Consider the following 144,179-nt stretch of genomic DNA (forward strand, 5'->3'; position numbering starts at 1 on the left):
CAGTTTTATACTAATTTATGCAATGCTTTTGATATGAAATAAATACACTTCTGTAAGTGGAAAGAACCCATCCAAATGATGTTTCCCCCTTTACTGTTGAATATGAAAATATAAGAGGACCAATGTTGCTATTTCTTGCACTGAACGTTCCTCTATTTGGCTGCAATATTATGCGCATTACCCGCTACATGGGCCTTCCTTCCGAGTGCACAGGACTGGATTGTTAATATTCTTTTCATTTCTTCTTCAGCTTTTATGCTTTTATGTGTGAGCACAGAATACTGAGTAACATAACATTAAAAGTAAAGGTTTATGCATTAAAATACTTATGCAACTTCTTTGGTGTAGCTAAACACCATTTTAAATATTAATAACAAAAAAATCAAAACTAAAATTAAATATACACCACAACCATAGTTTATAAAGGGGAAGTAATGGGAAGAAACAAATCAGATAAGAAAAAAAATATTCATCTAAACTTTTAAAACACAGTTTTGAGCACAATATAAAACAACATAAAATAACTAATTATCTTCCTTCAAGTGGTGCGGGCATTCTTCTTGGATTTCAGGGTCACATTTTGAATGTTGATCTTTATCGTCTTTTTAACTTCATTTCCTTGATCAAAGAGAAAAGCGGAGAGCCAAGTTATCAAAAATAAAATTAAACATACAAGTTCCAACTTATATATAGATAATTCCATCACTATAATAAATATTGGCAACTAAGTTTGTGGAAATACCATGGCTTGAGACACAAAAATGAGAGGAATGGCTTGTTTCTTCACAACAGATCAGCTTTGTTATAAAACTGTTGTCTAGAATTTTTCTGTTTTTAATAGTATATTTTTATAGGGTTTTCTGTAAATTCTTCTAGCTAAATAAGAATCTGCTTCTTAAAGTTAAACGCTCTGAAACTAATGTAAAGCAGATGAGTTAAGGGCCCAGAGAGATAGACTTAAAATGAAGGACTGTTTATGTACTATCAGTACTGGCTAACAATGATAGCAACAGTCAACTTACTAGGTCTTGCATGCTATTTCAAAATCTTTGGTAACAGCAGGCCCGTAGCGAGGGGGGGGGGTTTGGGGTTCAAACCCCCCCCCCTAAATGTTTCAGATTTTTTTAAAAAACCTGGTTTACTCATGAATTTTAACTGGTTAACCAAAACCCCATGCTAAGTCTATGAGATGCAAAAAATCAAGAGTCCCTCCAGAACTGCACTATCTCAAGCACTATTTCAGGCAAATATTAGCAATTTATTCACACTGTCATTACTTGCAGCAATAGCCGATGTAGTTGTTCTGGTACAGCTGTACCAGGAGCTCCAACTTTATTTGCCTTGTATTAAATGTTTGCTTGCAGTTTCAGGGACTCTGCAGATAGGTGGCTTCTTTGGTTGCAGTCATAGGGCAAGTCACCTGTCCATCATTGTTAAGTTTTGGTCCCGCCCCTTGCTCAGGGCAATTGGGAAGGGAAGGGAGCCATTTTTAGTTAGTCTCAGCAAGGTAAGCTTATGTATAGGATGTGTGCAAGCTTCCCCTGTACAAAAGCTTCAACCCTGAAGACCTTCCGGGGGAGAAAGGTCTTAAGAGTCTCCAAAGAATTTCCAGGAAAACAGCCCTAAAGACCAAAGAACTCCAGCTGGAGAACATCTACTGCCTTGCTGGTAGGTAGGTCCACTCAGCGTTCGAGACGCAGTTCGACCCGGTAGCGGAGCCCACATCAGTAAGGGTTAGATTACAGTCAGCCTAGGAGAAGTTAAAACGGGGATTTTCCTTTAAAGAAGAGGTTATTGAAGACAGTTGCCTGTCCTTTGTGGGCAAGATTAGGAATTCACCAGTTGCCTAAAAGCTTGGAATCATTTGCTTAACTTTACTGAAGAAAAGAGAAGTTTCTGTTTGATTGTTCATTAATAAAAGACTTTGTTGTACTTCTCAAGCCATCTAAAGACTGTTTGTGGTGGAAACCTCTGAGAACTTCTCTTTAGGCCCCCTGGCTTCCCGCTGAGCAAAGGTTGCACATCCTGTTCTAAAGACAATTATTTACAGGCCCAGCGTGCGACAGAACAGTAGTGAAGCAATCAAGTTGGGGGGGGGGATGTTAAATGCTCTCATTAAGGAGGCCAGACTTGGTGGAGGTGGTTGACAAGGGCGGAGCTGCAGGCTATTGAAGGCTGCTCTGCCCCCTGCTGTGCTCTTTGCTTCAGCGTGAGCTAGGAGGCAGGTTTCAACCCCCCCCCCCTGCGAAAATTTCAACCCCCTCTCCCCGAAAATTTCAACCCCTCCCGAATTTTTTTTCTAGCTACGGCCCTGGGTAACAGTACCCTTTACTGGCATGTACTATACTAAATGGTGGCACCAATGCAATTATGAATCATGGTTAAAGCAGTGAGAATATGATGGAGGAACCCAAGGGAGAAATAATTATACATTTATTCCTTAAGCCTTGAACTGTGTTTAACGATGAGCAGTTTTATGATTAACCACTGATAGATAATAAGAATTTAATCCACCCCCGCCTTGATCTACTTAATTTTAGTGGCTAGCTATTTGTCAAATCTCATAGTTAGAACCTAAAAAGTAGGGTGTTTGGTGCACATGACACATACATACAGAACAGTACAGAAAAGCAAATTACCACGTAATGATGGGTTCAACGCAGTTGGTTTGGGTGAGGTGGCAGCAACTTCACCAGCATTCTTTCTTACACTACTGAGCAACTTTGAAATATGACTCTTAGACGCTGACGAACCAGGAATAGAGCCAATGGGTATATCTGACATATTTGGAAATGAAGGTTTTCTGTCTGATGCAGAAATTTTACCAAGAGAAGCCTGTTCATTGGGTGCATCTACCAATGTGGATGCAGAAACCCCATGCTTAAAATGTTTACGTTTCTCGTTTACACTCGGTGGTGATGCTTTCCGCTTCTTTTGTGGATTGACTGTTTCCATAACTTCAGATGACTGCTTTTCAGATGACTTTTCAGGAAAACCTATAGGACAGAAAAATAGCTAGATAACTAATTTTTTTAGAGATACAAGAATACAGGAGAAAGCACATTTTTAAAGGTACATTGGTAATTGTTTTTTCAAGCATGCCCTACATTAATTTAAATACTTTCTTTCTGTGAAAAGGAAAAAAAAATCAGACATGAAGTCTACCTCCTCTTCAAAATGACTTACTGATTCAAAGCAGATATTTAATATAAAATGTTGCTAGTCATCAATCACAATATGGTGCAGCCATAATTATAATTCAAAGCAGATATCTATATAAATAAAAATGTAATGTTCATTTGTGGGATTAACAGAATTCAAAAACCAGTGGGCGAATTGACATCAAATTTGTACAGCTTACATTTAACAACCCAATGTATGTCCTTCACTCAAAAATGTTTGATTTTGTCATTTGGGAGTTGTAGTTCTTGGGATTTATAGTTCACCTGCAATCAAAAAGCATTCTGAACTCCACCAATGATTGAATTATCCAAATATGGCACATAGAACTCCCACGACGAACAGAAAATATATATCAGTGATCGGTTGGGGGGGGGGGCAAATACTGTTTGCTTACCATTGAAAAATACCTAGGGCCACCTCTGACTGTTACCCCTCTGAAGCTATTAAGAACTCCCATGACCAACAGAAAACACTGGAAGGGTTTGGTGGGCATTGACCTTGAGTTTGGGAGTTGTAGTTCACCTACATCCAGAGAGCACGGTGGACTCAAACAATGATGGATCTGGACCAAACTTGACACAAATATTCCATATACCCAAATATGAACACAGATGGAGTTTGGAGGAAATAGACCTTGACATTTGGGATTTGTACTTACTGGGATTTATAGTTCACTGCAATTAAAGAGCATTCTGAAACCCACAAACGACAGAAATGGGGCAAACTTCCCACACAGAACCCCCATGACCAACAGAAAATACTTAATGCCATCCAGTCCAACTCTCTTCACCAGGGCAAGAAAATGTAATCAAAGCCCTCCTGACAAAGAGCCATCCAGCCATAGATATAGATAGATCTATATGATTCACACACAGACAGATATAATATCATATATTTGAAAGGGGCCCCTAAAGAAGGACAACGATATGTTGCATGTTCCAGAGTAGGCAAATCAGACACTCTCCACATCAACACTGACAAAGAAACAACAAGAAATACTGTTTACCCACAAGCAGAAAGAAATTGCATAGATTAGAAACCATTACTTTATTTTCCAGCTCACCAGACTGGGCCACAGCAACGCGTGGCAGGGACAGCTAGTACACAATAAAAGTGAAAATGTGTGTATGTTGCAGAGGTGTCCACTTGCACAGACAGCCTCACAGATAGTATCCTGCCTCCAGAAACAGGCTATAGTTCCAAGTGCTGAGAAGCCTCCAAAGGCACTCCCTCAACTGACATTGCAGGTTATAGTGAGCGCCATGAACATGTAGCCCAACCCCTGCCAATATCCTCCCCAAACACCAACAACCCAAGGAATGCTTTCATTCGGGGAACTTTCCTTCCTAGATGTTGTTTTTTTTCTCCAGAATGGACATCCCAGGGCTCCTTTCGCTCTCCAAATTTGCATGACCCCACCCACTGCCTCTCACTTAACCCTTTCCTATGCATTCCTATGGCACACAGCAAACAGAAATTGATCTGCAACTGACTGTGGAGCCCTATTCTTGATCTGCATCTTCTTCCGCAGTGAGGGCATTGGTTCTCTCTTTCACCCTCCATTCGTGCCTCTTTAAATTCTGCAGCACTGCTGGTCACAGCTGACCTCCAACTGGAGTGCTCAAGGGCCAGGGCTTCCCAGTTCTCAGTGTCTATGCCAGAATTTTTGAGGTTGGCTCTGAGCCCATCTTTAAATCTCTTTTCCTGTTCTCCAATATTCCATTTTCCGTTCTTGAGTTCAGAGTAGAGCAACTGCTTTAGGAGACGGTGGTCGAGCATCCGGACAACGTGGCTGGTCCAGCGGAGTCAATGCTGATGGTCTTTGCTTCTTCCAGCAAGCTGACGCTTGTCCGCCTGTCTTCTCAAGAGATTTGCAGGATTTTCCGGAGGCAGCGCTGATGGAATCGTTCCAGGAGTTGCATGTGACATCTGTAGACAGTCCATGTTTCACAGGTACTAATCTAAGTATTATACTTTAACTCTATCAAAAAAAGAAGCCATTCCCCTCTCTGAGTAGAGTGGCCCATCTACTCTAAGTACCAATGCTGTTTTCTCTGCCATGACATCACTTCTCGCATATTTGAATGCCTGGACAGGGAGATAGTGGCAGTAGCAAGGGGCTTCTGGACCTGGGACAGCATTTCTGCTTTCACATCTCCATGGAATAACTTTTATCTTATCTATGGGTTATATTGATATTCATAATTTCGACCCTAAAATCTGCCCTTGACTTATACATGAGGGTGACTTATTCATTAGTAAATATTTTAGCTCTCACAACTAATTATTTATTTTGCATCAACAGCATTAATCTCTTAGCCCTTTTTAACACTGGACTTTGTCTGTTGGCCGCTTGATTTTTTTCTCAAAGTTCAAGCAACCATCCTCTCAAGTTCTCAGCTTCTTACCAGTGTTAGGTTCATCATCTGTCTCAGATGTCATCTGCAACGGTTCTGACTCGTCAACGTTTTCTTCTGGATTTGATTCAGAAAAGTCCTAAAAGTAAATTTTGTATACAATATGAAAGTTATTTCAATAAATACTTAGAATGCAATAAATTGTGTTTTTCAAAGGTGATGATGTCTATTAAATAAAACCTTGAGTTTCAATACCTCTTTCGAAAAGAGTAAATCCAAATTTAAGAAAAATGCAAGACCATAACTGTAGCCTATTAACATCAGAAACGGAGAAAGATCTGATCAGCTGGGAAATATATCCACTATCTTGCCTGGGAAGAAAGCAGCCTATAAAGATAGTAATTCTACTAAGAATAATGTCCCTACACATTACATTTTTTTTACAACTCAGAATAGTTAGGTGAAAATTTGGTAGCCGAAAATATAAGAAATTTAGATGATCATAAGTATTAGCTGAAAATCTGTATCAGAAAAAAATAAAAGGAGAAATGGGATTGCCAAGCAGATTTCATTATAATCAAATTATAAAAATAGTGAAAATAAAAAAATGGGAACTTGGATAAATCAACATATACAGGGTGAGACAGCATAACTCCCTTTTTTAAAATGCGTGCCATTCAGTCGGTTGAAGACGTAGCGGAGCGCTAGTGGTCTCGTTCGAAAGGCGGGAGTATACAGTTTTGTCCTGACACAGTTCAGTTGCAATCATGTGTTGGAACAGTGAGGAGTGTGCCTTTGCCGTTGAGGCCTACTTTTTGAGTGGATTTGGAGTGGCTGACCCGCTCTCCAGATTTGGCCCCTTGTGATTTTTTTCTATGGGTTTTTTTGAAATCCTGTGTTTATGTGAACCGTCCAAGGACCCTACAAGATTTGAAGACCAACATCCAGGAAGAAATTGCCAACATAACACCTGCTATGCTGGCAAGAGTCATGACAAATGCCAGAAATCGGTTTACTCAGTGTATGGAGAATGGAGAATGGGGGACGTCACCTACCTAATTTGATCTTCAAAAGTACGTAAAACAAAACTTTAGGTATGCGCCTACATTATAATTTTTTTTTAAAGAAATCTGATTCATACTATGGGTTTTATTAAGTTTTGAAAAAAGGAAGTTATGCTGCCTCACCCTGTATATGGAAAACATTTATGGGAAATGGTTTGGTACAAATCAAAAATATATTATCTCCAGTCCAAAAGTATTATCTCATACAAAATCTCTTCTCAAAGTTTAGTTCGGGGGAAAATAGTATAAATATAAACATTAAAGTAAGATAATTCTTATCATAATCAAATATATAATAGGAAAAATATTATCTGAGCTACAGAGAAAAATAACTTCCTGTCATATATACTTCTGCACAAGTATTTCTTAATTTCAGTGATATAATTAAGGGAAGTTTAGAAAATCATATTGTTAACAGTGCTGTAAAATACTGGGACTGATCTGTGGCATATCATGCCAGGAAATCCAGCGACTTGTTCTCCTCTGCTTTGACCATTGCAGTTTTAAGAAGTTAAAGCAATGTCCCAATGAGAAATCCCATTTTCAACCAGAGGTTCCTGAAACCCTATAGTACCTTGAGAGGTTGCCAGGGGCCTTTGTGAAGAATCGTGATTTTTTTTTTTTTTTAAAAAAAGCAGTTTTTAAAATAATAATTGTATGCATCAGTTTGCTAAGCAGTTTAGAACTTATCTAATCCTATAACAAATAGTGGAAATATTAAGAGGAAATTACTTTTGTTTCTGAAACCTTCTGACGATACACCACCAATGAATCAGTAAGTATCTGGACAACTTTCAAGATAAATGCAGCATCATATTCATCCCCTATTTGAAAGGTTTGCTGGAAAGAGATATAACACAAGTCAAAATATTAAACGAGGAAAAATACAATTGATTGCAAGCACATAAAGTTCAGTTACATGCTTAGTGCAGTCATGCGGTTAATTTTTTGGAGTCCTAATACAGTGGGGGGGGGGGGGGAGTATTTAGTCAAATACCAACTGTACAAGTTCTCCCACTTAAAAAGATGAGAGAGGCCTGTAATTGACAACATAGGTAGACCTCAACTATGAAAGACAACATGAGAAAAATCACAACCCTATAGAAAACCTTTGGAGGGAGCTGAAAGTCCAAAACATCACTGCTCTTACTCTGCATGGAGTAATGGGCCAACATACCAGCAACAGTGTGTCCCAACCTTGTGAGGATTTACAGAAAACATTTGACATCTGTCATTCTCAATAAAGAATATATAACAAAGTATTGAGATGAACTTTTGTCATGGACCAAATACTTATTTTCCACCATAATTTGCAAATAAATTCGTTAAAAATCAGACAATGTGATTTTCTGAATGTGTTTTATCATGTTGTCTCTCATAGTTGAGGTCTACCTATGATGTCAGTTACTGGCCTCTCACATCTTTTTAAGTGGGAGAACTTGTACAATTGGTACCTGACAAAATACCTTTTTTCCCCATTGTATCATACATGCAAAAAAACCTAGTTTCGTAAAAAGTCAGTGAGATGAAACTAGCTTGAATGTAAGTGACAATTTAAATGTTCCACTTTCAAAAAACAAAGATGTTCATCCACATACCAAAGGAAAACTGTCATCCCTAGACATCCACAGAAATGATTTCCCTTTCAAATGATGCACAGCCACCTCCCGTTCCCCTGCACGCAACTTGCCTCATCCTAATAATAATATTAATATTAATATTAATAATAATAATAATAACCTTATTTATACCCCGCTACCATCTCCCCAAGGGACTCGGAGCGTCTTGCATGAGGCCAAGCCCATGCGGTGGCTTGGGAGTGTGGATCAACCCAGACAGCGAGACGGGGATTGTCTACGCCGATGTTTGATCAAGGTCCGGAGAGATGGCAATCGACTTCTGGCCCGGGCACTGCGGTCCAACATGACTGCCTTTTTCGCCGAGAATGCCCTTTTGACCAGGACCCAACCGGTTGCCCATGGTCAGCCAGGAAGAGAGCTGGGCCAGTTGATCGCATCGTGGGCCTTGCTGAGGCTCCTCTGGCGATGGATGAACTCCCCAACATCTCAGTGATCCTAGTGGGGGGTCAGGCCTCCTCGACTGAGGCAATCCGGAGTGGTGAAAATAGAAAGGGGGTTCTATCTGCTTCCATATATGTTAGAGCTGTAATACAACCTGTATGGTGACATATTCTAGGTGACGGGACAAAATTAGCCCTGAATTCAGAGAACGTATTTCTATCATTACCACTGAGTACCATAGCACTATGGATTTTTTTCATAATGAAGAGCACTGGCATTAATACATAGGTACATTTCCTTTTAGCCTTGGAAACTACTTTTCAAAAGTTATTTTTGTTTTCATTTTAAGATAACTATGTCCCATTAGCAAGTAATCTTTATTTGCCATATATTGTTTGCAATTTATGAAGCTCTACCACAATAGTGATTTTGCTTTAGGCACAAAATTGAAAACATTCACTGGTGCTTGCACTGGAAAATAGCAATTATTATAGAAGAACACTGAGGTGAGGGTATTTATATGGTGTGTAGAAAAGAGCAAGTTTAACCAAAATATTGTTTGCACAGCAAAGAACAATCAAATTATATCCTGATATAATTACATTATATTTTTAAGGCACCTCCACATCTAGACTAGTGAAACAGACAACATAGATACATAATTTAATACCTACCAGATAATGTATAATTTGTTCATTGTTAGTGAATAAATATGAACCAATTAACTCTTCTTTATTCTGTAAAACAAAAAAAATCTCTTTTTTAAAATCAGTTATTTAAAAAAAATTGTATATAGAGAAACTAGGAGTATGACATTAAAATGTGAAAAATCTGTTTATAACCAGAATTCTTGAAGTTATTTTATTTTAATTCCATATAAATAGAAATATAGCAGTAAATGTCAAAATATAGTAATGGTTTTAACTAATGACTAACTGAATACAGGAGAGACAATGTAGTGTAATAGGAGACAAGCTGGAATGTGTCCAATAATCAAGGGTCTGGAGAACGAGCCCTGTGAGGAGCGGCTTAAAGAGTTGGGCATGTTTAGCCTGAAGAAGAGACAGCTGAGAGGAGACATGATAGCCATGTATAAATATGTGAAAAGAAGTCATAGGGAGGAGGGAGCAGGCTTGTTTTTTGCTGCCCTGAAGACCAGGATGCAGAACAATGGCTTCAAACTACAAGAGAGGAGATTCCATCTAAACATTAGAAAGAACTTTGTGATTGTGAGAGCTGTTCAGCAGTGGAACTCTCTGCTCTGGAGTGTGGCGGAGGCTCCTTCTTTGGAAGCTTTTACACAGAGGCTAGTTGGCCATCTGTCGGGGTAGCTTTGAATGCAATTTTCCTGCTTCTTGGCAGGGAGTTGGACTGGATGGCCCATGAGGTCTCTTCCAACTCTATGATTCTATGAGAAAGGCAGCACTGTGTAGTATTTTGAGTGTTGGACTAGGAATCTGGAAGACCAGTGTTCAAATTCCTGCCTAGCCATTGGAAATCACACTGTCATCCTCAGAAGGCAATGACATATCCTCTGAATAAATTGTGCCAAGAAAACCTCATGTTAGTACTGAAGGCACATAACAAACACAAACAAAAGACTTCTACAGCTGAACACTTCCATTAAAAGGATTACCTTTTCTTCATCTTTTGATTTGCTGATGTCATCACACTTTGTAGAATGGTGAGTGGTCCTTTCCAAGGGCACTATCCCATCTGATGTTCTTTTGTGGAAAAAAAATTATTACTATATTCTAGAACTGTTGAGGATTAATTGCATGAAATGAAAAGATAATTGTGTCGATTTGTTTTGATTTGTACTCCATCCACATTGAAGCCAGAGTTTACAAAGATAACTGAGGACACACTTCTATTATTATTATTATTATTATTATTATTATTATTAACTTTATTTATACCCCGCTAACATCTCCCGAAGGACTCGGTGCGGCTCACAAAGGCCAAGGCCCTCAATAAAACAACAGCATAACAAATACAACAATAAAACTCATAAAGCAAACCAATCAACATTAAAGCAATAACAGTAAAACATTAAAACAATAACATCATGGCACATTTAAAATAAAGGGCCGGGCCACATGTAATGAATAAAATTAAAAGTGCTGGACATGACAGGAGAAATGTAAGGATTTGAGGGTAGGTGCGATGTGCAGGCAATCTTAAATCTCTAATAAAGTGCGTCTGGGACACGATGCTGGGAGTTTTCTATTCTGGAAAGGCACACTGGAACAGCCAGGTCTTCAAGCTCTTCCTAAAGACTGCCAACGTTGGGGCTTGTCTGATGTCCTTGGGGAGAGAGTTCCAGAGTTGGGGGGCTACCACAGAGAAGGCCCTGTCCCTTGTCCCCACCAAACGCGCTTGCGACGCAGGTGGGATCGTGAGCAGGGCCTCTCCAGATGAACGGAGTGATCTTGTGGCTTCATATACGGAGATGCGATCATGCAGGTAGGCGGGTCCCAAACCGTTTAGCGCTTTGTAGGTAAGCACCTGCACCTTGAATTGGGACCGGAAAATGAACGGCAGCCAATGGAGCTCCTTAAACAGGAGGGTTTACCTCTCCTTGTAAGGAGCACCAGTTAACAACCTGGCCGCCGCCCGTTGGACCAGTTGGAATTTCCGAGCCATTTTCAAGGGCAGCCCCACGTAGAGAGCATTACAGTAGTCCAATCTAGAGGTGACCAAGGCATGGACTACCCCAGCCAGATCAGCCTTTACGAGGTATGGTCACAGTTGGCGCACGAGTCTCAATTGTGCAAAAGCCTTCCCGGCCACCGCTGACGCCTGAGCCTCAAGCGTAAGTGATGAATCCAAGAGGACACCCAAACTGCGGACCTGTGACTTCAGGGGGAGTGTAACCCTGTCCAACACAGGTTGCCACCCTATACCCCGATCCGGTTTACGATCGACCAGGAGGACCTCTGTCTTGTCGGGATTGATCTTCAGCTTGTTCATCCTCATCCAGACAGCCACAGTGGCCAGGCACTCGTCCAGCACTTGAGGGGCTTCCTTGGAGTTAGGTGGAAAGGAGTAGTAGAGTTGTGCATCATCTGCATAGAGATGGCACCCAAATCCAAAACTCCAGATGACCTCTCCCAGCGGTTTCATGTAGATGTTAAAAAGCATGGGAGCCAGAATAGAGCCTTGCAGGACCCCAAAGGTCAAAGGCCAGGGGTCCAAGCAGGTGTCTCCCAGCTTCACCATCTGGGATCGACCCTCCAGGAAGGACCGGAGCCACGACAGAACCGTGCCCCCGAAACCCATCCCAGAGAGTTGTCCCAGAAGGATACCATGATCGATGGTATCGATAGCCGCTGAGATGTCCAAGAGAACCAACAGAGTCCAGCTCCCTGCGGAGGTCATCCACCAAGGCGATCAAAGCCATCTCGGTGCCGTGGCCAGGCCTGAAGCCAGACTGTGACTGGTCCAGGTAATTGATGTCATCTAGAAAACCCTGGAGCTGGAAGGCAAACACCTGCTCCAGCACCTTGCCCAGAAAAGGGAGATTGGAGATTGGTCTGTAATTGTTCAGCACCATGGAGTCAAGCACTCCTTTTTAAGGAGTGGTTGGCACTTCTACGGTTCTGACAGATGTATTTCAGTTTGTTCAAAATGATAATGGTGGCAAGTTCCTTTGAGAAATGAGGCCAATAACTTCTTTGTTATACCGAGGTACATCCTGGCTGATTAGAGCTGACACAGGAAGGGTACTCTTGGGCCCAACAGTGATCCCAAAAGACCATATCTGCAATGGCCGGAAGTGCCTTTGCCCAGCTTGAATTGGTACAGCAGACCAGGCCACAGTGGTTTATATCTTTATTTACTTCCTTTTTAAATTGTGAAGGGAGAACAAGCCACCTCTATTCCTTTCTAGTTGCCAGAGAACAGCCAAGACTATGCAATTTTGCTCAGGCTTTGGTTCATAGTTGTTTTAAAATTTCATTTAATAATAATAATAAAACTATTTACACCCCACCACCATCTTCCCAAGGGACTCAGAGCGGCTTACATGAGGCCAAGCCCAACAACACATCGATAAAACAACAAGGAATAATAAAAACAACAAGCAATAAGCAAAATAAACAATACAATTAGTATAACTCAGACATAGACAATACCACAAAATAATTAAAAAACCTATGGCTGGGCCAGATGTAATAGTTAAAACTTTAAAAGTAAATGGTGGACATGAACAAAGAATGTATCTAGTAGGAGGGTTTTAAACCAAGAGTAGAAAGCAACCCAACGGGTAATTAAAGTGCTTTTCAGAGTATTTTGCAGGGGATTGTTTCCTTTATTCGGGGAAGGCATCTCCGTATATGAACCCACACGATCCCTCCGTTCATCTGGAGAGGCCCTGCTCACGATCCCACCTGCGACGCAAGCGCGTTTGGTGGGGACGAGGGATAGGGCCTTCTCTGTGGTAGCCCCCTGACTCTGGAACTCTCTCCCCAAGGACATCAAACAAGCCCCAATGTTGGAAGTCTTTAGGAAGAGCTTGAAGACCTGGCTGTTCCAGTGTGCCTTTCCAGAATAGGAAACTCCCAGCATCATGTCCCAAATGCACTTTACTAGAGATTTAAGATTGCATGCACATCGCACCTACCCTCAAATCCTTACATTTCACCTGTCATGTCCAGCACTTTTAATTTTATTCATTACATTTGGCCCGGCCCTAGTTTTTAAATGTGTCATGATGTATTGTTTTTAATGTTTTACTGTTATTGCTTTAATGTTTATTGGTTTGCTTTATGAGTTTTATTGTTGTATTTGTTATGCTGTTGTTTTATTGAGGGCCTTGGCCTTGTAAGCCGCATCGATTCCTTCGGGAAATGTTGGCGGGGTACAAATAAAGTTAATAATAAATAATAATAAAAAGGCACACTGGAACAGCCGCGTTTTCAGGCTCCTCCTAAAGACTGCCAATGTGGGGTCTTGTTTGATATCCTTGGGGAGTGAGTTCCAGAGTTCCATTTATGTAGTAAATTTAAAGGTTTCCCTTGATATTAAGTCTAATTGTGTCCAACTCTGGGGTCTGGTGCACATCTCTCTTTCTAAGCCAAAGAGCCAGCATTGTCCGTAGACATTTTCAAGTTCATGTGGTCAGCATGACTGCATGGAGTGCCATTACCTTCCTGCTAGAGCAGTACTTATTAATCTACTCACATTTGCATGTTTTTGAGCTGCTAGGTTGGCAGAAGCAGGGGCTAACAGTGGAAGCTCATCCTGTTTCCCAAATTTGAACTGCCAATCTTTCAGTCAGCAAGTTCAGCAGCTCAGCAGTTTAACTTAGTGGTAAATGTTTTAAGCTGTGGAATATCATTTTGGGTGATTGATAGGTTCTTAAGCTCTAAGATCTTCCGGGGAGGCCTTCCTCTCGGTCCCACTCAAGTGCAGTTGGTGGGGACGAGAGAGACGGTCTTCTCAGTGGTGGCCCTCTGCCTTTGGAACGCCCTTCCAAGGAAAATAAGACAGGCCCCATCCCTCCCCTCCTTTCGTAAGAGCTTGAAGACCTGGTGGTTTCAACAAGCCTTTGAAAATCAGTTCTAACTCAGCCCTACACATTGTCGAATACTGCCTTATTCTTCCTACCAATTACCCAGATCATTTGCTCTAATCGGCCCCGGAATGAACAGCCATTGACCCGTACCTAATATGATTGTTGCCTGCCATAGCATTGCACTTAATTCCCGGGCCCCCTAGAATTTTTGGGCTTGCACAAATCTTGGCCCGGTCTTTTAATTTTTTTTAATTGCCTTGAACAGGCAGGATTACTTTTAATATGTGTGTGTTATGGCGACAATTTTTATGCTTATATTTTGTTTTGTTAATCTTATGGTTATGTTTTTTTTTTACTTTGTATGTTTTGTGATGTTACCTGGGAACCGCTCTGAGTACCCTCGGGGAGATGGAGCGGTATATAAATAAAGTTTTATTTATTATTATTAAATACATTGATTTGGAGCAGTGGGAAATTACTTTTTGTGTGGTTCGTGGCCCCTCAAGATGCCCTGTGCCTCTAACACAAGGCCCCTAATCTCTGATAGCCCCTCCCATGATTTGTAAGAATACAGACTAATTGATGAATGTTCTAGTAATAGTATACATCTCCTACAACACCCAACACATTTTAAAAGCAACAGGCCAAAGAAATGATATAAAGCCCTTCCCATAACTCCTGAAAATACGCTATATCAAACAAAGATTCATTATATGACAAAAGGAACCCCACATCTAATTAGGCATATACCTTTAGACATTTTTCCTAGGATATTTTCAATTATCAAAAAACTTACTTTGTTGAATTGTTGATATCTCCAGCCTTCTGGGTACCCCCCTCAGAGCTCTTAGCAACATCCTTCTTATTTTCTATGCCCTTAACATCATCTATTATATTTTCTATGCTTGGATCATCTAGAAACAAATTAAGCTTATTACATAACAATACTCCAACAAAGATGGAATTTTACTTTACTTTTCATGTTAAAGCAACAAAATATCAATATAAAGAAATCAAAAGTGGGAACCTGTCACAATCCGTCCCAGATATTGTCACGCGTATGCAGAAACACACTAATTATGCCATCAGGGCAAGCTGTAACAAGTTTACAAGACACTCTGACAAACAACTTCTCTACTGCCTGTACAGATGTGAACGCAACGATGGACAGGGTATAGGGATTTTATCTTTGAAGATCCCCACCGCTATCACCCATTGCGAGGAGGTGCTAGTGTGTTGCTGAGGTTGGCAACGGCAGGCCCTAATAAAGGAGGTATTTTACCTCAGGCACTTTTTAATCCCACCGCTGCCACCAATTGTACACATGTGGATGTTATGGAGGGAATTTTCCTCAGGCCTCAATTGTGTAGAAGAGTATATTATGGAGGAGGCCAATTATTATTTGTAAATTAAGGTAACTGCCACCAACGTGAGGTATTTGAGGTACCACCGATGAGATCTGGCTCTACAGATGCAGATTAGTTGAGATGAGACGGTTTTCAACAAAAGATAACAAGTTTATTGTGTACAAAGCTTATAGTTGCAGGCTGTTAAATAACTTATGGAACTCTGAATATCACGTGGTTTATAATACAGTCCACTCTTCCAGATAACATAGCTTGTGGCTAACTTTCACTGAGGTGAAGCTCTCTAGTGAACAATGTTTCACTACTATAAATAGCCTTTCAATTTGATCTTCCCTCGATCAAATCTCTGATCTCTAGTCCTTCCTTAACCAGGGATCTTAACCAGGCTTCCTTTAGTCTTCTTTGACTAAAGAATCTGGCCAGGTTTCTTTCTTCAGCCCTCCTAGACTGAAAAAACACCAGCCGCTCACACACAAGCCTCTCTCTCCTGCTTTTTAAAAACGCACATAACTTTTCCTGCTTGGCTCCGCCCACTTCTCCCTCTCATGAGTTAGCCAGCCTCGTCTCCTTGGCAACGCTCACTGTGGATTCAAACCAGATGACTCCAGTTTTAGCTACTGTTACAAACACAAATACATACTCTAACAGTTAAACACAAACATAATAACAATGACTTCTGCACACTGCCATATAAAATCCAGATTATGAGCTTTGAACTGGATTATCTGGCAGTGTAGACTCATATATTCCAGTTCAAAGCAGATAATGTGGATTATCTGCTTTGATAATCTGGATTATATGGCAGTGTAGAAGAGGCCTGAGTCTAATCCATAACGTATCTAGCAGAAATATCTGCAACACCACCCCATAGTTATGTTGGATGTATTTCAACTAAAACTTGTATACAGGTCCCTTAAACTTTCTTTCTGATATATTTCAATAATTTGGACCATAATGTAACTATATTTTGATTCAACAGGTTTATGTGAAATAACATGTCACTTCTTAACCTCAAAGCAGTCTGACAGGAATCCAATGCAAATTATTCATTTTGATGAGACGACCAACATTCACCAATTATTCTAACAATTCTAGAAGCCTCTGGATGACAACTGAAGAAAGCATTCATGTTACTGCAGTATTAATCCAGTGTTGATGTTTGTAATTTATCATAAATACAACAAATCAAAAAAGTCTAATGGCTTTGAGTACAGACCTTTTAAAAATGTAAAATCTCACCTTCAGTAAACCAAGTGACAAGAGAATCTGAAAGCTGAACTGAATATTTGTCCTCTGTAAAATTAAAGGAAAAAATATGTGAAAGTCTACTCTGGAATTATTGAAAACTATTCTTCTATAAAACATGTTTACATAAAGTCATTCAGTTAAATTTACTTACAGTTTTATTTAAAAAATATAATGAGGTATATAATGAAATTATGGCAGTAATTCAAATTGCAGTTGAAATGTATTACACATTTTAAGGATTTCAGTAACTTTTTCAAAAGGGTATTTTGTGTGGACTTCATTATAGACTAAGTATTATGATCCTGTTTACGAGGTAACATTTCCTTAGTGACAGGGGTTAAGTGAGAACCCACATTTTTATCCTTAGATCAGTGGTTCCCAACCTTTTAAAAATACTGTAATCTTTATTAAAGAATTTTCCAGTTAACATAAAAAGGTAATAGGGGGAGTAAGGGGAAAGAAATGGGTAAAGGCTAGGTCTAGGGCAGGGGTCCTCAAACTTTTCCAACAGAGAGCCAGGGAAAGCGGCTCTTGTCTCTTACCTCTATTCATCTTAGTGATTTCAGCTGTTTTGCCATATATAATAATGTTAGCCTCTTGTTTGTTGTAAATCAATTTGATTGCATTTGTGAATAGGAAATACAATCAAATTTGATTATTAATGAAAGAAGGAAGTGCCAATTTAGTCTATCAAAAGCTTTTTCTGCATCTAGCGTGGTGAGGCCAATTATTTTTGGTTGTTTTACTTGTATTCAATTATGTTTAAGACCATTCTTGCATTATCTTTTATATGTCTTTTCGGTAGGAACCCTGTCTGGTCTTCATGTATCCATTCCCTAAAGAAGTCCTTCAGTCAATTTGTTATAATATTAGTAAATATTTTGTACTTCAAATTTAGAAGGGATACGGGTCTATAATTTTGACATCTGTTGGATCAGAATTTTCCTTATAAATCATAGTAATATTTGCAGATTTCCAGGTGTTTGGGATTTTTTTGTGTTAATAGAGCCTGATTTATAACTTTTTAAAAATATATAGTGCTAATTCATCCATTAGTTCTTTATAATAAATCACTGTAAACCCATCTGGGCCAGGGGCCATGCCATTATTCAAGTTTTTAATAACTCTTTTAATGTCTTCTTCTGTAATTTCTTGATTTAGTATTTCACTTTGTTCGTCTAGTAATTTATGTAGTTTTTGATTACTCAGGGAGCTTACTATAGCTTCTTTCTTTGTTTGTTCTTTGGCAAGAGTTTTCTATAAAATTTATTAAACTGGTTTAAAATATCGCAATCAGATGTGAAGCTTTTTCCTTCTTCCTCTATTCTTGTAATATGCTGTTGTTGTATTTTCTTTCTCAATCTCCTGGCAAGCCACTTCCTAATTTTATTAACGTTTTGAAAATAGTGCTGTTTTAGCAATTTTAGGTGTTTTTTTGCTAATTCTTCTGTTTCTAGAAAATCTCTCTGTTTTCTCAATTATTCTAATTTCTGTTTTGTTTCTTTATCCTCTGGGGTACTTTTGAGTATTTTTTCTTTGTCCAAATCTTTTTTTTGACCAGGGACCATTTGACCAGGGACCATTCTCCAACACTAGAAACAAAAGGGTTATGAATTGATTTTTGGTCAACTTTAGATTGTATTTAGATTCGGTTTGGTTATTTGGGATGCTGATTCAGAAAACTGCATTGGATAGACCATATCAGGTATCTAATAATCTAGAGCAGATGTGGTAGTAGTGGGTAGTCAGCCTCTTCCCTCCTGACATCCTTGTTGCCTTAGCAAGAGAGTTTCGTGAGACCAATCGCTCTCGTTGCCGCGAGGTTTCGAGGCAATGGTGTAGTAATGGTAAAGCCACGGACCATATGTTTGTTTTTGGGGACCAATGGTGGTCTACAGACCACAGGTTGGGAACCACTGCCTTAGATGAAAATAGGACATGAAGTAAACTCACCTACTGGGAAGTAAAAGTGCAACTTATACCTGTAATGATCACAGATTTTTATATAAAAAGTTTTCTTTTTTATTTCTTTGAAAGTGTGTAACTCAGGGACTGCCTATATTGTGTCACCATACATTTTATTATTATAATTTATGTAAATGACCATATCTCTTATAAGGGGTTGGTTTAACCTCCAGTTTGTCAGTAAAACGGAATTACTGTGTAATGAAATGATGCCTGTCTAAAAAGTGTGTCACCAACATGAAATGTTTGAAAAGCTCTGATCTAGAGAGGTTGTAGGGTTTCTTTCTCATTTGCAAAAAGTGGACAACTATCTGTTGGGGTGCTCTACCTGGAGTTCCTCTGTGGAGCATGAGACTGGATTCAAAGGAGCATGAGGCCCTTTACAGCTATAGGATTCTATAGTTACTTACACTATACCAACGTACCTTTCAAAACTGGAAGATCCGAGGAAACCTAAAGAAGATGGGATTATTAAATAACCAGTTTTTGATACACTTTAAAATCAACGAAGCCCTGGAATTCCATTTCACCAGCCCCCACTACATATCTGTTCTGCTGGAATCAGCACTAAAATAAAAGCGCTTCCTTCCCCCATTTGATCCATCCTTTCACTGGCCCAACCACTGCACTTATGTGCTAGGCAAAGAGGAAACAAAGCCCACCCAACACACAAACCATGCAGGAAGAGGACTGACATATTTTATCTTTGTCCAGGTAGCCCGCTAGTATCATGCTGAATGCTAACACACAAAGTCTTCCTGAATCAGAATGAAGATCTCTCTAGAACAGTATTCAGTTCCTACAGAAGCCAAAATAGGAGACAATGCTAACACCCTCCCAAATATATTCTCCACTTCTCAAATACAGAAATATGCTTACTCTGACCCAGGATATAATAATGACTAGCAAGGGGCAAAGGGTTTTTAGCATCATACCATTATGTGTTTTCTTCCTTCTTCTTGTTCAACTTTCGCAGCAATGTCTTTTATTTTTTTCTTTAAGTTGGAACCTCGTCCTGTAACTTCTGCCAACTCAGGACGGTGTTTTTTCTAAAAATTAAAATGACACTGAACTACCATTTTCACTAGCCTCAGATTCTCAAAAACGTAAACAGAAGAACAGCAGAAGAAAATTAAGTATCACCTGCATTATAATATCCTCCACCAATGTGCAGCTATTACATTCGACTCAAAATGTTTTACATATGCATGTTAGAACAACTGAAAACAGAGTAAAACATTTTGAACAGATTTTTTTTGTCATGTCAGGAGCGACCTGAGAAACTGCAAGTCGCTTCCGGTGTGAGAGAATTGTCCATCTGCAAGGACGTTACCCAGGGGACGCCCAGATGATTTGATGTTTTATCATCCTTGTGGGAGGCTTCTCTCATGTCCCTGCATGAGGAGCTGGAGCTGATAGAGGGATCTCATCCGCCTCTCCCCGGATTCGAACCTGCGACCTGTCGGTCTTCAGTCCTGCCAGCACAGGGCTTTAACCCACTGCGCCACCGGGGGCTCCAATTTGAACGGATACTCCCCTATGAACCATCAAGGTTGTTAAGATCTTCTGCAGGGGCCCTGCTCTCGATCCAACCACATTTGCAATTTCATCTGGTGGGGACGAGAGACAGGGCCTTCTCGGTGGTGGCCCCTCGGCTATGGAACTCTCTCCCAATGGAGATTAGATTTGCCCTTTCCCTCCTGAGCTTCAGAAAGCTAGTGAAATCCCGGCTCTGGGATACAGCATTCCCAGAATAATTGGTTGAGTCCAGCAACAACCTAATAACTACTGACCACACTGACGGATTGAGTTGAACTTGATTCTATCTTGCCGATTTGGCTTATATGTATTTATTTTGTTTGTATTTTAACTTATTATGATTTTATGATTTTTTTAGTTGTATTTGTGCATTGAATTTCTGCTGTTAGCCGGCCTGAGTCCCTCTACGGAGGTAGAGAAGATCGGGATATAAAAGTTTTAAATAAATAAATAAATAACCAAATTCATTCTTCTTTTGAAAATTAAAAAATATTACTTACCAAATATGCAAGCTTGTGTTTAATACCCAAAACGTGCATGAACATATTGGTTAATCCTGCTTGACAGTCGCACAGACTACATTCATACATCAGGCATTCGTTTATCTGGAATTCAGTTATATATTGGAGGCCTGTATTTGAAAACACAGGGATTTTGAAAAAAAAATATGAATTGTAGTTGGCCCTCAACTTTCATAGTAGTGACAGAGAATCCACATGAAAAGAAAAAAAATACAAAAATAAATAAAACCACAAATGCTTTTTTAACCTAAGGAAACCCTTTTCTAGACAGTTCTAGGTCATCCAGATTGAAACCACAGAATCATGCTGGAGGACTTAAAATATATTTAGAAATGTTTTCAGTATGGATGAACTCTCACTTATATAAGTCCTGGATTCTGAATGGATGAAGCCCAGATGAAGCCCAGATGTATTGCCTTTCAGATGGCTAAAGAAGAGCTTCCCTAATGCCATGAAACCAACCTTTAATTCAATTCTGTACTATTACAACCACCACTCCCAAAAGTTTCCTTTTATTTACAACTGGCTTGGGTACCTGACGTTGTCCAGATTATTTGAAGTAGTCATGTTTTGGGGGGTTTGTGGGTGAAGTACAACTCATATCATGCCAGGTTAACCCTGAAAAACTCCATCATTACTTAAACTTTGTTATGTTGAGCAAGTCTGCTCTATAATAATAATAATAATCATCATCATCATCATCATCTTTATTTATACCCCGCTACCATCTCCCCAATGGGGACTTGGAGCAGCTTACATGAGGCCAAGCCCAAACAACAAAATTACAATAAAATAAAACCAAAAACACAAACAATAAACAACAACAACATAATTACATAGAACATGTGAAAAACATAGCAATATAAAATTACAATAGGTACAATCACAATGACAATGGGCAGGCTACATGTAATGGTTAAAAGAGAGACTGATTAAAATTCATCATCAGTGGGGTTCAGTATGATCTCTGGCTGTAGGGTAAACTACAACTCCCACTATGGTGAGTCAGTCCCCTCAAACCCCTCCAGTAGGTTAAGTTAGTCATGGGGGTTCTGTGTGCCAAGTTTGGTCGAGGTCTATCATCGGTGGAGGTCACAGTTTCTCTAGTTGTAGGTGAACTACAACTCCCAGAAAGGAAGGTCAGTTCCCCTAAACCCCTCCAGAAATCAAATTTTGGCATATCAAGTATGTGTGCCATCGGTGTCTGGGTTCACAATGCTCTCTGGATATAGGTGAACTACAACTCCTCCAAATCAAAGTGAAAGACCTCCAATATTTTTTGTTGGTCATGGGGGCTCTGGGTGCCAAGTTTATTCCAATTCCATCTTTGGTGGAGTTCAGAGTGCTCAATGATTGCAGGTGAACTATAAATCCCAGTAGCTACAACTCCAAAATTTCCAGGCCAATTCCCCTCAAAACCACCAGCATTCAAATTTGAGTATGTTGGGTATGCATGCCAAGTTTGGTCCAGATCCTTCATTGCTTGAGTTCATAGTGCGCTCTGGATGTAGGTGAACTGCAACTCAGGTAGTGGGCAGTATGTTGTTTCTGGAGGACACTAGCAGGGCTCTTGTACATGTTCATGGTGCTCACTATAACCTGCAATGTCATTGGAGGGAGGGGGGCTTAGGTGTCTCCTAAGTAGTGGGAGCTATAGCTATTTGTGGAAGTGGGAGCTTGTCTGTGCAAATGGACACCCCAGCCGCACACAAACACACACATATACGTATCGTCACTTTTATTATGTGTATAGATATAATAATATACACTATATATTTCACTTTGTAAGTACCACAATTAGACAACAATAATGTTGAAAATGTATAAAACCACTAAAATCTACTCCCAAGTAAACACAGCAGCTGAACATTTTGATGCCAAATACAGACTTAAAAGTCTTAAATATTTCATAAACAAACTCAAAGGAACTCACCAAGGGCAGGTTCTTCATCCTTACAGGAATTAAGTTGCTCTTCCAAGGGTCTTTCAGGCGGCTTTTTAGGTCCAGGGTCAACTGTAAAATAAGCATTTATATATGACATATCGTGATACGTAAAAATGTGCTCCGTACCATATAGAAAGACAGGTAGTTACTAAAAACTTTCCCTAAACTAACATAGTTGTGACAGAGCTGCATGATTGATGACTTACTATCCTTACACCCATAAAACTTTTAAAACAGCTGTCTGAGCTATTCACCTCTGCCAGAAGGTGCCTGGATATAGATATTAAAGCCTTAATTAGTTTACAATATCTGGATGGGTATTTATTATGTATTTATTTACAACATTTATATGCTGCCCTTCTCACCAGAAGGGGACTCAGAGCGGCTTACAAGGTATATATACATACAATATATTATTCGCATAGTAGAATATCATTTTTAAATATTGCTATATTGTACTATATCAATTATACTGTAATATTATTAGTATATATTACACATAAGGGTGGAATATAATATATAATTATAATATATTATTATAATGCATTACATTATAATATTATAAATATTACATGTATATACAATATATATTATATTATATTATATTATTAGGAACTGTCTACCCCCCCCCCCCCGTGATGTCACTGTGGATTGGACTAAGGTAAAGGAAGTGCAAGCTATTTGTGCAGAGCCAACATCTAGTGATACATTTATGGGTTTCTCTGGAAGTGAAGATTGGCAATCGTGGAATACAACTGACTCTTGGGGAGATCTAAGCCTTGACAGGAGATGGAGAAGATGGAAGGATGGGCTTGGGTCTTCACGTGGAGAGTTAGGAGCAGCTGCAAGGGATGATCATGGGGCGGTGGTCAGTTCATCTTCTGATGAGGATGATGTGTAATAAAAGTGGGTTCAGAAATGGGGGATCTTTGCAGAAGGCAAGGTATTGGTATATGTTCGTGCATTGGGTACTGTTTGGACTTGTCGCTGCCTGTTCATGTTCGGCATTGGGTTTGGGATCTGCAGGTTGCTGCTCCTGTTCGTGTGTGCTCTTGACTCGGATTGGATTCTCGTGAGTGTGGATTTCCCCCTTCCTTGACCTTGGACCGGCTTGACTATGACGCTGCTTCTGTGGACTTTGGAACTTCACTATTTTGGATTCCTCCTGCTACAACCCTGGACTTCACTTGACTACGCTTTCCTCCTTGCGGCTTCTCTGCTTTGTTAACCGTTTGCTTACTGCGCCTCTTCTTTGTGTGACTTCAGAGTACTGTGTTTGATTCAGTTCTTTTATCCAGATAATCCGGATTATACTTTTGTTTGCTCTTTTGAACCAGGACTGGTTTTACCTTTGAGTTTTGACCAGAGGCGTTAAGTGTCTTTGAGTCTTTTTCCTTTGCTTTAATAAACTCTATTTTGGAATTAACTCTGAGTCTGGCCCTTTAAGGCGTCTGTGTTCCGACATAATCTCTCCCCTCCAAAAACCTGTTTACAGCAGGAACTGTGTCAACAAAAATAATCTATAAAGACGTTCACTTACCAAAATTTGGAAGGGGTTCTGGTTTTTTAACTGTTTCTGTAGTATTGATTAGAGGCTTAACTGAAAAAGAAACATTTTTTATGAAATACAACAACAGCAACAACATTTTGTTCCTTATTCTATTTATATGTCAAAGTGTATTTTATTTCACTTTTATTTTCCTTAAACGTTTCATTTTAAGGAAGCATAAAATCATAAAATTGGAAGGCACCATCACACTCCGAGACGGCATATTCCATTGTTGAACAGCTCTTATCATCATAAAAAGATATAATGGTTGAATATTAATGGTTGGTAAACATGGAGCGCAAAGATGGTGGTAGAAATTTCTCAAGAATAAACACAAGAGCTATCATTTTATTTATTTCAAATAACTATGGGCCCTTCCACACAGCCATATAACCCAGAATACCAAGGCAGAAAATCCCATAATATGTGATTTGAACTTGGTAATCTGGGTCCACACTGCCATATATTTCAATTCAAAGCAGAAAATGTTGGAATTTATTCAGCTGTGCGGAAGAGGCCTATGCTAGACTTTATCACCAACATTTCAAATGATCAATCTACCATAAACAGAAGTCCCATATCTCAAAATATCAAGGCAGAATATCCCACAATATCTGCTTTGAACTGGGTTATCTGAGTCCACACTGTCATATATCCCAGTTCAAAGCAGATAATGTGGGATTTTATTCAGCCGTATGGTAGGGGCCCAGGATGGAAATGGAAATAGCACATTAGGAATGGCAAGAAGAAAAATGTGTGGACAATGAATAATAAACTTTAATGTATATAGTTGTGCTATTATATCTGATTTAAGTGTAAATGTCTCTCCTTATCCAATATTTACCCAAACTACTAGTCCTCCTACTTTATCCACATCACACTCTTAAGTACTCTGTTCAGCCATTACTTTTTAAATAATTACTGTACTAAAATTTGCCAATATACGAATTAACAAAAATATTTTATAGCATTAAATCTCCTTATTTCAAATTAAATAATTTGATATTTCTATGCAATTGTTTTTCTGTATTTCTCTATTTATTTATTTACTGTTTTTATCCCATCTTTCTCCTTTCATGGGGACAAGACAGCTGACAATGAACATAACAAAATATAATACAAATTAAATGCTAAGCAAATGAATGTAAATATGAATATAATTGTTTAAATTACATCTTTGTCTTGAAGCATAAACATTAAAATACCATTACAGTTTAATAATAATAATAATAATAATCTTTATTTATACCCCGCCAGCATCTCCCTCAACGAGGGACTCGGGGCGGCTTACATATTACAGCAAAATAACACCAAAACACAAGCAACAACATCATAATCACATAAAAACATATGAATACATTAGCAATAAAATTACATTAAATACAATCACAATGACAGTGGGCAGGCCACATGTGCAGGATAAAATGTTAAAAAACATGTTTAAAATCACAAATCCCATCTACTCCATACCCAGCAGCCTTCCCTTCACATTTCCTAAATGCCTTAGGGCCCTTCTACACAGCTCTTTATCCCAGAATATCAAGGCAGAAAATCCCACAATATCTGCTTTGATCTGGGTTATCCGAGTCCACACTCAGATAATGTGGGAATTCCCGTCTTAATATTCTGGGATATAGGGCTCTGTGGAAGGACTCCCAGGCACCCTAAAGCAATTCTAGAATAGACTGCTCATTGTTGACATTATAATTAAAGTAATTTAATATAACTCCTATGTATAAATATTGGCCTAAGAAATAAAGATTTACATTCATAGTTCAACTTACCAACGCCATGGTCTTTGAGAGCTTTTTCAACCTTGAAAGGAGAGAAAATGATATAAAATTTAAATTTCAAAATATTTTACAGACATGCTCAATCAACATTTAGAACAGTCTCTTGTGTGATTCTTCAAACCAAAAAACCTCGATACCCAGATAACGAGACAAGTCATTCCTTATGTCTCCGGTGCAGAAAAGGCTGTGTTATAAAGAATCCATAATCTGCATAACCCAACCCAGTACTGTTGACACTTAAGACAGTGATTCTTCAGCAATTTATGGAGGAGTATCTGGAGACTGTTGTTGTTGTGAGCCTTCATGTTGATGACCTTAAGGCAAACCTATCACAGGGCTTTTGGGGAGCTGAGAGTTTGTGATTTGCCCAAGTTCACCCATAGATTTTTATGCCTCAGCAAGGAATCAAACTGGTTATTCAAACCACTACGTCATACTGGCTCTCACTTGGAGATTAGAAGTCCCTCATTTGTGAAATATACAATTTGAATTAGAGACATTTTTGGTTGCTGAGGATGTGCTCTGTAATTGAGCTACAGAAAATTCCATGGATTTTGGCTCATAAACTTTCACTTGGATTTTACAATTTACAACAACTAGAAGTCCAGAAAAAGATAATTTTAAGAGACAACAGCCAAACGCAACACTGGGTTGTTCTGAGTTTTCTGGGCTGCATGGCCATGCTCCTGAAGCATTCTCTCCTGACATGACCATACAGCCTAGAAAACTGAAAACAACCCAGTGATTCTGGCCAAGAAAGCCTATGACAACAAATTAAATACAACACTACTTTTTCCAGACTGGTAAACGGAAGTATTTAATTTGATTCCTAACTTATCTAACATTCTCTATATGTTGTAATTCACGGCATCAACAGTATTCTGAATAATCTTTGAGACAGATTACTATCACTAGCATTATACAAGATCGGAGAGAGCAGTGAATAGTGAATTTGCAAATCCCCACCTTAAAAAAAATATCTAAGTACCTACTTGCCTGGGGCAGGGAAGGCAGAAACTGTTGACATTACTTGACAGTTGGGCTTAAGGGAACTGATTTTCCTTTTTAACCCATTCAAACTAGTAGGTATATAGGAAGGCAGTCTAACTGTCCTTTTATGTAGAATTTACTTTTGTGAACTTATTTGCAAAATGGTTCAATATATAGTAAATGAGATCATTCACAGTTAGGTAAAGGTAAAGGTAGTCCCCTGACATTAAGTCCAGTCATGTCTGACTCTGGGGTGTGGTGCTCATCTCCATTTCTAAGCCGAAGAGCCAGCGTTGTCCGTAGACACCTCCAAGGTCATGTGGCCGGCATGACTGCATGGAGCGCCGTTACCTTCCCGCAGGAGCGGTACCTATTGATCTACTCACATTTGCATGTTTTCGAACTGCTAGGTTGGCAGAAGCTAGGGCTGACAGCAGAAGCTCACGCCGCTCCCCGGAATCGAACTGTGACCTTTCGATCAACAAGCTCAGCAGCTCAGTGCTTTAACCCACTGCGCCACCGGGGGCTCCTTACCTTCATTAAATAAGGCAGTCTCCCAAGTTTGGACATTCACCTCTCATCGTGAGGGGTGATGAAGGGAGCAACCCATTCCTGTTCAACATGCACCTGAGACAGGAAGCTACATTTACAGCTTTAATAATAATAATAATAATAATAATAATAATAAATCTTTATTTATACTCCGCTACCATCTCCCCAAGGGGACTTGGAGCGGCTTACATGAGGCCAAGCCCAACAACACATCAATAAAAACAACAAACAATGAGCAAATAAAACAATGCAGTTAATATAACTCAACATATAAACAATAACACGCAAGGGTTAAAAACCTATGGCCAGGCCAGATGTAATAGTTTAAAATTTTAAAAATAAATGCTGGGAATGAACAGAGGTAAGTAGGATGTATCTAGTAGGAGGGTTTTAAAGGAAATGTAGGGAGAACCCAAATGATAGTTTAAGTGCTTCTGAGGACATTTTGCAGGGAATTATTTCCTTTATTCAGGGAATGCACATTGGAACAACCATGTTTTCAGGCTCCTCCTAAAGACCAATGTGGGGGCTTTCCTGATATCCTTGGGAAGTGAGTTCCAGAGTCGGGAGGCCACCATAGAGAAGGCCCTCTCCCTTGTCCCAACCAATTGCGCCTGCGAAGGGGGTGGGAGCGAGAGCAGGGCTTCCCCAGATAATCGAAGAGATCGCGTGGGTTTGTACACTGAAATGCAGTCATGCAGGTAGGTGGGTCCCAAAACATTCAGGGCTTTGTAGGTAAGAACCTGCACCTTGAATTGGGACCGGAAAATGAATGGCAGCCAATGGAGCTCCGTAAACAAAAGGGTTGACCGCTCCCTGTAAGTCGCTCCAGTTAGTAACCTGGCTGCTGCCCGCTGGACCAATTGAAATTTCCGAGCCGTTTTCAAGGGCAGCTCCACGTAGAGTGCATTACAGTAGTCCAATCTGGAGGTGACTAAGGCGTGGACCACCTTGGCCAGGGTGGACCACTCTGGCCAGATCTGACTTCACGAGGTACGGTCGCAGCTGGCGCACGAGTTTTAATTGAGCGAAGGCCCTCCCAGCCACCGCCGACGCCTGGGCTTCAAGTGTTAGCAATGAGTCTAGGAGGGCACCCAAGCTGCGGACCTGTGATTTCAGGGGGAGTGCAACCCCATCAAGCACAGGTTGCCACCCTATACCCTGATCCGGCTTACGATCGACCTGGAGGACCTCTGTCTTGTCAGGATTAATCCTCAGCTTATTCATCCTCATCCAAAAAGTAGGTACTGTCTGACTCTAATTTTTACATTAAAAGTATTTAACTCACTGTAATCTTGTATATATAACTGTAATTACTATAACCGTAAAAGATAAATGAGAAAAATGACCTTACCAGCCTATGTTTGGACCCAAGGAAATGAGACTGTAGATTTACAGGCGATGCACAATAGATTTTGCAGATCTAAATCAAACAGAAATTTTAAAAGACATAAGACAAAACATTAAAAACTATTCTTAAGGAAAATATCAAGTCAGTTGTTTAATAAGCCTAATGAATAGAACACAAACTTTTCCAGAATTTCACAGTGCAGACCTTGGATTAACATCAGCTCAGTAAAACTGCCAGCATTCCATATCTCCAACTAAATATTCCACATCAAATATATCCCTTTGGAGAAAAGAAGCTAGGGGAAGATTATTTCAGTCAGGCACAATAGGAGTAGCATTCAGCTGTGGAATAGGGAAACTTCATATTGTGCATTAATAAAACAATGACTGAAACTTTAATGTTTCACAGCATAACACACCTATATAAAAACGAAGTGCATTACATTTGGAATAACAAATGCAGTGCTTGTACCTTGCTCAAAATACTTATCACAACTTTCTGAAAGGGAGAGGAAATAAGGGCATAAAATGCAGGAGCTCTTCTGAGGGGAAAGTCGGAAGCTAAGTACAAAAGACAAAACTGGAGACATGAAAATTATTATTATTATTATTATTATTAACTTTATTTGTACCCCGCTAACATCTCCCGAAGGACTCGATGCGGCTTACAAAGGCCAAGGCCCTCAATAAAACAACAGCATAACAAATACAACAATAAAACTCATAAAGCAAACCAATAAACATTAAAAGCAATAACCATAAAACATTAAAAACAATACATCATAACACATTTAAAACTAGGGCCGGGCCAAATGTGATAACTAAAATTAAAAGTGTTGGGCATGACAGGTGAAATGTAGGGATTTTAGGGTAGGTGCAATGCGCAGGCAATCTTAAATCTCTAGTAAAGTGCATTTGGGAGGTTCCTATTCTGGGAAGGCACACTGGAACAGACAGGTCTTCAAGCTCTTCCTAAAGACTGCCAACGTTGGGGCTTGTCTGATGTCCTTGGGGAGAGAGTTCCAGAGTAGGGGCCACCACCGAGAAGGCCCTGTCCCTCGTCCCCACCAAACGCGCTTGCGACGCAGGTGGAATCGTGAGCAGGGCCTCTCCAGATGAACTAAGTGAAGAGAGTTGGACTGGATGGCCTTAAGTATTTTCTCTTGGCCATAGGGGTTCTGTGTGGGAAATTTGCCCCAATTCTGTTGTTTATGGGGTTCAGAATGCTCTTTGATTGTTGTTGTTCATTCGTTCAGTTGTCTCCAACTCTTCGTGACCTCATGGACCAGCCCACGCCAGAGCTCCCTGTCGGACATCACCACCCCGAGCTCCTTCAAGGTCAGTCCAGTCACTTCAAGGATGCCATCCATCCATCTTGCCCTTGGTCGGCCCCTCTTCCTTTTACCTTCCACTTTCCCCAGCATCATTGTCTTCTCTAGGCTTTGCTGTCTCCTCATGATGTGGCCAAAGTACTTCAACTTTGTCTCTACTATCCTTCCCTCCAATGAGCAGTCGGGCTTTATTTCCTGGAGGATGGACTGGTTGGATCTTCTCGCAGTCCAAGGCACTCTCAGAACTTTCCTCCAACACCACAGTTCAAAAGCATCTCTCTTCCTTCGCTCAGCCTTCCCTAAGGTCCAGCTCTCACATCCGTAGGTTACTACAGGGAATACCCTGGCTTTGACTATGCGGATCTTTGTTGTCAGTGTGATGTCTCTTTACTATTTTATCGAGATTGGACATTGCTCTCCTCCCAAGAAGTAAGTGTCTTCTGATTTCCTGGCCACAGTCTGCATCTGCAGTAATCTTTGCACCTAGAAATACAAAGTCTGTCACGGCCTCCGCGTTTTCTCCCTCTATTTTCCAGTTGTCAATCATTCTTGTTGCCATAATCTTGGTTTTTTTTATGTTTAGCCGCAACCCAGCTTTTGCGTTTCTTCTTTCACCTTGATTAGAAGGCTCCTCAGTTCCTCCTCGCTTTCGGCCATCAGAGTGGTGTCATCTGCATATCTGAGTTTGTTAATGTTTCTTCCGGCAATTTTCACCCCTCTTTGATTGTAGGCGAACTATAAATCGCAGGAACTACAACTCCCAAATGTCAACGTCTATTTCCCCCAAACTCCATCTGTGTTCATTAATGGGCATATGGAATATTCGTGCAAGTTTGGTCCAGATCTATCATTGTCTGAGTCCACAATAGTCTCTGGTTGTAGGTGAACTACAACTCCCAAACTCAAGGTCAATGCCCACCAAACCCTTCTAGTGTTTTCTGTTGGTCATGGGATTCCTGTGCGTCACCTTTGGTTCAATTCCATCATTGGTGGAGTTGAGAATGCTCTTTGATTGTAGGTGAACTATAAATCCCAAGAACTACAACTCCCAAATGACAAAATCAAAAAAAATTGAGTGAAGGACATACATTGGGTTGTTAGGTGTATGCTGTCCAAATTTGGTGTCAATTGGCCCACTGGTTTTTGAGTTTGGTTAATCCCACAAACGAACATTACATTTTTATTTATATAGATGATTATTATTAAGGGCCAAAGTTTGTTATCCCTAAAATGGGTATGTGTATGTTATTGTTGTTGGTGGCCTTGGCCTTTGTAAGCCGTATCGAGTCCTCTGGGAGATTTTGCGGGGTATAAATAAAGTTAATAATAATAACAATAATGTATTGTCGAAGGCTTTCATGGCTGGAATCACTCAGTTCTTGTGGGCTTTTTCGGACTATATGGCCATGTTCTAGAGGCATTTCTCCTGACGTTTCGCCTGCATCTATGGCAAGCATCCTCAGAGGTGAGGTCTGCTGGAACTGGGGGAAAAGGGGTTTATATATCTGTGGAATGACCAGGGTGAGACAAAGGGCTTTTGTAAGTTGGGCTAGGTGTGAATCTTTCAACTGACCACCTTGATTAGCATACAATGGGCTGACTGTGCCTGGAGCAAACTCTTCTTGAAAGGTGATTAGATGTCCCTGCCTGTTTTTCTCTCTGCAGGGACATCTAATCACCTTTCAAGAAGAGTTTGCTCCAGGCACAGTCAGCCCATTGTATGCTAATCAAGGTGGTCAGTTGAAACATTCACACCTAGCTCCAGCAGGCAAGAGTCCTTTGTCTCACCCTAGTCATTCCACAGATATATAAACCCTTTTCCTAGTCCCAACAGACCTCACTACCTCTGAGGATGCTTGCCATAGATGCAGGTGAAACGTCAGGAGAAATGCCTCTAGAACATGGCCATATAGCCCGAAAAAACCCACAAGAACTGAAAGTTAATAATAATAACAATAATAAATGTTGTTTTTGCAGGTCATTTCAGGGATCAAGAACTTTTGTTACTTTAAAATCTATGTTTGCAAAAATAACAATAAAATTAAGCAGAAACACATTACTGAGGCCCCTTCTACAGTGCCATGTTGTTGTTCATTTGTTCAGTCGTCTCCGACTCTTCATGACCTCATGGAACAGCCCACGCCAGAGCTCCCTGTTGGCCATCACCACCCCCAGCTCCTTCAAGGTCTGTCCAGTCACTTCAAAGATGCCATCCATCCATCTTGCCCTTGGTCAGCCCCTCTTCCTTTTACCTTCCACTTTCCCCAGCATAATTGTCTTCTCTAGGCTTGCTGTCTCCTCATGATGTGGTCAAAGTACTTCAACTTTGTCTCTAGTATCCTTCCCTCCAATGAGCAGTTGGGCTTTATTTCCTGGAGGATGGACTGGTTGGATATTCTCGCAGTCCAAGGCACTCTCAGAACTTTCCTCCAACACCACAGCTCAAAAGCGTCTATCTTCCTTCGCTCAGCCTTCCCTAAGGTCCAGCTCTCACATCCGTAGGTTACTACAGGGAATACCATGGCTTTGGCTAGGCGGATCTTTGTTGCCAGTCTGATGTCTCTACTCTTTACTATTGGACATTGCTCTCCTCCCAAGAAGTAAGCGTCTTCTGATTTCCTGGCCACAGTCTGCATCTGCAGTCATCTTTGCGCCTAGAAATACAAAGTCTGTCACGGCCTCCACATTTTCTCCCTCTATTTCCCAGTTGTCAATCATTCTTGTTGCCATAATCTTGGTTTTTTTGAAGTTTAAAAAAAACCACATTATCTGCTTTGAACAGGATTATATGAGTCTACACTGCCAGATAATCCAGTTCCATAGTAGTATAGAAGGGGCCCTTCCACACAGTTAAATAAAATCCTACAAATCTGCTTTGGCCTGGAATTATGCTTTCATGTCATCGTGAGAGGAAAAACAAGGCTCACATTGCAATAGAAAGGAGTGGCGTTGATGGGCTTCTCAGCTTGCGTCTCCGAGGCTTCTTCCATGGCGCAAACCTGGAGGCGGAGGATAGCCACATATATGTATCACGACAAAGACATCCGAAAAACTCTCGACGCCAATTCGAGTTCTCTCTGGAAAAGCATCAAGCAGGCCCCTCTTACTCCTTCCCACCGCTTCCGGCTCTGCCGGCGCGTCCTGATGACGGACGCCAGAACCTGCCCTTTGCTGTATTCTCGCGATATTTGCCCGAGGAAGTCGCGAGACTTTGAGAGCTCGCGCGGGAGACAATGAAGTGGAAACAAAGCAGGATCTGCTTTAGGCGGAGATACAGTGCTGACGTCATGAGATGACTCATAGAGTGCAAGTGATCCCAAGAAAGAAGAGTTCCACTAGGCAGATGAAACTGCAGCTAGGCAAACTGAAGCAAAATGCTTCTACTCTCCCAAAATAGTCTCCCAGACAGGCCCCACATCCCATGATCTGATCCCAAGCTTTCTGTTTATCCCAGATTATCTGGCAGGGTGGACTCACATAATCCAGTTTAAAGCAGAGAAACTGGGATCAGATCCTGGGATATGGGGCTTGTCTGGAAGGTCCCTTAGGCCTACTCTACACTGCCCTATCAAATCCAGATTATCTGCTTTGAAGTCGATATGGCCATCCAGGCCCTTTACACAAAGCACTATACCAGTGTTTCTCAACCTGGGGGTCGGGACCCCTGGAGGGGTCGCGAGAGGGTGTCAGAGGGGTCACCAAAGACCACAAGAAAACACAGTGTTTTCTGTTGGTCATGGAGGTTCTGTGTGGGAAGTTTGGCCCAATTCAATCGTTGATAGGGTTCAGAATGCTCTTTGATTGTAGGTGAACTATAAATCCCATCAACTACAACTCCCAAATGTCAAGGTCTATTTTTCCCAAACTCCACTAGTGTTTACATTTGGGCATATTGAGAATTCGTGCCAAATTTGGTCCAGATCCATCATTGTTTGAGTGCACAGTGCTCTCTGGATGTAGGTGAACTACAACTCCCAAAACTCAAGGTCAGTGCCCACCAAACCCTTCCAGTATTTTCTGTTGGTCATGAGAGTTCTGTGTGCCAAGTTTGATTCAATTCCATTGTTGGTGGAGTTCAGAATGCGCTTTGATTGTAGGTGAACTATATATCCCAGCAACTACAACTCCCACAGGACAAAATCAATACCCTCCCCCAATCCGAACCAATATTCAAATTTGGGTGTATGGGGTATTTGTGCCAAATTTGGTCCAGTGTATGAAAATACATCCTGCATATCAGATATTTACATTACTATTCATAACAGCAGCAAGAATGACAGTTATGAAGTAGCAATGAAACTAATTTTATGGTTGGGGGTCACCATAACATTAGGAAGCGAATTAAGGGGTCGTGGCATTAGGAAGGCTGAGAACCACTGCTCTATACAATCCAGATTGAACTAGATTATATGGCACTGTGGAAGCAGATATTGTGGATTATCTGCCAGGGTTACATAGAATCATAGAATCAAAGAGTTGGAAGAGACCTCATGGGCCATCCAGTCCAACCCCCTGCCAAGAAGCAGGAATATTGCATTCAAATCACCCCTGACAGATGTGCTGCACATAGATATAATCAGCACATAGAAGATGGCTTTGAAAGGCAGCAGATCACAGGAGCTGTCTTCATAGACCTGTCAGCAGCCTATGATACTGTGAACCACGCCTACTCCTGAGAAAAATGTATAATATCACAAAGGACTACCACTTCACCCGCCTCATAGGAAACCTGCTACAAAACAGGAGCTTTTTTGTTGAGTTCCAGGGCCAGAGAAGCAGATGGCGGAAACAGAAGAACGGCCTGCCTCAGGGGAGCGTGCTTGCTCCATCCATGTTAAACATCTACACAAATGACCAGCCACTGCCAGAAGGGACAGGGAGTTTCATCTATGCTGATGATAGTGCCATTACCACTCAAGCAGGGAGCTTTGAGATGGTAGAACAGAAGCTCTCCAAAGCTCTAGGTGCTCTTACTGCCTATTACAGGGAAAACCAGCTGATCCCCAACCCATCCAAAACACAGGCATGTGCCTTTCATCTCAAGAACAGAGAAGCATCCCGAGCTATGAAGATCACCTGGGAAGGAATCCCACTGGAGCATTGCAGCACACCCAAATACCTGGGAGTCACTCTGGACCGTGCTCTTACCTACAAGAAACACTGCCTGAACATCAAGCAAAAAGTGGGCGCTAGAAACAATTTCATACGAAAGCTGACTGGCACAACCTGGGGATCACAACCAGACACAGTGAAGAGATCTGCCCTTGGCTGTGCTACTCTGCTGCTGAGAATGCATGTCCAGTGTGGAACACATCTCACCACACTAAAACAGTAGATGTGGCTCTTAATGAGACATGCCGCATTATCACGGGGTTTCTGCGCCCTACACCACAGGAGAAATTACACTGCTTAGCCGGTATTGCACCACCTGACATCCGCCAGGAAGTAGCAGCCAATAGTGAAAGGACCAAGGCAGAGACATCTCCAGCTCATCCCCTGTTTGGGTATCAGCCAGCACGTCAACGACTTAAATCTAGAAATAGTTTTCTAAGATATACGGAGCCACTCGCTGGAACACCTCAGCAAGCGAGAGTCCAAAAATGGCAGCCTCAACCCCAGAACCTCAACCAATGGCTGATACCAAATGAGAGACTCCCCCCTGGGCACACAGAGGACTGGGCGTCTTGGAAGGCGCTGAGCAGACTGCGCTCTGGCACCACGAGATGCAGAGCCAACCTTCAGAAATGGGGCTACAAAGTGGAATCCTCCACATGTGAGTGTGGAGAGGAGCAAACCACTGACCACCTTCTGCAATGCAACCTGAGCCCTGCCACATGCACAATGGAGGACCTTCTTGCAGCAACACCAGAAGCATTCCAAGTGGCCAGATACTGGTCAAAGGACATTTAATCAACTACCAAACTCACACATTTTGTATTTTGTCTGTTTGTTTGCTTTGTTCTGTTAGAAATGTAATATACTTTGACTGGTTGTCCTGACACGACAAAATAAAACCCTGGGGATCAGATCCTGGGATATAGGACCTGTCTGGAAGGTCCCTTAGGCCTACTCTACACTGCCCTATCAAATCCAGATTATCTGCTTTGAAGTCGATTATATGGCAGTGTGTACTCAGGGCCCATCCAGGCCCTTTCCACACAGCTTGAACTGGATTATATGGCAGTGTGGAAGCAGATATTGTGGATTGTCTGCCAGGGTTATATAGAATCATAGAATCATAGCATTGGAAGAGACCTCATGGGCCATCCAGTCCAACCCCCTGCCAGAAGGTGGTCAGTGGTTTGCTCCTCTCCACACTCACATGTGGAGGATTCCACTTTGTAGCCCCATTTCTGAAGGTTGGCTCTGCATCTCGTGGTGCCAGAGCGCAGTCTGCTCAGCGCCTTCCAAGACGCCCAGTCCTCTGTGTGCCCAGGGGGGAGTCTCTCATTTGGTATCAGCCATTGTTTGAGGTTCTGGGTTTGAGCCTGCCACTTTTGGACTCTTGCTTGCTGTAGTGTTCCGGCGAGTGTCTCCGTAGATCTTAGAAAACTATTTCTAGATTTAAGTCATTGACGTGCTGGCTGATACCCAAACAAGGGATGAGCCGGAGATGTCTCTGCCTTGGTCCTTTCACTATTGGCTGCTACTTTGTCCTTTCACTATTGGCTTGGGATCAGATCCTGGGATATGGGGCCTGTCTGGGATATTATTTTGGGAGAGTAAAAGTATTTTGCTTCAGTTTGCCTAGCTGCAGTTTTATCTGCCTAGTGAAACTCTTCTTTCTTAGATCGGCATCCTCCCTCCATTCTTTCAGAAAAAAACTAAAATCGTGGTTTTGGAACCAGGCTTTCGGCTAGTGGGCATTCCGAACATGGAACTGGACCTGACGCCTGTTATGATAATGGGAAACAGCTATGTGATTATGCAATTAGGTGATTATATAATTAATTCTTACTGTTTTTAACCTTATGTGTATTTACTGGCCATTCCCTGCCACACGTTGCTGTAGCCCAGTCTGTATGTATGTGTTTTGTGTGTGCATATATGTGTTTATATGTGTGTATATTTTTGTGTATCTGTGTATATATGTGTGTTTGCATATACATGTGTGGGTGTATATATGTGTGTGCATATGTGTGTGTAGATGTGTATATATGTGTGTATATATTTGTGTGTTTATATGTGTATATGTATATTATGTATATGTGTGCGCTTGTCCATATGCATATTTGTGTGTATATATAGAATCATAGAATCATAGAATCAAAGAGTTGGAAGAGACCTCATGGGCCATCCAGTCCAACCCCCTGCCAAGAAGCAGGAATATTGCATTCAAATCACCCCTGACAGATGGCCATCCAGCCTCTGTTTAAATACATATGTGTGTATGTATGTGTGCGTGTGTATATTTTTGTGTGCATGTGTATATGTATATGTGTGTTTATATATGTAGATGTATGTGTGTATATATTTGTGTGTGCTTGGGTATATATATATGTGTGTATGTATGTATGTGTGCATGTGTATATGTATATGAGTGTGTGTGTATGTGTATTATATATATGGTGTATTTTGGGGGGGGTTAAGTCTGTTCTGCTGGGGGTTTTTTGTGTTTTTACGGGTGATCATAGAATCATAGAATCAAAGAGTTGGAAGAGACCTCATGGGCCATCCAGTCCAACCCCCTGCCAAGAAGCAGGAATATTGCATTCAAATCACCCCTGACAGATGGCCATCCAGCCTCTGTTTAAAAGCTTCCAAAGAAGGAGCCTCCACCACACTCCGGGGCAGAGAGTTCCACTGCTGAACGGCTCTCACAGTCAGGAAGTTCTTCCTCATGTTCAGATGGAATCTCCTCTCTTGTAGTTTGATCTCCTCTCTTGTAGTTTGAGGATGAACACTCTCTTGTAGTTTGAGGATGAACACTCGTTGGACTGTTAGGTGTATTGTATCAAAATTTCATGTCAATTCGTCCAGTGGTTTTTGAGTTATGTTAATCCCACAAACGAACATTACATTTTTATTTATATAGATGATTTTATATTGGTGTTTATTGATATTGTGGCATCAAATTGCTGCCTATGTTAGCTGCTCTGACTCCCCCTTTGAGGGTTGAGAAGAGCGGAGTAAAAATGCTGTAAATAAATATAATATAGTTTTTAAAAAATGTGCAAGGGGAGTCCATGTGACATAACATGATATACATTTTATCCTTTATTTTATGGTTGAGACTTTATAGACTCATTAAGAACTATTACCTAACTTGATGTCTTACTTAGTTGTGCACTTAGCATCCCCAAACTATTGTACACTAGCTGTCCCCCGCCACGCGCTGCTGTGGCCCACATGGGGGTTCTGTGTGGGAAGTTTGGTGGGGTTCAGAATGCTCTGTGATGGTAGATGAACTATAAATCCCAGCAACTACAACTCCCAAATGTCAAGATTCTATTTTCCCCAAACTCCACCAGTGTTCACATTTGGGCATATTGAGTAATCATGTAGAGTTTGGTACAGATATATCATTGTTTGAATCCACAGGGATCTCAGGATGTAGGTGAACTACAAATCCAAAACCAAAGAACACTGCCCACCAAACCCTCCCAGTATTTTCTGTTGGTCATGGGAGTCCTGTGTGCCAAGTTTGGTTCAGTTCCATCGCTGGTGGGGTTCAGAATGCTCTTTGATTGTAGGTGAACTATAAATCTCAGCAAGTACAACTCTCAAATGACAAAATCAATTTTTTTGAGGGAAGGACATAAATTGGCTTGTTAGGTGTATCATGTCCAAATTTGGTGTCCATTCCCCCAGTGGTTTTTGAGTTCTGTGAATATCACAAACGAACATTACATTTTTATTTATATAGACTAGCTGTTCCCTGCCACGCGTTGCTGTGGCCCAGTCTGTTGATCTGGAAAATAAAGTAATGAGAAAGTGTTGATTTCTAATATATGTAATTTCTTCATGCTTGTTGGGTAAACAGTATTTCTTGCTGTTTCTTTGTCAGTGTTGATGTGGAAAGTGTCTGGTTTGCCAACCCTGGAACATGCATCATATCATTGTCCTTCTTTAAGGGTCCCTTTCAAATCTATGATACTCTATCTGTGTGTGTGTGTGTGAATCATATCTATCTATCTATCTATCTATCTATCTATCTAATCTATCTATGGCTGGATGGCTCTTTGTCAGGAGGACTTTATGTTTTCTTGCCCTGATGAAGGGAGTTGGATTGGATGGCCTTAAGTATTTTCTGTCATGGGGGTTCTGTGTGGAAAATCTGCCCCAATTCTGTCGTTGGTGGGATTCAGAATCTCTCTGATTGTAGGTGAACTATAAATCCCAGTAACTACAACTCCCAATGTCAAGTTCCATTTCCCCCAAACTTCATCTGTGGTCATATTTGGGCATATGGAATATTTGTGCCAAGTTTGGTCCAGATCCATCATTGTTTGAGTCCACAGTGGTCTCTGGATATAGGTGAACTACAACTCTCAAACTCAAGGTCAATGCCCACCAAACCCTTCTAGTGTTTTCTGTTGTTTATTGGAGTCCTGTGTGTAACCTTTCGTTCAATTCCATCATTGGTGGAGTTTAGAATGCTCTTTGATTGTAGGTGAAATATAAATCCCAAGAACTACAACTCCCAAATGACAAAATCAAAAATTTTTGAGTGAAGGACATACATCGGGTCGTTAGGTGTCTTGTGTCCAAATTTGGTGTCAATTCATCCAGTGGTTTTTGAATTCTGTTAATCCCACAAACGAGCATTCCATTTTTATTTATATAGATTTTAATACAAAAGAATCATATGTTGCACGCAGAAGCTCTTTTCATGTGAATAGATAAGAATTTACATCTGTCAGAACATGTATACTAAGAACGGAAAACAAGGTTACAAATTCCACTTTTACAAATAATATTTATTAACAAATACTGAGGTTTACATCAAAGAACAGCAGAGTGTAAACTTAAGAAATAGTATCGTAAAGTTGAAATTCAGATAAAACTTTGTTAAAATACTAAATGGTGTAGCTGCACTACACAATTCTGTAATTTCTAATTTTAGATTCTATAATTTCTAATTTTGTAACTTTTTCTTTTGCAGGAGAGAGTATCAAAATAAAGGAAAATGTCAGATTTGTTTTGAAAAGAAAAAGGAAAAAAAACTACCTGAGCTGCGATTATGGAATAAATTATACTACTGCTTTTATTATTCAACTAAATGTTGTCTTTTTCTCTTGATTCAATACTGAAAGTTACACATATGAGATAACATGAATCACATCTGTTTGTTTTTTTTCATGTATGAACTAATATTTTCAGACTGGAAACAAAGTATATGACCTACAAACATAAAATGGATTTTTAAAACGTTTTGTATTCATGTCAATACTGCTATACTGAATGGTGATGGAAGCAGAACAGCATATGGATGGTATGTCTTAACAATAAGAATCATTTGTTTTCATTATTTGTCTGTTTACATTATTTGCCTAATTATACTCCTTTAAAAAAGAAAGCTACTATGCATTTTTGCTTTTGTAATAAGTAATGATAATAAAGTGTAAATATATATGATGAAAAATCAAAGTCAGAATTCTCCATGCCATTATATTTCCAATATCCATGTTTGGTTGGGAAAGCCGGAGAGTGGAGAAAGCTGACAGCAGGAGAATAGATTCATTTGAAATCTAGTGTAGAGAAAAGTTCTACAAACCCTGTGGATGGCCAAAAAAGGGACAAATAAATGGGTCTTGGAGCAAATCAAGCCAAGATTCTCACTTGACACCAGAATGACCAAACTGAGATTATTGTGCTTTGGTCACATCATGAGATGACATGACTCATTAGAACGGTTGATAATGTTTTGGAAATAAGGCGGCAGTAAGAAAAGAGGACGAGCACATGAAAGGTGAATAAATTCAAACAAGAAGATCATAACCGAGTCTACGGCATCTGCTGATGAGAGGGTATCTTTACATCTTGCATTTATAGAGTGACGGCAAGTCAAAAGTGACAACAGTAGCAGAACTGTCACTGTAGGAATAAACCGATGTTAATTTATTTCCTGCAAAATACCTCTTTGCAAAAGAATTTATTTTCTTGAAAGGCTATGTGTATTTTGTATGATGCTTGTAATGAATCCCTTACCTTGGCAAGCTAGCTTAGGCCTAGGAGAGTGGGCCTGGTGAAGCCACGGCATCCATTTTAGAGAAGGGAGACAGGGAGATGCCATCTTAGGTTGTTGTTGTTCATTCGTTCAGTCGTTTCCGACTCTTCGTGACCTCATGGACCAGCCCACGCCAGAGCTCCCTGTCGGCCGTCACCACCCCCAGCTCCTTCAAGGTCAGTCCAGTCACTTCAAGGATGCCATCCATCCATCTTGCCCTTGGTCGGCCCCTCTTCCTTTTACCTTCCACTTTCCCCAGCATCATTGTCTTCTCTAGGCTTTGCTGTCTCATGATGTGGCCAAAGTACTTCAACTTTGTCTCTAGTATCCTTCCCTGCAATGAGCAGTCGGGCTTTATTTCCTGGAGGATGGACTGGTTGGATCTTCTCGCAGTCCAAGGCACTCTCAGAACTTTCCTCCAACACCACAGCTCAAAAGCATCTATCTTCCTTCGCTCAGCCTTCCCTAAGGTCCAGCTCTCACATCCGTAGGTTACTACAGGGAATACCATGGCTTTGACTATGCGGATCTTTGTTGCCAGTGTGATGTCTCTACTCTTTACTATTTTATCGAGATTGGACATTGCTCTCTTCCCAAGAAGTAAGCGCATCTTAGGTTAGGTTTGCCTTAAAGCGGTCGTGTTCTAGTCTTGGAGGGAAAGTTAGACCACTAGGATTGGTTAGAATGATGGGGGCGGAGCCTAAGCGATCTGAAGGAAAAAAGTGACTTTTAAACTGAGGCTTGAGTTCTCAGATTACCAGATTGGAGTTGAGAGTGGAGAGTTGGAGCTTGGAGAGGAGATTCCATCTGAACATGAGGAAGAACTTCCTGACTGTGAGAGCCGTTCAGCAGTGGAACTCTCTGCCTCGGAGTTTGGTGGAGGCTCCTTCTTTGGAAGCTTTTAAACAGAGGCTGGATGGCCATCTGTCAGGGGTGATTTGAATGCAATATTCCTGCTTCTTGGCAGGGGGTTGGACTTGATGGCCCATGAGGTCTCTTCCAACTCTTTGATTCTATGATTCTAAGGGTGTTAGTGGGAGCTGTTTGGGGTTTTGAAGGAACATTTTGGGTCAGTCTTTTGTAGAGTATTCAGGAATAGCTATAGAAAATATAGCTAGAATACTGTGTGGAACAGCACCCCGTGAGTGATCTGTTCTTTTCCTTAAGGAAAACTAGTTCAGGCTTTGGCTAGATTCCTAAGGGGTTTTTTTTTGTGGGAGTTACTTTCAGAAATTCATTTCCTGAAGTAATTTTCTGCGTTGTAACTTTTAAGACTTGAAACCCGGACGTTTTTAAGACCACAAGCTTTGTATGCCAGATTTTTTACTGAAACCATCAAGCATTTGTACCTGAAATATCTAACTCTGTTCAATAAAAGTTCTTGTTATTTTTATCAACTTATACCAGCCTCAGTGTGAATACCTTTGTGGTCAAAGCATTATTCCTGGGGCAATCTTTTGTTGAGAGGTGATTAGATGTGCCTGATTGTTTCCTCTCTGCTGTTTTCCTGTTGTAATTTTAGAATTTTTTAATACTGGTAGCCAGATTTTGTTCATTTTCATGGTTTCCTCCTTTCTGTTGAAATTGTCCACATGCTTGTGGATTTCAATGGCTTCTCTGTGTAGTCTGACATGGTGGTTGTTGGAGTGGTCCAGCATTTCTGTGTTCTCAAATAATAAGTTGGTTCATCAGGTGCTCTGCTATGGCTGATTTCTCAGGTTGAAGTAGTCTGCAGTGCCTTTCATGTTCCTTGATTCATTTTTGGGCATTGCTGCATTTGGTGGGCCCTATGTAGACTTGTCCACAGCTGCATGGTATACGGTAGATTCCTGCAGAAGTGAGAGGATCCCTCTTGTCCTTTGCTGAACGTAGCATTTGTTGGATTTTCTTGGTGGGTCTGTAGATAGTTTATATGTTGTGTTTCCTCATCAGCTTCCCTATGCGGTCAGTGGTTCCCTTGATGTATGGCAAGAACACTTTTCCTCTGGGTGGATCTTTGTCTTTACTCTCGTGGCTTGTTCTCTGTCTTGCAGCTCTAAAACTCTAAAATTACAACTGCAAAACAGCAGAGAGGAAACAATCAGGGACTTCTAATCACCTCTCAATAAATGATTGCCCCAGGAACCGACACACTGCCAGGCCATCAAATGCTAATCAAGGTGGTCAGTTGAAACATTCACACCTCGCTCCAACAGACAAAAGTTCTTAGTCCCACCCTGGTCATTCCACAGATATATAAACCCACTTTCCTAGTTCCAACAGACCTCACTACCTCTGAGGATGCTTGCCATAGATGCAGGCAAAACGTCAGGAGAGAATGCCTCTAGAACATGGCCATGGACCTTACTTAAAAAATACCCCTCGTATTTTTATAAATATGAAGCACACTCCTCTGTTAGATTCTGTGGGTGACTGGGAATTACACTCCATGATACCGTAAAAATGCCAATAACTGTAAATCTAGAACATTTATCATAAATATCATGTATAGCTCTGGATCCCTACAATGGAAAATGTCTTATGAATGAGGTATTTTCTGCTTTGTGTCCCATTTCTGCACTACCAATGCCAAACTCTGTAGCACCACAACACATCAAACAGTTTGCTGCTGCATTATTTTATGAGGATGAGAATCAGCTAAAGGTGTTTCACAGAAAGTCATCTCTACTGTTGTCTGAGTATTCCTGGAGATAGGACGAGAATCGAAAGGTTCATGTTTAACTGTCTGATTCAAGCAGAGATTTTTAAACTCAGAGTGTGACTTCAGAACCTGCGTATTCAGCCCCTTCTCTTCGACTGAAAAGCTACTATAGAACTGACTGCTATAATATGAAGTTTGTGGGCTCTCCATAGTTTCTGCGTCAATGGATTTTGAAAGGTCCAGTAAAAATGTTTCTTTGTTAGGCGTTGCTTTGCCAAGTCCACTTCTACTAAGGTTATTGGAATGATGCATCACTATGTGTTGCCAGTTATACGGTGGATAGACACAATGTTGTGGGGATGATGGTGTGCCGAGTTCTGTTTTAAGGTGGACTCTTGCAGGAAAGTGCTTTTTGACTGTGCTGTTTTCTTCCATCCACGCACAACTTGGTAAAATGGTATGGCTGTTAGCTATATTTTCAGAATCTGAATCATATTCCGTTTTTATCAGTGTGTTATGAGGCAAACTATTGTTGTACAGAGTTCCTGGAGATACTGGGGGACATGGTAATTTCATGCATTCTTCCAAATAACTGTCTGGGGAGCATTGCTGCAAGCCTGGGTGTAGCTGACAATTTTCTCTCTCTGTTGAAGACAAACTGAAGAACCGCTCCTCTCTGCTGTAGAAAGGTCTTGGAGTTTTGTTACAGCACATGTTCTCATGACGCTGACCTCTAAAGCAAAAACCGGAGGCGCTGTTTGATGTCCACGTGCCATTTCCACTGTTATTGTGTTGGACACCAAACAGTGAGACAGCAGGATTAGCAAATTCTTGCTGAGTAAAATGCTCAGTATTAGGTTCAAACTTCACTTTTGTGTTCTCCTGTTCTTTTTTCCTTGGGCTCCACCTATGATGCTTCATCTGTCCCAACTGTTCCCTGTTTCCTTTTATACTTGCAATGATGTTTGGTATCTTCTGAATTTTCTCTTCCCTTTCAATAAAATATTTTTTTAAAAGTCAGTAACTAAAACATTTTCAATCATGTATAATACACAAATATTTGGTGAAGGAAAAGATGAATTAATTGGCACATCGCAACACATTTTCAATTTAGCTGCTACTGATGACTATATACTAATATTTACATATATTTATTATTTTATTATTTATTTCATACATTTTTCTATCCCGCCCTTCTCCCCACAAGGGGACTCAGAGCGGCCTCACATAGGCATCAACGAAGCTTACAACATATACAATTATTATTATTATTATTATTATTATTATTATTATTATTATTATCTTTATTTGTATCCCGCTAACATCTCCCGCAGGACTCAGTGCGGTTTACAAAGGCCAAGGCCCTCAATAAAACAACAGCATAACAAATACAACAATAAAACTCATAAAGCAAACCAATAAACATTAAAGCAATAACAGTAAAACATCAAAACAATACATCATGACACATTTAAAACTAGGGCCGGGCCAAATGTAATGAATAAATTTAAAGTGCTGGACATGACAGCACTTTACATCAAATAATACGATCAAATAATACAATAAAACATTAAAACAGTAAAATCATCTTAAAACATCAAACACATCAGCCAATACATTCATTTACCAGAAAATATTAAAATGCTTGTAAAGCAAAAATCAAACCTGGAAATCCAGTGTCGCAACCCAAAATCCTTTCCTATTGTCATTATCCTTTCATAAAATGCCTGGCTACAGAGCCAGGTCTTCAGTTGTCTTCTAAAGGACAGGAGGGAGGTGGCCAACCTGATGTCCTTAGAGAGGGAGTTCCACAGACTTGGGGGGGGGGCAACTGCTGAGAAGGCCCTGTCTCTCATCCCAACCAATTGCGTTTGTGAGAGTGGCGGGATCAAGAGCAGGGCCTCTCCTGATGATCTTAAGCTTCGTGAGGGTTCATAGCAGGAGATATGTACGAACAAGTAATCTGGGCCAGAACTGTTCACGGCTTTAAAGGTTAAAACCAGAACTTTGAATTGTGCCCGGAAGCCAATCGGCAGCCAGTGGAGCTGACGCAACAGAGGAGTGGTACGCTCCCTGTACGCCGCTCCAGTTAACAACATGGCTGCTGACCGTTGGACTAATTGAAGCTTCCGAGAAGTTTTCAAAGGCAGCCCCACGTAAAGAGCGTTGCAGTAGTCTATTCTGGATGTAACTAGAGCGTGGACCACCATGGCCAAGTCATCTGTATGTTGGATATTATCTTCTTACAAATCAATGTTTATGTTTATTTATTTATTTATTTACAGCTTTTATATTCCGCCCTTCTCACCCCACAGGGGACTCAGGGCGGATTACAGTGTACACATATATGGCAAACATTCAATGCCAAATTTTTGACATACAAACATATACAGACATACACAGAGGCTATTTAACTTTTTCTGGCCGCCAGGAGAGCTGTCCCTTTTATCGTCCATCTGCGACGCTGATGAAGCACTTCCGCATTCCCCACATGCTTCCCCGCTGGAATGCTTTGCTGGAGTCTTCTTTATGGCCTCATAAATCAGTTAATTTAGCCTCCCCACACTTTAAGGTGGTACCTAATTTTCCTATTTGACAGATGCAACTGTCTTTCGGGTTGCAAAGGTCGACAACAGGCTACTGTTGTGGTTCAGCACCAATGTGATGGGAATGGGAGTGAGGAGCGTGCAGATGGGATTGAGAATAGTGCAGATGTGGGCTCTCAGCTTTCTTCCCATGAATTTAGAGACAGGTCTGTGTCTTCAATGTCTTCACAAGATCGGAATGTGAGTGATAAGGCAGTTGCTGGGAAGCAAGGTCAGACAGTCGGTGGGATGCAAGGCCGCGCAGGCCAGGTGGTGCGAAGGATCGCGCGGCTGGCAGAGAAGGGTTGACCTCATCTGTGGGAAAACTGCTCGTTAAGGCTTGTTTGATGTTTGCTGTTTTGCTGTGAAACGTATAAGTAATCTGCCTGGACAGAGATCCTGTGTTAGTTCAACGTTGCAATATGGCTTGCAGTAGCCCAGTTCGGGGCTAAGGATTTAGCAACAGCCTGCTTCGTGTAACCTTAAGCTGCTTCCTGGTTTGGGGCTTCTTGTTTTGCTTCATGTCTTCTGCTTAAACTTCCAAGGAATATATTGGACTTTTTACTTTGTAACCACTGAATCTTTTACTGCTTTTACTTTGATTGTTTCAATAAACTTTTTACTTCTCAAGATTGGCTGGTTTTGTCTGAGAAAGCAAGGTGAATCTATTCTGAGGCACAACAGTTTGAACTAACCACCAACAAAGTCCTTGCTTCTCCCAGCCACTATGAATCCCGCTGAAGCTCAAGCGATGCAACAACAGCTGGTGACCCTTCAGCAGCAGATAGCAACGATGCAAGGGCAAGCAGCAGCCAACCCTCCGGTTCAGCCGCTAAGGACTCCCATGGCGTTGCCTAACAAGTTCTCTGGAGACAGCCAACGGGTCAAGGATTTCCTGGGGCAGTGTGATGCCTATCTCACAGTGCGGGCAGCGGAGTTCCCAGATGAAGCCGCCAAGGTGGGCTTTGCCTACAGTCTGTTGGAGGGCCCGGCCCTCTCCTGGGCCACCGCGTTACGTGAGGCTGCTTCCCCTGTGTGCAACACCGCCAAGGCTTTTATGGATGAACTGCATAAAGTATGGGGAGGCCAAGTGCACCGGGAGATGGCGGATCGAAAGTTGCGAGCTCTCAAGCAGAAAGAAGGACATTTGGCCGAATACATTTCAGAATTTCGTGTTTTGCAGCGGGAGCTTGCCTGGAATGATGCCGCCTACATGAGTGCTTTCAAGGCGGGGCTCACCCAGGAGATGCAGTTGGAGGTGGCCCGTTCCGCTGTTCCAGCCGATTTGGAGGAGTTGATGTCCCTGTGTATCCGGGTAGATGGGACTATGACTACCCAACGCCATATCCTTGCCGGCTCTCGGCCAGTTGGTCGAAGGGGGGCCGATGCAGGGGTACCACGTCGCTTGGGACCGCCGCCAGCTCATGTGCCTGACGCAGAGGAGCCCATGCAGTTGGGTTCCATGCGCCCCAAAATCGATGCGGCGGAAAAGGCGCGGAGACAACGGCTGAACCTGTGTTGGTATTGTGGGGGCAGTGGACATTTTTCTCGGGAGTGCCCCGTAAAGAAGAAGATGACCCCTCGCCTGGCAGGGGCCTCTGGTTCAGCGGAGGCCGTGGCGCCCCCGGCCCAGAGTTCGGGTGAGCAGTGGGCCGAACAGCCGGCGGGGGAAGGCAACGACCGAGTTTAGCTGGGCTCGCTGACTCGGTCTCCATCCCGTTTCCAGAGCCCGCCACTGGGATGCTGTTCTTTCTGTTGGTTTCGTTTTGTATAGCTCAAAAGACTCCCACAGCGGTGCACGCCTTGGTCGACTGTGGGGCCACTAACAATTTCATGGACAGTCGGTTTGTGGAACACCTTGGATTACAATGCTTAGACCTTCAGCCTCCCTGGGATGTACAAAACTTTGATGGGCGCTCGCTGAAAGCCGGGCCGGTCGCTCGCTATACGGCGCCCGTGCAGATGAAGGTCGGGGACCATGTGGAAGAGGTCTCCTTTTTGGTCACGGACCTTCCACACGCTGTGGTGTTGGGAATCCCATGGCTGGCCAAGCACAACCCGACCATTTGGTGGTCCCAGAAACAGTTACGATTCACTTCGGCCTTTTGTAAAGACCATTGCGGCGGGGAGCGGAAGTGTCGGCTCGCAGAGGTTGCCGCACAGGCTACGGGCCAGCTGCCCGCCAAATACCAAGATTTCTGGGACGTTTTCAGCGAAAAGGAGGCGGAGAGACTTCCCCCCCACCGTCCGTACGACTGCGCTATTGACTTGATTCCGGGCGCCCCGATTCCGCGTGGGCGGTTGTATTCTCTCTCGGAACCGGAGCTGGCAGCTCTTCGGGAGTTTTTGGATACCAACCTACGTAAGGGGTTCATTCGTCCCTCGCAGTCGCCGGCCGGCTCCCCAGTTTTGTTCATCAAGAAGAAGTCAGGGGAACTGAGACTCTGCAATGACTATCGAGCATTGAACAACATTACGATCAAGAACCGCTATCCGCTTCCCCTCATCCCGGAGTTGCTCAACCGGTTGCGAGGAGCTCGGATTTTCACCAAATTGGACCTAAGGGGGGCTTATAATTTGGTGCGTATCCGGGAAGGGGACGAGTGGAAGACAGCCTTCCAGACCCGTTTCGGGAGCTTTGAATACAGAGTTATGGGTTTCGGACTCTGCAACGCTCCAGCCACGTTCCAGCACTTCGTCAACGACGTCTTTCGCGATTTTTTAGACCACTTTCTAGTCATTTACCTGGACGACTTCCTGATTTACTCGACGAATCCCCGTGACCACACTCAACAGGTGCGTGCGGTGCTTCAGCGCCTGAGGGATCATGGACTGTACGCGAAGCTGGAGAAGTGCGCTTTCGACCTAGAGGAAGTAGACTTCCTGGGACACCGCATTTCGGCGGAGGGAATCTCCATGGACCCCACTAAAGTCTCCGCGGTGTTGGAATGGAAATCCCCTGGGAGCAAAAAGGACATCCAAAGATTCATGGGGTTCGCCAATTATTACCGCAAATTCATCCCCGACTTTGCCCGCTGGGCGGACCCTATTACTCAATGCCTGAGAGGTAAACGGCCGTTCCTATGGACTGAGGCGGCTGAAAGAGGGTTTCAGCGGCTCAAAGAACTTTTCACTTCCCAGCCTATCCTGCAACATCCTGATCCTACTAAGCTGTTTGTGGTGCAGGCCGACGCGTCGGATGTGGCGGTCGGGGCAGTGTTGCTACAACCTGCGGGGGATCATCTCCGGCCCTGTGCATATTTTTCTCGACAGTTGACTGCCCCAGAAAGAAACTACACCATTTGGGAAAAAGAGCTCCTAGCCATCAAGTCAGCGTTTGAGACTTGGAGACATTGGCTAGAGGGTGCTCCCCAACCAGTGGAAGTTCATACGGATCACCGCAATCTGGAATATCTCCGTACGTCCTGGAAGTTAAACCAACGACAGCAGCGTTGGGCATTGTTTTTTGAGAGATTTAACTTCCGAATTTGCTACGTGCCGGCGGCCCAAAACAAACAAGCAGATGCTTTGTCGCGCAAGCCGGAATATACTCGGGGCCAAGAAGACTCCTCAGAGTCCTGTATTTTGCGGCCAGAAAACTTTGCATTTACCAGCACAACGAGGCCCCCTTCGACTTTGGCTGAAAGAATCCGGGCACGGCAGCAAGAGGACTTGTGGGTGCAAGAACAACTGGAGGCCGGATTAAAGTTCCCATTTCAAGAAATAGATGGGATGCTGTGTCATCGTTCACAGGTCTATGTGCCGCTCGGCCCCGAGCGGGAGGAAATCTTAAAACTATGCCATGATACCAAGCCGGCGGGACATTTTGGGATTTTTAAAACACTGCAGCTAATACTGAGGGACTTTTGGTGGCCCAAGATCCGGCGAGAGGTCGAGAAATATGTCAACGGCTGTCCTGTTTGTCACCGCGCCAAGAATCCTACTGGCAAACCGGCTGGTTTGCTACAACCTCTGCCTACTCCGAGTCGGCCCTGGGAAATTGTGTCGGCCGATTTCATCACGGATTTACCAGAATCCCAAGGTTTCACTACCATTCTGGTGGTGGTGGATCTTTTTACCAAGATGGGACACTTCATTCCCTGTGGGGGAGTGCCTACTGCCAAAGAAACTGCCGATTTATTCCTAAGCCACATTTTCCGTCTTCATGGACTTCCAAAGAGCTTGGTGACCGACCGTGGGGCTCAATTTACCTCGCACTTCTGGAAGGAGATACAACGACAGTTAGGCATCGCGAGTCGGATGTCGTCGGCGCATCATCCACAGTCTGATGGCCAGACCGAGAAGACCAACGCCACCCTTGAACAATACTTGAGATGTTTTGTCAATTATCAACAGGACAATTGGGCCTCGCTTCTTGCTGTAGCCGAGTTTGCCTACAACAATGCTACTCACGGGTCGACTAAAGAGGCCCCGTTCTTTGCTAACTATGGATACCACCCCCGGTTCTTTCCCTCCGTGATTGGGCCTGGGGAGGTCCCTGCTGCTACCACTTGGCTGCAGGAGCTCTCAGCGATTCAAGAGATCTTAAAGGCTCAGCTTGAACAAGCAAAAGAGGATTACAAACGGATGGCGGATACCCATCGTCAACCAGGTCCACCGATTCAAGTGGGAGATCGTGTTTGGTTGTCCACTAAACATCTGCCTATCCAACGCCCCTCTCGGAAGCTTGACGCACGTTTTGTGGGACCATACCCAGTGGTGGAACAGTTAAATCCTGTGACCTTTAAACTAAAACTTCCGCACGGCATGCGGATTCATCCAGTTTTCCATCGATCTTTGCTGCGACCCGCCACGGAAGTCCGGCCGGATGCTGGCGGGGCTCCTCCGCCCCCCCCCCCCCCCGATTCTACGCGATGGCGAGGAGGAGTTCGAAGTAGCGGACATTTTAGACTCTCGTCGTCATCACCGCAAGTTACAGTACTTGGTGGACTGGGTGGGCTATGGGCCTGAGGAGCGCTGTTGGGTGGATGCTCGGGATGTTCATGCTCCTCTCCTAGTGTCCCGTTTTCACCGGGCCTACCCGGCCAAGCCCGGGCCGGTGGGGGGCCCACGGGGGGGCCCTAGGGGGGGGGATAGTGTTGTGATTCAGCACCAATGTGATGGGAATGGGAGTGAGGAGCGTGCAGATGGGATTGAGAATAGTGCAGATGTGGGCTCTCAGCTTTCTTCCCATGAATTTAGAGACAGGTCTGTGTCTTCAATGTCTTCACAAGATCGGAATGTGAGTGATAAGGCAGTTGCTGGGAAGCAAGGTCAGACAGTCGGTGGGATGCAAGGCCGCGCAGGCCAGGTGGTGCGAAGGATCGCGCGGCTGGCAGAGAAGGGTTGACCTCATCTGTGGGAAAACTGCTCGTTAAGGCTTGTTTGATGTTTGCTGTTTTGCTGTGAAACGTATAAGTAATCTGCCTGGACAGAGATCCTGTGTTAGTTCAACGTTGCAATATGGCTTGCAGTAGCCCAGTTCGGGGCTAAGGATTTAGCAACAGCCTGCTTCGTGTAACCTTAAGCTGCTTCCTGGTTTGGGGCTTCTTGTTTTGCTTCATGTCTTCTGCTTAAACTTCCAAGGAATATATTGGACTTTTTACTTTGTAACCACTGAATCTTTTACTGCTTTTACTTTGATTGTTTCAATAAACTTTTTACTTCTCAAGATTGGCTGGTTTTGTCTGAGAAAGCAAGGTGAATCTATTCTGAGGCACAACAGCTACACAATTGGTTGGAAACCCACTCCAACCCAGACTGGCTTCGAACTCATGACCTTTTGGTCAGAGTGATCTTAATGCAGCTGACACTCAGCCAGCTGCGCCACAATGTTAATTATCAATCTATGCTAATTATCAATTATCAAGCACCGGGACTGTGGCGCAGCTGGCTGAGTGTCAGCTGCATTAAGATCACTTCTGATCAAAAGGTCATGAGTTCGAAGCCAGCCCGGGTCAGAGTGAGCTTCTGACCAATTGTGTAGCTTGTTGTCGACCTTTGCAACCCGAAAGACAGTTGCATCTGTCAAGTAGGAAAATTAGGTACCACCTATGTGTGGGGAGGCTAATTTAACTAATTTATGAGGCCATAAAAAAGACTCCAGCAAAGCACTCCAGCAAAAGCATGCGGGGAATGCGGAAGTACTTCATCAGTGTCGCAGATGGACAATGAAAGCGACAGCTCCCCTGGCGGCCAGAAAAGTTAAATAGCCTCTGACTGTCGATATCTGTTGTGTGTCTTTGACATTGAATGTTTGCCATATATGTGCACATTGTAATCCGCCCTGAGTCCCCTGCGAGGTGGGAAGGGCGGAATATAAATACTGTAAATAAATAAATACTATTTTACATTTGTCTGTACATTCCAACATTTGCCAAGTCTGAAGGTCCTATAACCTTACCTGAGAGTCTCATTAGCCAAACCTTGAAAGATTACAATTCCCTTAATTATTACTCCTCATAACACACATTTGCCTTTCTAAACTTTTAATGCTACTTACTTGGGAGCTTGTTGAAGAGCAACGGTGCATTCTGAGGAACCATTTCTGTACTGAACATTAGTACTGGCCTGTACCCAAAACCAGTGGTCCTTGTTTGCTTGGAATCTCATCAGTGAAATGCCATTTTCTCTATTACATTCACCTATAGATGAAAAATGTTTTTGGGAACAAGGTTCTTAAGTATGTAACTTCATTGTTATTTAAGATCTATAGACAGTCTATTGATTAATTAATATACAGAAAATTCACATTTGTTCATGGTAGAGAAAATGCACACTTCTGTCTGTTACTTTTAAAATTAGCAAATTAAATGCCTGAAAGCACCCCAGTTTGATCGAACTCCAGCAGCTTTGCATTATTTCAGTACATTATTTATCTGTTCAGCAAGGAGAATAATTGCTGAACAGGCACCGGGATTGTGGCGCAGCTGGCTGAGTGTCAGCTGCATTAAGATCACTCTGAGCAAAAGGTCATGAGTTCGAAGCCAGCCCGGGTTGGAGTGGGTTTCCAACCAATTGTGTAGCCTGTTGTCGACCTTTGCAACCCGAAAGACATTTGCATCTGTCAAGTAGGAAAATTAGGCATCATCTTAAAGTGTGGGGAGGATAAATTAACTAATTTATGAGGCCATAAGGGAGGACTCCAGCAAGCACTCCAGCAAAAAGAATGCGGGGAATGCGGAAATACTTCATCAGTGTCGCAGATGGACAATGAAAGCGACAGCTCCCCTGGCGGCCAGAAAAAGTTAAATAGCCTCCGTGTATGTCTGTATATGTTGTATGTCAAAAATTGGCATTGAATGTTTGCCATATATGTGTACACTGTAATCCGTCCTGAATCCCCTGATACATGCAATAGGTAAAGAAGTAGGAAGAAAACATGGGTTTTCCAAAAAGAAAGAGAGAAAGAAGGAAAGGAAAGGATAGGAAAGGGAAAGAGACAGCTATTGCACTTTTTTCATGTTAGGAGCAACTTGAGAAATTGCAAGTCGCTTCTGGTGTGAGAGAATTGGCCATCTGCAAGGACATTGCCCAGGTGATGCAAGGATGTTTTGATGTTTTTACCATCCTTGTGGGAGGTTTCTCTCATGTCCCAGCAAGGGGAGCTTGAGCTGACAGAGGGAGCTCATCCACACTCTCCCCAGATTTGAACCTGCGACCTGTTGGTCTTCAGTCCTGCCGGCACAGTGGTTTAACCCACTGCATCACCGCGGGCTCCTTAGCTACTGCATTGAATAAACATGAGTAACCTTATTTGTATCGACGACTGGGGGGGGAAATAGGAAAACCAGAGCGAAAAAGTTATTTTTTAAGACCTCCACATATATATTTTTTTTTTATCGTGCCAGGAGTGACTTGAGAAACTGCAAGTCGCTTCTGGTGTGAAAGAATTGGCCGTCTGCAAGGACGTTGCCCAGGGGACGCCCGGATGATTTGATGTTTTTATCATCCTTGTGGGAGGCTTCTCTCATGTCCCCGCATGAAGAGCTGGAGCTGATAGAGGGAGCTCATCCGTCTCTCCCCGGATTCGAACCTGCAACCTTTCTGTCTGCAGTACTGCCGGCACAGGGGTTTAACCCACTGCGCCACCGGGGGCTCTTTCCACATAAATATTATTACCTGATAAATGCAGAATAAATGAACTCAAAAAAAACATAGGTGAAAACAATACCTTCTTGGAAAGAATTTCTTCTGTGAAAATCAGCCAAACACTGTCCAGAAAGAGCCTTTGAGCTGGAAAGTACCAATGGTTGGGGAATTGTTAATAAGTTATATTGTTAAGAAAATGTCCTAAAGTTAAGGATATGTCCAAATAAACATTCAAAATCACTGAGTAATTGCAGAATATTTCACATGAATACATTGCTATTCCCTACAGGACAAGATGAATTACAGCATGCTAGGGAATAGGTTCCCAGTTTTGAAACATAATTGAACATAATTGAATCATGTTTGGATATAGCTCTTTATCTCATGACCAAGGAAAATTGTCATGTGTGGATTTTAAAAAATGCTACTATACGTGCTAGGAAAAGGTATACTGGGAGCTTGGTGGCATAAATATCTGGGACCTGTGTTTATCATGTCTGTACAGGCCCGTAGCCCGGGGGGGGGGGGGTTTGAGGGGCTTCAGCCCCCCCCCCCCCCCCCAATTCTCAGGGTGGCCTTACTGGTACATTATTTAAACTGTTATGTTTATTCATATCATGATCTGATCACCATGCTCAATATATCTCATATGCATGGGGGTATTGGGATAATGATACAAAAGGTTTGCTAGGGTAGATCCTGAGCCCCCCCCCCCCAAAGAAACCAAACCAAACTCAGCCTCCCCAAATTAAACTCAGCCCCCCACCGAATCAAAATCCTGGCTACGGGCCTGTCTCTGTATGATCTTAACATTATCATCAGTGACCAGGTCAATGAAGAATAAGTATTAAAACTGCATTTGGACTTGCTTAGTATCTGCTGATGCTGCATGATCAGATCTGCATTTTGCTTTCACAAAAAAACTTTTTAACTTCATGTCTGTCACGGAAGGAAGCAGGAGTGGCACCGCTATGCAGAATAAGGACAGCTGGGGAGGTAGTATTGCTCCTGAGGATGATTTCTTCTTCTGTCCAAAGATAAATTTTAGTTTACCTTGAAAATGCATGGTCTGAAAAACAACAAAACGCAGAAGAAACTGTGTAAACAATTGCAACCCCTCAAAATCTCCACATAAAGTACCGTGTTCTGGTACAGCTGTACCAGGAGCTCCAATTTTGTTTGCTTTACATTAAATGTTTGTTTTCAGTCCTAGGTTTCAGGGACTCTGCAGATAGGTGGCTTCTTTTTGTTGCAGTTATAGAGCAAACCACCTGTCCATCATTGTTAGGTTTTGATCCTGCCCCTTGCTCAGGGCAATTGGGAAGGGAAGGGAGCCATTTTTAGTTAGTCTCAGCAAGGAAAGCTATGTACAGGACGTGTGTAAAGCTTCCCCTGTACAAAAGCTTCAACCTTTAAGAATTTCCAGGGGTACAGAAATTCCAACAGAAACAGAAGGGAAAGAATTTCCGGGGAAAGAATTTCCAGGGAAGCATCCCCAAAGCTTTGAAGACTTTCCGGGGGAGAACAGCCCTAAAGATCAAAGAACTCCAGCTGAAGAGACTACAGGCCTTGCTGGTAGGTCCACTCAGTGCTTTGAGACACAGTTCAACCCGGTAGTGGTGCCCACATCAGTTAGGTTTAAGTTTACAGTCATCCTGGGAGAAGTTAAAAAGGGGATTTTCCTTTAAAGTAAAGAAGAAGTTATTGAAGACAGTTGCCTGTCCTTCGTGGGCAAATTAGGAATTCACCAGTTACCTAAAAGCTTGGAATCATTTGCTTAACTTTACTGAAGACAAGAGAAGTTTCTGTTTGATTGTTCATTAATAAAAGACTTTGTTGTACTTCTCAAGCCATCTAAAGACTGTTTGTGGTGGAAACCTCTGAGAACTTCTCTTTAGGCCCCCTGGCTTCCCGTTGGGCAAAGGTTGCACGTCCTGTTTTAAAGACAACTATTTACAGGCCCAGCGCGCGACAGAACATACCGAGAGCCAGTTCTGATGTTGTATGTTTAGATAATATCACAGCAGATAACCGCTTTGAGTCTCCTTTGTGGAGAGAAAAAGTGGGGTTTAGAAAAACAACAAGAACAATAATAATAATTCCTACTTTACTTTAATGCTGCAAACACCCACATCACTGTAGCAACATGTAATGTGATTCAACTTGATGAAATACAGAAGGATACTGTGATATTCTCCTCTCTAGCTTCCCAAAAAAGTCAAACGGAGGCTGGAACTACACTGCTATATAATCCAGTTTCTCAATCCAGATTATCTGCTTTGAACTGGATTATATGAGTTTACATTATCATAATATGGATTCGGAAGATTGATTATATGGAAATAGACTGGGTCTGAGATGCAATAATGTTAAGCCTGTTGAGTGTAGAGAATAGGGGACAGCATATAGTTTATGAACCATATGCTGCTCCCAAGACAATTGTTGTGGCCTTGTTTCCACCAATCTATTATTCTTATCCTTAGTATCACAACTGAATGTGTGATCCTTTTTTTATCCCCAGGCAGCTGTACGGCATTTAGAGCTGCTCTGGAGCCACTACTACTATTGATATAAGATATGGCAGCCACCATGGCTATCTTATCCCTTGGCAGACAGCAGAGACTGATGCATTGCCACCTGTATTGGGGACTTTGCTTCCCCTCAAAACACTATTAAATAGATTTTTCATTTCTGGTGCTAATACTTCTATTGCTTCTTTGCTAAATTCTGTTGTGAATCTGTCCATTCCTGGTGACCTGGATTGTTTTAAGATTTTTTTTACTACTGCATTTATTTCTTGTACTAGCTGTACCTGCCACGCGTTGCTGTGGCCAACCTTCCCTCCCTCTTTTCTTCCTTCCTTCCTTCCTTCCTTCCTTCCTTCCTTCCTTCCCTCCCTCCCTCCCTCCTTCCTTCCTTCCTTCCTTCCTTCCTTCCTTCCCTTTTTTCTTTTTTTCTCTCCTTCCTTCCTTCCTTCCTTTCCTTCACTTCTTCTTCTCTTCCCTCCCCCCCCCTTTTATTTCTCCTCCTTTTCTCCCGTTCTTCCTTATCTACCTATTCTTGGACTGCAACTCCCAGCAATCCTCCTGACCCATCTACCTACCTACCTATCTCTATCTAATCTATCTATCTGGAGGATTGCTGGGAGTTGCAGTCCAGGAATAGGAAATTGGAAATGTGAAGGGATTGGGATGCCCTCAAAGAAATCGAAGGAGAAGAAAGTTTGGAGCTTGGAAGCAGTGCATTTGGATCATCCCCCTCTCCTAAAAGGCCTGGTCTAGGGGATGATAGGAACTGTAGTCTGGAAGAGAATGTGGATATGCTATTGTTTGCCAGGGGGAGTCGTTTTTGCACATGTGCTATAGTGTCTTTTTGCTTTTTTGGCTTTTAAGTCCCTTCCACTGTGTTTTTCAGTGTTTTTATGATTGATGGTCACTCGTTGGCCTGGTAGGTATATTGTGTCCAAATTTGGTGTCAATTCGTCCAGTGGTTTTTGAGTTATGTTAATCCCACAAATGAACATTACATTTTTATTTATATAGACTAGCTGTCCCCTGCCACGCGTTGCTGTGGCCTACATGGGGGTTCTGTGTGGGAGGTTTGGCCCAATTCTATCATTGGTGAGGATCAGAATGCTCTGTGATTGTAGGTGAACTATAAATCCCAGCAACTACAACTCTCAAATGTCAAGATTCTATTTTCCCCAAACTCCACCAGTGTTCACATTTGGGCATATTGAGTATTTGTGTAGTTTGGGTCCAGATCCATCATTGTTTGAGTCTACAGTGATCTCTGGATGTAGGTGAACTACAACTCCAAAACCAAAGGACACTGCCCTCCAAACCCTTCCAGTATTCTTGGTATGAGAGAACTGTGTGCCAAGTTTGGTTCAATTCCATCGTTGGCGGGGTTCAGAATGTTCTTTGATTGTAGGTGAACTATAAATCCCAGCAACTACAACTCCCAAATGACAAAATCATTTTTTTGAGTGAAGGACTTAGATTGTTCTGAATGCTGTGTTCTGTCCAAATTTGGTGTCAATTCCCCCAGTGGTTTTTGAGTTATGTTAATCCCACAAATGAACATTACATTTTTATTTATATAGATTGAACACTGGACATTTTTATAAAATGCTTGCCTTACTTTGCTAAAATAACACCCAAGAGATTCAGTACTTCCATCTGTTAATTCCATTAAGGGAGGCTGAGTTAATGGAATTCATCTTCACCAAAAAAGGAACCAACACCCAGGAATCTATTTCTAATCTAATACTCCCTTAGTTTGGGAAGAGATCATCCATGAAATTCCTGTCTCATAATGTTTTGCATCTATATGTGACAGTTAGCTTTTATGGATCTTCTGTTGAAATTTGTGTACTTTATTTTGTCTGTCTTTTTTGCTACCCCAAGATGGATTTGTGAAACCATAAATCTAAGTTTTCTTTCTCTTTTTATCTTACAAGGCCTACATGGTTTTGGTCCAGGTTGCGTAAAGGATTGCCTTCTCCAGTACAATCTGCCCCAAACTCTTGGGTCCTCTGGGAGGATTCTGCTCAAACCAGTTGGAACTCAACTGGCGACAGTCACCCAGAGGACCTTATCATCGGCCATCTCAAGACTGTGGAATGACCTGCTGGAAGGGCTCCAAAAGCTAAGTGAGCTGTCAGAATTTTAAAACCATCTAAAGATCTACATCTTTCAGCAGGCCTACCCAGACAGTTTTTAAACATGAATTTTAAACATGTGTCCTTTGTTTAATCTCCATTTTGTGTGTTTTAATACATATTTTATAGGAAAACATTATATATATACCGGGACTGTGGGCACCGGGATTGTGGCGCAGTTGGCTGAGTGTCAGCTGCATTAAAATCATTCTGACCAAAAGGTCGTGAGTTCGAAGCCAGCCCGGGTTGGAGTGGGTTTCCAACCAATTGTGTGTAGCCTGTTGTCGACCTTTGCAACCCGAAAGACAGTTGCATCTGCCAAGTAGGAAAATTAGGTACCACCTTAAAGTGTGGGGAGGCTAAATTAATTGATTTATGAAACCATAAAGAAGACTCCAGCAAAGCATTCCAGCAGGGAAGCATGCGGGGAATGCGAAAGTGCTTCATCAGCGTCTCAGATGGACGATGAAAGCGACAGCTCCCCTGGTGGCCATAAAAAATTAAATAGCCTCTGTGTATGTCTGTATATGTTTGTATGTCAAAAATTGGCATTGAATGTTTGCCATATATGTGTACACTGTAATCCGCCCTGAGTCCCCTGCGGGGTGAGAAGGGCGGAATATAAAAGCTGTAAATAAATAATAATAATAAATAAATATTAGAAATACATTTTAATACAATATGTGTATTTGTGGCATTTTTACAATATTTACGTGTTTTAATTATTTTGCAACCCGCCTCGAGTCACAAGGAGAGAGGAGTAGGAAATAAAATAAAATTATTATTATTATTATTATTATTATTATTATTATTATTATTATTCCCTGTTCCCTACTAAAAGCTATGCTGCATTCTGCTTGATAACAGATACCAAATATTCCTAATCGAGTCTCAGCATAGCCTCTTACCTCATAGGACCTCATCACATTGACGAAGGGCAGCAGAGTGATTCATCAGCCTCTGTGGCAAATCCATGGGGCAGTGGGGCAATTCCAGCTCCCCACACCCCACCTCGCCAGCCTTGCCCCTTGCCTCATCCGACGGAGGGAAGCATTGCCACCTGAGTGTTGTGGCTCAGTTTTTTTCTGAGTCTGAAACTGAACCTTGTGAGTCTTGTGAGCCAGAAATGTTCCCTGATGAAGAGGATGATGGGATTCAGATTTCTGGGCCTGTTTCTGTGCCTGTCTCAGACAGTGCAGCAGGAGAGACAAGTGAGTTCTCAAGGGAAGAGAATGCCAGTGAGCTAGATAACGGCCAGGTGGAGTTGTCTTCGCCTGCTCAGCCTTCCCACGGTGATTTGGTCCAGCTGGACCAAACTGATAAAGAGAACATTGAAGATAGTGAGCAGGTGAGAACACTTAGATTGGAGGATCAGGAGGAGTTTTTACTTAGCTAGCAAGAAAGAAGCCAAGTCGGCTGAAGGTTGTCGCAATGCTTTCATGTTAGCAAAGGGTATTTAGGTTTCTGGTTGACAAAGGGAAATTGTCAGTTCAACATGGCTCTTTCCATGCAAACTCCTATGGATTAATCTTGGCTTTAAGCAGCACGCTTTTGACTTCCTGAATCTGGGATTTTTGGGTCTTGTGTTTCACTGTTTTACCATGGACTCTTGTTTGATCATTGCCTAAGGATTATGCTTCATGTTTTTGCATCGTGGTGGCGCTGCCTCCTTGTACCTCTCTTCAGGCATGGAGTTCTGCCAGAAGTAGATCAACATCATGTGATGGGATCTAGCAGGCTCCGTGTCTGAAGAGAGGTACAAGTGTTATAGGACGGACAATTTTGCCCATCTGATGAAGTCCATAGTGAAATATTTGACAAACATGTGAATACTCGCAAGGAAAGCAAAGTACAATGTGAATAGGCCTATGACGTATTTAGCTACTCACAAGGAAACCAGAGGTGCTGTCCAAGAGGCAGCGGATTCGACAAGTAAAACAACGAGTTAAAAATGATGAAAAGTCTGCTGTTGTATTGTCACTCTCCTGTTCTCTACACATTTTGCTAAGAATGAATTCTTCCCCTGAAAAAAATATGAAAAGTAAATTTCAGATAATGAGGTTCTTCTTAAAGGCATTTGTGGAAGAGTATGTTAAATGTACATAAGAGATTTATGAGGAAGTAGAGGTCAGTGGGTCCTGTTGAAACCAAAAACTGGGGAAAGGCAGGGAAAGTAACAGCATAAACTGAGGAGGGAAAAGGAAAGCAAAGGTGATGGGCAGAAGACAAAAAGTTAAAACAGTGATAGCAGTTGAGAAGAAAAGCAAATAGACAAAAAAAAACACACTTCTACCCTATTACTCTTGAATCTTGATATACTGTAAATATTGTAGGCTTATACCTGTATCAAAAGACTATTAATCCAACATACCTGTCTCTCTGTGTGTATGCTCTCCAGATACTAGCTTAGGTGGATTCATGGCCCAATGTAGTTGTCTGCAGAAATCCAGACGGTCATCCACATGAATGTAATCATATATATTTTGATGCATTACATCAGTCTGAAATATTCACAACAATTGATACATGTATTCATTCTTTTCCATATGAGCGCCTATCTTTTTTTTCTTTTTTTTAACAAAGAAGAGCTTGGGATTTTGGTAAGTAAGGAATTTTTTAATCATAAAATTTCAGCCTTCAAACCCCTCTCTCCAGCCAAACTAAGGGATTACTACCAGTGGGAGAATCAAGGAAGATTTGGGGCTTTAGGGAGAACGTAAGGCATCTGTGCAGATTCTCAACAGGTTCTCTTTTTATCAAGAAAACAACTAGGGCCAAAAATGTGGAATAGCCAAAAGTGTGGAATTAACTTTTCTAGATATATCAGAATCATTTGTGTGTGTTGATTAAGGATTTCTTTTCTTTCTTTTTTTGTATTCCTTGTTTTTCAAGCAGGAATGAATAACCCCTCCACATAAAACTATGGAGATTTTTGTGCAGTCTTCAAGTACTATTGAACTTAGAAAAAAGACGTTTAGAGTGATGTCCAAAATACATTTTCTGTGCAGGAAGATGTTTTTGCACAAAGTCCATCAGGTATGTTGTTCAGATGAAGACTTTGTAATAGATGCCATGACATTACAAAATGTTTCGATTACGAAGCGAGTAGATTAAGATTGGTTATAGAAGGAATGATAAAAAAGAGGAAGTAGATTGGCTAAGAAAGGATTCGGAAGAAGTGGAGGAAGAAATTTGGAACATATTTTTTAAACAGTTTACGAGAAAAGAAATTAGGGAAATTAGAAACCCAATGTTGAGCAATACATTAGAAGAATGGAACAAATGTAGGAGAATGTTAATAACAAAGGGTTCAGTAATAACCCCAATTGTAATGGAAAAGAAATTTCAAAAAAATTTTTAAAAAGTAATGGATAAAAAGATAAGGGAAATTTTTTTTAGACAAAATAGGGGATTGGATAAAGGTTGGAATGAAGAAGGAATTTAGAGAAATAAAATTGACATGGTTCCATTGTATACAATTAGAACAATGGTTGAAAAATTGGGAAAAAAATAATAAAAACGAAAGTAAGCTTAACCAATTTGAACAAATAATACAAAATGGAAGGGTTGTAGAGGAGCATGAAAATTTGAAAGGAATAACTAGTAAAGTATATAAGATAATAATTGAAACGAAGGAAGGAAAAACAAAAATAACACTCTCAAGGAGGTTTGGGAAGAAGATTTAAGGATAAAAATAAATGAAACAGAGTGGCAACAATTATGGAGACAAAGACATCTAAAAAAACTTATCAATATGGGTTAAAGAAAATTATTACAAATTAATATGGAAATGGTACTTAACACCAGTAAAATAGCACATATAAATAAAAACTATTCAAAAAATTGTTGGAGAGGATGTCAAACATCAGGAACATATATACATATGTGGTGGCAATGTAAATATGTAAATAATTTTTGGGGGAAAGTATTTAGAGAAATAGAAGATATATTGAATATTAAAATAGAAAGAAGTCCTAGTATAGCTTTATTATCACTATATAATAATAAACAATTGAAAAAAGAGGATAAAGATGCGATAACAAATTTATTAACAATAGCAAGACTGCTTATAGCAAGGAACTGGAAAAAAGGAATAAATATACAAATAGAGGAGTGGTATAAGGAAGTATGGAAATTGGCAATAAATGATAAGCTGACATGTATATTAAAAGTTAAAAGAGGTATAGGGAAACAAAGTGATTTAGATGATGTATGGAGAAAATTTATTGAAAAGGGATTAAAAATAAAGAAGGAAAGTTACCTCCACAAGAAGAATTGAAATTTTGGACAGATGACATGTAAAAGCTGTGGCTTGAGAAGGGGGAGGGGAGCACAGTGGTGAGGGACAGAAAATATGTATAAGCAGAAAAATAACACTAGATGCCAAAAGTATGGCACGTTGTATTGAATAATACGTATCTGCTGTAAAACAAATAATGTATAACAAATGTATTAAACCATGATAAAATAATAAAAAATATTTTTTAAATGAAGAAAATGTTTCGATTTCATCTATTATAGTTGTGTTGATAGCATCACTTTATGACTTTTCTGAAGTAAAATGCACAGACTGATATCCCTGGTTTTCTCTTTGAACTGTTAGGAACAAAGATATGCCAATGCATAAAATATAAGGATCTTCAGAATTGTGATTTCAGTTGCCCAAAAGGAAACATCTACTCTCCCATAAATATATTGATTTTAAATAATACTCTCAAGAAACCAAAAAATAAGTAGTTTTCATAAAAAGTTAACATAGTTGATTTACTTACAAAACTTCATGTATTCAGAATACAGGTGCATTGCTTATTGGTTCAAAGTTTAAGCAGTCTGTTCTTTAAACATTCTGTTTCAGTTTCTTTCTCTGTTGCATACAGGGTGCATCCAGACAGCCCTTTACACTGGGAACATTCGCTTTTTAAAAACGCGAATGTCTCTGGGTCCTAATCCACAAAAGCCCAGAAAGCACATGCTTTCTGCAGCGGGTATCCAAAACGTTCCGAGAGAACACCTGAATGCCCTAACCCCCTCCCCCAACCCCCCTTTTAAAAATAAAAGAACTTACCCGGCCTCCATTAACATGGTGCCAGATCCCTCCTGGTGCATAGGAGAGCTCCGGCACCATGTTAATGGAGGCCGGGTAAATTCTTGTATTTTAAAAGAGGGTTGGGGGGGTTGGGGAGAGGGTTGGTATCCTCACAGTTTTCCAGGCTAATTTAGCCCAGAAAAATGCAGGACTACTGTCTGGATCGCACCCTCGAAAATTCATTTATTCCAAGAAGGCACAGAATAAACCCATTAACAAATTAATTTCCGACAAACCAGGGTTTTCCTTGTTTGTGGCAAATGAGTTCATTTTTCTGTGATGTCATCTGGATGGCCCGTCTTAAAATGCAGGAACTCCCACTTTAGCCCACAGACTAACACTCTCTTCTGATGCATATTGTACTCAACTAACTTCTAATCCATACTGACTGAATTCTGCAGCATTCTTAACTCAACTATACTGTACGGACTGAATTTTTTTTTGTCGTTTCATGAGTGACTTCAGAAACTGCAAGTCGCTTCTGGTGTGAGAGAATTGGCCATCTGCAAGGACATTGCCCAGGGGACGCCCAGATGATTTGATGTTTTTATCATCCTTGTGGGAGGCTTCTCTCATGTCCCCGCATGAGAAGCTGGAGCTGATAGAGGGAGCTCATCCACCTCTCCCCAGATTTGAACCTGCAACCTGTCGGTCTTCAGTCCTGCCGGCACAGGGGTTTAACCCACTGTGCCACCGGGGGCTCCTGACTGACTGAATGATGCACACTGACTACAATACTCTGCTCAACTGCAGTGACTTCTAAAATGAATAGTCCCAAATCTGGTCATATTGTCTGTAGCCCCTCCCACAACTTCAAACAACATAGAGTTAAGGGGAAAACTGCATACCAATATTTGCATACAATATAGTAAACAATCTCAATTATATACTTGACATATAACTAGTATAGGAGGCTTGTAGAAGGTTGCTATTTCCAACAAAAATCATAAAAAGCAGTTAAAATTGTGCCATTGCATATTAAGCAAGTTGATAAAGATAAACTAAATCAAACTAGCACACAAAATCTTTCCAACATATTATGCTATGATGATGGGATGTTCGATCTCCTGAACAGTGTTGGCTATTCTGTATGAAATTTCCTTAGAAGACAGCATTTGGCTGAAATTGAATGGAAGGGCTTTGCATTCATAGCAGTATTCATTATTGTATGTATTTACCTGGTGAAATCCTAGATAGTCCACAATGGTCGGTGACGCATAGAATATCATTCCATCACCACTTACTACCAGTGCAAAACCACTCAGTGACTATGGAAGAAAGAAACAGTAACAGAAATAAGGAAACAAAACGGTCAAAATATCTCTAGATCATTCATTTCAGGAGTCATCAGACATTTGCTTCCTGTTGGAATCTAAATAAAAATACTGAACATGTGCAAATATTTACTCACACATGGATATGCAGGATTTCCTGAATGTACATGCCTTCAAAGTATGTTTCTTGTGCATATTCAGTCCAAGAAACAAGCACATGTGGCTGCTAGTCATTCATCTGGTTATTGTATCTCCAAATTTGTTCAGTAGGGTGCCTGATCACCTGTACTTGACCAATCCAGCTATATGTTTAAGGTAGTGATGATATAATACAAGTAACTGATGCATTTAAGATGCAACACAATGGGCTACATGGTCCATATTCTGTGAAAGAGCTGGCTACCCAGCAATCTGGACAGCAATCTCAGACCCATCGTGAATGCCATTGGATCCCCCATGTACGACTTAGCAAAATTTCTTGCTGCAGTTACAAAGCCATATTGGGCTCACTACACACTACATCAAGGACTCAGCCCACTTCATAGAAAAAAATCAGCAATCTCAAGCTAAATACTAATGACAAACTGATCAGATTCGATGTGGTGTCTCTATTTACCATAGTCCTGGTAGCAGACACCATTGCACTAATCAACCAGATGTTCCCAGAAGACATCACAGCTCTGTTTCACCATTGCCTCACCACCAGCTACTTTCAGTGGGACAATGAGTTCTACGAACAGAAAGATGGAGTAGCTATGGGGAGCCCTCTCAGCCTGGTCATAGAGTAGCTATGGGGAGCCCTCTCAGCCCTCTCAGCCTGGTCATAGCAAATTTCTACATGGAACACTTTGAAAAACAAGCCCTGGAAACAGCAACAAAAAAGCCCACGATATGGTTCAGATATGTGGATGACACTTTCACCATTTGGAGCCATGGAGAAGAAGAACTCAACAGGTTTCTGGACCATCTCAACAGCATCCACCCAAACATCCAGTTCACCATGGAAAAAGAAAATGAAGGAAGACTGCGTTTTCTAGATGTCCTAGTCATCCGCAAACCTGATCAACAATTGGGTCACACTGTTTACAGAAAACCCACACACACAGATAGATATCTACATAAAAACACCAACCATCACCCAAGTAAAAAAAGAAGCACCATTAAAGCCTTGGCAGACCGTGCAAAAAGAATCTGCGAACCCCACCTCCTCCAAGATGAACTGAACCACCTCAACTGGGCTCTACAGGTCAATAGATACTCCACCTCAGACATCAGAAGAGCTGCAAGACCGAGAAAAAGCCACGAGAGTAAAGACGAAGATCCACCCAGTGTTCTTGCCATACATCAAGGGAACCACTGACCGCATAGGGAAGCTGATGAGGAAACACAACATACAAACTATCTACACACCCACCAAGAAAATCCAACAAATGCTACGATCAGCAAAGGACAAGAGGGATCCTCTCACTTCTGCAGGAGTCTACAGTATACCATGCAGCTGTGGACATGTCTACATAGGGACCACCAAACGCAGCATTGCCCAAACGCAAATCAAGGAACATGAAAGGCACTGCAGACTACTTCAACCAGAGAAGTCAGCCATAGCAGAGCATCTGATGAACCAACCTGGACACAGCATATTATTTGAGAACACAGAAATGCTGGACCACTCTCACAACCACCATATCAGACTACACAGAGAAGCCATTGAAATCCAGAAGCATGTGCACAATTTCAACAGAAAGGAGGAAACCATGAAAATGAACAAAATCTAGCTACCAGTATTAAAAAAAACTAAAATTACAACAGCAAAACAGCAGAGAGGAAACAATCAGGGACATCTAATCACCTCTCAACAAAAGATTGCTCCGGGCACTGCCAGGCCATCAAATGCTAATTGAGGTGGTCAGTTGAAACATTCACACCGAGCTCCAGCAGACAAGAGTCCTTTGTCCCACCCTGGTCATTCCACAGATATATAAAACCAATTTTCCTATTTCCAACAGACCTCACTACCTCTGAGGATGCTTGCCATAGATGCAGGTGAAACGTCAGGTGAGAATGCCTCTAGAACATGGCCATACAGCACGAAAAAGCCTCCAACAACCCAATCTGGACATGGATCTTCACTGTAATATTAATAATGCTCATTCTCCGGGCTTTTTTAGATTAAACTAACTAATCAACAGCAAAAAAATAATAAGCATATCCAACAACAAATAATGTTTGTACAATATGTAAACAAAGGGATTAAAAAATTAAAGGATTCGTAGGATCCTGACTGGTTTTTGTAAGATTTTTTAATATATATTACAAGGATTATTGCAGTAAATAAAGCTACTGTTTAACCCATGAGCATAAATGACAGCATGTGGGAAATCCATATGGATTTAATAACAGATACAATTTCTATTCTGGGATAGATACTTAAAACATATGAAACACTTCAGTATTGTGAACATTCGTTTGTGGTAAAATAGAAGGGTTTAAAAGAACTTATATTACATAATAAGTGAGATCATATTTTCCTCCCTAAAAAGGGAGAAAAAATATTTAGCTAAAATATGTACTCTGTGTTCTTTGTCAAACATGTAAATCCAATTATATACTCATGAAATTCTGCACCTGCTACTTAACAATTGGCTTTTTGGGGTAAATTCTGTGCATATGTTGGTGTTCCAAATATTTCGCAGTTGAAGTCTATACATTCATTTCATGGCAACACTTTCTTTCCTTTTCCTTCAGCACAAATGAACATTTTTCAGAAAACATCTCAAAGCAAATCTTGTCATGATCACATTTAGTAAAAACTTTCGTTAAAATGTCTCAGCCACATTTATTTCTCTTATTGCTGTTTTTTTTTTTGCTAAAGAGACAAAATAATTTTACTGCAATCTCCAGATAAATGGTTGCCATGGTTCCTAAAACACAGCAACCAAGCTCATTACATATGTTTTAATGTCACATTTTTTAAAGTTTTTTTACAATTATTTTTTATTAATTTTTTACAATTAAAAGTAAAACAAATAAATATAAACTCTAAACAAGAACCCTATAATATTCCACCCCATAATTTCCCTACAGCTCTTCGAACATCCACTAACCACTAACCTCTGTTCCTCCTGTTTAAGAAGACAGGTAAAAGTAAATAAGTGAAATAATAAAAGAAAAAGGAAAAACCTATTAAAAACACAATTGATTTTTTCCCTCATTAAGCCAAGGCAACTTCCAGCTGTTACATGTACTTCTTGTTCTACTTAATTTCATTTCATCTTCTGCTAAATATAACCAATTTATTCAAAATCAACACATAACCATGAATCATATTCATATCAACAATTAATTCATTTTGACTAAAATTCTAATTCTCCTAATTTTTTACAAATTCATCTTTAGAATATTAATTTCTCCCCAAATTTCATTCCTCTTTATTTTAAATTATTCATATCTTATAATGTCACTCTATATTTTCCTTTTAAACTAGATTAATCTTGTTACAGTCCTTTTTTCCCCAAAACATTATATTGTTATTTTTCCCTTTTTATTTGAAATGATTCATCTGTCCACAAATGATATTAATATTAATGGTTTGAACATCTTATCTAAAGTTCATTTCTTGTAATTTATTTACTGATCTTACTATATTTCAACAATGTTTATATATTGTCTTATTATATTTACCCCTGCATTCCCACTGTTTTTTTCCCCATTAATTCCCCTTTCCATTAAAGAAGAAACTATTTTATTTTAATCTCTCCAGAGTTCTCAATTTGTTGATCCTGGTTCAGTCTGAAGGGGGGCGGGGGGCGTTGGTAAATCAAGCTATTCTTAAAATAATAATATGTCCATTTAATTTTAACATGTTTCTCCCACCGAAATGGAGCCTCCATCTTATCTGTGACTGCTGCTCCCTTCTGGCCTTGCGGATCACATAAGACAAATGTTGGTTCATGTGGATTCTCCTCCAATTTCTTTTTATTTTAATCTATTTTATTTTAATCCCTCCAGAGTTCTCAATTTGTTGATCCTGATTCAGTCTAAAGGGTGGTGGTGGTGGTAAATCAAGCTATTCTTAAAATAATACTATGTCAATTTAATTTTAACATGTTTCTCCCACCGAAATGGAGCCTCCATCTTATCTGTGACTGCTGCTCCCTTCTGGCCTTGCGGATCACATAAGACAAATGTTTGCTCACGTGGATTCTCCTCCAATGTCTTTTCTTTCTAAAAGACATACACTTTTAGTAAAAGAAAAGATGTGGCGAGGGAGAACTTTCACTCCAGGTTACACCCCCAAATATTGCTGTTACATATTTTCAAGTCATGCAACAACTACGTTTTTAGAATCAGAACTTTCAGTTTTGGCACTGGAAATAGGCATTTCAAAATTTCACAACGATGTGTGCTTGTAATTACTATGACAAAAAACTCAAATTTTTTAGAAGAGACTTCTCCACTGGTATCTGGATGGACTGCATCCATTTAGAGAACAACGAGAAAGGACTCTAACCTGATTAACATTACAGTCATCCTTCCATATTTGCAGTTTTGACTTTTGTGGATCTGCCTATTCACAGGTCTGACTTAAATGTTCTCCTAGGTCCTCCAGTGTGACCCTATGGTCAATTCCTCCAGATAACTAGAGACTCATACTGGAGGACCTAGAAATTCCTAGAGAACTGTTATCTCAGATAAAATTAGGAATTTCTTTATTTGCGAGTTTTCACGAACATGGAGGGCTAATTCTACCTTGACGGTCTTACAAAATCTTTAGGATGTGTACTAGTTATAATTGGCAATTATTGTTTTCCATTGTGTCATAAATTTGTGGTTATTAAGTGCAACACTTTCTTTTCCAGAAACATCCCTGCGACAGCCAGCCAGTGACTTAGTGATGGGAACTAGTCCACTTTGAGTATCACTGTCTTAGGCTAGATCCACATCAAGAAATAATTCATCAGTGCACACTATTCTGCCCGGATTTGAAAGTGGCTAATGCCCCCAAATCCTTTATAATCCAGATTGAATTTAGGTTGACAGCCACACATTTATCCTGCCTAAAGTCAAATCGACACAAAAACGAGTTTTTCCCCATGTTTAAAGTGAAATATTTTAGGTCACACAACAACAGAATTGCATTTTTTTTCTTCCTAGTATGCATATCAATGTATCAACCATAAGCTTTTCTGGTTTTCCTATCATTCTTATGACCCATCTGCACTCACATTGGTTGTCTCCTTCATCAGGTTCCCACAGCCAGGAAAATTAAATGCTTCCACCTTTTGTTTTGGCCACATTTAAAGTTGCCTAGGCAGATCTTCCCTCAAGATTGACAGGGTTTTTAAAACCCCTACAGAGTGGAACAGCTATCTTGTAAAGCTATCCTCCCCAATCCAGCAAAAACCAGCCTGATCTTCCTCATGTTTCTTTGAATCTGTAGAGCATTAATTTCACAACGCAAAACTAAGTATCATCCTCAAAATGTGGAAAGTGTGCCGAAAGATAGTGTTTTGCCCATGGAAAGTGAGTTTATGATCAAAGTGAGATATGAACAAGCAGAGGCGACCCTAGGTAATTTTCAATGGTAAGCAAACAGTATTCCCCCCCCCCCCCCCACCACCACCACCAATCACTGATATATATTTTCTGTTCGTCGTGGGAGTTCTGTGTGCCATATTTGGTTCAATTCCATCATTGGTGGAGTTCAGAATGCTCTTTGATTGTAGGTGAACTACACATCCCAGTAACTGCAACTCGCATATGTCAAGGTCTATTTTCCCCCAAGAGCGCCTCAAGAGCACCCCTGGGCAAAATCAACTATACTGCAAATGCTTACTTTGCGTAATGGGTTGAGCCGCCCCTGTGAACAAGTCAATATATGAACCAGATATGTTGACAGTGACAATTATTTAAAGGATTACAGGGTAGAGATAAGGTAAACCTGTCCTCAAAGTTAAATTTAAGTAATGCTATTTATCACCCACCTCTAGTAAGAGTCCACCTTCTGAGATGACAGGTTCTTTGAGGACACCAACATCTTTCATTCCATTATTTGCATGCTTTCTCAGCTGCTTCTCTTGAACTGCTATTGCATAGAATGAATTGACAGATATATAGCATTAATAGCAATAACAAACATGGGACATTATTTAAGCATATTTTATTCAATTGGTTTATATTCTTTTGCTTTTATGGTTGGTTCAAAACAACATTTATTGGGGCTCCATGAGAAACTTTTACTTCAAAAGGGGCTCAGTGGCCGCAAAAGGTTTGAGAATCTCTGTTCCAAGTCATTGGTAAAGATGTTGAATACCCTGGGCCCAAGACAGAGCTCTGTGACACCCCACCAGTCAATTCTTTCCAGGACGAGGAGGAGCCATTGGGAAGCATCCTTTCTGTTTGGAAGTCCATCTAACAGTTGCATTGTAATCTAGCCTACATTTCATTAGCTTCTTTGGAGAGCTTCTGTTCAACCATCTCAAAGCTTCCTGCTTGAGCAGTAATGGCACAGAAGCTCTCCGAAGCTCTAGGTGCTCTTACTGCCTACTACAGGGAAAACCAGCTGATCCCTAATCCATCTAAAACACTGACATGTGTTTTTCACCTTAAGAACAGACAAGCATCCCGAGCTCTGAGGATTACCTGGGAAGGTATCCCACTGGAGCATTGCAGCGCACCCAAATACCTGGGAGTCACTCTGGACCATGCCCTGACCTACAAGAAGCACTGCCTGAACATCAAGCAAAAAGTGGGTGCTAGAAACAATATCATACGAAAGCTGACTGGCACAACCTGGGGTTCACAACCAGACACAGTGAAGACATCCGCCCTTGCGCTACGCTACTCTGCTGCCGAGTATGCATGCCCAGTGTGGAACACATCTCACCACGCTAAAACAGTGGATGTGGCTCTTAATGAGACATGCCACATTATCATGGGGTGTCTGCGTCCTACACCATTGGAGAAATTACACTGCGTAGCCGGTATTGCAACACCCGACATCCGCTGGGAAGTAGCAGCCAATAGTGAAAGGACCAATGCAGAGACATCTCCAGCTCATCCCTTGTTTGGGTATCAGCCAGCATGTCAACGACTTAAATCAAGAAATAGTTTTCTAAGATCTACAGAGACATTCGCTGGAACAGCTCAGCAAGCGAGAGTCCAAAAGTGGCAGGCTCAAACGAGGGGAGGGGAGCACAGTGGTGGGGGAATAAATGGGGGGAAAATGTCTAAGCAAAATAAGAAAATAAAATGTTAAAGAATGGTTGAACAATATGTAACAGCAATAACAAATGTTTAACAAATGTAGTAATGGTGATACATTAATAAAATTATTTTTTTAAAAAACAAAAACAAACCCAGAGCCTCAATCAATGGCTGATACCAAATGAGAGACTCCCCCCTGGGCACACAGAAAACTGGGCGACTTGGAAGGCGCTGAACAGACTGCGCTCTGGCACCACGAGATGCAGAGCCAACCTTCAGAAATGGGGCTACAATGTGAAATCCACAACATGCGAGTGTGGAGAAGAGCAAACTACAGACCACCTGCTGCAATGCAACCTGAGCCCTGCTAAATGTACAATGGAGGACCTTCTTGCGGCAACACCAGAAGCACTCCAAGTGGCCAGATACTGGTCATAGGACATCTAATCAACTACCAAGCTTGCAAACTCTGTGTCTTTTGTATGTTTGTTTGTTTGTTCTGTCAAAAATGTAATACAGGGTTAGTCAAAATGCATAGGCCAATAAGCCATTCAATTGAATGGCTTATTGGCCTATGCATTTTGACTAACCCTGTACAACTGTTCGGTTGCCTGACACGATAAATAAATAAATATTAGCTTCTTTGTGAGAATATAATGGGGACCTTGTCAAACGTCTTACTGAAACTGAGATATGCTACATCCACAGCATTCCCTTCATCTACCAAGCTTATAACTCTATCAAAAAACAAATAAGATTTGTCCAGTATGATTAGTTTCTGAGAAACCAGTGTTGACTTTTGTGAGTATGGCATTCCTTTCTAAATTCTTACAGGTTGTCTGTTTAATCAATGAACCAGTTTAAGAATACAAAGACCAAATTTTACTCAGAAGACGTCTCTTGCAACATTCATAGGCATAACACCCTCCAATACAACCAAAGCATAAAAGTCTCAATTATAATTTCTGCATACCCACTTAGGCAGAAAAAAAATGAAATGCAAAGATACAGAATGGGGGACGCCTGGCTCAATAGCAGTACGTGTGAAAAAGATCTTGGAGTCCTCGTGAACAACAAGTTGAACATAAACCAACAATATCAGGCAGCAGCTTAAAAAGCCAATGGGATTTTGACCGGCATAAATAGGAGCATAGTGTCTAGATCAGGGATCCACAAACGTTTTAAACAGAGGGCCGTGTCACAGTCCCTCAAACTGTTGGAGGGCCGGATTATAATTTGAAAAAAGCATGAATGAATTCCTATGCACACTGTACATATTTTATTTGTAGTGCAAAAAACCCACTTAAAAACAATACAATAATTAAAATGAAGTACAATTTTAAGAAATATAAACTTATTAGTATCTCAATAGGAAGTATGGGCCTGCTTTTGGCTGATGAGATAGGATTGTTGTTGTTGTTGTTGTTGTTGTTGTTGTTGTGTGCTTTCAAGTCGTTTCAGACTTACATTGACCCTGAGCAAGGGCCAGGTAAATGGCCTTAGAGGGCCATATCTGGCCCCCGGGCCATAGTTTGAGGACCCCTGGTCTAGATCCAGGGAAGTCATGCCACCGCTCTACTCTGCCTTGGTCAGACCACATCTGGAATTCTGTGCCCAATTCTGGGCACTGTAATTAAAGGGAGATGTTAATAAGTTGGAATGTGTCCAAAGGAGGGCAACTAAAATTATCAAGGGTCTGGAGAACAAGCCCTATGAGGAGCGGCTTAAAGAGCTGGGCATGTTTAGCCTGCAGAAGAGAAGGCAGAGAGGAGACCTGATGACCATGTATAAATATGTGAGGGGGAGTCATAATCATAGAATCATAGAGTTGGAAGAGACCTCATGGGCCATCCAGTCCAACCCCCTGCCAAGAAGCAGGAAAATTGCATTCAAAGCACCCCTGACAGATGGCCATCCAGCCTCGGTTTAAAAGCTTCTACAGAAGGAGCCTCCATCACACTCTGAGGCAGAGAGTTCCACTGCTGAACGGCTCTCACTAATGTTCAGATGGAATCTGCTTTCTTGTAGTTTGAAGCCATTGTTCCGCGTCCTAGTCTCCAGGAAAGCAAAAAACAAGCTTGCTCCCTCCTCCCTGTAAGGAGATTTGTTTTCTGGAGACTAGGACACTTATGGCTTCAAACTACAGGAAAGGAGATTCCACCTGAACATTAGGAAGAACTTTCTAACTGTGAGAGCTGTTCAGCAGTGGAACTCTCCGTCGTGGACTGTGGTGGAGGCTCCTTCTTTGGAGGCTTTTAAACAAAGGCTGAATGGCCATCTGCCAGGGTTTCTTTGAATGTGATTTTCCTGCTTCTTCTAACTCTATGATTCTAAGAGATTTTCATGGGCCAGTGGCAGGGGCGGCTCATCCATTACGTGAAGTAAGCAGTCGTAGAACACTTTTTTTTGCCAGGGGCGCAGAGGCGCCTCTCTAAATGCCCCTCGACTGCCACCTGAGGAGCGCCCCCTCAGCTCACAACAGCCCTAGCAGTCTGGGGGGAACCTTGGCTTTCTTGCCTCGCTGCTGGGTGATCCTCTTCCCAAAGGGGCCGGGCCCTTGAGCCTCGCCTAGCCCCTCTCGTTCCTGCTCCACTCGGCCACCGGGTGCGCGAGCAGAGCCGGCGCTCAATTGTTCTCCGCTTTCGATCCCTTCCCCATGACCGGCTCCCTTTCCCGATCCCCCGGTGCTCCACCCGTGTCCTCTCCTCTCCCCAATCCGTGGATGGGCCAAGGGGCGTAGTCGCTGCGCCTGGCCCGCTTTGGGTCCGGAGGCGTGTCTGAAGACCCCAGCGTGCGCACCAAAAGTCGCCTCTTCTCCTGACTTTCTCTTCGGCCATTGGGACCAAAAGAGGGAGGGAGAGAGAGAGAGAGAGCCCCTCCGGATGGAGGTATCTCCCACCTCCGCTCCCTCCTTTGTTTTTGCGCCTACCTTCAGGAAAGGTGGGCATCTCCACCTCTCTCTCTCTCTCTCTCTCTCTCTCTCTCTTGGTCCCAATGGCTGAGGAGAAAGTCAGGAGAAGAGGCGACATTTGGTGCACACGCCGGGGTGTTCAGGCACGCCTCCGGACCCAAAGCGGGCCAGGCAAGGGAGCAAGCGCGGCAAGTGTAGTTACTGGGATGTATAGTTCACCTACAATCAAAGAGCATTCTGAACTCCACCAATGATGGAATTGAACCAAATATGGCACACAGAACTCCCACGACGAACAGAAAATATATATCAATGATTGGTTGGGGGGGGGGGGTGCCAAAATACTGTTTGCTTACTGTTGAAAATTACCTAGGGCCGCCTCTGGCCCGTGGGGGACTTTGCCAGCATCACACTACATTCCAATAACTCCTTCCACTACAACACCATCAAACAATATTCTTTCCTTTTAAATCTCTCCCTCCTGCCTCTTTTCAAAAATAATATATATGGTCAAATTAGAATTCTTGTCTTTCCCACGAAGATGTGCCATCTTCTAACAAGCAGTGTTGAGCCTTTTTGTAGGCTGTTCTGCTTTTTGAGAGCGAGCTTGCGTGATTAGAGCTAACAGATATCTCTTCCCTGCATGTGAACAAATGTTGGGCACAGAGCCACTCACTTACTTGAAAGCTCCACCCTTTGCTTCCTTCCCCTCCTTCCAGCCGAGCCCCCCGCCCCCCAAACAACACCAGGGGGAGAACATGCTTTCCGTATAAAAAGGATAGTGCTGAGTAACCAGGGCTCTGCTGTCACGCAAGGAGAACAGACTGTCAATCTTTCCATGCAGCTCACAGTGGCCTGGCTCTTGTTTAAGGCATTGCGTGCAAACAGGCAACCCACATTCCCTTATGAAATTTCTTCATAACAACAGATGTTAAATATTGATGATGCCTGGTTTGTTCTGAATGTTCTTCAGGAAGGTTAAGCTTTCATGTAATATAAACTAATTTTGTATTTTTATCTGCTATCTGGAATTTTCTTCGTGGTCCAAGTAACATTTTCACAAACAAAATAATTGAAGTTTTATTTATTACTACCTGTGCCTTGCCACACGTTGCTGTGGCCCAGTCTGGCGATCTGGAAAATAAAGTCATGAGAAAGTGTTGGTTTCTAATATATGTAATGTCTTTATGCTTGTGGGTAAACAGTATTCCTTGCTATTTCTTTGTCTGTGTTGATGTGGAGATTGTCTGGTTTGCCTGCTCTGGAACATGCAACATATCATTGTCCTTCCCTTTCAAATCTATGATACTATATCTGTGTGTGTGCGAATCATATATATCTATTTATATCTATGACTGGATGGCTCTTTGTCAAGAAGGCTTTGATTATGTTTTCTTGCCCTGGTGAAGGGAGTTGGTCTAGATGGCTTTAAGTATTTTCTGTTGGTCATGGGGGTTCTGTGTGGGAAGTTTACCCCAATTCTGTCGTTTGTGGGGTTCAGAGTGCTCTTTGATTGTAGGTTAAATATAAATCCCAGTAACCACAACACCCAAATGTCAAGGTCTGTTTCCCCCAAACTCCATCTGTGTTCATATTTGGGCATATGGAATATTCATGCCAAGTATGTTCCAGATCCATCATTGTTTCATCAGAGTCCACAGTGCTCTCTGGATGTAGAATCATAGAATCATAGATGTAGGTGAACTACAACTCCCAAACTCATGTTCAATGCCCATTAAACCCTTCTAGTGTTTTCTGTTGGTCATGGAAGTCCTGTGTGCCATTTGGTCCATCATTGTTTGAGTCCACAGTGCTCTCTGGATGTAGGTGAACTACAGCTCCCAAACTCAAGTTCAATGCCCACCAAACCCTTCTAGTGTTTTCTGTTGGCCATGGAAGTCCTGTGTGCCACGTTTGGTTCAATTCCATCAGTGGTGGAGTTCAGAATGCTCTTTGATTGTAGGCGAACTATAAATCCCAGCAACTACAACTCCCAAATGACAAAATCATATTTTTTTTAGTGATGGTCACTCCTTGGGTTAGTAGGTGTCTTGTAGCCAAATTTGGCGGCAATTTGTCAAGTGATTTTTGAGTTATGTTAATCCCACAAACGAACATTACATTTTTATTTATATAGATTTATTTATATAGATAAGATGGGAAACTGAGACCTAGTAGAAAACTTGATTTAAGTAAACATTTTCTCTAGAAGTTTGCAAAAAATAAATGCTAACCCGTTAATTGTACTTTAATTATTGTATTGTCTTAAGTTCAATTGTTATATTTTGGATCTGTAGAAAAACATTCTCTACACCAGGGGTCCTCAAACTAAAGCCCGGGGGCTGGATATGGCCCTCCAAGGTCATTTACCCGGCCCTCGCTCAGGGTCAACCTAAGTCTGGATCGACTTGAAAGCACACAACAACAATCCTATCTCATTAGCCAAAAGTAAGCCCACACTTCCCATTGAAATACTAATAAGTTTGTATTTGTTAACATCATTCTTTATTTTAATTATTGTATTGTCTTAAGTGTTTTTTGCACTACAAATAAGATATGTGAAGTGTGCATAGGAATTCATTCAATTTTTTTTTTCAAATTATAATCCGGCCCTCCAACAGTTTGACGGACTGTGACACGGCCCTCTGTTTAAAAAGTTTAAGGACCTCTGCTCTACACAAACCAGATTTTGCAAGCATGGCATCCTTAGCGGTATGCGAAATGGCACACAAATGTAATTGGCCTGGTAATCTTTCCTATGTTTTCAGAACAAAATAATTAAGGACTTCTCATGCTACGTCGGGTGGATTCTCAGTTACAAAGTCCATTTGAGACAAGGCATAATAGTAATGTATGTTTTTGAAGCAATATTTTGCATTTTTCAGAAGCTGGAAGAGGCTATTCACACAAAGGCATGACCTGGATGTAATAATAATAATAATAATAATAATAATAATAATAATAATGTATTATTATTATTATTATTATTATTATTATTATTATTACAAACACGAACCAAGGAACATGAAAGGCCCTGCAGACTACTTCAACCAGAGAAGTCAGCCATAGCAGAGCACCTGAGGAACCAACCCGGACACAGCATATTATTTGAGAACACAGAAGTGCTGGACCACTCCAACAACCACCATGTCAGACTACACAGAGAAGCCATTGAAATCCACAAGCATGTGGACAATTTCAACAGAAAGGAGGAAACCATGAAAATGAACAAAATCTGGCTACCAGTATTAAAAAAAAACTCTAAAATTGCAACAGCACAACAACAGAGAGGAAACAAACAAGGACATCTAATCACCTCTCAACAAAAGATTGCCCCAGGCACAGGCAGGCCATTGTATGCTAATCAAGGTGGTCAACTGAAACATTCACACCTAGCTCCAGCAGACAAGAGTCCTTTGTCTCACCCTGGTCATTCCACAGATATATAAACCCGTGTTCCTAGTTCCAACAGACCTCACTACCTCTGAGGATGCTTGCCATAGATGCAGGCAAAACGTCAGGAGAGAATGCCTCTAGAACATGGCCATATAGCCCAAAAAACCTACAACAACCCTATAATAACAATAACAATAACAATAATAATAATAACTATTGTCGATCCACACAACCCTATATATTTATGCAGTTGAAAGATTTTTTTTTAATACACCTTGCACTTGTTTTATTTTCACAATACCTAGCTGGTTAAGGTCTACTGATGTTATGGGCCAAAGAATTCAGCAGTAACACAGAGCTTCCATACAAATAACCCATTATTTGTAATTATAGTCAGCTCTTCACATTCACTAAAGTTAAGAGCACAGGAACCCCGTGAAAGTGAAGCACCATGTATAAAGAAATGCTGTTTTCTTTTACCTGAGATAACATCGCTCTAGGAATTTCTAGCCTCTCGAGGATGGCTGCAGAAAGCTAACCACAGAGTCAATCTGGAGAACCTAGAGATTCCTAGAGAGAACTTTGAACATATCATAGACGATAATGCTTACAGAAATAGATGTCAGTAAGAAAAGAGGAAAGCCACAATCAAGACGAATAGGCTCAATCAAGGAACCACAGTCCCTCAGTCTGCAAGACCTTAGCAGGGCTGTTAGTGGTAAAATGACTTGAGAGGTCTTTCATAAAATTGGAAGAGACCTCATGGACCATCCAGTCCAACCCCCTGCCAAGAAGCCGGAATATTGCATTCAAATCACTCCTGACAGATGGCCATCCAGCCTCTGTTTAAAAGCTTCTAAAGAAGGAGCCTCCACCACACTCCGGGGCAGAGAGTTTTTTTTTCTCTTTTTCTTTTTTTCTTTCTTTTTTCCTTTTCTTCTCTATCTTAATTTTCCTACCTTTCTCTGTTTGAATATTGTTCCCACTCTTTCCCTGTAACCCCATAATATCTTAAAACTTCAATAAAATTTATTTCAAAAAAAAAAAAAAAGAAGGAGCCTCCACCACACTCCGGGGCAGAGAGTTCCACTGCTGAACGGCTCTCACAGTCAGGAAGTCCTTCCTCATGTTCAGATGGAATCTCCTCTCTTGTAGTTTGAAGCCATTGTTCCGCGTCCTAGTCTTCAGGGAAGCAGAAAACAAGCTTGCTCCCTCCTCCCTGTGGCTTCCTCTCACATATTTATACATGGCTATGATATCTCCTCTCAGCTTTCTCTTATCCAGGCTAAACATGCCCAGTTCTTTAATCCGCTCCTCATAGGGCTTGTTCTCCAGACCCTTGATCATTTTAGTCGCCCTCCTCTGGACGCATTCCAGCTTGTCAATACCTCTCTTCAATTGTGGTGCCCAGAATTGGACACAATATTCCAGGTGTGGTCTAACCAAGGCGGAATAGAGGGGTAGCATGACTTCCCTAGATCTACACACTATGCTCCTATTGATGCAGGCCAAAATCCCATTGGCTTTTTTTGCCACCACATGACATTGTTGGCTCATGTTTAACTTGTTGTTCACGAGGACTCCGAGATCTTTTTCACACGTACTGCTCTCGAAGTTCACAATTACAGTAGCTGTCATGATTAGACTCCCCCTCCCCCAATATCCACACAATATTCTCCCCGTCTTGGCATTATTCTTGTGATTTTCAATTTTCAATTTTTTATTTATTTCCTATATTTATACCCCGCCCTTCTCATCATCAAGGGGGGACTCACGGTGGCCTCATAAAGCACCATATGCTGTCGACATCACAAAACAATCAACAGTACATTAACAATATTAAAAATATTAAAACAATAGTTAAAACAATTGAGTAACGTAAGTATGAGTTCCAGCTTTTTAAACCCCTTGCAAGCATATTAATTCAAACTCCAGGGGTTTCTATTAAAGTGTAGCATTTATGTCACACATCTATTTCCACTATCTTGGTTTTTCCTACTGCATTTTAAACACTAATAACATTTGGAATAAGGGTGTGACTTTTACTACTGATGTTTTCTGCTTTCTTTCCCTCATTACGTATCTGGTTACCAGAGTCAGAACACGTCAAGGGCTATTTTTCTCCATTGATAGAGTATTTCCAGAAGTGTATGCAGTTTCCTTGGTTCTGGGGGGAAATGGCAAAACATGCCCATCAGGATCCTCCTATTGATTTGTGGGTGTGACTGAATATTCAAGCTGCAAGTTGTCCGAAGCCAGTCTCCTGAACTCTTCTCAATAGTTAGCACAGAGCTTTCCTTCAATAGTCTGGGAGATATTCTGGCTGGTCCTACAGATTTGAACTCACTTAAGTTAACTGGGTGATTACTAACAACTTCATTCTCAGACTTGATTTGTAAAACTGGATCTCTTGCCAAAATTTCTGTTGATGCATGGAAGCACACAAGTATCTTTGGGGAGAAAATGAGGCAAACTAAGTATTGAATATTCCTGCTTACTCTCATTTTGCATTTTATCATCCTTACTGAGTCTTGGCCTCACTGTTTCCAGGGTTATTCTCTTGCTCTGAAACTAACTTAAAAAAAAAACCTTTGGGTTGTTGTATGTTTTTTCGGGCTATATGGCCATGTTCTAGAGGCATTTCTCCTGACGTTTCGCCTGCATCTATGGCAAACATCCTCAGAGGTAGTGAGGTCTGTTGGAACTAGGAAAAAGGGTTTATATATCTGTGGAATGACCAGGGTGAGACAAAGGATTCTTGTCTGCTGGAGCTAGGTGTGAATGTTTCAACTGACCACTTTGATTAACATTTGATTGCCTGGCAGTGCCTGGAGCAATCTTTTGTTGAGAGGTGATTAGATGTCCTTGTTTGTTTCCTCTCTGTTGTTGTGCTGTTGTAATTTTAGAGTTTTTTAATACTGGTAGCCAGAACAAAATGAACAAAATCTGGCTACCAGTATTAAAAAAACTCTAAAATTACAACAGCACAACAACAGAGAGATTATTGATGTCGCCATAACAGGAGACAGTTGAATTGACGAAAAACAACAGCCTTTATCAGGACCTCAGAATCAAACTTCAAAGGTTTTGGCATAAACCAGTACAGGTGGTCTCTGTGGTCATTGGCACACTGGGTGCCGTGCCAAAAGATCTCAACCAGCATTTGAAAACAATAAACATTGACAAAATCATGATCTGTCAACTGCAAAAGGCCACCTTACTTGGATCTGTGTTCATCATTCGAAAATACATCACACAGTCCTAAATTATTGGGAAGTGTCTGACTTGTGATTTTGTGATACGAAATCCAACATATATATTTCATTTTCTGTGTCATACTGTGTTTTTGTGTCAGTAAAATAATAATAATAATAATAATAATAATAATAATAATGAAGTTTGAAAGTCACCACGCTTCCACTGAACTGCGTTATTATCCTTTAAGTACTTGAATCAGTATTATTTAAAGAATTATGCCTGCTATGGTGTTTAATCAGAACAATTAGAGGAAGGACATCTAGTGGCGATTATATATCAAGGCATATAAAACCTTTATTCATGCTATGCCATGTGTCAGGATGAGTAAATTTAGCATTACAGCCCCAAGACCACACATTAAACTTTGCTTGATAATAAATTGGACAGATGAAAACATCTGTAGAAAAATTTAAACAGTTTTGCTGTCTAATCTTCAAGAATACATATATCTATATAAATAAAAAAGTAATGTTCGTTTGTGGGATTAACATAATTCAAAAACCACTGGATGAACTGACACCAAATTTGGACACAATACACTTATCAGGCCAACAAGTGACCATCGCTCATAAAAACACTGAAAAGCACAGCAGAAGAGACTTTAAAAGCCAAAAAACAAAAAATACATTACAACGCATGCACAAAACTACATATATATGCAAACACACATATATACAAATATATACACACACATACACACACACGAAGCACATATACACAGACTGGGCCACAGCAATGCATGGTAGGGGACGGCTAGTATGTAATTAAATATCAATGCCAAAACTATCCACAACATAGTATTTCCTATTTCTATATATTGAGGTAAAAGCTGGACAGTAGATAAAGTTGGCAAGGAAAAAAAAACAAGCTTATTCAAAATAGAGTGCTGAGGTGCATCTACACTGTAGAATGAATGCAGTTTGACACCACTTTAACTTCAATGGCTCAATTCTATACAAAGTCCTTAGTCTTCACTCTCAGAGTGCTGGTACCTCACCAGACTGGTTGCTAAATACAAGTTAGAAATCCCACAATTGGAGACATATTACATAATGTTCCAGTTAACAAAACTAGATAAAGCAATACAAATCAATAACCATACTGCATATGAATTCATATGAAAAAGGAGAGATGCAATAAATATATCAACAGGCTCAGCAAAAAGTTTTCTGAGTATTCAGATAAGGATTAATAAAATAAATAATCTATATATGGTGGAATTACTAAGAAGTTGGCATTTATATACTAAATCATTTGCACCAGTTATATGTCCCTTTAGCTCTTCTCTGGAGGAATCAACATTTTAAAATAATTATAGATTTGCTGCCCAGTTTATGTCTTGAAGAAATTGGGGGGTGTACAGAGTTCAAAATAAGCTTGTTCAAGGAAAACTTTCAACAGCAGAGTAACTGCAAATAAAGTTATAGAAGTAAGAATAAGCAAAGCAATGTGTAAAGTAGTTCATACGTGATATATATGTCCAAGTAAACTACATAAAATTAATAGAGATACTTCAAACCCCTTCTGGAGATGATGCAAAGCTATCACTGCAACATATATAATTACAATAAAGATTTCTGGAAGGAAATAACAGAGTGGTTGAATGTAATGCCTAGCCACCCATCCAGTAAAGAAATACATTAACACTCTTTTCCACCAAAGAAAAATTTTAAAAGCATCAGATTTGATTTCAATATGGTAATTTTCCTATTACTGTACCTCCCTTCTCTGCCTCTCAGATTTCGCACATGCGCACCTTCACTGCAGTCTTCAGGAACGAGATCTGAGAGGCAGAGGAGGAGGTACGGTAATAGGATAAAAGGGTGGGCCAGACAGGTAGAAGAGTTGTGTTTTTCTGGGCCCAGAGCCACTCTTATATCTTTTTTCCATAACCTGGGTGCCCCAGACGCCTGCAGCTTGCTCCGCCCTTCACTTACACCTTCCCGGTGAGGCGCCCCTTGACCTCTGCATCGGGACTGCATTAAGTCCACGAACCCTGATGAATGGATTTTCTTCTACCATACTTGTACAGCATCACCCTTAATGCTTTCATACAGTGGCTGCATACGGCAGGGACGTGGCAACTGCCATTTTTGAGCTCCCCCCACAATATGTAGCAACCACAGATTCTCCAGTCCGGATTGGAAGTTTCAGCACCCGCTCTATAAGATCACTCCCGGCATATAAGACTACTCCAGCATATAAGACAACTCCCATGCATAAGGCTACTCCAGCATATAAGACAACTCCCGCGTATAAGACGACCCCTGACTTTTGAGAAGATTTTCTTGGGTTAAAAAGTAGTCTTCATCATTCATTCGTTCAGTCATCTCCGACTCTTCGTGACCTCATGGACCAGCCCACGCCACAGCTCCCTGTTGGCCGTCACCACCCCCAGCTCCTTCAAGGTCAGTCCAGTTACTTCAAGGATGCCATCCATCCATCTTGCCCTTGGTCAGCCCCTCTTCCTTTTACCTTCCACTTTCCCCAGCATAATTGTCTTCTCTAGGCTTTGCTGACTCCTCATGATGTGGCCAAAGTACTTCAACTTTGTCTCTAGTATCCTTCCCTCCAATGAGCAGTTGGGCTTTATTTCCTGGAGGATGGACTGGTTGGACCTTCTCGCAGTCCAAGGCACTCTCAGAACTTTTCTCCAACACCACAGCTCAAAAGCATCTATCTTCCTTCGCTCAGCCTTCCCTAAGGTCCCGCTCTCACATCCGTAGGTGACTACAGGGAATACCATGGCTTTGACTATGCGGATCTTTGTTGCCAGTGTGATGTCTCTACTCTTTACTATTTTATCGAGATTGGACATTGCTCTCCTCCCAAGAAGTAAGCGTCTTCTGATTTCCTGGCTGCAGTCTGCATCTGCAGTAATCTTTGCACCTAGAAATACAAAGTCTGTCACGGCCTCCACGATTTCTCCCTCTATTTTCCAGTTGTCAATCTTTCTTGTTGCCATAATCTTGGTTTTTTTGATGTTTAGCTGCAACCCAGCTTTTGCACTTTCTTCTTTCACCTTGATTAGAAGGCTCCTCAGCTCCTCCTCGCTTTCGGCCATCAGAGTGGTGTCATCTGCTTATCTGAGGTTGTTAATGTTTATTCCAGCAATTTTCACCCCAGCCTTGCATTCATCAAGCCCCCCACATCGCATGATGTGTTCTGCAAACAAGTTAAAAAGGTTGGGTGAGAGTATGCAGCCTTGCCGTATGCCTTTCCCAGTCTTGAACCAGTCTGTTGTTCCGTGGTCAGTTCTGACTGTTGCTACTTGGTCCTTGTACAGATTCCTCAGGAGAGAGACAAGGTGGCTTGGGATGCCCATCTCACCAAGAACTTGCCACAATTTATTATGATCCACACAGTCAAAGGCTTTAGAATAGTCAATGAAGCAGAAATAGATGTTTTTCTGAAACTCCCTGCCTTTCTCCATTATCCAGCGGATATTGGCAATCTGGTCTCTCGTTCCTCTGCCTTTTCTAAACCCAGCTTGAACATCTGGCAACTCTCTCTCCATGTATTGCTGGAGTCTTCCTTGCAGGATCTTGAGCATTACCTTACTGGCCACTGTATGGAAGTTTGAGCAGTCTTTCGCATTTCCCTTTTTTGGTATGGGGATATAAGTTGATTTTTTCCAGTCTGATGGCCATTCTTGTGTTTTCCATATTTGCTGGCATATATAAAAGTAGTCTTACACGCCAGAATATATGGTATATTGCTGGAGACATTATTGCATGAGGATTAGGGCAGGGGTTTGCAGCTGTTTACTGTATCATCAAACAATTTATCGCACAACATTGTGGCATGCCTAGTACTCACAGCCCACCCATTGTGTGGTTGTACATTTTAATTCATGGGGAAAACCTGTGAGCAGACTCCTAAAAGTGCTTCATTTAAGAGTTAATACTAGTACAATAAATAAATGAAGTTGCTATTATTGTGTGAACTCACATGGTGGTGTGGGTATAACTTTCCTTCACTCTAATATCTTGTTCACAAACTGTGGCCTTTCAACCTCCAGTGAGAACTGCCCTAAAGTTCTCCCAATCACAGGGATGGGCAAGTATCAGAGATTAGAGATTCTCAAAGATTTATTAGAGGGTCTCAGAGAGTTGCATCCCCAAAACTTTCAGAATTTAAAAATGTGTACATTTTGTCCAATAGTTCTATCTAAGAATGTTTGTTGAAGAAAGCAGGTCAAAAGGGAATAGGGGCAATTCCAAAAGGGTCAAAGAATAGCAAATATAAAATAGCAATAATCCACAAAGGACATAAAGTCAAGAGCGCCAAAATCCACAGCAATACTTCATACATAAATCCATGAACAAGACAACAGGAACTTTTCCAAGATAAAGCCTTCAAGAAAACAAAGACAGGAAACTTGAGGATATTTTAAACATGAACTTGAGAGCAGAGACAGACAGGAGAGCCATCCTTTGGCAACACTGTCTCTTCTGAGAGGCGTAAAGCCTAATTTATGCCCGACCAAGTAGCCATGAGATCATGCCGAACACATCTGGACCCCAAGAAACCAGATTAGATTTGAGGTCTTCTCACAGATTCTCTCAGAATGTGTGATTAGTCTATTTTTCACTCCCTCCATTCTCAAATCTAATCTGGTTTCTCGGGGAAACTCCCCATCAGTCAAAGGCCGTTTCCCAAGAGAACTGGTTTTACTTTCCCACTGGGAACGATCACAGGAATGCAAAACATCATCCTCAACTGTCTTCAATTCACTTGACAGACTCATCACTTTGAAACTCATCAAACCCCTCCTCCTCTAACATTTCAGAAAAATACTCTGCCACTTGCTGAGCTACAACTATTTTGGCCCCTGTAGAGCCAGGAGAAATTACCAAATGCCCAGCACTGAATCTGGTTTGGTGGTGCTGAACCTGGTTTGGCGCCTTACTGTTCCCTCCTATTCTCGTTGCGGTGGTTTCCAGGCGCAACATGGCCAATTGGCCATCTCATGCAGTGGCATTGGATGGGACGATGAGACAATCAGGGAGGTTGAAGAAAAGGAGGGGCTGATTTCTTCTCTCCTCTCTCCCTGGTCAACCTTTCCAACATCATTGCAAGCAATAGCTGACCAGCAGGAACCATGTCATGTCCAGAGACTGCTGCAACATGGAGAGCGGAAGGAAACATCCATTCCCAGGTTGTCAAAGCCTGGGAAACATGGGATGGCAGTGTTCAATCGTAGGCACATTTTCACAATTTGGAACCAGCCAAATTGTTTACATGGGCCCAAAGTGATGGGTCAATCCAAATCTGGACAGAATTCAAAGTATCCTATGACTTTGGTTAACATGTGTCAAGTGGTAAGGTAGACTGGCCTGCATAACCCCAGATCAACTCCATGCAGCATCTGGCAGCCATGAACTATTTTGAAGACCTTCCGCATGAAGTGGTTGGTGTAGCCGTATCCCTAGTCACCACAGCTGGAAATGCTATCCAGCACATAATCTTAAGGTCAGCAACATGCCATTCCTTGGGACTTAAGTCAGTAATCTGCAATCTGCCAACTCTAGTTCAGCCACATTGGAGTGTGTGTGTCACTGCTGTATATCCCAGCTGGGGACCTCAACAAAACATTGCTGTGACTTGAATGCTTACCTTGAAAGAAACTTTTAACTCGAAGATAACTGACGCTGAGGCGTAAAACAGAGAGTTTGTCCAATTTAGCAATTATGTCTGGTGGGAAAGGCAGGAGGCTGGCCAGGTGATCTAGCTCAGCATTCAGTCGGTCTCTATGTCTCTTTGAAGGATTTGTTTTTCCAGTCCCAGAGGTAGGCCTCCTGTTTGTGGAGAAAATGAATTACTGAGGCTCAGTTTCTTCAAAAAATACAGTGACGGTATTCAGTTATCAACCAGAAAGACTATATGTAACCAAAAAAAAATATTAAAAATCTGTTCCTGGTTTGAAAGTATTATTTCCTGTTTCATTGTGCGGTACTTACTTCAAAAGTGATTGTTATCCTCCAGAAACTTCATTTTTGTGGCTGCCATTTTTAACCTTTCAATGTGCCATTTTTAACCTTTTGTGCAGATCACAAAAACAAAGTTTTTGCAGTTTAATAAACTTTTTTTCCATGTTTTATGATAGAACCAATTAAGAAATGACATTTATAACCCAGGAACAAAAATTGTGTTACAATAGTTTGTACACAGCAAATCAGAAGAACTGTAGTTCTGACAGATAAGAATGAACCTACAGAGAAAATGGTTCATTCTGCTACAAGTAAAGTTTGTATTTGCATTTTTTTTCTGTGTCAGGAGTGACTTGAGAAACTGCAAGTGGCTTCTGGTGTGAGAAAATTGGCCATCTACAAGGACGTTGCCCAGGGACGCCTGGATGTTTTATCATACTTGTGAGAGGCTTCCCTCATGTCCCCGCATGGGGAGCTGGAGCTGACAGAGGGAGCTCATCTCTGCTCTCCCCAGATTCGAACCTACGACCTGTTGGTCTCCAATCCTCCCAGCACAAGGGTTTATATGCATTATCTCTACAAATCATATGTTATGGAAACCCAAATGCATGATAGCTATATTATTTATTTATTATTTATTTAAAACATTTATATTTTGCCCTTCTCACCCCGAAGGGGACTCAGGGCGGAGCACAGCATATACACGGCAAACATTCAATGCCGGGACACAGATTCACATCAGCTTATACTCGAGTATATACGGTATAAATGATATCAGGAAAACATCAAATTATTGTTTTGGATCATATCTTTAAGCGAAAGGAAAACACACACATCTGCAGATGAAAATGAGAAAGGCATTGATAATACCTGTATTATAAGTTTAGAAATATACCCGTATAACTCCCATTGTGTTTGCTGCCACAATAAAACCCAAGAACGGAAATATCAGCAAGTGTAAAAATTACATTAGAAATCTCAGCTACCCACCTTCACTCGGGGTATTAAAATGTCTGGGATTCCCTGAATTAAGGGGGTGATTGTCAGATATGTTTAGGTCTAATGTACATATTTCCAAGGAAGGTATCACTGAAATCTTGCATAGTCTTACCAGTATCCTACACCATACAGTCTTTACAGTCACACATATTATCAGTTTATGAGGCAACAATGATAACACTGTTCTACAATTTTTCAGTTTTTCTCAGTTTCGGAAACGAAATGTGCCATTTTTTAATAAATTTAACATGCTGAATTCAAATATAATAATTTAATGTGTTAATTGGCTCTGGTTTTTATGCAACAGCTATTTCAATTTTCTCCACAATAGGTAATTCGTTAATATTATGATAATGCGCCTAACCTTACTGCATGTATATAAACCGTGAATATTTACTAAATTTTAGTCAAATTATATTGCCAATAGTTTATACATGAGAAATATTTATTTAATTAGTCTATTGTTTATGTTTGTGCAGCAAGAAACTATATTAGTAGGCTTAATGCTGTTGAAAAGTCTGAAAGTTTAAATGTCGCTTTAATCGTGACTTTAGTTTATATCCTGTTTGCTTCTCTTGACTTTTCTTTTGTATTCAAGGAAAGGATTGTCTCTTACAATGCTCCAGCAGTAGTCTGACAGCATTGACGGAGTCCATTTACCTTGATATCTTTTTTCCATAGTGCTTTATTTACACACGTGCGAGGCATCACTACAGTAAAAAGAACAATGTAAAACAATGTTTAACGATACTGTCTCAGTCTTCAACTCACTGACCCTCACTGTTCAAAAGTCTGGCCTTATATAGGGCTTTCTGGCTTTTGCACACGGCACTAATACTGCGTCATTAAACGTTCTAGAATATTCTAGAATCTTCCATAGTGTAAGTCGCAACATGCATTTTTTCAACCATACGTGATCACGTGATTGCTTATATCATAAAAACTAGAGCCAATATACATTTTTAAATGTCATTTTCGTTTTCAGCATCCCAAAATCATAAAAGAACAACTATTTTCAGGCCCGCAACTTTTTCTCCATTGAACAGTGTAATAGGAGCAAGGAAAACGAAGGAGCCATGGATAGCAGGTTAGAGATATATACAATTTGTAAAAGGCACTTAAAATAAAATGGATATCCAAGAGTGTTGTAAGAATAAAATGGAAATCTAACAGGTGGGACAAAATGAAGTAAGTCAATACTTAACTGTTTCTGAATGGGTTTCCGTCTTTTCCTTCCAGCATACAGACATTCCCCCGGTGGAATCATTGTTCTGGCATCGAAACTGAAAAGCATATTCCATTCTAGTCAAATAAATCAGCAAAAATGAAATTACAGAACACTTCCACTACTTAACTGTATAACTAGCGTTATGTCAATATCCTAGTTTGTTGTTGCATACAGAGCAGGAGTAGGCAACTTTGCAAGGCTATGAGACCATGTTAGCGCCCACTGCATCCGTTCCCCTAAAAATAATTGCTCCCAATAAAAAGAGAACCAGGAAAATAAGATTATTATTATTATTATTATTATTAACTTTATTTGTAACCCGCTAACATCTCCCGAAGGACTCGATGCGGCTTACAAAGGCCAATGCCTCAATAAAACAACAATACAACAATACACATAAACCATAAAGCAAATCAAAGCATTAAAGCAATAAGAGTAAACAGTAAAAACAGTACACCATAGCACAATAAAACTAAGGCCGGGCCAAGTGTAAATGGGTACAGATTAAAAATGCTGCGTATGACAGTTGAAATATAAGGATTTTTGGGTAAGTACAATGTGCGGACAATCTTAAGTCTTTAGTAAAGTGCTTCTGGGACATATTGCTGGGGTTTCCTATTCTGGAAAGGCACACCGGAATAATCAAGTCTTCAAGCTCTTCCTAAAGAGCCTAATGTAGGGGCCTGTCTGATGTCCTTGGGGAGGGCGTTCCAGAGTCAGGGGGCTACCATAGAGAAGGCTCTGTCCCTCGTCCCCACCAACCGCGCTTGCGACACAGGTGGAATCGTGAGCAGGGCCTCTCCAGATGAACGAAGGGAGCATGCGGGTTCATAAACGGAGATGCGGTCACGCAGGTAGGCAGGTCCCAAACCGTTTAGGGCTTTGTAGGTGAGCACCTGCACCTTGAATTGGGACCGGAAAATGAACGGCAGCCAATGGAGCTCCTTGAACAGGAGGGTTGACCTCTTTCTGGAGCACCGGTTAACATCCTGGCTGCCGCCCGTTGGACTAACTGAAATTTCCAAGCCGTTTTCAAGGGCAGCCCCACATAGAGCGCATTACAGTAGTCCAATCTAGATTCCGACTGTAAATAGAAGGTCAGCTGCTGTCCTCTCCTTTTTGCCTTGTATTTTATTTGTGTTGTATTTTGAAATGGTCATATAACTAGTCAAAAAAATAAATTATTATTATAATTGCTCCCAATTGCCCTTTAGAACATTACTTCTAGAACTGTGGGTCCTGACCCAAAATTGAGTCATTTTTTCCCCAAATGCCACCTAGTGAGAGAGGGCCTTCTTGCTGGTGGCCCCCGCCTCTGGAGCGCCCTTCCAAGGGAAATAATACAAGCCCCATCCCGACTCTCTTTTCGTAAGAGTTTGAAGATTTAGTGGTTTCAACCTATCTTTGAGAGTGACCAGTGCTAGTTCAGCCTAGACACTGTCCGGACACAACCTTGCCCCTATATATTACGCTGGTCATTCCCCCAACAGGCCCCTGGAAATAGACCATCCCTACTTTTGTCGCTTACCTATTACAGTATTGTACCTAAATGCCGGTCCCATCTTATTTAAATATAAGGTATTGTTAAAATGTAATAAGCTGAAGCAGAGTTTGCACTATTCTGTTGCAATCCAGAGCAGGGAACGAGGCCCTAAGATAACTATCCACCACACTTGACTGTGAAAAACAATCCTTTTTTATTGAAGAAAAATGATTACAAAATCAAGGAAAAATGCAAGTCAAAATCAGCAAACATGATTTTAAATGGACAAAGCAAAACCCAAAGCCACACTGTAAAATACTGGAACCTGTTAGCAATCCACTAACCGTACTTGCTATCCTAGAAATCTTTCAAAACCATGGCCAGGGGAAACCGGGAGAACTGCCAAGGTCTTCATTAATCTGAAACGATGCCTGAACTGAGAAAGTCAGCCCGGCGGAAGGCAATTAAAGCCAAAGAATTGGTTCCGTGAACCGCCCCTCTGCTTTGAAGCCAATGTTTGTAATTCTTTAATTCGGGAAGACCTTCGCAAGCTGAGTGATTTACTTCTGTCTTGCCAAATCTGGCCCCTTCTGTTGTCATTAACATTACCAGGTGCAGAAGGGAGGGAAAGGTCAAGGCTTCCCTCTAAAACATTCTCATGAACACTGGTACTTTCATTTTCCAAATCTACAGAAGTTCCTTCCTCACTAATTTCAGGAGCATTGGCATCAAGAGGTACATTTTCATTAGCATCAGTAAATATATTTTCATTAGCATCAGGAGGAACAAACAGAGAATCAGGTTCAAGTTCAAACTCAGGCTGAACCCCAACATATTTCCTGAGTTTGCTAAGAGATCTCCGCTTTTGCTGCCTCGTTGGTAATTTTTTCAAAGGGCAGCTTTTATAATTGGGAGGCAGAGGCGGCCCTAGGTAATTTTCAACGGTAAGCAAACAGTATTTTGGCACCCCCACAACCAATCGTTGATATATATTTTCTGTTCATCGTAGGAGTTCTGTGTGCCATATTTGGTTCAATTCCATCATTGGTGGAGTTCAGAATGCTCTTTGATTGTAGGTGAACTATACATCCCAGTAACTACAACTCACATATGTCAAGGTCTATTTCCCCCCAAGAGCGCCACAAGAGTGCCCCTTGGCAAAATCAACTATACTGCAAATGCTTATTTTGCATAGGGAGGCTTACCTATAAAGCAGGTGCATACAGGGCATGCAATGAGCAGGTGTCGTAATAAATCCCGAAATGCCGAGATCCTGACAATCCCCACAGCTAGCCAAAGAGTCCTGAAAACTCAGGCATAGCTATGTTAATCCACCTCTTTTTCCTTCCCATCTGTATACTGCAAGATATATATATACTGACAAGAGAAATAGAGAGATGGCAGAGGATAGTGAAGTGAGTAGTATATTGGACTTCAGACTGCACAAAAAAGGAGACATGTGTCCCAACCAACATAAGACCACTAATTCAGTATTATTATTTATTTATATGAACAGCCACTGCCAGAAGGGACAGAGAGTTTCATCTATGCTGATGATCGTGCCATTACTGCTCAAGCAGGGAGCTTTGAGATGGTTGAACAGAAGCTCTCCGAAGCTCTAGGTGCTCTTACTGCCTATTACAGGGAAAACCAACTGATCCCTAATCCATCTAAAACACAGACATGCACCTTTCACCTTAAGAACAGACAAGCATCCCGAGCTCTGAGGATTACCTGGGAAGGAATCCCACTGGAGCATTGCAACACACCCAAATACCTGGGAGTCACTTTGGACCGTGCTCTGACATACAAGAAGCACTGCCTGAACATCAAACAAAAAGTGAGCGCTAGAAACAACATCATACGAAAGCTGACTGGCACAACGTGGGGATCACAACCAGACACAGTGAAGACATCTGCCCTTGCGCTATGCTACTCTGCTGCTGAGTATGCATGCCCAGTGTGGAACACATCTCATCACACTAAAACAGTAGATGTGGCTCTTAATGAGAGATGCCGCATTATCACGGGGTGTCTGCGCCCCACACCACTGGAGAAATTACACTGCTTAGCCGGTATTGCACCACCTGACATCTGCCGGGAAGTAGCAGCCAATAGTGAAAGGACCAAGGCAGAGACATCTCCAGCTCATCCCCTGTTTGGGTATCAGCCAGCACGTCAACGACTTAAATCAAGCCATAGTTTTCTTAGATCTACAGAGACACTCGCTGGAACACCCCAGCAAACGAGAGTCCAAAAGTGGCAGGCCCAAACCCAGCACCTCAATCCATGGGTGATACCAGATGAGAGACTCCCCCCTGGGCACTCAGAAGACTGGGCGACTTGGAAGGCGCTGAACAGACTGCACTCTGGCACCACGAGATGCAGAGCCAATCTTAAGAAATAGGGCTACAGGGTGGAATCCACGACATGCGAGTGCGGAGAAGAACAAACCACTGATCACCTGCTGCAATGCACCCTGAGTCCTGCCACATGCACCATGGAGGACCTTCTTGTGGCAACCCCAGAGGCACTCCAAGTGGTCAGATACTGGTCAAAGGACATTTAACCAAATACCAAATTTGCAAAATCTTTGTGTGTTTTTTTTCCTTTTTCTTTTTAATCTCTGTGTTTGTTTTGCTCTGTTAGAATTGTAATACAATGGTTGCTGATGACATGATAAATAAATAAAAATAAATTCAGTATTTTCAAAGAATTCCCTTTCTTGGCATCTGGAATGAATACATTAAACTAGCTGTGAACAAACCAGTTTTAACAGTTTGCATATCCAACAGGAGCATTGCCTTTTTAATGAAACGTATTTGCTCGTTCAAGTGGGAAAACTTACTACAATATTGTCGTGTGTTTTTTTGTGTTTAATCTCTGTTCTGTGTATTTTAATATGCATTTTATATGAATACATTTTAATATGTATTTTATAGAAATACATTTTGATAAGTGTATTTATAGAATTTTTACACTGTTTATGGATTTTAATTATACTGTAATCCGTCTACAGAAGGGGTCCTCAAACTATGGCCCGCGGGCTGCAAACGGCCCTCCAAGGTCATTTGCCTGACCCTCACTCAGGGTCAACCTAAGTCTGAAATGACTTGAAAGCACACAACAACAATTCTATCTTGTCAGCCAAAAGCAGGCCCACATTTCCCATTGAAATACCAATAAGTTTATATTGGTTAAAATTGTTCCTCATTTTAATTATTGTATTGTTTTGAAGTGTTTTTGCACTACAAATAAGGTATGTGCAATGTGCATAGGAATTCATTCATTTTTTTCAAATTATAATCCGCCCCCCCCCCCCAACAGTTTGAGGGACTGTGACCCGGCCCTCTGTTTAAAAGGTTTGAGGGCCCATGGTTTAGAGCCATGAGAAATAATAATAATAATAATAATAATGTAATAACAATTATTTAAATAATTATAACAATAATAACAATGTAATAACAATTATTACAATAATTATAGCAATAATTATTATTATTGTTATAATAATGATGATAACAATTATCATCATCATTATTATAACAGGATACATTGCTGGGGAAATCCTTTTATCGTGTCTTGGTATCCTTTATATTTGACACACCACAAATACTTATTATTATTTATTTATTTACAGCTTTTATATTCCGCCCTTCTCACCCCGCAGGGGACTCAGGGCGGATTACAGTGTACACATATATGGCAAACATTCAATGCCAATTTTGACATACAACGTATACAGACATACACAGAGGCTATTTAATTTTTTCTGGCCGCCAGGGGAGCTGTCGCTTTCATCGTCCATCTGCGACACTGATGAAGTACTTCCGCATTCCCCGCATGCTTTTGCTGGAGTGCTTTGCTGGAATCTTTTTTATGGCCTCATAAATTAGTTAATTTAGCCTCCCCACACAAGGTGGTACCTAATTTCCCAACTTGACAGATGCAACTGTCTTTTGCATTGCAAAGGTCGACAACAGGCTACACAATTGGTTGGAAACCCACTCCAACCCGGGCTGGCTTCGAACTCATGACCTTTTGGTCAGAGTGATCTTAATGCAGCTGACACTCAGCCAGTTGCGCCACAATCCCGGTGCCCATATAAAGGATACATTTATATCCTTCAATGTACTGTATATACTCGAGTATAAGCCGACCCGAATATAAGCCGAGGCACCTAATTTTACCGTAAAAAAACTGGGGAAATGGATTGACTCAAATATAAGCTGAGGGTGGGAAATGCAGCAGCTACTGGTAAATTTCAAAATAAAAATAGATACCAATAAAATTATATCAATTTAGGCATCAGTAGGTTAAATGTTTTTGAATATTTACATAAAACTGTAATTCAAGGTAAGACTGTCCAACTCTGATTAAACCATTATGCTAACCTTCTTCAATGTAAATATGCTTACATGTCCACCAATAATAATAAATAGAGTAAAATAATAATAATAATAATAATAATAATATTAGAGTAAAATAATGGAATGTAATAATAACAGTAACAAGAGTAAAATAATAAATGTAATAATAACAACAATAATAAAATAATAAACGTAATAATACTAATGACAAAGTAAGATAATAAATAGCATTGACTCAAGCATAAGCCAGGAGAGACGTTTTCAGCCTAAAAAAAGGACTGAAAAACTAAGCTTATACTCAGAGGCAGTCCTAGGTAATTTTAAACGGTAAGCAAACAGTATCCCCCCCCCCCCCAACCAATCTCTGATATATATTTTCTGTTCGTCGTGGGAGTTGTGTGCCGTATTTGGTTCAATTCCATCATTGGTGGAGTTCAGAATGCTATTTGATTGTAGGTGAACTATACATCCCAGTAACTACAACTCACATATGTCAAGGTCTATATTCCCCCAAGAGCGCCCCTGGGAAAAATCAACTATACTGCAAATGCTTACTTTACGTAATGGGTTGAGCCGCCCCTGCTTATACTCGAGTATATACAGTAATTAGATTTCTCTACTGTTAAAAAGCTTTAAAAGCATAGCAATCGAAAAAGAACTAACATAAGTGGTGAGTTGTTGTTTATTCGTCCAGTCACTTCCGACTTTTCGTGACCTCTTCAGATTGTATAAGTGGTGAGACGTGCAAATAAAACCAGACGGAGTTGTTCTGTCCACCTCTGTCTCACAAATGAGGCAACAATTTTACAGCAATTTCCCAAAGGACTGATGATTACTCTATAATGTTAACTGAAGGGAAAATGTAACTTCAAAATCTACCATTTCATAGCAAACAACTAAAATGTAGATCAGGCAACTGAATAACAGCCTGACTCACAATTACAGTGAGCGTATTTCGATTTCATCTGAGTTTCCAGAGAGATAGCGTTATGCAAGTATGCCATGTTTCCTCTAACACAGAAGTTCAACATAAATAAGGGAATACAGATTTCTTAACCAAATACTGTGCCAATCTCAGGCCCCTTCTACACTGCCATATAATCCAGATTGTCAAAGCAGATAATTCACATTATCTGATTTGAGCTGGATTATATGAGTCTACACTGCCATATACCGTATATATTTGAGTATAAGGCGACCCGAATATAAGCCGAGGCACCTAATTTTAACACAAAAAACAGGGAAAACTTATTGACTCAAGTATAAACCGAGGGTGGGAAATGCAGCAGTTACTGGTAAGTTTCAAAATAAAAATTGATATCAGTAAAATTACATTAATTGAGGCATCAGTAGGTTAAATGTTTTTGAATATTTACATAAAACTGTAATTTAAGATAAGACTGTCCAGCTCTGATTAAATCATTATTCTAATCTTTAGTGTAAATGTGGTTATGTATCTCTCTCCAATAATAATAATAATAACAACAACAACAACAATAACAACAACAATAATAAAATCCAGCATATATACCTCATTTGCTGTGTCATACTGTGTTTTTGTGTCAGGATAATAATAATAATAATAATAATAATAATAATAATATAGTACAATAATTAAAATGTAATAACAGTACTGACAGAGTAAAATTATAAATGCCGTAACAATAAAAATAAAGTAAAATAATAAATGTAATAATAATAAAGAGTAAATAAATAATAATACTAATAATGGAGTAAAATAATAAATTTAATAAAATAATAATACTGTAGAGTAAAGTAATGTAAATATAATAACAATAATTAATATATTAAAATAATTCATGTAATAAAATGATACTAATATCAAAGCAAAGTAATAAGTAACCTTGATTCGAGTATAAGCTGAGGGGAACTTTTTCAGCCTAAAAAGGAGGCTGAAAAACTAGGCTTATACTCGAGTATATACAGTAATCCAGTTCAAAGCAAATAATCTGGATTCTATATGGCAGTGTAGAAGGGGCCCCAGAGAAGTAAAAAACAACAACTGTTGCTCCAATGTATGGTTCAGTTCAATGACTGCTATAGATCTAACTGTTCCCCTAAATTTCTAATGCAATGTTTATTGCTTATTGTGTATTTTTTGGTTTTGAGTTTTATTTTAACTGTTTTGTATTGTTTATTTGTTATCGCCTTTGTTTATTGATGTGCTGTGGGCTTGGCCTCATATAAGCCGCACCGAGTCCCTTGGGGAGATGGTAGTGGGGTACAAATAAAGTTTTATTATTATTTTATTATTAGATTTCGTTGCCTTATTTTCATTGGGATGCAACTATTTTTATTAGAACTAAACACATTTTACTAGCGTTACTTTCCCTTGAACACACCTCCTACAGTGTTATTATACCATTTTGTAAATAACTAGTAAAAAGCTTTCCAGGCTGTTTATTGTGTTCGTTGCAGTGTGTAAGTGTGTCATCATGCAAACGGAACAAGCAATGACAAAAATCATAGAAATGTATGACTGCCTTATAAATCATATATCTTTAGAAACACACATGAAAGGCTTTCCTGATATATGTTGTTTATAATAAAAATCACAATGTATGAACATGTATGTATCTCTGAAGGCCCTTCCACTCAGCCAGGATATCAAGGCAGATAATCCAAAGTATCTTGGAATATCCGAGTCCACACTGCCATATAATCCAGTTCAATGTGGATTTTATACAGCTGTGTGGTTTTTTAAGGGGCTGCTTTAACCTCCGGTTTCCTAGTAAGACTGAATTACTGGGTCACAAAACGATGCATGTCAGAGAAGTGAAAAGTTTGGAAAGTTCTGAAGTTGTATCTTGCAGTCTTTTAGGACACTGAAGCCTTGTGAAAATAAGCAAGGCTGTTGTTTACAATCTAGAGAGGAAAGAGAGAATTAATAAAGAAAGTGAAAGACTTCCTTTTTCGTGCAACGGCAAATGTGTGTGTGTATTAGTAGTAGTATAATTATAGACTAAGGATTATTAGTATTATTACTATCATTATTCAGAGACTCATAGAGCTGGAAGGGACTACAAGAGCCTGTTGTTGTAAATAATAATAATAATAATAATAATAATAATAATAATAGTTATTGTTATTAATAGAGTCAAATAGTTGGAGGAGACTACAAATTGTTGTTGAATGCCTAGGGCTCAATGCTATGGGATGCTGGGAATTGAGTCAAAGAGTTGGAATAAATTACAAATTATTATTATTATTATTATTTGAAACATAACATTATTATTGTGACTATTAATATTATTGTCATTTAAATGCTAGGGCTCAATGCTATGGGATGCTAGAAGTTAAGTCAAAGAGTTGAAATAAATTACAAATTATTATTATTATTATTTGAAACATAACATTATTATTATTATGACCATGAAAATTATTGTTATCATTAAATGGCTAGGGCTCAATGCTATGGGATGCTGGGAGTTGAGTCAAAGAGTTGGAATAAATTACAAATTATTATTATTATTATTATTATTATTATTTGAAACATAACATTATTATTATTATGACCATGAAAATTATTGTTATCATTGAATGGCTAGGGCTCAATGCTATGGGATGCTGGGAGTTGAACCAAAGAGTTGGAATAAATTACAAATTATTATTATTATTATTATTATTTGAAAAAAACATTATTATTATTGTGACTATTAATATTATTATTATCATTTAAATGCTAGGGCTCAAAGCTATGGGATCCTGGGAGCTGTGGAAGGGATTACAAATTAATAATAATAATAATAATAATAATAATAATAATAATAATAATGGAGCCCCTGGTGGCGCAGTGGGTTAAAGCCCTGTGCCGACAGGATTGAAGACCGACAGGTCGCAGGTTCGAATCCGGGGAGAGGAGGATGAGCTCCCTCTATCAGCTCCAGCTCCTCATGCGGGGACATGAGGGAAGCCTCCCACAAGGATGATAAAACATCAAATCATTTGGGCGTCCCCGGGACAACGTCCTTACGGTCGCTCCTGACATGACAAAATAATAATAATAATAATAATAATAATAATAATAATAATAAAAAGTTTATTTATATCCTGCCCCGTCTTCCCAGGGGACTCGGAGCAACTTAAAACATAAATAATACAAGGTTCAATACAATAAAATACATATAATGAAATAACAATTAATAACACATCCAATCAATATAAAACACAAAATACAGCAATAAACAAGAACAAAATTAGCAATAACATTATTATTTTTATGACTACTACTAACCTGAGCAGTGGTGGAGATATTTTAATTGCTTTATACACCATATAATTCCGGTTTTAATGCATGATGTTTATTTTTTTATTTAAGATGTTTGGTTTACTTTTTCACTTTTATGGATTGTTTAGTTACTAGTGTTGATTCTATTTAAGCTGGTTATTGGTTTATTGCTTTATTATCACAGTTTTATTTTGATTATTGTTGTGTTATTTACAGTGTTGTAAGCCTCTCCTAGTCACCTCAGGGAGATGGGGCAGCATATAAATAAAGTATTATTATTGTTGTTGTTGTTGTTGATGACACAAAAGCACAATACGTCACAGCAAACGAGATCAATATGCTGGATTTCGTATCAAAAAATCACAAGTCAAACACTTCCCAAGCGTCTAGGATTGTGTGATGTATTTTCGAATGATGTGCGCAGATCCAAGTAAGGTGGCCTTTTGCAGTTGACAGATCATGATTTTGTTGCTGTTTATTGTTTCCAAATGCCGGCTGAGACCTTTTGGCACGGCACCCAGTGTGCCGATGACCACTGGGACCACATGTGCTGGTTTATGCCAGAGCCTTTGCAGTTCGATTTTGAGGTCTTGATAGCAGCAGAGTTTTTCCTGTTGTTTGTCCTCAATGCCCTCAATATGGCGACATCAATAATCCAGACTTTTTTCTTTTCCACAATCGTGATGTCTGGTGTACTGTGTTCCATTATTATTATTATTATTATTATTATTATTATTATTTGAAACATAACAAGATGAGTCCACAACCGCCACTCTGCTGGCTGTTGTATTGGATCAAATGTCGGATACTTCCCAAGAGTCTAGGACTGTGTGATGTATTGGTGGATAATGCAAGCAGATACCAGTAAGGTGGCCTTTTGTGGTAATTTTGTCAGCGCCGATTGTGTTTAAGTGCAGGCCAAGGTCTTTAGGCACTGCACCCAATGTGCCGATCACCACTGGGACCACCTTGACTGGCTTGTGCCAGAGTCTTTGCAGTTCGATCTTTACATCCTCATATCATGCCAACTTTTCCAGTTGTTTCTCTGTAATCCTGCTGTCACCTGGGATTGCAACATCAATGATCCATACTTTGCTTTTTAACACGATTGTGAGGTCAGGAGTATTGTGCTCCCAAACTCTGTCTGTCTGAATCCAGAAGTCCCAGAGGAGTTTGCCGTGTTCATTCTCTGTAACTCTTTCCGGTTTGTGATACCATCAGTTCTTTGTCACAGGCTGATGGTATTTGTGGCACAAGTTCCAATGAATCATCTGAGCAACGGTGTTGTGCCTCTGCTTGTAGTCTGTCTGTGCAATCTTCTTGCAGCAGTTCAGGATGTGATCTATTGTTTCATCTGCTTCCTTGCAGAGTCTACATTTGGGATCTGTCGTCAACTTTTCAGTTCTGGCTTTGATGGCATTGGTTCAAATGGCTTGTTCTTGGGCTGCCAGAATCAGACCCACCGTCTCCTTTTTCAGAGTTCCATTTGTGAGCCACAGCCATGTTTTTCTTTGTCAATTTGGCTCTCAGTTTTTCCCAGGAACTGTCCATGGAGAGCCTTCTTTTGCCAGTTTTCTCTTATGCTTTGAATTGTGTTTTTACGGTATTCCCTCTTTGTCTTTTGTACTTGAAGCAGTTTCCTACTATTGACTTCCCCTCAATGTTGGTTCTTGACTGCCTTTCACATAATCTGCCAGTGCGTGTTTCTCTTCTACCGTTTGTTTCATTTGAAGCCCTCTCTCTGCCTCCTGATTTTCTGGGCAAGTCAAGTCTGTCGACATCAATACACGAGTGTCATGAGGAGTGGATTGTCATCCGTTTCCTTGTTTTTCTGTCCAGATCATCCAGCTCTGCTTGTGTCCAGTTCACAATCCCAGCAGTGCAGGCCTGTATCCGAGGTGGGGGGGGGGAGAGTTTAGGGGTTCACCCCCCCCCTGAAATTTTTCAAGTTAAAATTTTTTTTGACTATTTTTGGCCTTAGTAACCTTGCATACCTTGTATCTTATACCTTTTATGGAGCAATAAGGGTCTTTGGACTGTATTAAAATGTAGTTGTTGTGTCATCGAACAACTCTTCATGATTTGCTAAAAAAAGTTTCAACCCTCCCCCCCCCCCCAAATTTTTTTCTGGCTACGGCCCTGATAGAAGTGTATCTAATGATGTGGATGGTCCAGGTGTTGATAGCCTTGATCGTATTTCCGCCATTATTATTATTATTAATAATAATAATAATAATAATAATAACTAGCTGTCCCCTGCCACGCATTGCTGTGGCTCTGTCTAGTTATCTGGAAAATAAAGTAACGAGAAAGTGTTGGTTTCTAATATATGTAATTTATTTATGCTTGTGGGTAAACAGCATTTCTTCTTGTTTCTTTGTCATTGTTGATGTGGTTTGCCTACTCTGGAACATACAACATATCATTGTCCTTCTTTAGGGTTCCCTTTCAAATCTATGATACTATATCTGTGTGTGTGTGTGAATCATATCTATCTATCTATATCTATGGCTGGATGGCTCTTTGTCAGGAGGGCTTTGATTACATTTTCTTGCCCTGATGACGGGAGTTGGACTGGATGGCCTTAAGGCAGCATTTCTGTTGGTCATGGGAGTTCTCTGTGGGAAGTTCGGCCCAATTCTCTCGTTGGTGTGGTTCAGAATGCTCTGTGACTGTAGGTGAACTATAAATCCCAGTAACTACAACTCCCAAATGTCAGGGTTTATTACCCCCCAAACTCCGTCTGTATTCATATTTGGACATATGGAATATTCATGCCAAGTTTAGTCCAGATCCATCATTGTTTGAGTCCACAGTGCTCTCTAGATGTAGGTGAACTACAACTCCCGAACTCAAGGTCAATGCCCACCAAACCCTTCTAGTGTTTTCTGTTGGTGATGGGAGTTCTGTGTGCCAAGTTTTGTTCAATCCCATTGTTGGGGGAGCTCAGAATGCTCACTGATTGGAGGTGAACTATAAATCCCAGCAACTACAACTCCCAAATGACAAAATAATATTTTTTTGAGTGATGGTCACTCCTTGTGTTGTGAGACGTTTTGTTGCCAAATTTGGTGTGATTTCGTTCATTGGTTCTTTTGTTTTTAAGGTACTCATTATGCACAGAGCATTTATCTATATAAATAAAAATGTAATGTTCGTTTGTGGGATTAACAGAACTCAAAAACCACTGGATGAATTGACACCAAATTTGGACACAAGACACCTAACAACCCAATGTATGTCCTTCACTCAAAAAATTGATTTTGTCATTTGGGAGTTGTAGTTGCTGGGATTTAAAGTTCACCTACAATCAAAGAGCATTCTGAACCCCACCAATAATGGAATTGAACCAAACTTGGCACACAGTTCTCCCATGACCAACAGAAAATACTGGAATGGTTTGGTGGGTAGTGTCCTTTGGTTTTGGAGTTGTAGTTCACCTACATCCAGAGAGCACTGTGGATTCAAACAATGATGGATCTGGAGCAAACTTGGCACAAATATTCCATATGCCCAAATATGAACACAGATGGAGTTTAAAGGAAATAAATTTTGACATTTGGGAGTTGTAGCTGCTGGGATTTATAGTTCACCTACAATCAAAGAGCATTCTGAACTCCACCAATGATGGAATTGAACCAAACATGGCATATAAGACTTCCATGATCAGCAGAACACACTGGAAGGGTTTGGCGGGCATTGACCTTGAGTTTGGGAGTTGTAGTTCACCTACATCCAGAGAGCACTGTGGACTCAAGCAATGATGGATCTGGACCAAATTTGACACAAATATTCCATATGCCCAAATGTGAACACAGATGGAGTTTGGAAGAAATAGACCTTGCCATTTGGGAGTTGTAGTTGCTGGGATTTATAGTTCACCTACAATCACAGAGCATTCTGAATCCCACCAATGATAGAATTGGGCCAAACCTCCCACACAGAACCCCCATGTGGGCCACAGCAACGCGTGGCAGGGGACAGCTAGTATATATATAAGATAATAATAATAATAATAATAATAATAATACATGTGTGTGGAGTGTGATTCCAAAAGGCAGAAAATCCAAACAAATTGAAAAAATGACTGGTAGGTTGCAGCATCTCATTGGTAAGGAAAAGAATATTATGTACTGATCAAAAACATCAACATGAATCATAAAATTGGAAAAGACCACAAGGGACATCTAGTCCAACCCTTGCCATGAAGGAAAATCACAATCCAAGCACCCCCGACAGATGGCCATCCACCTTCTGCATAAAAACCTCCAAAGAAGGAGCCTCCACAATACTCCGAGGCAGAGAGTTCCATCATTGAACATTGAAGCTATTTCTAATGTTTAGGTGGGATCTCTTTTCCCGCCATTTGAATCCACTGCGCTGTGCTTGAGGTCATAACCCCCAGAGCAGGAGAAGACAACCTGACATCCTCTCAGATCTTTAAATATAGCTTTCCCTGATCTAAGCACGCACACTAGACTCCATCACTTCCAGGCAGAGGATTTGTCTTTCCTTGTCCCTCCTGCCCAAGAGCCCTGTCTCGCCCCATCAATCCCAGTGCCTCCAGTGGAACCCACTGCCCCATCAGAGCGTCCAAAGACATGGTTGGCATCCTCTCCCGTTGCCCCACGTCTCCTTCCACGGGGCGGACTGAGCAACAGCCGGGAGAAGGGGGGAAAGGGGAATTCTTGGGACTCACCGGGCTTCGGCTCTGCCGCTCTCTCTGGCTCTCTCTCTCTGTCTCTCCCGCCCGCGACTGGAAAGAGCGTGAGCCGCCGCGGAGCCTCCCTGCCGTCAACTCGCCCGTTCGCACGCGATGCTCTCCGGCTGCCCTCCCGCGCGCGGACACTAGGTGGCGCGCCAGAGGCACAAGCTGGAGTGGAGGGAAAGCTCTGCCAATGGCTCCCTTGGAGTCTTTGGAAACTCACATAAAATAACATTAGTTCTTCTATGGAACGAAGTCTATTCTATTGGAATCATAGAATCAGAAGGAAGAGGGAGCAGGCTTGTTTTTACTACTGCCCTGGAGATTGGGACTGGGGCAATGGGTTCAAACTACAATGTTCCACTTGAAGATTACGAAGAACTGTAAGACCTGTTGTTCAAGAGCGGAACTCTTTGCCTCAGAGTGTGTAGCCCTAACAAATTTGTGAACATCCTGCGGCTCCTCCATGACAGGCATGTAGCCAGGGGGGGGGCTCGGGGGGCTTCAGCCCCCCCCGAACTTCTCATGGTGGTTCGCGAAAAGGCCTTACTGGTGCATTATTTAAACTGTTATGTTTATTAATATCATGATTTGATCACCATTCTCAATATATCCCATATGTATGGGGGTATTGGGGTAATGATACAAAAGGTTTGCTAGGCTAGACCCTCTTTCACTCAGACTCAGCCCCCCCCGAAACTCAGCCCCCCCCAAACCCCCCCTGAAAATTTTTTAGCCCCCCCCCGAAATGAAATCCTGGCTACGGGCCTGCTCCATGATGGGTTCAAACTACAAGATTCTGGAAAAGATTGTTAAGGAAGCGGTCTGCAAACACTTAGAAACAAATGCAGTCATCGCTGATAGTCAACATGGATTTATCAAAAACAAGTCATGCCAGACTAATCTGATCTCTTTCTTTGATAGAGCTACAAGCTGGGTAGATGCGGGGAATGCCGTGGATGTAGCGTACCTGGATTTCAGTAAGGCCTTTGACAAGGTCCCCCATGACCTTCTGGCAAGGAAACTAGTCCAATGTGGGCTAGGAAAACTACGGTGAGGTGGATCTGTAATTGGTTAAATGGACGAACCCAGAGGGTGCTCGCCAATGCTTCCTCTTCATCCTGGAAAGAAGTGACGAGCGGAGTGCCATCAGCAGGGTTCCATCCTGGGCCCGGTCCTGTTCAACATCTTTATTAATTACTTAGATGAAGGGCTAGAAGGCATGATCATCAAGTTTGCAGACGACACCAAATTGGGAGGGATAGCCAATAGTCCAGAGGACAGGAGCAGGATTCAAAACGATCTTGACAGATTAGAGAGATGGGCCAAAACTAACAAAATGAAGTTCAACAGTGACAAATGCAAGATACTCCATTTTGGCAGGAAAAACGAAATGCAAAGATACAGAATGGGGGATGCCTGGCTCGAGAGCAGTACGTGTGAAAAAGATCTTGGAGTCCTCGTGGACAACAAGTTAAACATGAGCCAACAATGTGATGTGGCGGCAAAAAAAGCCAATGGGATTTTGGCCTGCATCAATAGGAGCATAGTGTCTAGATCTAAGGAAGTCATGCTACCCCTCTATTCTGCTTTGGTTAGACCACATCTGGAATATTGTGTCCAATTCTGGGCACCACAATTCAAGAGAGATATTGACAAGCTGGAATGTGTCCAGAGGAGGGCGACTAAAATGATCAAGGGTCTGGAGAACAAGCCCTATGAGGAGCGGCTTAAGGAGCTGGGCATGTTTAGCCTGAAGAAGAGAAGGCTGAGAGGAGATATGATAGCCATGTATAAATATGTGAGAGGAAGCCACAGGGAGGAGGGAGCAAGCTTGTTTTCTGCTTCCTTGGAGACTAGGACGCAGAACAATGGCTTCAAACTACAAGAGAGGAGATTCCATCTGAACATTAGGAATAACTTCCTGACTGTGAGAGCCGTTCAGCAGTGGAACTCTCTGCCCCGGAGTGTGGTGGAGGCTCCTTCTTTGGAAGCTTTTAAGCAGAGGCTGGATGGCCATCTGTCAGGGGTGATTTGAATGCAATATTCCTGCTTCCTGGCAGGGGGTTGGACTGGATGGCCCATGAGGTCTCTTCCAACTCTTTGATTCTATGATTCTATGATGACATGATGACATGATGGCAACAGTCTTGGACAGCCATGTCTCCCAAAGTGATCCATTTAATAATAATAATAAAACTTTATTTATACCCATCTCTCCCAAGGGGACTAGGTGCGGCTTACATGAGGCCATGCCCATCAATACAATAAAACAATATCATCATCCAGGCCTGTAGCGAGGGGGTGGTTTTAGGGGTTCAAACCCCCCCCCGAAATGTTTCAGATTTTTTTAAAAAACCTAGTTTACTCATGAATTTTAACTGGTTAACCAAATCCCCAATGCTAAGTCTATGAGATGCAAAAAATTAAGAGTGCCTCCAGAACTGCAAGCACTATCTCAAGCAAATATTGACAATTTATTCACACTGTCATTACTTGCAGCAATAGCCGATGTAGTGAAACAACCAAGTTGGGGGGGTGTGTGTGTTGAATGCTCTCATTAAGGAGGCCAGACTTGGTGGAGGTGGTTGACAGGAGTGGAGCTGCAGGCTATTGAAGGTTGCTCTGCCCCCTGCTCTTTGTGCTCTTTGCTTCAGTGTGAGCTAGGAGGCAAGTTTCAACCCCCCCCCCCCCGCCGAAATTTTCAACCCTCCCCGAAATTTTCAACCCCCCCCCCCCGAAATTGTCAACCCTCCCCGAAATTTTTTTCTGGCTACGGCCCTGTCATCATCATCATCATCATTTAATTACTTATTAATCGCCCTCCATCCAAGATGCTCTAGGCGATTTACAAGCTAAATTGTAAAGGATAAAAATACATACATACAGATATTGATAAACTTAACATAGATCAAAAGCTCCAGTAAAAAGCCAGGTCTTAAGTGCTAGGGTAAAAGGCCCCATCTCACGCATGGCTCTGATATAGGGTGGCAAGGAATTCCACAAGCCAGGGGCAGAAATAGAAAAAGCTCTGCGTCTGGTCCTTTCTAAGTGCACTTCTCTAGGACCCGGTATATGGAGTAAGTCACGTTGGGATAGTCGTTGCGACCTCTGATGATGGGAGAAGGAGAGACGGTCCCTAAGATATGATGGACCCTGGCCGTAAAGAATTTTAAAGGTCAGAACTAGCATCTTATATAGACCACGGTAATCAGTTGGAAGCCAATGCAAATGCCGCAACACTGGTGTTATATGGCATTTCATGGGTGTTCTTGTGAGTATCCTGGCTGCCGCATTCTGAACAATACGGAGATTTCGGGTCCATAGACATCAAAAGGCCAACATACAGGGCGTTGCAATAGTCCAGCCTAGAGGTGACCGTGGCATGGATGACTGTTGCCAGAGCCTCATCAGATAGGTAGGGTGCCAATTGCCTCGCTTTTAATAGATCAGGCATGTAGCCGGGGGGGGGGGGGGCTTGGGGGGCTTCAACCGCTCCCCCCCCCAAATTCTGATGGTGGTCCGCGAGAAGGCCTTGCTGGTACATTATTTAAACTGTTATGTTTATTCATATCATCATGAATACCATCATGATCACCATGCTCAATATATCCCATATACATGGGGCTATTGGGATAATGATACAAAAGGTTTGCTAGGGCAGACCCTCTTTCACTCAGACTCAGCCCCCCCCCCCGAACCAAGCTCAGCCCCCCCCCCCAAACAAAATCCTGGCTATGGGCCTGTCATAGATGGAAAAAGGCCTGTTTGCTGGCAGCAGCGACCTGAGCTTCCATTGTCAGCTGTGAATCTAAAATGACACGCAAGCTCTTAACAGTAGACAAAGGAGATAGGGCAGCACCATCGAAGGTGGGTAGCAAATGGGTCAGACCAATCAAGCAGCCATGCCAGAGAATCTCAGTCTTTGTTCACCTTCAGTCTACTAGCACGTAGCCAGTTCGACAGAGCCTCCAGACATAAGGTGAAATTGTCTGGTATTGACGTTTTTCCAGGCTCCAAACGCAGAGTTGGGTGTCATCCGCATATTGAAAGCAGTCCAGGACAAAACTCCAAGCCAAACTAGCAAGGGGTCTAACATAGATGTTGAAGAGAAGAGGGGAGAGAATTGCACCTTGAGGTACCCCACATAGGAGGGGAGATCTTTCAGAGAGTTGATCCATATACTCCACGCATTGGCTCCGGTTTTGGAGAAATGAATTGAACCAATTGAGGGCCTGACCGCGAACTCCGGACATGGCAAGATGGTGAATCAATTAGATGGTAGTCAACGGTGTCAAACGCTGCGCTAAGGTCGAGAAGTACCAGTAGTGCTGATCCGCCACTATCAGACTGGCGACAAAGTTCATCTGTAATGGCAACCAGGACTGTCTCCGTCCCATGGCCAGGGTGGAAACCTGACTGGAAAAGGTCCAGGCCGGCTGTGTCATCCAAAAAAATGTTGCAATTGCCCCAGTACAGCCCGCTCTATCATCTTGCCTAAGAATAGAAGGTTAGAGACAGGACGATAATTGGCAAGGGTCATGGGATCCAAGCTAGGCTTCTTTAGCAAGGGACGAACCCTTGCCTCTTTTAGGTTGTCCGGGAAGACAAGAGAGCCATTGATTATATTACTCAACGGATTGAGTAAACCTTCCAGGCAGCTCTTAACCAGCCAAGAGGGGCACGGATCAAGGGAACAGGTGGTTGGTTTTGCAGCAGCCAGGATTCATATTGTTCGGACTGAACAGACAGTCAGTAATGATTGTCATCAAATCCTCTGCCATGCCCAATGCCTTTATAACAAGAAACATGACGTTTTCACAAAAAATGATATTGGTATGAGGTTTGACTACTTTTGTAGCATATTCTCACAACTCTGCTCTCTCTCTCTTTCAGAACTTTCCCAATTACTAACTTTATTTATTACTAGCTGTCCCCTGCCACGCGTTGCTGTGACCCACATGGGGGTTCTGTGTGGGAGGTTTAGCTCAATTCTATCGTTGGTGGGGTTCAGAATACTCTTTGCTTGTAGGTGAACTATAAATCTCAGCAACTACAACTCCCAAATGTCAAGATTCGCTTTCCCCCAAACTTCACCAGTGTTCACATTTGGGCATATTGAGTATTTGTGTAGCGTTTAGTCCAGATCCATCATTGTTTGAGTCCACAGTGATCTCTGGATGTAGGTGAACTACAACTCCAAAACCAAAGGACACTGCCCACCAAACCCAGTATTTTCTGTTGGTTATGGGAGTTCTGTGTGCCAAGACTGGTTCAATTCCATCGTTGATGTGGTTCAGAATGCTCTTTGGTTGTAGATGAACTATAGATTCTGGCAACTACAACTTCCAAATGACAAAATCAATTTTTGAGTGAAGAACATACATTGTGTTGTTAGGTGTCTTGTGTCCAAATTTGGTGTCAATTCATCCAGTGGTTTCTGAGTTATGTTAATCCCACAAACGAACATTACATTTTTATTTATATAGATGGATAGTAATACATATAAGATATCACATTTTCAGACCTTTTTAAAAAAACTCTTTTGTTCTTGGTGCATTTTCTAATCTAATAAAATCCCACTATCTCCTTTTTTACAATAGTGTTACTCCTTTCTCGATGCACAACATGCTTAAATTTGTTTAAATGGCAAAACACAAATAAGATTTTTTTACTGAGAAAAAAAATCAAGATTTATTCATAACTCATGATTTATTGGAAACAACCATGGGCATATACAATTTTTCTACTAGTAATAGATACATTTTATCAGAAATTCTTCATTTTGATTACACATTGTACAATAGACAAGGCACTAAAATGTACATCTAGTAGTCACCTTTGTTATGAATTCTTTGACGTTTAGAGTCTTTTCCTTCAATGAAAAATAAATATTATTGAACATAGACTGCATCAAAAATGTCATCATGAAATTAACTTATATTCTCATTATTTAAACACATTTGTACAAGGTCCTTGTCCTGTAGACCAAATGGGACAAAACATCCTATTTGGAGCAGTGGCAGGTGGTGACTATTATGTGAGGCATAAACTTGCTCCAGGTTTTAGCCCAAGTATTAAAGGAACTGTCCGAAGTGCTCAGTCTATCTGAGGGACAGATTTCTGCATCTTAGAAACTTGGGCTACAAACTGGCATAAATTCACAATTCCACCAATATGGAAGCTACTATTTGATGATGGGATAGTTTTTTAGTATTTTTTTCCAGAAATACTCAAGAAGCAGCAGCTTTGGTACTGTATTCGAAGAGATCCTAGATTTCTATATGCAAAAAATGAAGATACCAAAACAGTAACCCACATCTGCACTCTTAAGGTGATACAATTCCAGCAAGATTCTCGCACACTGAAGTACATCTATCTCAAATTAGAACCATTAGAATGCACTATAGATAGACTAATAGAGCTTAACTGGCAATATTATTGTCTCCAAATTTGAAAAGGGAAGATTAATTTTAAAGTGTGTGTATCAAAATGTGCCATAGATTTTTTTTCAAGGAGCAATACCCAAAAAACAAAGGAGATGGGTTGCTCTATTTACTGAGTCATCTACATAATTTCATGAAGTTTCCGGTATAGTTGTCTATTAAAATGGCCCTTTATAGTTCATGCCAACTCACACTGGCAGAGTGAGAATACAGCCAATTGTCTGCCTTGTATAATCAGACTACAGCTTCCTTAGCTGGAACTTCTTCAACAACTTCCACATAATTTGAAAAGATTATGCCAACATAGCAAAAAGAAAACAAGACTTGGGCTTTAACAGTTCAACATTTCTCTTCTCAATCCCTAAAAAAAAATGGGACCTGTTATTTCTATTATTTAATATGGGAAATCTTGTGTCTACATAGCTCACTGTCAATACCACCATGCCTGGTAAATCTTAGCCAATCTCTCATGAGTTAGATCTTATCATGGCCAGTACTTGTCAGTTTTTATCCAGAACAACCAGTTATATTTAAAATAAGGGTTAGCGTGCTGGAAGAAGCAAAGACCACCAGCATTGAAGCGATGGTCCTCCGCCACGTTGTCCAGATGCCCGACCACCGTCTCCCAAAGCAGTCGCTCAACTCCGAACTCAAGAACGGAAAACGGAATGTTGGTGGACAGGAGAAGAGATTTAAAGATGGTCTCAAAGCCAACCTTAAAAACTCTGGCATAGACACTGAGAACTGGGAAGCCCTGGTCCTTGAGCGCTCCAGCTGGAGGTCAGCTGTGACCAGCAGTGCTGCAGAATTTGAAGAGGCACGAATGGAGGGCGAATGGGAGAAGCGTGCTAAAAGGAAGGCGCGTCAAGCCAACCCCGACCGAGATCGCCTTCCACCTGGAAACCAATGCCCTCACTGCGGAAGAAGATGCAGAGCAAGAATAGGGCTCCACAGCCACATACGGACCCACAAGAACCCTGGAAGACAATCATCCTCGGAAAACGAGGGATCGCCTAAGTAACTATATGTTAACCAGCTTACCTTGTGCCAGGATGTTTATCACCAGAAGTTTGAAAATGATTAGTGTCTCTGATTTCTTGTATTCTTGCTATTCCGAAATCAATATTATAGCTAGTGAGAGGGAAATTAAGCACCGAGCTCCTGAAAGCAGCCCTCTCCTTGGGTGCCAAATCTAACAGGAAGCTTGGCTGTGCATACACCTCTCATCACCAACAAGGGAGCACTCCCTCTCTTTCCCCTACAGAGAAGAACAATGAAAGCCTGGATGCATTTCTGCCCACGGAAAAGGACACGTCCTTTCTTAGTGGACAGAAGAAACCAAAGCCTAGCTACTGTATGTTTCTGTTCAACAAGATAGGAAATGGACTTTGTCTTAGGAGAAACAGCCAGGCTTCAGTCACTTCTTTCTGCAAAAGAGAGACTCCATTGTCAGTAGACAGAATTGCAACCGACTTTTGTCGCTTCTCTCTTTAGAGGAAAGAGATGGACTCCTTTCTCAGCAGACCTCACACAGTTGGGTTTTCCAGTGGATTTGGCAGGTGAGGAGGGGTTGCTTTCAGAGCCTCAGCAGGGAAACCTGGTACCGCACTACCCTCACCATAGGCCATGGAGACTGTTTTCACATATAACTGAAACAGTGTAACATGAACTCCTACTAAGGTAGATGATGGGTTTGATGAAAAGATCAAGTTTGTGGGTGTCCTCTGATTGTGTTTTCTTATAGGACAGGGGGTTGGGCTGGATGGTCTTTGTGATCTATTCAAACTCTATGATTCTATGGGAAGGGTAGTTAGCACATTGGAAGACAGATTTTTCTTTAAAAAAACAACCTTAAACTAGAAAATTACGATTGAACTAATGAAACAAAACGTAAGTGACAACTGTAAAATTCTACCTTTAGGTTCCAAAATCAAATGCACTCTTATAGGATGGAAAATTCAAGGGCTGTTATTGAGGGGACAGTACTGGTTTATTCTCTTTTCTAGCGGAAAATAGGACCATGAGTTATGACCTGACAAGAGTTAAGGTCCAACAAATTCCTCCACCTTCCATCCAACTTAATTGTACAAAAGGTGGAAGAAGCAACAAGGAGATCAGCTAGTTTGAATTTGATCATATCCTCTGGAGATTTGTTATACAGAGGAAAGGGAGAGGCAAATATAGTTAGTAGGGCTGGGCGGTTTTGTTTTGTAATTTCGTAATTCGTTAAAAATTAATTAATTTTTTAAATAACGAAGCGATAACGAACCATTCAAGAGCAACTAAAAAACGAAACGAATTTTTAAATTCGTTTCGTAATTGGTTCGAATTCGTTTTGTATTTGTTTCGTTATCGTTTTGAAATCGTTTCGTTATTATTTCCGCATGTCTGGGGCAAGTTTTATAGTTGTTGTTTGTTTAATCAGTGAAAAAAAATTATAAATATCACACCAACAGTCAACAACAGAGGGAGAGGGAAGCTTCAGAAGTTCCCCCTGTCCCATTTGGAGGTTTTTTAGCGTATTGCGCGGTCACGCCCGCCATTAACGAATCGATTCGTAATTGTTTCGTAATTGTTTCGTATTGTTTTGTAATTTACAAAATTTCGTAAATATCGAACTTTTTAAAAGAAAAATTTCGGAATTCTTTTAAAAATCGAAACGCAAAAACCCCCCAAAAACTAATCGATTTTAGAAACAAATTTTTCCGTGGTTGCCCAGCCCTAATAGTTAGATAAACACTGGACATCAAGAAATCAGATTAGAGAAATGCTGGCAAAGGTATCATGGTCAGAAATGCTCAAAGGGAAGTGAATTAATGGTGAATAGGAGCTTCTTAAAGGCGAGATAATGTAAGCACAGTTGCAAACCATTCAAGGAAGAAGAAAAACAGAGGTTTGGAAAGAAACAAGGATGGACAATCCAAGAACTTTCTGATTAGCTTAGATTTAAAGAGACGTATATATGAAATGGGAGAAAGGAGGAACCACCAATAACAATATTTGGAGAGGAACAGTCAGAAAAACTAAATGAGCTCAGACTCACTTGAGATGTTACAAATAATAGGTAGGGTGGGTTGTTGTAGGTTTTCAGGCTATATGGCCATGTTACACAAGCATTCTCTCCTGACGTTTCGCCTGCATCTATGGCAGGCATACTCAGGGGTTGTGAGGTCATCCAGCGATTCTGGTCATGAAAGCCTTTGACAATACAATAAGTAGGGTGTTTTGGCTGTTTGGAGAATGAGATAAAACAAGGCAATGGTAAAGCCACTGTGTTGAGAAGATGGTGAAATGCTAACAGAGGTCAGGGAGAATGCTGAACTGTTCAATTCCCTCTTTGCCTCAGTTTTCTCTCAAGAAGTAATTCTATAACTGATGAAAATAATAAATCCTGCGGTAAGAAGACTAAATCACAGAACAGCTAAAGAAATAGAAAGGAATACCTAGATGCTCTAAATTAATTCAGATATCCAGAGTCAGATGAGTTACATCCAAGACACTGGCAGATCTAATTTCAGAGCCTGTCAATAATTTTGAAAAACAGACAGAAAGAACACAAATGTTGTCCCCATTTTCAAATAGGGAGGGAAAGACGAAGCTAAGCAACTATTAATCACTTTGATGTTGATATCCAGAATTTTTAAAAAATAGATCATTAATTTTTCAATATATGTGCATTAGGAAGGCCATGGTAATTATTATGAAGCAGGTCAAGTCAATTTAATTTTTTTTTCTTTTTGGAAAAGTTACAAACTTGGTAGATCAACGGAGTAGTATGGCTATAGGACACCTTGGTAAGAGTTTTGTCAGGTTAAGCAGATCTGTAACTGATTGACTAAATGAACCCATAGAGTACTTGCCAATTAGTATTCTTCATCCTGGAGAGAAGTAATGACTTTGAGTACCTCAGGGTTCTGTCTTGGGTCTGATGTAGTTTAACATCTTTAAAAATTACTTAAATGATGGAATAGAAATGCAATCACATTTGCAGATGTGATGAGCAATGAAGAGAGGTGTGAATATTCCGGAAGAGAGAAACAGAATTCAAAATTAGTTTGACCAATTTGAGAGCTGGGCTAAAAACTAAAATAATATTTTTTCCCAAAACAGGGGTGAATATAAATATCCCATCTAGGTAGGCAAAATGAAACACCTAACTACAGAATAGGTTAAACTTGGCTTGAAAACAGTACATGCCAAAAAAGATCTAGGGTTGTTAGTAGAGGACAAGCAAAAACATGAATTAAAAAATCCAATGAATTCTAGGCTGCATCAACAATAGTGTCCAGATGAATGGAAACAGAAGTTCTAGTCTATTCTGTTTTGGTCAAACCCCACCTGGAATAATGTGCCCAATTTGGGGCACAATAGTTAAAGCAGAATATTGAGAAGCTGGAGCATGTCCAAAGAATACTGACCAATATGATCAAAGGTCTCGAAACCAAGCTTTATGAGGAATGGCTTAGGGAGCTGACTAGATTTATCTTGGAGAAGAGAAGCCTGAGAAGTAACAAGATAACAATCTTGAAATGCAGAAAGCTGCCACTGATCTGAGGAGTCAGAGCCCAGAGAATTGTCAGGAAGTGAAGTTATTTGAAAAGTGGAACCATCCTTTTAAAGCTTGCAAATGTAAAACTAAACATTACATGGCACCAAACAGACGGATAAGAGGAGGGGAAAACAGCATGCTGAGAACAACAATAACAAAAATCACCTGCTCAGAGATAAAACAAAGTACCCTATAAATATTAACCACTTGTACCCAGAGACTAGAACATGAACTAATGGATTCAAATTACATGAAAAGAGATTCCACCTAAAATTAGATATATTTTTTATTGTACAAGCTGTTTGACAGTGGAATATGTTACCTCAAAAGGTGGTGGACTCTCTACCTCTGGAGGTCTTTAAACAGAAGCTGAATGGACACCTTATCAAATTGCCTTATAGTTCCTTCCAACTTTATTATTCTATGAAATTGTGAGCATTGATAGTGCTTAGTTTAAATTGGAAATATTTTTGCTTCTTTATTGTCCAATATATGGAAGCATAGGATTCTTTCTCTCTGTTCCTTGTCATCGTGATGTAAACAAAGATGAAAACTATTCAAACGCTTTTTCACACTGTTTGAAGCTTTAATGTTTACTTTTCAGCTTATATACATGTGAAACCACACCCAATTCCAGCTCATATGCACTCATTGAGTCTTGACACATAATGAGTACTTCAATGCATTCTGGTTTTTCTTCTTCTTCTAAAAGATATTCACTAAACTGCACTTTAACCTTCTACATTTTGGTTTGTGCTTACTCCTTTAGTCACTTACTGGCTCAAATTAGAGCTCTGGCAGGAAACTAAGAGGTATATGTACCATGGAGAGGGCAATCCAGTAATGCATATAAAAGCACCAGACATGCACCTGATGGTATAGTGGTTTGTCCTAACATGATGTAAAGCCAAATGAGCTGAACCAAAATCACCTGGTAGCTCAGGTAGATACCCTGCGTGTAACAACAATATGGCTGTGATATTATGTGCACTTACTTTGGATTAGACATGCATAGGATCAAACTGTAAGGCACACATTACAATAATTGTCTTGATGTGTCTCTCTCCACTGCAGGAAAGATGTCAGAAAAATATTTTTTCTCTCTCTCAGAAATGTAACTACCAATTTGGCAAGTCTAATTTGAACTGAAGGCAAACCTAAATGATTAGCTAGGAAAGTGTGTGTGAATGTGCACATGTATGTGTGGTTGGAAAGACATTTTTCTTGTAACCAGAAACTGTGGCCAAACAGTGATCTGGTTGTTTAAAAGCTCTGAATTGCCTTTTCCAATGCAACAACTGTGAAGTTAAAATACCTTCCACTAAATTAGGATTCTGAGATCTAGCTCAGTGTTTCTCAACCTGGGGTCACGAGGGAGTGTCTGAGGGGTCGCCAAAGACCATCAGAAAACATAGTATTTCCTGTTGGTAATGGGGGTTCTGTGTGGGAAGTTTGGTCCAATTTTATCGTTGGTGAGGTTCAGAATGCTATTTCATTGTGGGTGAACTATAAATCCCAACAACTACAACTCCCAAATGTCAAGGTCTATATCCCCATACTCCACCAGTGTTCGCATTTGAGCATACTAGGTATCCATACCAAGTTTGGTCCAGATCTATCATTGTTTGAGTCCACGGTGCTCTCTGGATGTAGGTGAACTACAATTTCAAAACTCAAGGTCAATGCCCACCAAACTCTTCCAGTATTTTCTGTTGGTTGTGGGAGTTCTGTGTGCCAAGTTTGGCCCAAATCTACCCTTGGTGGAGAACAGAATACCCTGACTGAAGGTGAACTATAAATCCCAACAACAACTCCCAAATGTCAACGTCTATATTCCCCAAACTCCACCAGTGTTCACTATTGGGCATATTGGGTATTTGTGCCAAGTTTGGTCCAGATCCATCATTGTTTGAGTGCACAGTGCTCTCTAGATGTAGGTGAACTACAACTCCAAAGCTCAAGGTCAATGCCCAGCAAACCCTTCCCATATTTTCTGTTGGTCATGGGAGTTCTGTGTGCCAAATTTGGTTCAATTCCGTTGTTGGTGGATTTCAGAATGCTCTGATTGGAGGCGAACTATAAATCCCAACAACTACAACTCCCAAATGACACAATCAATCCTCTTCACAACTCCACCAGTATTCAAATTTGTTTGTATTATTGGGTATTTGTCCCCAATTTGGTCCAGTGAATGCAAATATATCCTGCATATCAGATGTTTACATTACAGTTCATAACAGGAGTACAACTACAGTTGTAAAGTAGCAACGAAAATAATGTTATGGTTGGGGGTCACCACAACATAAGGAACTGTATTAAGGGATCATGGCATTAGGAAGGCTGAGAAACACTGTTCTAGCTGCTATTGAAGTATAACACCCAGTAGCCCTGGCCAGTCTAACGACTGACAAGGATTGTTGGTGTGTGTATTTAAACAACAACTGAAAGAACACGGAGTTCCTGCACTAGAGTACAAGCAAATATATCCTCTTCTAGGTGGGTCACTGACAAACAGCTAGTAGCCTATTCTCAAAATACAATTATAAATGGAAATTAAGCTGTACCATTCAAACAAGAAATGTCTTTCTGAGCTCAGAAACAAACGGAAAAAGAGGACGTAAAACACCCAACTGTTTATTTGATAAAACGAACGTTCAAGAACAAAATTGGATTCCAGAGGAAGACCAAATGACTTTGATTGAGGATCACTATATGAATCAGAATATCCCATAAGGAGGTACAATACCCTTTGCGTTCCCAATACCATGGGCTGAATCCTGTTAGTTCTAACTAGAGTAGACCTACTGAAAGAGTTAGATTCAGTTGATCCACCATTTAACAACTGATTCAACTGGTCTACTCTAATTGTAACTACTCAATGTTTTCAGACAATAGACAGCACATTATTTACTTACGTATTTGCCAATGTTTGTTCGCAGCTATTTTCACACACTAAAATATTAATTTAGCTTAATTGACCCCACTCCAACTGCCTACTCACAAGCCAGTAACATGAGCTCAATCGACTGCTGGCTTCAGAATTCTCTTAAGGTGAATTGGGGAATGGTCTATTAAAAGATGATACAGGCCACTCTTTTGCAACAGTTTGAAGTTTCCTCTCCCAGTACATCTTTTTTTTGTTGAGCACCTCCATCTTGATTCTGTGTTCCTCTTCAGCCATTTCGCATTCTCTTTCTATTTGCTGGATCTTTGCCACGTGCACTTCGTTCATCTGGATCAGCTGCAATTGCAAAATAGACATTTGCTGGTGGTGCTCTTCTTCATGCATCTTTTTCAGATCACTTTCTTGGACACCTTTACTGCGGAAGTTTTTATTTGCAGTTATTCTCACAGCTGAGCAGGAGGGCTCTGGTTGTGAGGTACCTTCACATACCTGGAAATGTACTAGTTCTTTCTCTTCATCACACAGTTCTCTGTTTATAACAGTGAAAGGTTCTGGAAAAAAATAATAAAAATCAGCCAGCAATTATGTGAAACATTTTTTTTAAAAAAAATATCTAATTTAAAAGCCTGTGTGGAATAGCCTCTGGAAAACCTGGATTCCTATGTCCCTCTGCTTTGAAGCTTCCCACATGCCCTTTGAGAAGTCACTGTTTATTAGCCTAGATCAGAGCTTTCCACACCTTTCATGTTCGTGACACACTTTTTAGACATGAATAATTTTGCGACACAGTAATTCAGTTTGATTAACCAAACGGAGGTTAATGCAACTCCTTAGAAGATATACCTACATAAATTTGAATAATGAAATGTATGGGGACACAACATATCTCATGAAAACATTTCATTTATCTCTGCGTGATTTTTAATTTTAATCTATTACATTTGGCCCGGCCATTGGTTTTTAATATGTTGTATGTCATTGTTGATTGCTTATTTTTGTTTATGTGATTTATTTGAATTGTATTGTATTGACTGTTTTATTTGATGTTTTGTTTATTGATGTATTGTGGGCTTGGCCTCATGTAAGCCGCACCGGGTCCCTTGGGGAGATTGTAGCGGGGTACAAAGTTATTATTATTATTATTATTATTTGTTTTGGGTTGTTGTAGGTTTTTTCGGGCTATATGGCCATGGTCTAGAGGCATTCTCTCCTGACGTTTCGCCTGCGTCTATGGCAAGCATCCTCAGAGGTAGTGAGGTCTGTTGGAACTAGGAAAAGGGGTTTATATATCTTGACAGTGCCTAGAGCAAGCTTTTGTTGAGAGGTGATTAGATGTCCTTGTTGGTTTCCTCTCTGTTGTTGTGCTGTTGTCAAGCCATTATATGCTAATCAAGGTGGTCAGTTGAAACATTCACACCTAGCTCCAGCAGACAAGAGTCCTTTGTCTCACCCTGGTCATTCCGCAGATATATAAACCCTTTTTCCTAGTTCCAACAGCATATTACAATAAAGTAAAACCAAAACACAATAACAACACAGTAAAATTCATTCAATATATGAGTACAATGACGATAAAGCAAAATCATACACAGTAAAATAAAATAACAACATAACAATGAGCGGGCCGCATGTGCAAGATAAAAACTAAGATACTAAAAATACTAAAATCAGGGCGGAATATAAACATTTTAAATGAAATAAATAAATAAAATCCAATTCAAAGCAAATAATCTGGGATCAGGTACTGGAATATAGCAGATTGTAGATCTAGCCTAGGAGTCCACAAGCATTGGTTGGGAGACACCACATTGGACTCTGGTGACATTTAGGGTACATTCTTAATTATAAGCTGATATCTATAGGCTACTTGTTTTGCACAGAATTCTAGGAGTACTCGAAGCATTACATCAGCATGTGATCATGGAAAGAGTCAATTGCCCCCTTTGCAAGTTTAGGGTCGAAACTGAAGTTACTAAGATCACCAGGAGATTGTGCATGTTGTTTGCTAGAAACTTTGTCCATCTGCAATGTCCTTTTATGTGCTTGAGCTGAAAGAGGTAAGTAGGAAAGAAATGTCCTTCATTCTCAGACTGGGTTTGCAGAAGTACAAATTAGATCCTACTACAAAAATAACCCTTTTTATTCAAGGCAAGATGGAAGATTCTGGGAAGACACAAACCTCTAACACCTAGTCAGAAAAAACCCACGTAACTTCTCAAATGCTATTTGGAGCACATTTTTTAAAAGGGGTAAATAAAGAGGCAAAGAGTTTGAATGACAGTTATATCTTCATAGTTAGAATAAAAGGCCTAAAACACAGTTTAAACTCTTAATCGTTTTTTCCCCTTCCTTCTTTATTTAAAAGGAAGGTGCTGGTACTGCTACAATAATGCTGTTTTCAGACATGAACTACAGCAGAGTACAGTGCTCAACAATGGATACAAGGTATTATGAAATAAAAAATGACACATATAAAATTATGCAAAAAGTTTAGGATAGACCCCTAACGTCCAACTGTACCTTGGCTAGAAGCTTCAGGATGATATTCAGAATCTTCTTCTGGTGTGTTCTGTAAAAAGTACACTTGCTCAGGCACCATGCTGGTGATCTTCTCTTTTCCTAAGATGTGATTACTTATAAGTGGACTAATACATCTTTTTACCTTGTCTCGTCTTTCATGTGCCATTATTTTCTTTGTCCGTGCTTTGATGTTCTCCCAGCATTTCTTCAACTGCTTGAAGTCTCTGAGAGAAACACTTGGTTGAGAATTATATTCATGAGCAAGTGCCTGCCAGGTCCGTTGTTTCAATGCAATAGTTCTTGCATCACTTTTTTTACATTCAAGTACATATTTATATTTCTCAACCAGTGCCAGTAGCACACTCTTCTCCACTTCAGAGAAGTATTTGGCAGGCTTTATTACTTCACTGTTTTGCATTTTCTGTTGATTCTCCAGATTGCCAAAATAACCTATAAAAACCAAAAATAAGATGTCTTACTTTTATCACTTTACAGCAGTGATTCCCAGACTCTAGTCTTTAAGATTTTTTCAGTTTCAACTCCCAGAAGCCTCCGCCTCCTTGGTCAAGGATTTTGGGGATGGAAGTCCAAAATACCAAAGGACTAGAGCTTGAACCACTGGACAACATTTAATTTTTTTTTATCATAAAATATTATTTTTCATGTGGTCATCAACTTGAGAGTGTGATCAGAGTGCTACAATTCCCTTCGACATTCCCACTTGTCAAGCCAAATGACTCAATGACCCATGCATTGGTCCAGTTTGACTAGCAAATCAAATGATTCCAGAAACCTATCTGTATTTATTTATTTACTGTAAAGCAGGCATTTATTGAATATTCAAGGAACTCCTTTCTCAACCACTGAAGATTTTTTTTCCATTTGGCCCAGCTGATTTCCATCACATACATTTACATAACTTGCTTAAAACAATTAATATTACCAAGCAAAAGATCTGATTTTAAGAAAGACCTAAAAACCTGGCTCTTCCATTGTGCTTTTGGAGAATGACCACTCAACCCATCCGGTTGTCTTAGCCTACAGCTGCCCTCAGAATCAAGCATCTTTCCACCCCTAAAATGGCTAAATCCCATGGTTCCTCCCTGTTGGGCTCCTCTCCTACAAATGCACTTTCATCCCTATCTCACCCAGAGTTTTAACTTTTTAACATTTTACCTCATACATTTGGCCCGCCCTCTGTGTCTGGTTTTACTATGCTGTTTTATATTGTTGATTTTGTTATTTCATATTTTGTTATGATGTATTTTGTTATTGTGTGTTTATTATGTTGTATTATTTTGGGCTTGGCCTCATGTTAGCCGCCCCGAGTCCCTTTTGGGGAGATGGTGGCGGGTTATAAATAAAGTGTATTATTCTATTATTATTTCAGGGCACACATGTAAAACTACTTGGCAACTTGAATTTATAGGAAAACTTTTGTTTGCCATTCAGGTCTTACTACTGTGTAACTTGTTTTAATACTTTACCATCAGCCTTTTAGATGTTTTATTGTGTTAATGACACAATAAACCAACTGGTGAAAGTATAATGGCTTTTAGCCACTTTTGCTAAGAAGCAGGACTGAGCATTGGCTTACCGTTCCTTCACAATAAGCCAGGAATTCCACAAACACCTGACTTTCAGGCCATATGCACGCACCCTATGCCTTCATATGTATTCCATGTGACACTGCAGCTCAAATTTGCACTGAAAAATATTGAGTGCAAGAAGACCAATACATTAGATATAGATATAATAATGAATTACCCATTTTTGCTATCTGCCTATGTTTTTAAAAACAGAGGACTTGAAAAGCCCCTTGCAATCTATGATATTCTGGCCATATTCCTTAGGATACATATCTGAAATACAAGTTACATACAATACTATATATGTATATATACAGTACTATGTATGTATGTGTGCTGGTACAGCTGTACCAGGAGCTCCATTTCTGTTTGCTTTTGCATTTAATGTTTATTGCAGTCCTAAGTTTCAGGGACCCTGCAGATAGGTGGCTTCTTTTGGCTGCAATCATAGGGCAAGCCACCTGTCAATAATAGTTAGGTTCCCTGGTCCCACCCTTTTTTGAGTTTTGGAGGGAACAGGAGCCATTTTGAGTTAGTTCTCACAGAGAAGCCTTTCGCACAGGACATAGAACGAAGTGGCTCCTGTAGAAAAGCTTCGTCTTTTACAGCTTGGCCGGGAGACATACAGCCACAGCTTGGCTGAGGGACTCCAGCCGGCCATCACAGCAACCTGAACTCCTTCTTTTTCCCTGGAGGTCTACAAAGCTATGTTGAGGCAGGGGTCACTCGCGGAAGCCAGACGCAGTTGGTACCGGGTGCAGGGGCTCCACGTCAACAGAGGCAGGTACAGACTGCCCAGATTAGAAGCTAGGATTTCCCCATCAGTTAGTTACAGTTAAGAAGACAGTGCCTGTTCCTAGTGGACAAGATTTGAAAGAGCCTATAGACTGTTAAGAAAACCGTTAAAGTACCTGTTTGTTCCTTAATAAAAGAACTTTGTTGGACTTACTTTAAGCATTCTAAAGACTCTGTTTGGGGGAATCTAGGAGCCTTTGTTCTGAGGCAGCCCCGGCGTCCCGTTGGGCACAGAGAATTTATGTCCTGTGTACAGTCTAATGCACAGGCCCAGCGTGTGACAGCACAGTATGTATGTATTTCATTGGGGGGATTTAAATAAATAAGCAAATAAGTTGCTTGTCTATACTATACCCTATCCTTTCGAGAAAATAAAATAATTGTTCTTTGTTATTTTAAAGTTTTATATTTTCCTTCTATTGCAAATGCATGGCCAGATGGGATCATTGTCATTTAAGACAATTAGTTGGGAAAGACTTAAACAGAGCTTCCAATATTCCCCAAAATATCTAGTTTGATATATCCACTAAATGTACTGGTTTTGAAGTAGGGAAATAGAATCAGAAATAATCTAAATTGCATGCCATTAAAATAGGGAACTATAACCAAAACCATCCTGACTGAGAAATGTTGTGCAGTAAGTGTCTGGATACTACGAAGAACTGCAAGAAAACTATTTGTGCTGGGAAAAGGGAAAATTCAAAATGCTTAAAAAACATAGTTGGTCCAGAACATGGATGTTAAAATGTTGCTAACACAAGTAGGTTGTGGAAATCCTTTATCCAAATGCTTGGGACTATATGTGTTTTGGATTCTTGGTTGTTTTAGATTTTGGAATATTTTCATATACATTATGAGATATCTTGGAGATGGGACCAACCCTAAACAAAGTATCATATTTACTCAAATATAATGTGCTATGAAATGTAATGCGTACATCAATTTTAAAGGTGCGCATTACCTTCTCCAAAAGGAACTGTTGTAGTATATAATGCACTCAAGTTGGTGAAGGGACCTGACTTATTTATTTACCATATTTATACCCCACCCTTCTCACCCTGAAAGGGACTGAGAGCGGCATTTACATATTCAATGCCATAAAAGCATACAATTAAAATAAACATGTACATTAAAACCAAAGATATTAAAACATCTAAACATTACATCAAGTGTTAAAACCACTTGTCCTTGCCCGCTGACTGTTCCACTGCTTGCCTCCCTGACGACAGTTCCCAACTGCCCCATGCAGTTCCCAACTGCCTTCCTTCATCAGGCTTTCAAAACCCTCATGAGGCCACTTGGGATGCCAGACTTGCCTGTCAGTCATTCCACTATCTGCCTCCCCCTGAGAAGGAAACCAGTTGGGAAGCCATACCACTCCATCAGGTTGACGCTGCCATTGTAATGTAGCCAGAAAAGTGAGACTATGGTCTACACCTGTCTTATACATATAACCTAAAGGTAATTTTTTACACAATATTATAAATGATTTTGAGCATGAAACAAAGTTTGCAGAGGCTATTTAACATCCCAACTTTGATTTTTACAGCCTATCTGTACAGTCCTATTAATTTTATAAATAAAAACGAAGCAATGTGACCCGGCATTGAATGTTTGCCGTATATATGCTGTGCTCCGCCCTGAGTCCCCTTCAGGGTGAGAAGGGCGAAATATAAATGTTTTAAATAAATAAATAAAAATAATATATTGCATTACATTATAATATTATAAATATTATATATATACTAGCGGTCCCCTGCCATAAGTTGCTGTGGCCCAGTCTGTTGATCTGGAAAACAAAGTAATGAGAAAGTGTTGGTTTCCAATATATGTAATGTCTTTATGCTTGTGGGTAAACAGTATTTATTGCTTTTTTTGTCAGTGTTGATGTGGAGATTGTCTGGTTTGCGTACTCTGGAACATGCAACATATTATTGTCCTTCTTTAAGGGTCCCTTTCAAATCTTACTGCATCTCTCATATACATATGTGTGTGTGTGTGTGTGTGAATGGCTGGATAGCCCTTTGTCAGGAGGGCTTTGATTATGTTTTCTTGCCCTGGTGAAGGGAGTTGGACTGGATGGCCTTAAGGCAGCATTTCTCAACCTGGGAAGTCAAGACACCAGGTGGGGGGTCACCTGGGGGGTGTCAAAAGGGTCACCAAAAAGCACCAGAAAACACAGTATTTTCTGTTGGTCATGGGGGTTCTGTGCGGGATGTTTGGCCCAATTCCATAGTTGGTGAGGTTTGGAATGTAGGTGAACTATAAATCCCAGTAACTATAACTCCTAAATGTCAAGGTCTATTTCCCCCAAACTCCGTCTTTGTTCATATTTGGGCATATGGAATTTGTGCCAAGTTTGGTCCAGATCCTTCATTGTTTGAGTCCACAGTGCTCTCTAGATCAGTGGTTCTCAATCTGTGGGTCCCCAGGTGTTTTGACCTACAACTCCCAGAAATCCCAGCCAGTTTACCAGCTGTTAGGCTTTCTGGGAGATGAAGGCCAAAACACCTGGGGACCCACAGGTTGAGAACTACTGCTCTAGATGTAGGTGAACTACAACTCCAAAACTCAAGGTCAATGCCCACCAAACCCTTCTAGTGTTTTGTGTTGGTCATGGGAGTTCTGTGTGCCAAGTTTGGTTCAATTCCATCGTTGGTGGAGTTCAGAATGCTCTTTGATTATAGGTGTTGGTCATGAGAGTTTGTGTGGTGGAGGCTCCTTCTTTGGAAGCTTTAAAACAGAGGCTGGATGGCCATCTGCCGGGGGTACTCTGAATGCGATTTTCCTGCTTCTAGGCAGGGGGTTGGACTGGATGGCCCATGAGGTCTCCTCCAACTCTATGATTCTATGATGCAATTCCATCGTTGATGGGAGTTCAGAATGCTTTTTGATAGTAGGTGAACTATAAATCCCAGCAGCTACAACTAACAGATAACAAAATCATAATTTGTTGAGTGATGGTCACTCCTTGTGTTGTGAGACATTTTGTTGTCTAATTTGGTGTGATTTCGTTGATTGGTTCTTTTGCTTACCTACAAAGCCCTAAACAGTTTGGGACCCATCTACCTGCGTGACCGCATTTCTCTATACGAACCCACATGATCTCTCCGATCATCTGGATCCCACCTGCATCGCAAGCGCGATTGGTGGGGACGAGGGACAGGGCCTTTTCGGCGGTGGCCCCGCAACTCTGGAACTCCCTCCCAAACTCCCTCCAGGCAGGCCCCAACGTTGGCAGTCTTTAGAAGGAGCTTGTAGACGTGGATGTTCCAGTGTGCCTTCCCAGAATAAGGACTCCCAAGCAATATGTCCCAAATGCACTTTACGAGAGATTTAGTAATGTCTGCACGCCCACCAATCTTAAAATATCCAACCTACTTCCCTGGATATGCCCAGCATTTTAAAATTTTAATTTTTACATTTGGCCCTGCCACCCGTTTTTAATTGCGTCGTGTCATTATTGTATTGTTTTGCTTTGTTATGAGTTATTTATTGCTGTATTGTTGTTGTTATGTTTTATGATGTATTTGGGCTTGGCCTCTTGTAAGCCGCAACGAGTCCTGTGGGAGATGGTAGCGGGGTATAAATAAAGGTTTATTATTATTATTATTTGTTTTTAAGGTACTCATTATGCAGAGCATTTATATATAGATACAATATATTATATTACATTTCTCAACCTTTCCTGGCATTTTCCCATATTTGGCAAACACCTCGAAGGTTAGGGCCCTTCCACACAGTCATGTAACCCAGAATATCAAGGCAGGAGATCCCACAATATTTGCTTTGAACTGGGTTATCTCAGTCCACACTGCCATATATTCCAGTTCAGAGGAGATACTGTGGGATTTCCTACCTCGATATTCTGGATTATATGGCTGTGTGGAAAGGTCCTTGGTTAGAACCGTCGTACGCCGACCCGACGCCTTCCCTAGACAGAAACCTGTTTTACCAGGTGTGTGGGCATCAGGGCCTCCTCAGACTTGCCCGTCCTCTCCTCCTCCTTCAGACCGAAAGCATCGCCGGACGAAGGCGGGAAATCCCGAAGGCGAGGGACGGGGCTCCTGCTATTCCTCTGCCATTGTTCGCCGCCCTGAGGGAGAACCAGCGCCTGTGGAAGAAGCCGGGCATCCCCGCGCGGAACAAAGCCTCTCTCCTCTCTCTCTCTCTCCTCGTCGCGGGCCTTCTCTGCCTCCGCCTCCTTCACGAGGGGCGCCTTCCTGCTCTCTCCAAATTCCGAGGTGGCTTCCGGTCTTCTCCCTCTTTCCCTTCAGGCGTCCTCGAGAGGAAGGCTCCCAATGAGGCCTTTTGTATCCAGGCCGGGTTTTCCATCCAGCAGGGCCGCAGTTTCCGGCCAGGAACGGAAGACGCATCCTGCGCACGCGCACAAGGACGCGACGCGCGCGCGGAAAGGGGCGGAGTCTGATCCTGAGGAAACGCGAAGGTTGGTGTCGACGGCTCCTTCTCACGGTTTGAGGGGGATATCGGTTAGGCCCGGGACTCAAGGCAGGCGCGGAAAAGCACACCAGGTATCCTCAAACTATGGCCCTCCCGCAGTTTGGGCCTCCAACGCCCAGAATTCCTTACCATTGAACAACTTAGCTACGGCTTCTGGGAGTTGGAGGCCCAGAGGATGCCTGAGGGCCTGTATACAATCTACGTTGAACTGGGTTATATGGCAGTAGGGTCTCAGGGCCTTTCCAGACAGCCATATGACCCTGAATATCAAGGCAGGAGTTAATCCACACTATCTGCTTTGAACTGGGTCATCTGTTGTTGTTGTTCATTCGTTCAGTCGTCTCCGACTCTTCATGACCTCATGGACCAGCCCACGCCAGAGCTTCCTGTCGGCCGTCACCACCCCCAGCTCCTTCAAGGTCAGTCCAGTCACTTCAAGGATGCCATCCATCCATCTTGCCCTTGGTCGGCCCCTCTTCCTTTTGCCTTCCACTTTCCCCAGCATAATTGTCTTCTCTAAGCTTTGCTGTCTCCTCATGATGTGGCCAAAGTACTTCAACTTTGTTTCTAGTATCCTTCCCTCCAATGAGCAGCCGGGTTTTATTTCCTGGAAGATGGACTGGTTGGATCTTCTCGCAGTCCAAGGCACTCTCAGAACTTTCCTCCAACACCACAGCTCAAAAGCATCGATCTTCCTTCGCTCAGCCTTCCCTAAGGTCCAGCTCTCACATCCGTAGGTTACTACAGGGAATACTATTGCTTTGACTATGCGGATCTTTGTTGCCAGTGTGATGTCTCTATTTTTTACTATTTTATCGAGATTGGACATTGCTCTCCTCCCAAGAAGTAAGCGTCTTCTGATTTCCTGGCCACAGTCTGCATCTGCAGTAATCTTTGCGCCTAGAAATACAAAGTCTGTCACGGCCTCCACGATTTCTCCCTCTATTTTCCAGTTGTCAATCATTCTTGTTGCCATAATCTTGGTTTTTTTGATGTTTAGCTGCAACCCGTTTGTTGTGGCAGCGTTATAAACCAATGGAATTCTAGGCAACATCAATTGGAGCATATTATTATTATTATTAATTTTATTTCTTAGTGTTTTTATTGAGGGAAGCTGCAGTTTGACACTATTTTGCTTTGGCCAGAGATCGTCGGGAATACTGTGTTTAGTTCTGGGCACAATTCAAGAAAAATATTGACAAGCTGGAAAGCGATCAGAGAAGAGTGACCAAAATGATGAAAGGTTTGGAAGCCAAACTCTGTGAGGAGTGGTTTAGGTCCCTTTATTTCAGGATCTAATCCCAGATTATCTGCTTTAAACTGGAATATATGAGTCCCACTGCCAGATAACCTGGGATAAACGGATAATCTGGGATCAGATCCTAAAATAAAGGGGTAGTGTGGAAGGGCCTTTGAGAGAGCTGGGTATGTTTAAAGTGGAAAAATAAGATTAGTGCATTGTTTTTTTGTTTTTGTTTTTTTGGTAAGTGTTTTTTCCCCAGGTATTACTACTTGGTATTAGGGTACCTGCTACTCTAATGTTCCATCTGGACATTAGGAAATGAGTCGCCCGAGGGCTGAGAAAAGCGGTATATAAGTGAAGTAAATAAATAAATAGGAAACACTTCCTGACCATAAGAACTGTTCAACAATGGAACCCTCTTCCTTGGAGTTGGGAGGCTTTTAGAGCCTGGATGGCTATCTGTTGGGCATACTTTATGCTTTTTATGCATGGCAGAATGGGGTTGGACTGGATGGCCCATGTGGTATCTTCCAACACTGTGATTCTGAGGAAGTAAAAGAAGCCAAAAACAATACTTCAAGATTCTATGCCAATCTTAGTGGGGTTTCCTTGTAAGTGGGATATTTGTCACTTAAAATCGAGTTGCCTGCTTGCATGTTTTGCATTACCGCTCCTGAGCCTTCTGAAGGTAAACCAAAATCTATGAAAATAGATCAATATTTCATTTCATTTTATTATTCTCAAAAAGCTGCACTTCTTCAACTAGCCTAATTGTACCTGTCTATACAGGAATATAACACTGCCTACACAATGAAACAGATCAATCATACCTGTTCTCTTTTAACTCATAATCACCCTCACTGCTATATCAAGATTGACGCAATATAAACGTACACTTGAAGCTTATTGACTTAAATAGTGTATCTCCCTAATGCTATTTTAAAAAGGCATATTACCACAATTGGGCTATCTGTAATATTATTTATATAAAAAACTGGATAGACTTGGACCCCATCTACACTGCCACATAATCCAGTTTCTAAATCCAGATTATCCACTTTGACTGGATTACATGGCAGTGTAGACTCATATCCAGTTCAAAGCAGATTGATTTAGAAACTGGATTATATGGCAGTGTAGATGCAGCTTTGATAAACTCAGAATCCATGTTGTAGTCATCATCTGTCATGGAAATATTTATCAATACCTTATAAACCTGCCGGAGTAAACTAGTCTGTCTTCAATATATGCCTCTGTAACATATGTTTTCTGTTAATAAACCAGATTCTCTGCGACTATCAATAATCCTCAGTCACTGATAACATCTAACAAGTCTTCAATCAGTTGCTGCTGTCTAACTCCGCGTGTGTAGTGAATCCCATGAGACCATAACATCTCGTGCCCCGTTGGAAAGCTATCTCGGAGTAGCTGCCGTGACACTAGAAGCACTCTCGGTGAGAGACTTGAGTGCTGTCAGGTGAGAAAGGCGAGAGGTCTTTGCAGGAGGTGCAAAAGTATCGGAGGCCGCTGCCTTTGGGTAAGTCTTTGGTTGATGCGTTGGTGCTCCAGGTGAAGAGGCTTTGTTCTATTGCGGACAGTGGAGGCCAGAACAGAGGCTGTTGGGCCCCTTCCACACAGCTGTATAATCCCCACATTGAACTGGATTATATAGCTTTATGTGTTTTTTTTTAATAATAAAGAAATGTTATTTTTACAATACAGAAAAAAATACATACCGTGCACACACAAAACATTTACAGTTCCTACCACCAACACGAGGATTATTTTCTTTTAAATATTCATTTATTTTTGAGATAATCATTATATCTTTATCTTTATACATTTTCATCCTGGATACTATATAACATTTGTATCTTATTTCTAAGACAGGGGTGTCAAATTCTTTTTCATCAAGGGCCACATCAGCCTTAAGGTTGCCTTCAAAGGGCTGTTGAATCTATGGACAGATAACCTGTGGATATAGAGGGCCAACTTTTTTTTTTTACATAAGTTCGTTTTACCCAGTTTGGGTTCCCAGATGTTGGTAAATGACAACTCAAATTATTTGTAATTTTCTGCCATGCAGATTGGGGATAATGGGAGTTGCAACCCAACAGCACTTGTGGCTTTGAAGTTGAGAAAAGGTTAAAGAACATTTTAAAGTCAGATACCAGATCCACCAGCCTTGTATCTAAATTCAAGCCCCAGTCTCCTGACTAAACAGGACAAATTGGAGTCTTCCAGATCTTACTGTATCACAGCTTCCATCAGCTCTAGCCATGATGCCTAGTGATGAGGAATACAGGAATTTTAGTCTGGCATCTAGAGAGCCACATAAAATGACATGGGCTGAATTCGGCTTGTGGACATTGAGTTTGATACATGTTCACTAAGAAGTCAGCTTGTTCTAGTTGAGAGCTGTATTTATATTGCATTTATAAAGTCTTGTGCATGTAGGTAATGTTATATAAATGATTAACAGTTTAACAGGTTCAAACTTAAAAACAGACTTTGCCAAGCCTGGTGAGCCACCCAGAGTGAAGGGGATCCCAAGACATCAGAGATGGATCCCAAACCAGCACCTTGGAAGAATCAGAAACAGGCATCTGGAAGCTCAGAAACTAATCTACACTATTGTGAGGTGAATCTTGTTGGCAATTCTAGTATTACAATGTTATATTTTTGTAAATAATTTAATGCATTGAATTGAAGTTAAATTGGTCCAGAATATGGAGTACGAACCTATTTCTGTGTACGAACCCACGCGATCTCTTCGATCATCTGGAGAGGCCCTGCTCTCGCTCCCACCTCCTTCGCAGGCGCGATTGGTAGGGACAAGGGAGAGGGCCTTCTCTATGGTGGCCCCCCGACTCTGGAACTCACTCCCCAAAGATATCAGACAAGCCCCCACATTGGCAGTCTTTAGGAGGAGCCTGAAATCGTGGCTGTACCAGTGTGCTTTCCCTGAATAAAGGCAACAATATCCTGAGAAGCACTTTAATTACCCATTGGGTTGCTCTCTACTTTTAGTTTAAAACCCTGCTTCTAGGTACATCCTACCTCTGTTCATGTCCAGCCTTTATTTTTAAAGTTTTAACTATTACATCTGGCCCAGCCATAGGATTTAAAATCTTTGTGTGTTATTGTCTATGTGTGAGTTATATTAATTGTATTGTTTATTTTGCTTATTGCTTGTTTTTATTGATGTGTTGTTAGGCTTGGCCTCATGTAAGCCGCTCTGAGTCCCTTGGGCAGATGGTGACGGGGTATAAATAAAGTATTATTATTATTATTATTATTATTATTATTATGGAGGCCTTTATTAATGAAATTGTATGAAAATTGGAGATTCTACACCATTGTTTCAGGTGTCCAAAATGCATATACGACCTAAAGGAGTGGCTATTACTGAAGCTTTTAACCTGAATGTCTTAATTTATATTTTGTGTTTTTGTGAATCTCTCCCATGGGAGAAAAGTGGGATAAAAATAAATATAACAATAATAATGTGTTGGTCTTTGATGGATGTTAGGGGTTTTATAATGTTATAAGTTGCTAATTTTATAAATCTTGTGGCACATGATTGTATTTTTATGTTATGTAACTGATTTATGGTTTTATATGCTGTAGGCCACTTTGAGTCCCGCTCTGGGAGAAAAGTGGGATAAATAAATAAATAATGGTAATAATCATATATGTAGGCAATATCTGCAATATTGAACATTAGAAAGATCCATTCTGAAGACTTGAATTATTCTTTATGCGAACAATCAAGAAGACTACAGTTCAGTAAGGCTTAATGAGGTACTTCACTGGAAGCTTATTAATTGAATACATATATGATTGGTCATTTCTTAAAACAGGTTCTAGTAGGAGAATAAAACATGATTTCAAACCCTGAAGGCTATATACAAAAAAGATCTAAAATTGCAAAGTCTAAAAACATGAAACACAATATAAAAACTTATGATATTGAGAATAAAATAGGACATGTGATAATAAGAGCAAAACTAAATATAAAATGAGGTAGTAGAAATGCTGAAGTCCAGTAAGTATAAAGACAGCATCATTTAAAAAAAAAATAAAGGACTAAAACTTCTGGAAGGTTTTTTTAAAATTGCCATAACATCATGTTTCTTATGTGAGTGTTTCATAACTGAAGCGTCACTGCTTGGCTTGAATGGGACACCAGAAGAGGCCATCTGAAGAATTATTTCAGGAGAGAATGCCTCTAGACCATGGCCATACAGCCGGAAAAAACCTACAACAACCCACTGATTCCGGCCATGAAAGCCTTCGACAATACAATTATTTCAGAGTTCAAACATAAATAAATAGGTGGATGAAGAATGTTGGGGTAAAGTACTGTATTGAATTGCCCTCAGAAACAAACTAGAAACTAGTGCTGTTAAAGGTGTAATGTCAAGTCAACTATATTTATACCCTGTCCCATCTCCCCTCAGGGACTCAGTGCGGCTTACAACATAAGTGGATGCCATACAATAATGCATTGCCGTGTCCCTACCAACAGTTTCACTGCCTTGTTTTTGACTAGTTAGATAAATGATTTTATAACTGATTTTTTAAACTTGTTTTAGGTTTGCCAAGTTCCGTGTCTATCACTCGAGAGACACTGTGCTGGAATAAAGCATAAAAAGGTAATTAATATTCTTATATTTAACACTGACTGTGCTTTCCTTAATCTGTGGCATAGATTACATAACTGTTTTCAGTGACATATCAGTACTAAGTTACGCTATCTTCTAGAAATTATGAGCTAAAGGTAAAAAAAAAATCCAACACTTCATACGGGCAGGCCAATCTCCATCCTCATATTGCAACCATATTGGATTTTGGACAAACTGATTTGAAAGCATCTTCCTTGAACATTGTATCATATAGCATAACGTTAGATGTGTAATGTAAATACAGTCAGCCTTCCATGGTCATGGGATCAAACTTTGCGGATTTGATTATTTACCATTGTTTTTACCTATCCTCTATGGCATTTTAAATATGGTTTTGTCATCAATAACTTTGAAGCATAGGTTCTTTTTATTGCAATTTCCAGTGTGAGAGTGTATATCAGATTACAGATAAACATTTAGACAAAGAATGACATTGGACATACAGACATACAGATTCTATGCAACTACATTGGATTTACAATTACATTGGTTAACAAATAAACAAAGGGGAATTACATTTTCACTCAACATTCACACACATGTACACGCATTCATCCATATGTATCCAAAATATTACCATATCCTTTTCTCCCTCCTTGGAGAAGCACCTGTTAGGCCAGACCCTTCTTTTCTGCAGCCTGTCAACGCACAGTTCCATAACTTCCATAACGCCAAAACTTCAAAACGCTGAGATGCCAAAACTTCTTTCCCTAAGAACAATGCCAAGGACCAGATCTCTGTTTTCCATACAGCAGAACCTGACTCTCTACACAAAATCCAAGACTCCAAAAGCGCACTTCTTCCTCTTCCCTTGAGAAAGAAGCCCCAATGAGACCAGACTGCTCCCGTGCAGATCTACCACTCCATAGTACACTATCTCTCTCCTTCCCATGGAGCAGAGCATAGCGGGTGAACCAGACTCCTCAGGTTGGTCACAATTTGAGCATTATTAGACTGAGTCTTTTATAGGAATATTTTGTTGATGTAGTCCCAAAGTTGTAAATTAATGATAGACATCTTCCATCTTGGATCCATCTCAATTTCCTGGCCAGATGTTGATCTTCTTGATTGGTGTTGATCTTATGTTGACTTCCTTCTTAACATAAGGAATGTTGCAAACATTTCTGTTATCACAGTCCCAATTCTTATCAGAGTTTCTCAATAGCAAGTTCAGCAAGCAGGTAGTTAGTCATTGCAGGCCGTAATATTTTACTGGTGCTTCCAAAATTCGTAGCTCCATCCATACATTCACCTTCCATTCATCCATTCATTCTCACACATCATATTAAATCCACATTTGTCAAATCTGCACAATGAATTTCTTATTACAGTTTTATAAATACTGCCTCAAGTTCCCAGACTTTCTGCAAGCCTTACAAGACTAAGAGAGACTACAAATAGGCGGCAAGGCTTACAACTCCCTCTGTTAAAAATGGCTTAGGGCAGTGGTGAAGGCAGTGGCAAGTTTCACCTACCTCCTGATTGCAAAGGAAGCTGAATTGAATTTGTGGATTGTAAAGTACTTTTTATGTATGTTACATATTGGGGGGGGGGGGGGGGCTTAGAATATTCAGAGTTTTCCCACTTTCGTGAAGGTCCTGCACTCTTAATCACCACAAATGTGGAAGGCTGAAAGTAGCAAAATCTCAGGGCAGCTTAAATGAACTTCTGACCTGATGAAATAAACAGTATAATTAAAAAATTTTAGTTTCTTTGACCGTTCATATATGATAGTGGTTGAAAAACAGCATTGTTTTTACTTTGATTTCTGCCTTTCTTGTATATTTATACAGTAGTTTTGTATTTGATTACTTTTACTGCTTAGAAGTTCATCTTTGAGTATGTTGTTTGACCTGTAACATTAAAAAGCTATTTTGTTCCTTTTTCTTTTCTTTTGTGGCTTGTATACAATATTTTTTATTCTTGCACATGTTCAAACTCTATGTGCTGGAGCTTCCACGTCTTTCTAAGATGTCAAAAGCCCCCAATGACTTTTTCTTCGTTTTTTTTCCTCTGGAGGCAAGAGCTCTGTAATGGAGTCTTATAATTTTAATGTTAGATGTAGCACAGTGAATTTTAAAGAAACGGATTTTGAAATTTTAATATATTGTGTAAGTTTTTTAGGAAGTTGTGGATTATATGTTACCAAATAAACTAAAACATATGGCTGGAATGTCTGTTGATCACTAAGAAGATATTTGTGAAGAGGATGAATTGAGTTTAATGATCCAAGTCAATCCCATACCTTATTTTTGTGACTTATTACTAGATTGGGTGACAATCAAGGATGAAACATAAAGGCTTCTCAACAACTGGTTGTTTCATTTTTTTCACTGAAAATCATTATGGACAGTGTCTTTTTAATTGTTTAAGCCACTTTGAATCCCAAACTGGAAAAAAGGGCAGAATAGAAATATAATAATAATAGTAGTAGCAGCAGAATCATCTGGAAATAGCTTTTGGAAATTCAGAAAACAACATCAGTTTATGTATTTAGATTTTAGTGTGGTCAATGTGCTGTCAGTGATCTGTTTTTGAGTAGAATTTTTCCAGTGTAACTTTCAATACGATTCATCTTGAAGAGCTGTTCCGACTGTTGTGACAATGATCAAGATCATCAAGTGTTTTTTTTTTCTTTTGAGTAAGGGCTAACAGAAAAAACTTTAAAGTGTTCAATCCATTTAAAAGACTATCCTATTCAGACTTTGATCCTTGGATGAATGTTACGTAGTAACACTTTTGGAGCATATCGGGAGTGAAATTTAGCCGTCCAAACTATCTACAATTACTTGTAACAGGTTATGAAAATTACATATCTTGTCTTCTTGATATTAGTTCATGTATAGAAACAGATTGGTAACTATGTTTCAGAAGATAATGGACCAAAATGGTTTCTCTTTTTTCATGTCCATTCCTTGAACACTTACGACATCTATGACTGAAACAGAGATGATAATTTAAAGTTCAAAATTTACCATGCCAGAAGCAGTAATGTTGGGTATCATTATATCATGCTATAAAGAAGCGGCATTCGTTTTGTTTATCATTTGACTTCCATTTATCGTTGCATTGAACTTTGTGGCTGACACGTTATCTAAATTGTCTGAAGGCTTTTCCTGGACTATATAATCCATTTTTTGGTCTTTTATTAATGGATGTTAGCAATTGGAAAAGCATTTCAGACCCAGAAGCAATTTTCTGCGTAGAATTTAAAGATAAATGACCAGTTTTTCGATCAATAATTTTCTATCAATCTATCTGAATGAAACCAAAGATCTGCTTTTATTAAACAGAAGAATTCAAGAGTGTGTTATTAAAGTGCTCTTACTGTTTTAATCAAGGTGTCAAAACATTAAACATAGGCACTTGATTTTGAAAAAAAAGGAATGGAGTATACTGACTTGCTGCTCTTTTGAATTCTCTCTTTTATAATACCTTACCTATAACATGGAAACTACTTTTTTGTATTTTTTAAAATCCAGATCTGTTTTGTTGATTGAATTTATTTTAGTTTCTCACCTTTCCTGTCACTCTTCTCGACGTTTTAGAGAGGAAAAAATCACCTAGCAATTTTCATCAAATGGCACAAAATCTTGATTTTGAGGGAGTTCAGCTCCTAGGGTTGTAGGAGCTGAAATTGTGCAAAAATCAAGACTTTGTGTATGCCATCCCCAAAAGTCAGACTAGCACAAATCAATCATTGCGTATGAATAACACTAGATTTGAGCTTAAATTAATCTTGTATTCCTTGAAATTATGTTTTTCCATAGGCTTTAGCTTCTGCAGAAAATCACGAAGGCAATGCTTTTTTCTTTTTCAATAGAAGTTTGCCTTTGATGTCATTTATCTGCAGAAACTATACTCATGGGAACACTTTTGTCTTTAAAAAAGAAAAAGGGTAGTTCACTAATAGTTCTCTTTTATTTCTGAAACACTTGCATCTTCGTTTAGAATGAAAAAGACCTGCAGGAAAGACGTGAGTGCAAAACTTGCTTTTCATATGTTGTTGCTATGACAGCCCTTGATTGCAAATTGATACATTTAAATTGTCTTCATTTCTGCTAGCTTTTCAAAATCCTGATTTGACATCACAAAATTGGAAATATTTCTGCCTTTTCAGTCACAGTAATCATATTAATTTTATTATAGAACTGGCAGTTATTTGTCTACATCAACAATGCAATAGATTTGTTCAAGTAAATAAACATAATAGCTGAAATGTGATTTTCAGCAGTAGGTTTAGGTGAAGGAACCTGGATCATCACAATACAGGTAAAAAGTGTTGACATAAAGACTATGACTCACCAACCAAGGCAGATGTTCTTCTGCAAAGATGGAAGGAGGATGTAGAAGAAATGGTATGCCGGAGAACGATTTTCAATGGTTTTTTCACTGTGTTGTTGAAGACTTTCATGGCCGGAATCACTGGGTTGTTGTGAGTTTTCCGGGCTGTATGGCCATGTTCCAGGAGCATTCTCTCCTGACGTTTCGCCCACAACTATGGCAGGCATCCTCTGGGGTTGTGAAGTCTGTTGGAAATAAGACAAGTGGGGTTTATATATCTGTGGAGTGTCCAGGGTGGGAACATTCCACAGACATATAAACCCCACTTGTCTTCTTTCCAACAAACCTCACAACCTCTAAGGATGCCTGTTGTAGATGTGGGCAAAGCCCCAGACAGATGTTAAACCCATTGCTCAATAGTTCTCCTTGCTTCATTTCTTCTGATGACTCTGCCTGTTCTTCAGTGTCCTGCCAACAGCACCATCCTTTCATTCCATCCACAATAATAATAATAATAATAATAAGAATAATCTTTATTTGTTACCCCGCCTCCATCTCTCCAATGGGGACTCGGAGCGGCTTACATGAGGCCAAGCCCAAATGACAATTACAATAAAGAAAAACCAAAAACACAAACTGAAAACGCGAACAACAAACAATAACATCATAGTTACATAAAACACATGAATACATAGCAATATGAAAAATAAAGAATATGCACAGGCACAATAATAATGAGTGGGCAACGTGTAATAATTGAAAGGACAAACTGAATAAAGCTAATTAAAAAGTCGGGCGAGATAAAAGAGGGAAGCAGATAATTTACGGAGGAGGGCTCATTTTAGTGGGAGTTGTGGAAGCAAGCTTTCCCATTTGGGGGGGGGGGGACGGGACGTATACTCCAATGACAGAACTTTGAGGCAGAGCAATCATGTGGGATTATATACCTACTAATCAAAGGCGCAGTGGAAAAGCCAGGTTTTAAGGTTCTTTTTGAAGATTTCTAGGGAAGGGGCTTTCCTAATTTCTCCACTACTTACCTACCAAGAAGCAGCAGCCAGACCATCAACCCACCCCCTTGCTCATTACTTCTGCTGCCAGATTTTAAGCTCCTTTAAAGCAAGAAAGGGGTGTAAAATCTGATAGAAGAACAAGAGACAGAATTGGGTGGATCACTGGGAAAGGGACTTAAAATCAGGCTGAGCTGTGGGATGGTGGTGAATGGAAGAGCTGGCGCTTTTGGCAGGACATGGAAGGACAGATGGAGGTGCAAGAGAAGAAGTAGAATGAGGCGGTTAAGCTAGTTCTACATGAAAAGACAAATGGAGGTGCAAGAGAAGGAGTAGAATGAGGCTGTTAAGCTAGTTCAACATTAGGAATCAAAATGAAACTGTATTTTTTAAATTAAAAAAACAACTTGTTTTGTCCCAAAATATTCTCTTGATGCCCTGGAAGGTACAAAACAAGCTAATATGTCTTCTAAATAGCATTTGGGGGCAAGAAAGAGATATTCTGGAGAGGCAAGTACATTGGGATCTGTGTTGTCCCCCAAGTTCTCCCGAGGGTCTTCCATAGTTGCCCACCCCTATATTAGGGGGTTATTAAGAGCATGTGTAAAGACATAAGAATAATTTGGCAAATTTCAGCTGGGTAATGATGACAAAAGCATCTGGTTCCAGCAGGAATAATATGGCTAGCTCAGAAACTTGAGTATGCAGAAGAAATGGCTTAATGTACTGTTTGCAAACATTAATATGAAAATACAGTCTTTATTGGTGTGTCTTTCCAGGTTCCCCAATATTAACTCCAGAGCCAATCCCAGGTAAGAACAAATATTTTTTAGAAACTGGATTTCTTAGAATCTCAGTAATTTCAAAGAAAATTATCAGAAAGTGATTCACTATAGTACTGTCTTTCCATGGTGGGAGATTGTATGCTCCTGTGAGGCATTGATAGCTGTGCTGCTAGTAGAATCTCCTGTGCTGTGGAGTCAGGTAAAATGTGCCAGACAGCTATTGGAGCAGCAGCAACAACAAAAATACATGTTGGTACTGCACAGAAGGTGGCATGGTGTAAACCCCTTTCGAATGTCATTTACCTTGAAAACCTATGAAGAAGCAGTCCAAAATGAAACAAAAGTACCAGGAAACTCCAAGGTCAGAAAACACTCAGTGAGCTACTGGCGATTAGAGGACAAATTCAAGATGTCGTGGTTAATGACGCAACCAAAAGGACGTTCAGTTGTTGATGTGATCAGAGGTAAAAGTGAAGTCTGAAACTGCGCATCACATTTTATGACCATGGAATTAGAGACACGTAAACCAGAGCAAACCAGACATAGTAAAACAATAGATGGAATGTATAAATATTTGTATTATTTGGGGTGACCAAGCGAAAGTTGGTAATAATGAGATGTCATAGTTTGAATTGAGTGCTTTACAACAATTCTAAGAAGAAAGACAGTGTTGCATTAAATAGTGAGGAGAAATGTAATCAAAGCAATTAAAGAATAGAATGCAACGACTGACAAAATAATATCAGTGAAACTTCAAGGAATATAACAACCACAATCCAATTTTATGCTGCAGAAGTTTCTATCCTGGAGCCCAGGAGGAAATTGATCGCATACCAAAACACAACTTCATGTCAATCAGAGGTCATTGGAATGCAAAAATAGGAAACAGAGAAGAATCCAAGATTGTAGGAGAATTTGGCCTAGGTTCAAGAATTTTGCAAGGCCAATAATTTGTTCATCACAAACACATTCTTCAAGCAATCAAAGAGGCAGTGGTATATGTGGGCATCACCTGATGGCAAATAGGTAAAAAGGTAAAGGTTGTCCCCTGACATTAAGTCCAGTCATGTCTGACCCTGGGGTGCGGACAAAGCCGAAGAGCTGGCATTGTCCATAGACACCTCCAAGATCATGTGGCTGGCATGACTGCATGGAGCGCCATTACCTTCCCACCGGAGCGGTACCTATTGATCTAGTCACATTTTGCATGTTTTCAAACTGCTAGGTTGGCAGAAGCTAGGGATGACAGCAGAATATTACGCCGCTCCCTGGAATCGAACCTGCGACCTTTTGGTCAACAAGCTCAGCAGCTCAGCACTTTAGCCCACTGTGCCACCGGGGGCTCCCTTGATGGCAAATACAGAAAATCAAATAGATGGCCTAATTGGAGGCAGAAGACGGAGGAGTTGCCTTCCCATTAAAAAAAAATAGGCCAGTAGTAGATTGTGGCACAGACTGCTATCAAAAATTTGAATATTTACGGGGTGTCTGCGCCCTACACCACTGGAGAAATTACACTGTTTAGCCGGTATTGCACCACCTGACATCCGCCGGGAAGTAGCAGCCAATAGTGAAAGGACCAAGGCAGTGACATCTCCAGCTCATCCCCTGTGTGGATATCAGCCAGCACGTCAGTGACTTAAATCAAGAAATAGTTTTCTAAGATCTACAGAGACACTCGCTGGAACACCTCAGCAAGCGAGAGTCCAAAAGTGGCAGGCTCAAACCCAGAACCTCAATCAATGGCTGATACCAAATGAGAGACTCCCCCCTGGGCACACAGAAAACTGGGCGACTTGGAAGGCGCTGAGCAGACTGCGCACTGGCACCACGAGATGCAGAGCCAACGTTAACAAATGGGGCTACAAAGTGGAATCCACGACATGCGAGTGTGGAGAGGAGCAAACCACTGACCACCTGCTGCAATGCAACCTGAGCCCTTCCACATGCACAATGGAGGACCTTCTTGCAACAACACGAGAAGCACTCCAAGTGGCCAGATACTGGTTAAAGGACATTTAATCAACTACCAAGCTTGCAAGCTTTGTGTTTTGTTTTGTTTGTTTGTTAAAAAATGCAACGCAACTGTTTGGTCTGCTCCTGACACAATAAATAAATAAATAGGGGGATATTTTACATGACCAAGTAGAAATAAAAAGGTGATGGAAATAATACCTCGAAGAACTCTATGAAAAAATGAAATTATGACAGGTTCATTGAAGGAAGAACCATTTGAGAATGAACCTGTAATTTTAGAAAGTAAAGTGGAATTTGCACTCTTGGGAGAAATAAAACACCAGGAACAGGTGGCATATTAATAGCTACAATAACACAATATATGCTATTTCTAACAAAAATCTCTCAACAAATATGGAACACAAAGTATTGGCCCACAGATTGGAAACACTTCGTATTTGTCCCTCCCCAAGAAAGAAAACACTCAGGATCATAATAACCCTAGAATTATTGCATTAAAACCTGTGCAAGTGATGCTTAAAATTCTACAAGAAACCTTTACAGTATATGCAGATGTTGCAGATATGTCAGATGTTGAGGTTGTGTTCAGGAAAGGGAGAAGCACTGGGGTCATATTGCATATATAAATTCTTGAAGGCAAAGAATTTCAAAGAGAAAATAAATCCATGCTTTATAGGTTACAACAAACACTTCGATTATATAGAACATGAGAACCAATGGGTTGCTTTTAAATAAATGGATGTACCTCAATATTTGACTGTTTAATTACATAACTTATATGTTGAACAAAAAGCTATTACAATCAGGGCAGTATGTGGGAAAGTAATAGTTTCCAGTTGCCAAGAGAGTCAAGCAAGGCTGCATTTTATCACCTCATCTATTTTAACATCTACACTGAGCATATAAGTAAAACAGGATTAGACTTGAAGAAAGGGGGCATGAACATTGGAATTGTAATATCAACAATTTAAGGATGTGAACATCAAATATGTGAGAGGAAGTCATAGGGAGGAGGGAGCAAGCTTGTTTTCTGCTGTCGTGGAGACTAGGACGCGGAACAATGGCTTCAAACTGCAAGAAAGGAGATTTCATCTGAACATGAGGAAGAACTTCCTGACTGCGAGAGCCATTCAGCAGTGGAACTCTCTGCCCCGGAGTGTGGTGGAGGCTCCTCCTTTGGAGGTTTTTAAACAGGCTAGATGGCCATCTATCATATATTGCTTTGAATGCAATATTCCTGCTTCTTGGCAGGGGGTTGGACTGGATGGCCCATGAGGTCTCTTCCAATTCTATGATTCTATCACCATGCTACTAGCTGAAAACAAAGTCCTAGAATGATTACTGAAGAAAGTCAAGGAATAAAGTGCAAAGACATTGCTACAGTTG

The 144,179-nt window shown here is 40.8% G+C and overlaps 4 protein-coding genes across 9 annotated transcripts in view; 1 reads left to right on the forward strand and 3 right to left on the reverse strand.

Annotated features, from left to right (window-relative positions):
- Positions 1-394: 394 nt before the first annotated feature.
- LOC132778491 (uncharacterized) lies at positions 395-33,464 on the reverse strand. Its single transcript, XM_060781497.2, has 16 exons — positions 33,221-33,464; positions 28,967-29,035; positions 26,062-26,092; positions 24,269-24,328; positions 22,717-22,797; positions 20,763-20,893; positions 19,659-19,772; positions 19,149-19,176; positions 16,750-16,803; positions 14,940-15,057; positions 10,262-10,349; positions 9,300-9,362; positions 7,337-7,444; positions 5,592-5,679; positions 2,640-2,996; positions 395-618 (listed from the first exon to the last, which is right to left on the reverse strand). The coding sequence occupies exons 1-16, from the start codon at positions 33,281-33,283 to the stop codon at positions 539-541; spliced, it is 1,533 nt and encodes a 510-aa protein (XP_060637480.2). The 5' UTR covers positions 33,284-33,464; the 3' UTR covers positions 395-538.
- Positions 33,465-40,192: 6,728 nt separating this feature from the next.
- Positions 40,193-90,808, reverse strand: AHRR (aryl hydrocarbon receptor repressor). The gene is made up of 10 exons (XM_067470150.1): positions 90,712-90,808; positions 88,194-88,375; positions 71,788-71,888; positions 65,708-65,797; positions 61,815-61,944; positions 61,333-61,466; positions 55,650-55,849; positions 54,863-54,924; positions 53,192-53,333; positions 40,193-45,095 (listed from the first exon to the last, which is right to left on the reverse strand). The coding sequence occupies exons 1-10, from the start codon at positions 90,798-90,800 to the stop codon at positions 44,057-44,059; spliced, it is 2,169 nt and encodes a 722-aa protein (XP_067326251.1). The 5' UTR covers positions 90,801-90,808; the 3' UTR covers positions 40,193-44,056.
- A 28,346-nt stretch (positions 90,809-119,154) lies between these two features.
- Positions 119,155-128,718, reverse strand: MSANTD3 (Myb/SANT DNA binding domain containing 3). 2 transcript variants are annotated; one of them, XM_060781505.2, is made up of 3 exons: positions 128,301-128,718; positions 121,962-122,411; positions 119,155-119,992 (listed from the first exon to the last, which is right to left on the reverse strand). In XM_060781505.2, exons 2-3 carry the CDS (start codon positions 122,377-122,379, stop codon positions 119,583-119,585), a joined length of 828 nt encoding a protein of 275 aa, XP_060637488.1. In that variant the 5' UTR covers positions 122,380-122,411; positions 128,301-128,718; the 3' UTR covers positions 119,155-119,582. The 2 variants fall into 2 exon arrangements, with proteins under 2 accessions (XP_060637488.1, XP_060637489.1); XM_060781506.2 differs by having other exon boundaries at positions 128,292-128,718.
- Positions 128,711-144,179, forward strand: part of LOC132778493 (uncharacterized) — a 44,071-nt gene continuing 28,602 nt past the window's right edge. The window contains exons 1-6 of one of the 5 annotated variants that reach the window (XM_060781499.2): positions 128,711-128,792; positions 131,334-131,586; positions 132,532-132,690; positions 134,648-134,707; positions 138,689-138,713; positions 140,811-140,843. In XM_060781499.2, the coding sequence (XP_060637482.2) occupies positions 132,613-132,690; positions 134,648-134,707; positions 138,689-138,713; positions 140,811-140,843 (196 nt within the window). In that variant the 5' untranslated portion in view covers positions 128,711-128,792; positions 131,334-131,586; positions 132,532-132,612. Of the gene's footprint in view, positions 128,878-131,333; positions 131,587-132,531; positions 132,691-134,647; positions 134,708-138,688; positions 138,714-140,810; positions 140,844-144,179 lie in introns of those variants that run through there. The other 4 variants (XM_060781501.2, XM_060781502.2, XM_060781500.2 and 1 more) reach the window with 4 other exon arrangements.

This window comes from Anolis sagrei, chromosome 6 (assembly GCF_037176765.1).
Source record: "Anolis sagrei isolate rAnoSag1 chromosome 6, rAnoSag1.mat, whole genome shotgun sequence".
In the NCBI taxonomy this organism is placed as follows: domain Eukaryota; kingdom Metazoa; phylum Chordata; class Lepidosauria; order Squamata; family Dactyloidae; genus Anolis; species Anolis sagrei.

What these genes read in the sequence shown, in the direction of transcription:
- MSANTD3 (XM_060781505.2), bottom strand. Translation starts at nt 122,379, where the DNA reads ATGCAAAACAGTGAAGTAATAAAGCCTGCCAAATACTTCTCTGAAGTG. An exon ending in TCCTGAAGCTTCTAGCCAAG is followed by an intron (nt 119,993 to 121,961) that starts GTACAGTTGGAC and finishes ATTTTTTTCCAG; the next exon opens with AACCTTTCACTGTTATAAAC.
- LOC132778491 (XM_060781497.2), bottom strand. Translation starts at nt 33,283, where the DNA reads ATGGAAGAAGCCTCGGAGACGCAAGCTGAGAAGCCCATCAACGCCACT. An exon ending in TCTCAAAGACCATGGCGTTG is followed by an intron (nt 24,329 to 26,061) that starts GTAAGTTGAACT and finishes TTTCTTTTTCAG; the next exon opens with TTAAGCCTCTAATCAATACT. An exon ending in GTTGAACCCATCATTACGTG is followed by an intron (nt 619 to 2,639) that starts GTAATTTGCTTT and finishes TCTTTGATCAAG; the next exon opens with GAAATGAAGTTAAAAAGACG.
- AHRR (XM_067470150.1), bottom strand. Translation starts at nt 90,800, where the DNA reads ATGCTTTTCAGTTTCGATGCCAGAACAATGATTCCACCGGGGGAATGT. An exon ending in CGGAAACCCATTCAGAAACA is followed by an intron (nt 88,376 to 90,711) that starts GTTAAGTATTGA and finishes CTCCACAAACAG; the next exon opens with GAGGCCTACCTCTGGGACTG. An exon ending in ACAGCACCTCTGGTTTCCTT is followed by an intron (nt 55,850 to 61,332) that starts GTGAGTAGCTAA and finishes GTTGTTTTTCAG; the next exon opens with ACCATGCATTTTCAAGGTAA.